The sequence below is a fragment of the Benincasa hispida genome, chromosome 3 (assembly GCF_027475165.1).
Source record: "Benincasa hispida cultivar pf3 chromosome 3, pf3_genome.v1.1, whole genome shotgun sequence".
Lineage (NCBI taxonomy): Eukaryota > Viridiplantae > Streptophyta > Magnoliopsida > Cucurbitales > Cucurbitaceae > Benincasa > Benincasa hispida.
Window position 1 is genome coordinate 74,840,770 of NC_143480.1, and position 144,179 is coordinate 74,984,948.

The 144,179-nt window shown below is 34.9% G+C and overlaps 1 protein-coding gene across 1 annotated transcript; it reads left to right on the forward strand.

Annotated features, from left to right (window-relative positions):
• The first annotated feature begins 50,918 nt into the window (after positions 1 to 50,918).
• Positions 50,919 to 108,041, forward strand: LOC120072751 (fatty acid amide hydrolase-like). The gene is made up of 20 exons (XM_039025230.2): positions 50,919 to 51,266; positions 54,117 to 54,226; positions 75,207 to 75,267; positions 90,896 to 91,083; positions 91,297 to 91,426; positions 95,148 to 95,225; positions 95,339 to 95,486; positions 96,031 to 96,143; positions 96,801 to 96,876; positions 96,969 to 97,040; positions 97,125 to 97,173; positions 97,484 to 97,555; positions 97,654 to 97,734; positions 97,931 to 98,034; positions 98,113 to 98,205; positions 98,704 to 98,772; positions 100,272 to 100,336; positions 100,954 to 101,015; positions 101,122 to 101,217; positions 107,643 to 108,041. The coding sequence occupies exons 1-20, from the start codon at positions 51,167 to 51,169 to the stop codon at positions 107,703 to 107,705; spliced, it is 1,830 nt and encodes a 609-aa protein (XP_038881158.1). The 5' UTR covers positions 50,919 to 51,166; the 3' UTR covers positions 107,706 to 108,041.
• The last annotated feature ends 36,138 nt before the right edge of the window (positions 108,042 to 144,179 follow it).

Sequence of the window (144,179 nt, forward strand, 5' to 3'; positions counted from 1 at the left end):
ATCTGCTGAATGCTCAATTTGCAAACCAAGGAAAATTTTTATTTTTTTCGAGATCTTTCATCTCAAATTCTTTCTTAAGATATTATATTGCCTTTGAAAGCTCTTTAGGAGTTCCAACTATATTCAAGTCATCAACATATACAGTTATAATAACAAATCCTGATTGTGATTTCTTTGTAAAAACATACGAACATATTGGATTATTTTGATATCCTTCTTTCAATAAATATCTACTCAGGCGATTGTACCACATACGTCCTGATTGTTTCAATCCATATAGTGATCTTTGTAACTTTATTGATTACCATTCCCGAGAATTTGATGTATATGTTTCAGGTACCTTAAATCCTTCTGGGATTCTCATATAAATATCATTATCAAGAGATCTATATAAATATGCTGTGACTACATCCATAAGATGCATATCCAGACTTTTATACACAGTCAAGCCAATTAAATATCTTAATGTAATTGCATCCACCACCAAAGAATACGTCTCCTCAAAATCAATACCAGGTCTTTGTGAAAAACCTTGTGCAACTAGTCTTGCTTTATATCTTGTGACCTCATTATTTTCATTTCTTTTCCTCATAAATACTCATTTGTATCTCATAGGTTTAACACCTTCTGGTGTTCGGACTACAGGTCCAAAAACCTGACGTTTTGAAAGTGAGTTTAATTCTGCCTCGGTTGCTTCTTTCCATTGAAGCCAATCTTTTATATGTCGACATTCTTCAACAGATTTTGGTTCAGGATCCTCATTTTCAGATATAATATCAAGAGCAACATTATACGCAAAAATGTTATCAATAATTATATTAGTTCGATTCCATCTTTTTCCTGTCATGACATAGTTTATTGAAATTTCATTATTATCTTTAGGTATTTCACCTTCCTCACTAGTCATGTCGAGGATTTCTTTATGGGTATATATATCCTCAACCAAGTCTTTTTTACTATTAATTATTTTTCGTTTTCGAGGATTTTTATCTTTGGAACCCACTGGTCTACCACACTTCTGCCGTGTTCCAGACTCATTAGTGACAACTTGTTGTGTTGGGATATCAATTTTTTATGGAACATATGCAGCTGGTATATGTCACTTAGTTACTTTCTTTGATCTATAAATGCATCTGGTAATTGATTTGCTATATTTTGCAAATGAATTATTTTATAAACTTCAAGTTCACATTGATCTGTAAGGGGATCTAAATGAGACAATAACGATGTATTCCATGTAATTTATTTTTCCAACTTCTTAATTCCTCCCTCCTAATGTTGGAAAATTATCTCATTAAATGACAATCAACAAATCGTGTAGTAAATATATCACCCATCAAGGGCTCAAGATATTTAATAATTGATGGGGAATCATATCCAACATATATTCCTAACCTCGTTTGAGGACCCATCTTATGCGTCATGGTGGAGCAATTAGAATATATACTGCACATCTAAAAATTCTCAGATGGGAAATATTTGGCTCATGAACATAAGCTAATTGTAATGAAAAGTACTTATGATAACTTACTGGCCTAGTGCGTACAAGTGATGCTGCATGCAAAATAGCATGTCCCCATACATATGAAGGAAGCTTAGCTCTCACAAGTAATGGTCTTGCAATTAATTGCAAACGTTTTATAAACGATTATGCTAAATCATTTTGTTTATGAACATGATCTACAAGATGCTCAACCTGTATCCAAATTGACATACAATAATTATCAAAAACTTAGGATGTAAATTCATCAGCATTATCAAGATGAATGGTTTTAATTATATAATTAGAAAATTGTGCTCTTAACTTAATTATTTGAGTAAGTAATCTTGCAATGCAAGATTTCAACTTGATAATAAGCACATGTGTGACCCTGGATGCATCTATTAATATCATAAAATATCTAAATGGTTCACTTGGTGGGTTAATAGGTCCACATATATCACCATGAATTCGTTCTAAAAATGCAGGTGATTTAGTCCCCATTTTAGCTGATGATGGTCTAATTATCAATTTTCCTTGAGAGCAAGCATCACATGATAATTCATTAGATTGAAGAATCTTCTGGTTCTTCAATGGGTGTCCATTTGAATTCTCAATACTTCTCCTCATCATTATAGATTCTGGATGACCTAATTGGTCATGCCAAATTGTAAATATGTCTAGATTCATGAACTTTAGGTTCATTGTTGCATATGTTTCAATTACTCGTATATGAGTATAATTCAATCCAGAAGATAAAGCAAGCAACTCTTCCAATATACGTTTTTCATTTGAGATAGTGGATGTGATATATAGATATTCCACATTATTTTTACTATCAATCTCAATATGATAACCATTGCAACGTATATCTTTAAAACTTAGAGGATTTCTCTTTGATTGACTAGAGAATAATGCATTGTTAATTGTAAATTTTGTTGCTCTAGACAAAATAATATTTGCTTTTCCAAAACCTTTGATCAAGTTTGCAGAACTTGATACTGTATTTACTTTTGCTTTCAGCATTGTCAATTTGGAAAAATATTTTTTATTTGTAAGTATTGTATGTGTAGTTGTAATGTTTGTTAGACATAAATCTTCTTTGCTAATTTTTTTAACACCCAACATATGAAAATGATCCATGTTTCTTCATTAAAAAAAAAATAATTACAATAAGAAAAACAACACTTAAAATATACAAAAGTTACTAAACGAAAATATGAAGATAGATAAAAGAAAATAACAACATTAAGTATAAATATTCTCAAAGTCAAAAGAAACACTTGATGTGCCACCAACTGTGCCAATCTTTTCTTCATGAGATTCAAAGAAGTCCGCCACATCCAAAATTTTCATATGGGATGAGTCAAATATATCATTATCCTGGTATGCAACATTTTTCTCTTTTTGCTTCAGGGAGGCTTGATAGAGGTAGTGTTTTGACGTACGACAGGTACGTGACTAATGCCCAATTATTCTGCATCGGAAGCATTTATTTTTAACACCCTTTGAACTTTTATCTTGTGGAGCTTTTCCTTTGTGATCCATCATTTTGTGTGGTTTTTTTGAAATTTAAATGATTAGAACGACCACCACGAAAATAATAATTATTTCTTCCTCTACCACAGTCACGACCTCGACCGTGACCATGACCTCGACCACGATTATTATTAAAATTCACAGCATTCACTTCAAGGAATGGTGTTGTTTCGATTGGTCGAGGTTCATGATTTTTCATCAATAACTCGTTATTTTGTTCGGTCACGAGAAGACATGAAATTAATTCAAAATATTGTTTAAAACCTTTTTGTCAATATTGCTGCTACAGGAGCATATTTGAGACATGAAATGTAGAAAATGTCTTCTCTAACATATCATCATCGGTAATTTTCTCTGAACATATTTTAAATAATGTGGAGTTGTAATCACTTACTGATTTGAAATCTTGTAGCCTCAAGTGCATCCACTCATAACGAGCTTTAGGAATAACTGTTTTTTTATGATCATACCTCTCTTTTAAGTTTTTCTACAAGATAACAGAGATCTTTTATTATAAGATATCCATTTTCAATCCCTCGTGGAGATGATGACGAAGGAAAATCATAGCTTTTACTTTGTCCTGATTGGATGTCGTATTTCCTTCTTTAATTGTTTCTCTTAAGTTCATAGCAGCCAGGTGAATTTCAGCATCGAGCACCCACGACAAATAATTATTGCCATTAATGTCAAGGGCTGAGAATTCTACTTTTGTAAGGTTTGTCATGGCAACACTATAACAAGATATTATATTTATATTAGAAATTTAATATGTACTAAATATGTAAAATAACATTTAATTCATTAATTATAAAAAAGAGGGAAAAAACCGACATACCTTTAGGACCTACCTTTAGTGGAGAAAATGTCAGGAGCTCGTGCTGATAACGTGTTATGAAAAAATTGAGGAGCACAACGGGAATACAGATATGAAAAATATAATATAATAATATTTTTATATAATAATAAATAAATAAAAACTAAAATTATAAAATAAAATTACCAAAATCATGAAATTGGATAATATGGAAATTGATGGAAGTGCAATTCTCACCAATGTAGGTGTGTTCTTAAGATCTACCAAATACCACTAGACAAAGTGGCAAGTAAGATATGGACTTACATGGACATGAAGTATGAATAACAACATGGCACATGGACAACATGAATGTTGACACATGACCTTTGGGATACTAAGCAATGAGCATCTATTTTCTATTATAATATTCATAATAACTTAAAAGTTAAAATTATTTATTACTTATTACTTTTTTAGACAATATTACTTATTATTATTTAATTATTATAAAAATAAAATAAAATAAATATTAAGTATTTATTATATTTTCACATTCTCACATTCATACATAACCTATAAATATATGGAATCTTGTATCAAATAATACAAAAAGGAAAAATAACTTATCCTATATTCCACGTTTGGAATATTTACAATTTTAGCAAATTTTGACCCATCAAGGTTTTTGTTTTTTTGAAAATTCCAAAATCGACCTCTCTTTCCCTTTATCATAGACCTCTCTTTTTGTTTATCATACTTTCTTTTTCAGAGAAGCTTCATGCGCGTATTTGTTTAAGAGGGAGGAAGAAGAACGAAATACAAATTTGAAGCTTTCTGATTCAATCTCTTGGATTCAATTCGTGCATTCGTTTTCGTCCTCTCTTTCCCTTTATCATATTTCCTTTTTCAGAGGGAGGCGCGTATTCGTTTTAGGGAGGAAGTTAAGCTTATTCGTTTCAGAAGGAGGAGGAAGAAGGAAATCCAATTTTGAAGCTCTCTGATTCAATCTCTTAGATTTAATTCGTGCGTTCGCTTTCGTTTTCTTTATTGCATATTCGACTGTGAGTTATTGTACTTGAGTGTTCTTTTTTTTTTTTCGATTTTGTTTTTTTCCGTTTTCTTTTTCAATTTCTCAGCTCCTTTACTGTGTTCTTTATTATTATTATTTTTTTTTATCAAGAATCTAATGCTTTTTTCAGCTTATTATGAACAGAGTGGATGGTGAAGGGAGTTTGTTGTGCTTTCGTTCAGTTATGCTTTCTTCCATTGTTCAATTTTTTTGCCATATTTTGAGTTTTGATCGCTTAATTAAGTTAGGGTTTGCATTCTTCTCTCTTTTATTTAATTATTTTGAGGTTTTCCTTCTTCTCGTTGATATTTCATTTTGCATTGTATAATATTTCTAGAAACATATCTATTTTGATCGTTTGATTTTTTCTACAACTGAAACACTATGAAGCTAAGGTAAGCTACCGTCATCAATTAGAAGATAGCAATTAGCTATCAGTGATCGTGACTATCACTAATAGAATATATGTGACTGCTATCTTGTTTTATGTGTTTATTGGTTCTTATTGATATCAAAGACATATCTAGTTATAGACTGGTGTCAGTGGTAGTGATAGATTTATATTTGTTTTTGATAGATATTGGAACTTATTGATATTGTTATTTAAGAGTTTTTGTTTTACTTTCGCAAGAATTTTAAAGCACGGTTATTCCAATAGTTGTTTTTCATAGTGGAATATGGAATGAAAAACACTGTTTGTAAATTACAAATGTACTAGAGTTTTAGTAGACGATATAATGGTTTTTGAAGATTTTGTGGGTTTAATAGTGAAGGAGATTTGTTTGGATGTGTCTACTTCTTCTATAGAACTTCCAGCTTTATTAGATTTTGTAATGAATGAGGTTCAAAATGTAGTTGAAATTCGTGAAGGCAAGGATATAGCTTGGTTTTTGGCTTTAGTTAAGGAATAAAATACACGACATCCTTTGGTTGCTCATATCAGTAGTTCATGTTTGGAAGTGTCTTTTAATGTTGTTTCTAGTGGAGCTAAGAATTATTTGTCTGTTGTTCCTTCTTCTAAGCCTATGATTGATGATGGCAATATCCAAGTGATTATGGATATACATATTGCTCGTGATTTGAAAGAAAAAGATGTGTTTGCTAGTAAAGAGATTTTATCAAATTGTTTTTACTTGATAGCAGTCGAGAAGAATTTTGAATTTAAGACTGTAACGTCAAATTCAAGAGCAATTATGGTTCGATGTGTTTAAGATGGTTGTCAATGGTATGTGAGGGCTTCCCATTACAAGCGCAGTATTTTGTGGATGTTTAGGAAGTTTATTGATATACATGATTGTCCTATAAAAAGTATTCAAACTTCTCATAGGCAAGCTTCTTTGTCATTAATAGCTAAATGTTTGAGAAATAATTTTAGATTTAGTTCTTCTCATAACTCAACTTCTAGTGATATTGTAATTGAAGTCCATAAGAAATTTTGATTAACTATTAGCTATTATAAAGCATGGAGGGCAAAAGAGCAAATAATGAAGTCTTTGAAAGGTGATGCACGTGAATCATATGCTTTGATTCCAAAGTTTTTGTTGAAGTTAGAAGAAAAGAATCCAGGTTTATTGTCTTGTTCCGACTCATTACATAATCTATCAATGATAGCTTCTATCACTTATTGAAGTCTACCACTGATAGCTTCCATCACTGATAACATGAAAATAATGGAAGCTATTAGTGATAGACTCCAACCAATGATAGAAGCTATCATTGATAGGCATCAATCAATTATATACCTTTTCTTATAGTAGGGACATAAACTGCCTATGAAGTTGACATAAATGGCCAAAGTATTGTTATCTGGCTATTGGAGCATTAATTGAGGGTTGGAAGCATTGTAGGCCTAATATATCGGTTGGTGGCACGTTCTTGAAATGTAAATATGCTGGGATTCTTTTGACGGCTTCAACAATTGATGGTAAAAATTGAATTTTCCCTCTTGCTTTTAGTATTGTTGACTCTGAAAATGATGCATCCTAGAGATGGTTTTTGGAGAATCTAAAGAAAAATTTTGGTGAACGAGAAGGATTAGTCATTATTTCTAATCGACATTTTAGCATTCCAAAAGGTGTTATGAATGTTTTTCCAAATGTTGAGTATTGTGTTTGTCTAACACCTTTTGCAAAATATGAAGTTGACTTATAAGGATTCTTTAATTGATGACATATATTATAGTTGTGCAAAAGCTTATACAGTTGATAATTTAAGTTTTATATGAAATGGATGGAATCAATATATCCTACTATTCAGGAATATCTCAGTAAAGTTGGTTTTGAGAAGTGGGCACATGCGCATTCTAGGAGAAGAAGGTATGATGACTACTAATATTTTAGAGTGCTTGAATAATATTTTGAAAGAGCCTTAAGAGTTTCCTATTGCATCATTACTTGATTATATTAGAATAATACTTCAAAATTGATTTTATGAAAAAGGTCAATTAGCATTATCCATGAAGACCGTTTTGATTAGTTAGGCAGAGTCTGAGTTGCGAGAGCAACATAGTCAATCAAGAAGCTTCAAGGTACAAATACCTTAACTACTAGAAGATATCATTAATAACATGTTATCAGTGATAGCTTATGTCATTGACAACATGTAATCAATAATAAAAGCTATCATTGATACATGTTATTACTGATATTTTTTGTTTTCACTGATAGCTTGAAAATATTTAATCAATTAGGGATAATATCATTTACATTTTCATTTATATTTTAGTTTTCATTGACATTCCATTAGTTCACCTATTTGATTACATTTCGTTGACTGTTTTATTTTTTAGGTTGATCCTATTAACAATAAAAATATAAAGTAGTTTATGGAGACAATCACTTTTTGGTAAATTTTGTCTCTAAAACGTGCAGTAGTCGTGTTTGAGATTTGGTGGAGATTCCATCTGCTCATGCTTGTACTATTATTCGTGGGCTAAATTTAGATATATATGCTTTTGTGTCGGACCACTATTTTTTCAATACACTATTATCAACCTATAAATGATCAAGTTATCTTATTGGAAATCATTATGATTGGAGATCTATTGATGTTGGTGTGAATGTATTACCTCCAATAGTTAAACGTTCGGCTGGACGATGATGTAAACAAAGAATATTATCAATTGGTGAAAAGAAAAGGAGCTCGAAGTGCAATTGATCTCATCGTCGTGGCCATAATTGTAGAACATGCAAATTGCCACCAGTTGTTTAATGAAAAAGCTTGTTTTGTAATTGATGTTTGTCATCAATTTATCAATGATAGTGAGACACTTGATGTTTTTCACCAATTTACCATTAGATTGTAGTTGTTGCTTTTCGTCATCAATTTATCCATTAGATAGTGAGATAACTTATTATTGATGTTTGTCATAAATATATCAGAGACCTTGTTACTAATGTTTTATCAATGAAACAAACTTTGTTATTGATGTATCTATATTTTAGTCAATATGATGCTTTTGTTTATGAAGCTTTCGTTTTTCTTTAGCCACAAGAAAGAAAGAGATGATATCAAGCTATCTGTAATAGCTTCTATCATTGGTATCAAGCTATAGTGATAGCTTCTATCACTGATAACATGTTTGTGATACCATCTATTATTGATAACATGTTATCAGTGATAACATCTATTACCGATCTCCATTTTTTTAAGCTATCAGTCATAACTATCTAATTTCAATTTTTCTAAGTTTTTAGGAAAGTAGGTCATGACTATTATCATAGAGCTAAGTTCATTTTTGGTGAAGAAATTTAATTAAAATATAATAACCAAGATGAAGCAAATTTAGAGAATTTTCAAAAATAAGGTACCTAATTCTATGCCCTCCTTCCTTTACACCCAATTCTTTGGTAGCATGTGTTCTCCTTTTTTTTTTTTTTTTTTTTTTTTTTGCTCTCCACTTCACCAAATTTCGTACCTCGAAGATTCATCTTTGTTCTCTTACCTCAAAGATTCATTCTTGTTCGCCTCTTTGGAATCATATCACTCGTGATTGGAACAACTCGCAAAGAATAAGTAGGACGTGCAATTAATACAATGAATGCAAAAGCATCAAACTTCTTTTGTTGAGCGTTCCTTTATTGTATTTTCTTGCAACACTGCAACTATTTTATTTAGTATTTACATTATTTCAACAAAAGTAACTTAGATAAGCATTTTTGCAAAAAATCCATCAACGATAGATTCTATCACTGAGAGCATGTCTATTACTAATACCATACTATCATTGATAAAAGCTGTGTTTAAAGTTTGAACAACCCAACAACCTGTTGAAGAACACTGAACAACATGTTGAAGAACACTGAAATAAATTGAAAGTTGCAACTATATCAATCACATTTTTAAAAGATTCATATTGATTCTGAAACAATTTCCAATCTAATTTCCAATCCAACTATAACTGATCTTGTAAAAGTACAATCTAATTTCCAAAAGCATAACAATCACTATCAAATAGAATCCTATCTATTGTAAAAAAAAAAAAAAAAAAAAAAAAAGTCATCATTGTCAAACAAAAGTTTATCTATTGTCAAAGAAACAAGAATAAGAGTTTTGATATTTTGAGATCAAAGCTTGAAGCATCATCCTTCCACCTTGGAGAATGCCTTGTAGCTTTCCTTGAAGACACCTTGGTAGACATATTGGGAGACACGTTTGGAGAGACCTTCGTTTTGTTTTTTTTTTTTTTTTTTTTTTTTTTTTTTTGCATTCTCCAAAATTTTCTTGGTTAGTTTTTCTTGTCTTTTTGGTCTCTTATCCACAACAAGCTCCTCCATATTTTCAACTGCAACCTTTGAGCTATATTATTTTGGACTCTTTTTAAGAGTCTTTTCAATGAATTGAAATCATGGAATCAAATATAACATGACATCTATCAATATGCTACCAGTATCAGTAAAGTAAATAAAGCTTCCTATTATTTATATTATCATTGATATTATCAGTGATAGTATGTTATCACTGATAGTTGGTTATCAGTGATTTCAGATTATTTGGGAGATACATTATTACTATAGTAGATATGTGATATCAAACTATAGGGTAAAAATATAATATGATTATATTTATAAATATTTTAATTGGTTAATTATATGATAGTTAATCCAAAATCACATTCGGGTGTGCGTTAGTGGGAACTGCGTCGGTTATTGTAATCGATGAATTAAAATGAAATTTATTTCATTTTCAATCGTTAGTCCGAAAAAAGATCGAAGGAGCGCGTTGGTGTGAAGAATAATCGATTGCTTAAAATCGAGAGCTTATACGTAGTCGCTCAATGCCTAAAAGATCATCTACCTAGCGCCTAAACAATCGCACACTAAGTTCTAAACGATTAGTTAGCTTACCTAAACGATCGTATAGTGTGTCGTGTTTGCTAAACGATCGCCTTCTGTTTTCTAAACGATCATTCAGTAAAATCTACATGATCGTGTAGTTTCTCCTAAGCGATAAGCATCTTGCTATACGATAGCTTCTTAATCCCTCCCACTTGCTTATCGCCTACATGATATGTTGTTCCTCTTACCTCTACCAAATTCACTAAAGACCACACTTTGGATTCTCACTCCGAGAATACTTGGGGCTCTTTTTTGGTGGTATCCTCCCGCTGCATTCGTGTTTTTACGGTTGTTTCTACTGTTGTAGTTGACGCATCTGCTAGGCATTGGTTGATTGGGTAGAGGTCATCTGTTGTGTTAAGTTCCAAAGTTTGAGACCGTTTTCAACTGGTATGAGAACTCTCTCCCTTGTTTTTTACTTGTTCAAAGCATGCTGTTAATTATTGTTTGTTTGCATAACTGTGCGCTTGAACGTATTTGATGTATTTCAATCATTGTGAAATTGGAGTGATCCAAACGCTCTCATGGAACTCTTTGTTAAGAGATCCTTCAATTGGTATCAGAGCCAGGTTCTGATACTCCGATTTCATATGATGCAACGAAATGACATTTACGTTCTTGGTGGGTGCATTTCTACACTGTTTAATGGTTAAATTGTTGCGGATGTGCGGATTAATGGATGTTTTCGTGGATGGTAGCCTCGGTTTGATTTAATTATTTTACATTTATGGTTGTTTGTAAAGGCCTCTGCATTTTTTTGGGCATCAATAATCGTTATCGAGTCTGTATTCAAAGTCTGTTTGAAGTTTTGAGTTGCTCGCATAAGAAGATCGGAGCAAGTGTTGCGGTCCTTCAAGGAAGGAGGCGATCAAGGGTTGATCGCATCGTACAGACAATGGAGTATGCGATCGCTGTTGATTACATCGGTTAGATGATGGGATATGCGATCAAGGGTTGATCGCATCGTATTGACGATCAGGTACGTGATTGTAGAGTATCGGGTTGTGTAAACGATGGGATGCTCGCATATCGTTTAACGCATGCGCGCACTGGACGACCATTTAGGTCGGAAAGCTTCATTGCTTAGTAACTGACTAAACGATCGCTTAGTAACACAAGGTAAATCGTTTACTTGTCGCTGCGTTAAGTGATTGCATAGACGATCAGGCTTCGCAGCCTCGTTGTCGTCTAAGCGATCGTTTAATTTTGCTTCTATCGTCTAGTGTGCGCTAGACGATTGTCTACCTACGGCATTTACTACACGATGGAGTCCTTCTAGCGGTTCAAGACTCAGTTCGCATGTGAACCGGTATGCTCGATGAAAAAATGTAATAGATAGGGTTATTTCATTCCAGTTTTTGTAAAGGCTCATCTCGGTCCATTAATCCTTTATTTATTACATGCGATGTATGTTTTTTATATGTCATATGGTATGCACATATAGTAAATCCCACCTTAGGTTATGCAGTGGTCATGCATCATCTCTTTATTGTAATTGTTATAATTTAGAAAAGTATGATTTAATTATGTAAGAGCATGCTCATAAATCATATAATATAAGAGTTATATTTGTGCATGCATAAAAAGCATTGACATGTATCATCTTTATATTATCATTGTTATAGTATAAAAGTGAATGATAGCATGTTTGCTTGTTTACTACATGTTATATAAAAGTTATATACAGTAATGACCGAAAATTGCATAAAGCATGACATATAGTGTAAAACCCGAACCCTAATTACTTTAAGTAAGAGTAGGTAATGTGATGTCTTCTAATGAGCTATAATGGAATCATGTCTTAGGAATTATGGAAGAAAGAAGGAAGTCATGATGTGGTAGATGACCTAGGTGGCAAAGTGAATGAAGGGTGAATTGATCGGCTTAATTTCACTAAATGTTGCCTAAGGATGGCGCTCACATAATGGGCTTGGAGATGAAGAATCAACCACGAGTTGGTGAGGAATTTTGAATGTGGGTTAACTATACTAAGGAGAGAGGTTAATTAAAATGTAGAACAAAATTTGTTGGAATTCCCAAAATAGAGAAAGTGGGAAATTAAGAATTTTTTCCTTTTAAAAGGAAAATGTTATACCCATCAAGTAAATTATTAAATACTATATTAAGATATAAAATTTAAAGGAAAAAAGTGTTGAATTTCAACCATTAATCTTCATTAGTGGGTTAAGTGGCCCAAGGAGATTTCATGCAAGTAGTTTGGCGGTTGCATAGAAAGGAAGGCCAAATTCATTTGAACGGTTTGGACAGATTACTCGGGCTATTTATGTAATTCTAGTGGCATTTGAAAGCTCCGTGTGTCTACTTTCTGTGGCTATGCTGCTGGAAGGAAAACTCACCGGAATAAGGCCGAAGGAGCAAAATAAGAATGAAGGGTTCGTTTCTCGGGTGAATCTAGGCCATCAGTGAAGAATTAAAGCTCCAGGATGAATCACGAAGAGTTTTGAGCTAAAACTTTGAGGTAATATTGTTACCTCAATTATAAACAAATTTATAGAATAAAACTTTTTAAGATGAGGCCTGGAAATCGAGTTATATATTTTTGAATTTTGAACTGGAAATTGTTGAACAAGTAGGCAGCTACTTGAATTGGGGCCAATGATGATGTTTTGAATATCCAGATAAAACGACGGGAAATTTTGAGCTAAAATTTAAGGTAATGTTGCTAACTTGATTCCAAGCAAGTTGTAGAAGGAAGTTCCTTGAGATGAGTTATGAAAATTTAGTTATGAGTTGCTGAAAATGAATCTGAAGTTTGATGCTCCAAAATTTTTCTAAGTGTGGGGAGTATGGGCAATCAAAGGGTGCATTCTTTTGACACTCAAGCCCTCCAAATTGGCTAAGTGTCTGACCCTCAAAGTGAATGGTAGGAGGCACAATGTGATGGTTTGGCATGTGAGCTTGATTTATTGAGTAGGCCTAAAAGGAAGGCTAATATAAACACTAAGTAGTATGCTTATACGTGTAGGTTCAACGCCCATTGGAGAAGCCTATCAAGCCTTAAGGAAGCAAACTTAAAGGACTTGTGAGTGACTATAAATGATTTATAAATGGTTTATAATCCATGCTTTATTGAAAGTTACTTTTATGCTAGTTATTTTACAAGAAGTTCCAGCAACACATTTCTCTAAAGTTTATAAACGCATGCTAGTTACAAAGTTTATGAAATATGCTTTGGTATAATGGTTGAACCATGGTAGTTTTCAAAAGAAGATTCTATGACATGTTTAAGTTATAAGTATTTGTATTATGTTTTAAAGCATATGTGCTCTTAATGTTGTTGAGCATGCGTTAGCAAATGATATTATTATGAAAACTATGTTTTATGAGATCAAGCTTTCAGTAAGCTTGTTTTATAAAAATGTTTTCCGATCAGGTATTTTCAGCTCAATACTGAAGTACAAGGAGAAGGTATCTGAGTTGTACTACCTGGTTTCAGTTATGTTATGATTCTGATACTGAAGTACATAAAGAAGGTATCAGAATAATTCACTCAGTTCAGTAATAAGCAGTGGTACCCTGCTTCAGTTATGATCCTTGACGTCAGGATCAAGTTTGCTCTACGTGCACGTATGATAGTTAATCAGTTCAGTAGGATTGAACCACGAGGGTTCTTTCCTAGCATTGGCTGAAAGGTGCTGAACAAAAGGGTTCTCACCCCAGCCCAGGTTTATGTTTGAGAGATTGAGCAAAAGGGTTCTCTCTTAAATAAGGATATCCGACGTTGAGAGATCGAGCAAAAGGGTTCTCTCTCAACTGAAAACTAGTTACTATGTTTTTCAGATACAATGGTTTTAAAAATTTTATGTACACATTTGCTTGGCATGTTTTAGTTCCAGTATTCTGTTTTCTAGCTTTCAGTTTAAGCATGAGATTTATGTTTTTATTAAGTCACTCACTGGGCGAGTAGCTCATTCTTTCAAATGTTTTTCTTTTCTCAGGTAGTGGTTATCTCCCCAGAGGTTAGCTGTCATGCTTCTTTGCCACTCAAGGACTCCAGTTAAAAGTCCAAAGTCTAAAGAGCAGTTTTAGATGTTTATTTTGTAAATGTCTGTACATATGTGTTGCTCATATTAGGGACTAGTAAAGTATGTTGGGACCCACTGAAACTCTGTACCTGTTAATATAATGTAGTTATGATGTTGTTGATCCCTGGTGTTCTGAGGTTATTTTTAAAGTTTCATTAGTTTGGTGAATGTTATATATGTATTCCAAGGATCTAAGTAGGTTAAGGATGTTAGTTAGACAGTAAGTGCCACAAAAGGGTTGATAACTACTGTCGTCACATTCACTTCTGGATTAAGAAGGGTAATCTGGGAGGGGGTGTGACACATAGGTTACTTTATAAATGTTATAAACACCTTGTTGTGCACAATCGTTTTAGTTGTTTCTTTTTAAAAGTTAAAGAAAAATTAGAACTAAAAGAAATAAGAAAGACATGCATGCTCACTTAGGTTTAATTCTTGGTTTTAAAGTGTTTAAAACTTGGATCACATAGACATAAGATCGCGGTTCTAATATGATTAGCAACCCTAAGGCTTTAATCTTTTAATAAGTTTAATAGGATTAAATAGGCTAATAAAAGGTTAAAGTGTAGCAAATCTATCTATAAGGGACCTTTTGTCTAAGGCGGGTTCTGTCTAAGCTGGGGTATTTAAGTTGATGGAAACGTAACACCCCTAACTGGGAACTTACTTGGAAAGGTGAATTAGATAGATTTGATGCATGCATGCAAGTTAAGGACAGTCCATTAAAGTGTTTAAATGTGACTACTTGAACTTGTTCATTATGTTGGGTTTTATGTCCTAAAAACTCGCAGTTTGTAAAATGATAAACATTTTCTATAATCAATATACTTGTTATTGATCTCATAAATTGTATGAAAGTCTAAATCCAATAAACTAAGACCCATGACTATTGTATGAATACTTGAACTTTATGTGGAGACATAAGAGTGGATTAGGTTCGAGTAAATAGTCAAAATGATCTATGGTACATGAATGAGGTTGGGTACCTTATTTTGGTAACACCATTGGATGTGATCTACTCTATAGTTGTTACAAAGAGTTGTAAAGTGCTACATACAATGTGATCTTAATTTGTACATGTTATGACATGAGGAGTGGGGGCGTCCTATGCAATGAGTTTGCATAAGATCAAGACCAAGAAATAAGTCACTCTTACTTTATAATGTTGTTTACTGTTTAAGACTGACTATTTCACCTAGATGACCTAGGTAACTCGATCTTAATCCCGAGCTAACTATGAACTCCTGTTTATTCGGGATTGCTCTTAGATTTGCATAGTTGAGGGTTGGCTCAACAGCGCCGACTCAATAAGACTCCCATTTCAGGGGTAAAACTGGATAGATAGCTGGGGATATAGGGTGCAAGATGGAGTTCACACCTACCCGATTTAGGGATAGGAGAAAGGTTGTTCTCTCAAGTACTGAATCCAGGTCTTGAACAAGGGCCCCCACCCTCTCACTGGGCTGAAAGAGTTTGGTTTGGTGATTGGATCACAAACCAGTTGTTCATTAGAGGATCGGTAAGGACTTGAGGAATAAGGCATAATCTCGGGGGTAAAACAGATATTAGACCCAGCCGTTATTACGAACAACCTGTGGAGGGTCGACTTGCTGATTATGGTTAAATCATGTGAACATAATATATCTACAGTGAGAGGAGTGCAACTATGGGCTTTAGTGGAATGACCCATTAGTTAACGAATGAAGATTAATTTGGTCTAATGAGTTTAGCCAATTAATCTCGGATCATTGGAGCCCATGATCTGTAGGTCCGCGAGGTCCCCTTACTAGCTCGTAATGGACTAGCTCTAGAATAGCATGATAAGTTAATTTGAAACATTCGAATTAGAATTAAGGGAATTAGTAATTATATGAGATATAATTACATGTTTAATTTTAGAATTAAATGGAATAGGAGAATTTATATATTTAAATATGATTTAAATATATAAAGATGGATATGTGTTAAAATTAATTTAATATTTGATATTAATTTAATTTAATTCAATTTAGTAATTAATTTATGAAATTAATTAAATTTTCATTTTTAAAATCAAAATAGATTTATAAAATCAAATTTTTATTTTTAGATAAAATTGAAAAAATTGGAAAACAAAAACACAAAATGGAAAAATGGATTTTTCCATTATTCATCACCTAAGTAGCTCACACATGAAGCATTAACATTGCCTTGTCTTCTCAAACATGAGCTGCAACTCATGAAACTCTTCTCTTTGCATGTTGATCTGCAATATAATGAAGAGATTGGAGTGAAAATCGGTCATGCAATCTATAGAGTTTTGAGAGAAAAACTGGTTTGAAGAAAGGTTCTTCAAAAAGGTTGCAACAGTGAGCTTTTCTCCTTCATCCCTTGATTCAAGCTTGTTTTGAGTCCCACAACTCGATCTAGAGCACCAAAAGAATAGTGGGGAAGATCTTGAGGTGGTCTACAACAAGATATGGAGAAGATTGCAGTTGGAGAAGGAGCTTTGAAGAAGTTCTACAAGAGGTATGTCTTAAAACCCATTTTTCTGCAAAAGCATGCTTTATATTTTCAAAAATTCGTGAACATGTGCTTAACATGATGGTCCACTTTAATGTGGCGAAGTTGAATGGGTCTACCATCGATAAGGGCAGCTAGGTTAGCATAATCCTACATTCTTTGCTGGAGAGCTTCCTGCACTTTGTTAGCAATGTGATTCTTAACTAATTGAAATATAACCTTACAACTCTCCTCAACGAGTTGCGGACCTACCAATCTTTACTGAAAAGTAAGTAGAGGAACAAGGGTGAGGCAAATGTTGCTTCATCCTCCAGGATGTTTCATAGAGGTTCGACCTCAGGAACAAAGAATGCACCTTCTACTTCTAACTCTGCAAAAGGGAAGAAGAAGAAGGGTGGTAAGGGAAAAGGGAAGGCACCTGCTATCCCACCACTTGTCACCCCAAAGAGGCGTCTACAAGTTGCTAAGGGACACTACAACTAAGATGGACACTGGAAGAGGAACTGTCCTCGGTATCTGAAAGAGAAGAAAGCAGCCAAGACTAAGGCCAAGGCCGATAAAGGTAAATGTGATTTACTTGTACTTGAAACTTGTTTAGTGGAGAATGATGATTCAGCCTGGATAATTGATTCGGGCGCCACTAATCACGTTTCTTCTTCTTTTCAGGGATTAGATGTTGGCGACAGCTGGAGGCTGGTGAGATGACGATGCGAGTAGACACCAGGCATGTCATCTCAACTGTGGCAGTGGGAGGACTCCAGTTAGCTTTATAGAATAGGTTTCTTATTTTAAATGATGTATATATTGTTCCTAAACTAAAGAGGAACCTCATTTCTGTAAAGTGTTTATTGCAATATAAATATACTGTCTCTTTTAATGTGGATAAATAATTTATTCATAAAGATGATGTTTTTATTTGCACAACAAATCTGAAATCAAATTTATATGTGCTAAGGCCGTTAGCCATTAATTCCCTCCATAATACTGAATTTTTTTAGAACTGTCGTAACTCAATCAAAGCATCGACGAATTTCTCCAAAAGAAAATGTCCAACTTTGGCATCTTCATTTAAGGCACATCAATCTCAATAGGATTGAGAGATTGGTGAAGAATGGACTTCTAAGTAAGTTAGAAGAAAATTCTTTACCAGTGTGCGAATCTTGCCTTGAGGGAAAGATGACTAAACGACCTTTTACTGGAAAAGGTTATAGAGCCAAGGAGCCTTTTGAGTTAGTACATTCTGACCTTTGTGGTCCTATGAATGTGCGAGCCCGAGGTGGTTATGAGTATTTTATCAGTTTCACTGATGATTACTCCAGGTACTGGTATGTTTATCTTATGCAATGGAAGTCTGAATCCTTTGAAAAGTTCAAAGAATTCAAGGCTGAAGTTGAAAACGCATTAGATAGACGGATTAAAACACTTCGATTGGATCAAGGGAGAGCTTTTGGACTCGTCATTCTAGGACTATTTGATAGAACATGGAATCGTTTCCCACCTCTCAGCGTCGGGTACACCTCAGCAAAATGGTGTAGCGGAGAGGAGAAATAGGACCTTGTTAGACATGGTTCGCTCGATGATGAGTGACGCTTCCTTACCGGACTCATTTTGGGGTTTCGTAGTGGAGACTGCGGTATACATACTCAACTGTGTTCCCTTCAAGAGTGTTGCAAGAACACCTCTGGAGTTGTGGAACGGGCGTAAATCTAGTTTACGTCACTTCTGCATTTGAGGTTGCCCTGCACATGTGCTTGAGGCTAATCCCAAGAAGTTGGAACCATAGTCGAGGTTATGCCTCTTTGTAGGCTACCTCAAAGGTACACGAGGGGGTTATTTTTATGATCCAACGAAAAATAGGGTGTTTTTCAACAAACGCTACTTTCCTAAAGGAGGATCATATAAAGGAGCACAATCCACAAAGCAAAGTTGTGTTGCGTGAGCTTTCCAATGAAACTACTGAAACTTCAACAAGAGTTGTTGCAGAGCCTACTACATCAGCAAGAGTTGTTTATGAGAGTTCATCTAGTAGGTCGATTCCACCTCAAGTGTTGAGAGAACCTCGACGTAATGGGAGGGTTGTGAACCCGTCCGTTTGCTATCTGGGTTTCATGAAAATCCTTGCTATTGTAGCAGATGGCGACGTTGAGGATCTGTTGTCTTATCGGAAGGCAATAGAGGATGTTGACCAGAATGAATGGGTCAAGGCCATGGATCTCGAGATGGAGTTGATGTACTTCAACTCAGTATGGGATCTTGTAAATCAGCCTAATGGGGTTCGACCTATAGGTTGTAAATGGATCTACAAGTGCAAACGGGGTGCTGATGGGAAGGTACAGACCTACAAGGCTCGACTTGTGGCAAAGGGTTATACCCAGGTAGAGGGAGTTGACTATGAGGAGACTTTCTCACCTGTTGCCATGTTAAAGTCGATCCGCATCCTTCTGTCCATTGCAACTTATTATAATTATGAAATCTGGCAAATGGACGTCAAGACGGCCTTTCTGAATGGTAATCTTGAAGAGACCATTTACATGGTGCAACCTGAGGGATTCATAGCCCAAGGTCAAGAGAAAAAGGTTTGGTAGCTAAATCGGTCCATTTATGGACTGAAACAAGCGTCTCGATCTTGGAACATATGGTTTGATACTGCGATCAAGTCGTATGGCTTTGACCAAAACGCTGATGAACCTTGTGTCTGCAAGAAGATCATCAACACTTAGTAGTCTTCTTAGTGTTGTACGTAGATGATATTCTACTCATTGGGAATGATGTAGGTCTAATGACTGCAATTAAGAACTAGCTAGTGACCCAATTTCAAATGAAAGATTTGGGAAAGTCTCAGTTTTTTCTAGGTATACCGATCTTTTGGGATCATAAGAACAAAGTGCTAGCATTATCTCAGGCATCGTACATTGAGAAGATGTTGCTCAAATACTCGATGCAGGACTCCAAGAGGGGCCTACTATCGTTTAGGCATGGAGTCACTTTGTCTAAAGACATCTGTCCTAAGACGCCTCAAGAGGTTGAGGAGATGAGACGAGTCCCATATGCGTCTGATGTTGGTAGTTTGATGTATGCGATGCTCTGTACTCGTCCAGACATCTGCTACGGTGTGGGCATAGTTAGTAGCTATCATTCGAACCCAGGCCAGGATCACTGGACCGCAGTGAAGAACATCCTCAAGTATCTTCGAAGAACGAGGGACTACATACTCGTGTATGGTTCTAGAGATTTGATCGGTACCGGATATACGGATTCTGACTTTCAGACTGATAAGGACTCTCGCAATTCCACATCAGGGTCAGTCTTTACTCTTAAAAAAGGAGCTATAGTATGGCAAAACATTAAGTAGGGGTGCATCGCCGACTCCATTATAGAGGCAGAGTACGTAGCTGCTTGCGAAACTACTATGGAGGTCGTTTGGCTCAGGAAGTTCTTGACAGAACTAGAAGTTATTCCAAATATGTCTAGGCTCATTACCTTATATTATGATAATAATGGGGCAATGGTGAACTCCAAGGAGCCGAAGAGTCATAGGCTCGGCAAACACATAGAGCGAAAGTATCATCTGATCCACGAGATAGTGCATCGAAGGGATGATGACATGCAAAAATGCATGTCATCTTAGGCCTTTTGTTTAGAATTATGAGGGCTATAAAGCATAATATGTGGCAATTATGTTAGTAATTAATGAAAAAATGAGTTTGCGGCGTTCAGCATTAAGAATCTCGGCTAACCCATTATTATGCGTTATTATGCGTTCAATTGTCTATTTTTGTAGCTAACGCAGGAAGTGGACGCAAACGCGGAAGCCGAGCTACCGCATAGACGACCGTATGCGGAGAAATTATCCATCGCAAAGGCGAATGCATACAATCAACGCATGAGTGTTGCGGTAATCAGCTGCATGCATCCATCGCATGGGAGTTACGATTGTCAAACGATTGCGGTCATCGTGTAGAAGTTGCGGTAATCAAGTAAATGCGGTCATTTTAAGATTGCGGCTACACGATAACGCATAATAGCGGAATCACCAGTGGAATGAACGCATCAATGCATATTTCGGGAAAACCAAAAGAGGATGTTGACATTTCACCTACCACGCCGTTAGCAGCAGAGAATTCAGAAAAGAACTAACGCGCTGCGAATGTCAGAATCAGAGCAGTCCATTAATGCTGTCAGCGATCAAGCTTTATAAATAGAAGCCGCTGAGCTAATTTTCAATTTATCCAGGGTTTTTGCCCAAGGTTCGACCTTCGGGCGGATCCTTGTGATCCAGACGAACGCGTTAGAAAGAAGCTTGAGAGTTCTTCATCTTCTTCATCCATTCCGAATGACGACCAGAGCCTTCGCCGAAGTTAGATCTCGAGAGAGTCAGCTCCACCGCCCATCCATGGCACCACCGGTATCCTTGACACACATCTGCTGGAAGTAAGACATTGGTTCTAGTTGGTCATTTCATTTTCTCTTCTTTTCTTATATTGTATTGTATTACATTTTGGATTAAGAATTTAATACATTGTGTGTTCAATGCATTTCTGTGTTTTCTTCGATTCCCTCTCCATCTTCCTTACTTAGCATCCTTAACTTTCATTGCATCACTTAGTGAGATTTCTTGAGTATCGCATACTTAGTCATGCGACATAGGAATATGAAGCATTTAGCAAACCACCAGAAGGTGTGCGTTGCGTGAGTGTGTGAGAAAACCTTATTTGCTTAGTGTGAAGCTATAGCAACACCTGTCTATTGGCAAACGCAACGCTTATCTATGAGTAAAGTCAGCAACAACTAACTTCCTGGAGGGTAAATGGTTGGTCGCATCAAGCAATGTAAGCTATTGTTCACTAGAGATAGGAATAATCTTGTGTCAGCCTAGTTTATGTGGTTACCTTGTCTTATGTATGCGTCCATCACACCTTTAGAGCTACTCGAGAGAGAGTCTAAAGAAAGAACCTAAGACTAAGGAGAGCTAGGTTAGAATCGATGCTCGGAAGAGCTAGATTAGATTTGCATAAGCAAGAATGGAGACTTGGGAATAAGCTCCGTTTACGGAGAGGACAATGACTGCATCCAAGAAGTAGGATATGGTGACCGTATGCGGTCATCTCGACCCTTTTGCATACACACTACATACGTCCTAGAAATAGGCTCTAGTGTGTGTAGTATGATCGCATAGCTTTCGTTGGCTGAGGTTGCCCTTGTGGTCACTCTTAAGGGTTGCAATGAAGACATCTTCACCTTTTATCTATTTTCCTATCCATTTATTTCACGTCAACAGTTGTCGTGTCTTTACTTCTCATTCATACTTCTCATTGCGTTATCTATTAGTTAGGAGTAGGAGTAGCGTTAGCATAGAAACCCCCTCCATCATTCTTTTATTCAACCGCCATATACACATTACCGCATACGTCTAATTACAAGTCCCTGAGTTCGACCTCGAATCACCCGAGAAACTTGCGTTCGCGTTATACTTGACGTGAGCGCAAGAAAACTTGTGACAGGAATGCATGGTCATCGCATAAATTCGTTAATGCATAGTTTATTCCAACGCATGACCACCGACGCATGATAATCAATGCATACACTAAGAACATGCATCGCATATTGTGTCCCACATGATTTTAGCCATCAAGTTTTTGGCAGCTAATTTCATGTCATCAGGGGACATGATCTATGGAGGATGGGTCTAGAGGATCTATTTACAAAGGCTCTTATGGCTACAGTGTTTGAGGGTCACCTATGGAGTATGGGTCTACAGGATTGCCCGCGGCTGGACTAGGGAAAGTGGGAGATTTTCTTGTACTGGGCTTTTATGCCCTAGTTTATTGTTTTGTACTAGTTTTTTGTACACCCCACTTCGCTTACAGACAAGTGGGAGATTGTTGGGGTTGATGCCCTAAAGTCTCGTGTCTTGTAGTTAATAAACAGTTTGTACGAATGCTTGTGTTGTATAATACATGATATTTTACTTCACATCTTGATTTTTGATCAGTTTCATGTTTTATTTGCTTTACCACAAACCAGTAAACATAAAATCTCTGGTTATCTATATGTAACTCAAGCACGCATATGGTGACATACAAGTGGATCATGTCTTGAGTGATAACCAAAATGGTCTGTAGTATATGGATATAGGAGGAAACCTTATCCTGGTAATGCTACGGATGTGACCCACTTTGTGGAATGGTCACAAGTGTTGTGACTTGTCACAAATGGTATGATCCTGATTTCGTGTTGGGGACATGTGAGTGGGGGCGTCCTATACAAAGAGTTTGTATAAGACCTGACCACAAAGTGTTAAAGTCTCATTATATAACACCATTCATGATAGAGACTTGACTTCACTAGGATGACCATAAGTAACATGACCTCAATCCTCAGTGAGTTGGAAAACCTTGTCATTGAGGGCGGTCCTTTGATTTGTATGGGTGTGAGTGGCTAGGTCACCGATTCAAACCTACCATTTTGGAGATTCGTCTGATTTGGGAGCTGGGAACTCATCTACACAAGATGGAATTCACTTCTTCCCCGAGGCAGTGGTAAGTAGATAGATAGCTCCCTTAAGGGCTGATGCTGGGGCTTAAACGATGTAGCACCACACATTTTTTCTTGGCCCGAGAGGTGTTCACACATAGTTGGACTATGTTGTATTGTTCATTAGAGGAATCAATGGTACTTAAGGAGTGAGATGTAACTACAAGGGCAAAACGGTAATTTGGCCCAGTTGTACTTACGAGCATCTGTGAAGGGTCATCGTACTCATGATTGATTATATCCGATGGACACAGAAATATATCTGTGGTAAGAAGAGTTCAGTTGTTGGTCTTTAGTGGAATGTCTGACAGTTCACAGATGGTGGATCTCGTATCTAAAGAATTTAGTCAGCTATTCACGGACCGTTAGAGCTTCGAGCCACGGGTCCATTAGGTCCCCTGGGTAGCTTGGATAAAGTCGAGAATTGGTGTTTAGGTTAATTTGAAATGTTCAAATTGACAAGAGGAAGTTCGATTGTATATGATATAATTGGACTAGTTAATTATATATGATATAATTGGCTAAATGTATGAGATACATTATTTGGGAGGAATTTAAATATAAATATGATTTATATCAAGTAGAGGAGAAATTATTATAGTAGATATTTGATATCAAACTATAGGGTAAAAATATAATATGATTATATTTATAAATATTTTAATTGGTTAATTATATGATAGTTAACCCAAAATCACATTCGGACATGCGTTAGTGGGAACTGCATCGGTTATTGTATTCGATGAATTAAAATGAAATTTATTTCATTTTGAATCGTTCGTCCGAAAAAAGATCGAAGGAGCGCGTTGGTGTGAAAAGTAATCGATCGCTTAAAATCGAGAATCTATATGATAGTCGCTCAACGCCTAAACGATCGTCTACCCAACGCCTAAATATCCGAGATTTTCATGAGCAGTGGAATAGATCATTCCAAATTACAATCATGAATGAACATTACAAATTACAGTCGGAAACAAAACATACTTATGCAATCAATATAGAAATTACAACATGAAACTACTAATGAACAAGGAGAACAACTACGAACGTTTGTTGACTCCTCTCCATGCTCCTTGCTCACGAACGCTCAAACACAGAAACCTCGAATGCTCGAACAACATGATCGCAACACTGCACAAACACTCTGCACTCGTCCTCAATGATCTCCTCGATCATGAACACTTCAGCAAGAACACGAACGACCTCCACAGAACCTCGACGATATCGAGTTGAGTATAACACAACCAAGAAGGTTACCTTAGTATTCTCGGTGTGAGAATCAAAAGGATGGGCTCTGTTCAGACTTGGATTGAGGCAGACGAAGGAGGAATGAACAATCGTGTACACGATTGGGAAAGTGGGAGATGGCTGAAACCTATCGCATAGGTCGATGCCCAATCGTCTAGCAAAAGCTAAGCGATCGTTTAGCTCAGTGTCTGTCGCCTACAAAACACTACACAATCATTTACTTCGCTTAAGTTGTCGCTTAGTAAATCTGTATTTAGTTGACAAGCTCCGTGAGTTTCTTTTTTTCTTTTCATTTTTTTTTTTTTGTGCGAGAGAGAAAACTCAAAACAATTTTTCCACCTTTTGTGAAAACTTACTAAAATTAGGAAAACAATTTTCCTTTTATCTCACGGTTACCATGAACCACCAATAACCTCCCACTCAATTGGTTATTAGAGAAAAAGATTTAATTATCCAATAATTAATATTATTATAAATATAAATGATAACCAACTTATCATATTATATTTATAACCTATAGTTTTAATATTTTATCTCATGAAACATATAAACCATAGTTCTTTTTCTATTCCATGGTACTTAATGTAAATTTCATTTACATCAATCCTCCATTAGATGTATCTCATACATCATACCGATTATATCATATATAATCAAAATACCTCTTGTCAATTCGAACATTTCAAATCAACAGCAAGAACTGATCCTCAACTGAATCCATTGAGCTACCAAGGGGACCTTATGGACCTGTAGCTCGAAGCTTCAACGATACATGAATAACTGACTAAACTCTTTAGTCATAGGATGGGATCTACCATCTGTTAACTACCAGACACTCTACTAAAGACTGACAGCTGAACTCTCCTTACCACAGATATATATGTGTCCATCTTAACCAATCAGAAGTGCGACAACCCTTCACAGACTGCTCGTAAGTACAGTTGGGCCAATAACTGTTATGCCCTTGTAGTTACTCCTAACTCCTTAAGTACCATTGATCCCTCTAATGAACATAAGTCATAGTCCTACTATGACTGAGTCTTCTAAACCAAAGAGAAGTTGTGACCACTATGTTCAAGCCCTGGAATCATCCCTTAAGGGAGCAATCTCTCTACTTATCCCTACTTTAGGAAATGAGTGAATTCCATCTTGTGGATTGAGTTCCCAGCTCCCAGATCAGACAAGTCCCCAAAAAGGTAGGCATGTTAAGTTGCAATCTGGCCACTCTTACCTATACTAATCAAAGGACTGCTCTTAACGGCAGGAGTTCCCAAAACACTCAAGATTGAGGTCGTGTCACCTATGGTCGTTTAGGTAAGATGCAAGTCTCTAGTATCAACGGCATTATATACAGAGTCTAGTCATCTCGTGGTCCAGGTCTTATACAAACTCTTTGTATAGGACACCCCTACTCGTACGTCTCCACATGAATGATCAATATCTACCATCTGTAGTAGTTTACAACACTTACAAACCTCTACAAAGCGGGTCGTATCCGTAGTGTCATCAGGATCAAGTATCCCACCTTAATCCTTATACTACAGACCTATTTAGGATATCACTTAAGGCATGATCCACTTGTATATGACATATACATGCTTAAGTTCACATAAGATAACCGAGGAGCTTTGTTTATTGGATATGAGTAAATGCCAGAATTAAATAACACTTATTTTATTCATTAAACAATGTGTATCTTTACAAAACAACGAGACTCCGGGAGAATTAGGACACCAATCCCAACAGAGAGTGGCCAAATTTCTAACTCAAACCTACCACTTTAGGGATTCGTCTAATTGGGGAGCTAGGAACTCAGCTACACAAGACGAAATTCACTCCTTCCCTGAAGCAGGGGTAAGTAGATAAATTGCTCCCTTAAGAGCTGATTCTGGGGCTTGAACAATGTGGCGCCACACCTTCTCTTGGCTCGAGAAGGATTTACTTATAGTAGGACTATGATGTATTGTTCATTAAAGAAATCAGTGGTACTTAAGGAGATAGATGTAACTATAGGGGCAAAACGATAATTGTACTTACGAGCGATTTGTGAAGGGTCATCGTACTGTTGATTGGTTATATTCGATGGACATAGAAATATATCTGTAGTGTGAAGAATGCAGTTGTCGATCTTTAGTAGAGTGCCCGACAGTTAACGGATGGTGGATATCATGATTAAAGAGTTTAATCAGTTATTCACGTACCGTTGGAGCTTCAAGCTATAGGTCCATAAGGTCCCCTTGGTAGCTCAATGGATTCATGTTGAGAACCATTTTTTGGGTTAATTTGAAGTGTTCAAATTAACAAGAGGGAATTTGATAATATATGATATAATTAATTTAATTCAATTATATGTGATATAATTGTTTTAATGTATTTGATACATTATTTGATTGGAGGAATTAATGTAAATATGATTTATATTAAATGACATAAAGGAGAAAAGGAACTATGGTTTATATATTGCATATGATGTGATATTAAAACTATGGGTTATAAATATAATATGATAAATTAGTTATTATATTTATTTATAAAAGGATAATTATAAGATAATTGATTTCGGTTTTTTCTCCAAATAACCACCTTAGTGGGTGGTTTTAGTAAGTTTATGGCAACCAAATGGATAAAAGTGAAAATAGTTTTCATTTTGAATACAAAACGCGCAAAAAGTAAAAAAGTTATACGATAGCTTTGAGAGAGTAAACGATCGATTGAGAATACTATACGATAGTGACTCACTTGCTAAACGATCGAGTACACAAGTCTGTACGATAGACTTCATCCTTCTCCCACTTAGTCGATCGTCTACCCGATCGTTCAGTTCCTCCTTTCCTCTTCCAAATCCATACAGTGCCCACACCTCCTGGATTCTCACACTGAGAATACTAAGGTAGCCTCGTGGTAGTGTCAAGTTTCTGTTTGAGGGTCAAGGATCGAGTTTCACTCGTTGCTGTTCGAGGATTTTCCAGAGGCGTGTTGCGTTTGTGCTATTGGATGTGTTGCTGAGTTTGATCGAGGAAATACTATAAGAAAAGGTTCTTCAAGGGTATGTTCACTCGATCCCTTCGTTTTAATTTTATAAAGCATGTTGTAATTTAGACTTGATGCATAACTGTTCTGTGTTAGATTGTAAATGTTTATGTTCTTTCACAATGGGATTTGGAATGATCTACTTCCGCTCATTGGTTCTCTATATTTAGAGTTCCTTCAACAGGTGCAGTCCTCTCACAAGAATCCCACCCCATGGAGTTCTTTAGTGAAAAACTAAGCTTAGCTAGGCAAAAATAAAGCACCTATGAATAAGAATTATATGCCTTAGTGAGAGCTTTGCAAAACACTATTTAATAGAAAAGGAATTTTTTCTCCTCATTGACCATTACTCCTTAAAATTCACTGATTCCTAAAAACATATCAAAAGAATGCATGTTAGGTGGATATCCTTCATACAAAAATTTGAATTCGTCAGTAAACACACCTCGGGCAAAATGAATAAAGTAGCTGATGCCTTAAGCAAAAAATCCAACCTTCTAACCCTATTGAAAGGTTCCATAATAGCCTTTGATCACCTATCTGAATGCTATGAGCAAGACAGAGACTTTGGATCTATTTGGACAGCATGTTCCTAAGAATCCCACTAGAGATTTCCATATATTAGATGGATTCCTCATTCATGGCAACCAATTATGCAGACCACAAGGCTCCCTAAGAGAGGCAATCATTAAGGAAGCTCACTCAAGTGGCCTCTCGAGTCATGCAGGAAGAGATAAAACTTACTTATCTTTATCCGAATATTTCTGTTGGCTCAAACTAAGAAAATATGTCTACAATTATTTCAAACACTGTTGTACATGTCAAATATCCAAAGGAAACACTTAAAATTTTGGACTTTACACTCCCCTTCCAATTCCTACTAATATTTGGAAACATTTGTCCAGGGATTTCATCCTAGGATTATCTCGAACCCAAAGAGGTTATGATTCTATCTTTGTTGTAGTTGATAGATTTAGCAAGATGACTCATTTCATTCCATGTAAAAAAAACAACCGATGCTCTAAACATTGCTAACCTTTTCTTTAAAGAAATTGTTAGACTTCATGGCATTCTTACAACCATTGTTTCTGATAGAGATGTAAAGTTCATGTCTTTCTTTTGAAACAAACTTAAAATATAGTTCCACAAACAATCCTCAAACAGATGGTCAGATCGAGGTGACTAACAGAACACTTGGTAACATGCTACGATATCTAAGTGGAGATAAACCTAGAAAATGGGATACTTCACTAGCTCAAGCTAAATTTGCATACAACAACATGCAAAACCGATCAACAGGGAAGTGTCCATTCGATGTTGTTTATACTAGCTTTCCTAGACTTACATTTATCTTGCAACTCTTCCTTTTTTTATTGATATCAGTGATGAAGCTTCTATGATGATTGATCGAGTGCAAAAAATCCATCAGGAAGTCATTAAAAAACCTAGAAGTTGCCAACAAGAAGTACAAAACAGAATCTGATTCCCACGATCAAATAACAAGCTTCAAACCAGGAGTTTTGGTTATGATCTACCTCAATAAAGGAAGACTTCCTAGAGGGATTGCAAACAAACTTTCACAAAAGAAATTTGGACCTTTCATCATCCTTGAACACCTTAGAGAAAATGCTAACAAAATAGACCATCCTTCACACATGAATATCGGTTCAACATTCAATGTGGCAGATTTATCATTATATTAGGCTCCGAAAAACTTGAAATCTCAACTTAACTCGAGGTTGAGTTTCTTTTTAAGGGGTAAAGAATTGATGTAAGGCTACTTTGGGAATTTATATGGTTGTATCTTATTTGTTTGTTTTAATCATTTTCCATTTTAACATTTTAGCTTAGGTGTTATAAAATTCTTCTCCTTTGAGTCTATTTAAAGGAGGATAGGATTAGTTAGTTGTTAGGTAGTTTAAGTTTGAAACCACTCTTTCCCTTTGGGTCTATTTAAAAGGTACTTATTATCATTTCATTCATTATTCACATTAATAAAATTCCTTCTTCAAGAATCTTCCAAGAAAATCCCTTCTCTCTTGCACACATTTGCATTAGAGGTCCCCCTAAAATATAAGTTCAAAGTAAGAAAAAAGTTCGTGAAGGTTTGAAAAAAATATACAAGAATCTCAAACAATGGAACTCTAAGTTCAAACTTTTACAATAGCAACATAAACATAAAAGCTGAGCAGAAGCATATGCCTAGTCCCATGGTCATGGATTCTTCTTGTCATTCACCAGTTTATCCATGCCTTTACTTGAAAAACATAGCATAGGAAAGAATAAGTATAAAATACTCAATAAGTGACTTACTATTGGTCCCACTAAGTGAACTTATCAGCCTTTCTATCTGGGCACGAGTGTTTATAACATATGCATAAACATAAGCATAGACATACGCATAGGCATAAGTAGTGAACATGAAGTCCAAAATGATCCTGAAGGAACATAAATCATAATGTAAGCAGTGATCCCAAAGGAACACAAATCATGGCATAGGTGGTGATCCCAAAGGAACCATGAATCAGTCTGAACTCGAAGGATCACGAGCCTAGGATATACACAGCCTGGTAGGGAAACTAATTGTTACCATTTAATCTAGGATGCATCAGACAACCAATAGGTCTCATTCCATAAATCATAATCATAATATTATAGCCATCATATCCAACATGTAAAATTCAAACATAAGATATCATGTCATGTTCATAAAAACATAGCTCATAAATCACCAGAATGCCCATACAATCCTTACATCATTGAAGCATAGCAAATCATTCCATAACATTCCATAACATGCTTTCATGATATATGCTCAATCTTAACATCAATAACTTAGTTAAGGCACTTGGCTCAAAGGCAAACCGGTAGTAAGATATTCCTCATTTTAAAGCATGGATGAAATATCCAAGCAAAGCAATCTACAACAAAAGTCCTGATTTAAAATGTATAGCCATAAATCCAAATTTAAGTTCAACCCCTAGGGACTAATTTCATTCACCAAATTAATCAAATAACTACAAATAAATTTACCTCAAGGCCTCAAATTCAACATGACCTAAAAGCTAAATTGCACAAATCAACCTTTAATTTTGATGAACAGTGACTCGAACCTTTAAATCTAACCTTCTAGATAAAGATTAAGTCAATAATTAAGTCGATACTTAGTAGATATCCAAAATTATCAATAAGGACTCCAAAACTTACCAAAAGAAACCCTTAATCTCCAATCTAGAACCTAAATGCCATGGGTAAATTAAAACCCAACCTAAAATCAATTGGGTATTCAAGATATTTCAAGGAACCCACAAATCCAATAAGGTAATACCCGAAAATCAACAACTCCAGCGAGCATCAGTGGCGAAAACTAAGACAACAACGAGCTACAGGTTGGGCATCAATACCAAACCCAAACATTGCGGATTAATGAACCAACTAGCAATAGACTACTCAGGCACTCGATGTCTGGACATGTGTGCCATCGATCAGGAAATCCTCTGATCGGACGGAGCGAACGTCGACGATGATGGTGGCCTGGGCTTATGCGGCGCAAATGAAAAATGAGGGGGAGAGGGCTGTCGCTGAGAGCTTAAATTAAAAATAAGAAGATGAGAATGGGCAAACTTCAACATACACTTCCGTAGATGGTTTCAACTAATTATATGTTTTTTCTTTACTTTTCCTTTAACCTTAACCTGCACACAAACACACACATGTATGTATGTATGTATGTATGTATGTATGTATGTATGTATGTATGTATGTATGTATGTATGTATGTATGTATGTATGTATGTATGTATGTATGTATACGTATGTATGTATCTATGTATTTATACGTATGTATGTATCTATGTATGTATGTATGTATGTATCTATCTATCTATCTATATATTGTTGGAGATTTGTTGATTGATTTTATATTTTTCTAAGGTGCTTGGTGGTTTGTGTAGTTGTCTCAAATGTAGTCTTAACATTTGTTTCAGACAAGAAGTCATTTTTCTATGGAATACTTTTTTCCTTATCTGGAAATATCAGGCTGTATTATTCCATCTGATATTTTCCTTTATTGAGGCGTAACTTTTCTTTTCCAAATCGGGATTTGTTTCCTTTCTTGGATTTTATTATTAAAGGAGAATTATGCTGATAAGTGTTGTCTCTTTTGTTAATCAAGCAAGACATTTTCTACTCTACGACCATTGTTGTGCGTCATTGTGTTCTTGCTTGTTGCTCACTATTTCGCTGTGCAAGTTCTTCATCAATTGAAGTGTAACACGTTGAAGTTAATCACAGGACAGCCTAAACCATTGCTATTGAGAAGGAATTCTCAATCTTAGGGGGAGCTTAAGACTCAATTATGGAGAAGGATTTCTCTATTTTAGAGGGATCCTAATATTCATTAGTGAAGAGAGTTCGCTGACTTGAAGGGAAGATAATAATGTTGAGAGGAGTTCCATACACTATCAAAAGCTAAAGTGTTCAACACTTATATTATTAAACTTAGGAGGAACCTACGTGCATTTAAGAGGGAGTCTCACATCTAGGGGATGCCTAGGTGATTAGTGAGTTGAGCTCTACGTGAATCACTGTAGTAGTTATGTATTGTAAATAAGTACTACGTGGTAATTGCTTGACTCTTTAATATTAGTGGATTATTCTTCCTAGGTACATTGCCCTCTAGACGTAGGTAGATTATCATCAAACTCGGTTACCGACTTTTGTGTGTTTTTACTTGTTTACTTGTTGTTAGTATTTTTGTTGTTACAGTGCTTGTCAGTGCTTTTGGTTTAACATCTTGTATATCAAGTGACGAGTCATCGTATCCCTTTTTCAATTGGTATCAGAGCGGGTCACCTTTATTTCAAGTTCTTCAATCATGAATGGAATCAAAGAAGGTGGCTCCACCACTCATCCCCCCTATTCCAGATGGAACAAACTACTCATATTAGAAGGCTAGAATGATAGCTTTCTTAAAGTCTATTGATCATACAACTTGAAAAGCAGTAGTAATTGAAGGGATTGGAATTCCCACAGTGGAAGTGTATGAACGCATTCATATCTTAATTTTTCATTTCACGGAACTTAAAGAAAATAAAGGACGAACACAAGGATAAACAATATAAATCCTAAGCATGCTTTCTATAGAAATTCAGAGAAGGAAAGGATGGAATTGGACTTACCCTTGAAGAACCATTCTTCATGAAATCCTCTCCTCGTGTGATTATGAACAAGATCTCTCTCACTTCTCCCGAACACAGCTTCACAGCAAGGACAATAGCGAAATTCCTTAAATACCATCATAAGTGTTACCTTGTTATTCTCAAGGTGAGAATCAAGGAGAGTTTTGTGGGCTTCCTTGGTTAATTTTGATGAAAGTGAGAGATTTCTTCTTGAAAGAGTTTTGGTAGAGAGGGGAGATGAAGTGCATAGAGATTTTTTTTTTTTTTAATTTAGTTTCATGTAATAAATCAACTAAATAATTCCTCTACCTTCTTCCCCATGAGAGAAGTGTGAGGAAGTTATTAAAATTAGATTCTCATAAAACCTTATTGAGCTAAAAAGGGACTTTATGAACCTACAAATTGAAGCTCCAATGATACGAGATTAATTAATTAAACTCTTTAATTAAATTAATCTTACTTCATTAATTGTCTGTCACTCTACTAAAGACCGACAGCTACACTCTTTACAATGTAGATATATTTCTGTGTCCAATGGATATAAGCAATCAACAACGAAATGACTCTTTACAAATTGCTCGTAAGTACAACTGAGTCAAAATTATCATTTTACCCTTGTAGTTCCATCTAACTTCTTAAGTACCATTGGTTCCTCTAATGAACAATTAGTCATAGTCCAACTATAACTGAACCTCTCTTGGGCCAGGAAAGAGTGAGGTACCTCACTGTTCAAGACTCGGAATCAGCCCTTAAGGGAGCAATTTATCTGCTTACTCTAACAATAGGAAGGAGTGAATTCCTTCTTTTGTAGTTGTGTTCCTAACTCCTCAATCAAACGAATCCCAAAAATGGTAGGCACATTGAGTTGGTGAATCTGGCCACTCTCACCCATGCAGATCAAAGGACTGCCCTCATTGGCAGGAGTTTACAACTCATTCAGGATTAGGATCATATCATTTGTAATACTTTACAACAATTATAACAATTACAAAGCTGGTCATATCCATAGTGTCACCAAGATAAGGTACCCAGTTTTATGCATCTACTATAGACCGTTCAGGTTATTACTTGAACATGATCCACTGCTCACATATCTCCACAAGAATGATCAATTTCAGATCATTTGTAACACTTTACAACAATTGTAACAATTACAAAGTGGGTCGTATTCGTAGTATCACCAGGATAAGGTACCCAGCCTTATCCATCTACTATAAACCATTTAGGTTATTACTTAAAAATGATCGGTCTGTATGTCACCATATACATTTTTAAGCTACATCGAATAGCCTTGGATCTTAGTTTATTGGTTTTGGGTTAATGCAACTAAATGTCAAATAAAATAGCACTTATTTTATTAAATAATTAATCAGTTTGTACAAATAAAATTTACAAACTATAAGACCACAAGATTTAGGACATCAACCGCAACAATAATTGGAGTGACTCTTCCTCAGACTATTTTTCCTAATGTTTGGAACGCTCCTAAGCCTAAAGTCGAATGGACTGATGCTGAGAACAAAGCATCCACAGGGAATTCTCGTATCCTTAATGCTATCTTTAACGACGTGGACAAAAATATTCTTCGTCTGATTAACACATGTGTCTCTGCCAAGGAAGCTTGGGATATTTTGACTGTTGCTCATGAGGGAACATCAAAAGTCAAGATGTTTAGACTTCAATTGTTGACCACTAATTTTGAAGACTTATGCTTCAAAGATGAAACTATTGCTGAATTTAATTTTCATTTACTTGACATTGCTCATGATTCTTTTGACTTAGGTGAGAAGATTTCAGAAGAGTAAATGTTTAGAAAAGTTCTCAGATCTCTGTCTAAGAGATTTGATATGAAAGTGACTATTATAGAAGAAGCTCAAGATATTGACAATATGAAACTTGAAGAACCCATGGGATCACTACTCACTTTTTAGATTAATTTCGATAGGAAACGTGTCAAGAGAAACTAAAGTATTTCCCTACAATCCTCTGTAAATGATCAGTTTGAAGGTTAAATAGTAGAATCAGAAGAATCTCTTGCAGACTCGATATCTTTGTTGTATGAAAATTTTAACAAGGTTCAAAAGCACTTTGAAATAAATTTGGAAATTATGTGCCTTGACATGTTAAAGAAAGTGGAAGCACATATTCAAATCCATACAGATCTCAGAATCAAAAGAAGGATGTTGATAATTCAAGTAGTATTGATCAGAATAAAAGAAAATCCTTCTGATGTAGGGAATGTGAAGAATATGGTCATTATCAGTCTGAATGTCCAAATTACCTCAAACGGCAAAATAAGAGTTATGTGTTAACTTTGTCTGATAAAGACTCTGAAGATCCCAGTGAATCTGAGAAGATGTCATAGCGCTTGTTAGTAACATTTCTGAGGACATTCATAGGGGTAGAAATCAAGAAAGGTTATGTAAGGACACCAATAATGAAGAAGATGAAGATTCTCGTGAATCAATTGAAACTTCTTATTGTACTTCACACCAACTAAGCTTAGATGATGTAAAAGTCATGGATATTCAAAAATAAAGAATTGAGTCGCTTCTTTCTGACAATCATAGACTAATTACCACTGTCTTTTAACTTAAACGTGAGCTTAATCAAGCCAAGACTGAGTTGGAATCTATATATAGGTGCATGAAGATGTTGAACTCAAGAACGAATAATCTTGATAAGATCTTGCTTCAAGAGAATAAAGTTGGTGGTTTAAAAAGGTCTCGAAAACTCTAAAACAAAGAGAATAGTTGATGATCAGTCTATTTCTAAAAGGAAACAAAAGATTACTGGTGGATGTGATCATAAGCAGATACAATATATATGTCATCAACATCTGCTCCGACATCCTCTCTAAAGTTTGTAAAACATGCCAAGAGGATATGGATTTATCATCACTATGGTAAAAAAAGGTCACATTAGACCTTATTGTTTTAAATTGCATGGTTTTGATAACAATTTATCTTGGTTATCCTCTACATAGGTTAGCAAAACTAATGTTCGAAAGCCCTTTTTTCCTATGCTAAAATTGGAGTGGCATGTAAAAGCAGAAGTTAGATGCAATATGGTACTTACATCTTGTAGATCGTCCAAAAAATATTATTGGTACTTTGATAGTGGATGTCCTAGGCATATGACTGGTGAGAAGTATTTTGTAACAAATCTCAAATTTATGAGATCTGGCCAAGTGACATTTGGTGATAGTGCTACTAGAAAAATCATTGGAAAAGAGAAATTGCAATATCTCGATCTCTCACCATTAGAAGATGTAATGCTTGTTGAAGGGCTCACTACTAACCTTATCAGCATAAGTTAGTTATGTGATTAGGGAACAAATGTTAACTTCACTAAAGATAAATATCTTGTTACAGATGATATCAGAGCTCTCTCCTTGTCAGGAATGCGCTCCTTTAACAACTATTATCTTTGGTCTCCTAATGTTACTAATGTTATTTGCAACATTTCTAAAATAAATGAAGCTACGTTGTGGCATAAACATCTTGGTCATGTCAGTATTAGATCTGTTCAAAAAGCTTTAGCAAAGAAGCTATAGTTGGTTTACTTTCTTTTCGTGATGTTCCCAGAGTTATTTATTGGAACAATCAAGCTACAAAGCAGACTAAAGTCTCTCATAAACAGGTTCCTCGCACTACCACTGATAGAGTATTAGAGCTTATGCACATAGATCACAGGGGTCCAATGCAATTTGTAAGTCTTGGTGGGACGTGTATGTCCTTGTGTGTGTGGATGACTTCTCAGGATACACTTGGGTTTGATTTGTTAGAGAAAAGGCTTCAAGATTCTTTGCAGTCATAATGTCCATGGAAAAGAGTTTGAAAATATACAATTTGTTAAATTTTGTTCCTTTGAAAGAATACATCATTCTTTCCAATCAAATGGTGTGGTTAAGCATAAAAAATAGAACCCACCAAGAGACGACTTGTGTTATGTTATATGCCAAAGATATTATTGGTGTTGACAATCAACAAGCGGAAGCAATTTGGATCTTAAGCACTCTAATTCCATTAATTTTAGCAATCAAGCAAGCATGTTCATAGTAAAGAAATAGAGTTTTTGAAGTATACCTTTGATGAACTCTTCAGATCTTCAATTCTAGCTCGAATCTCCTCTGCAAAACCTAGTAGACCACCACTTGATCTTCCCTATTATCCTCTTGGCCCATAGATTGGGTGGTGAAACCGAAAATAAGGATGAATTTGAAGGGAATTGGAGACGATTTTTCTGATTTTGTGTTCATATGAAAAAAAAAAAAAAAAGCTTTTCTTCTTCAGATTTCCTGCTTCTCAATACTCCATTCAGTCAATTAAGTTTGTTTTTAAACAACTTAAGCATGCAAAGAAAAAATGCATCTTAGCATGACACTAACACATGCTAAAATTAGTAGAATTTTTCGTATCTTGTGTGGGAAAGATCCACTTAAACTAAATTTCCATTTTTAAATTGAATTCAAAATTCAATTTTCAAAAATTTTGAAATCAAAATTTCAAAATTAAAAATAAAATTATAATTTTATATGAAATATTAATTCAATAATTAATATTATATAAAATTCATTAATTTTTAAACAAAATTAATTCCTAAATTAATTTTGTATAAATTTAATTCTTAATAATTAATTAAACAATTTAATTAATTATATTAATTTAATATCAAATATTAAATTAATTAAACACCAATTCCGTAAACATGAAATCATATTCATGTAATTAAAATTCAAATCATATTTAAATATTATAAAATTCTCCAATTTCGTTTAGTTCGATAATTAAACGTTTAATTATATCGTATATAATTAATAATTCCCTTAAATTGAATTTGAACATTTCAAATTTCCTCATCACTCTACTTTAAGGTTTGGTCCGTTTGTGAGCTAGTAAGGGGACCTAATGGACCTACAGATCATGAGCTCTAACGATCTGAGATTAATTGGCTAAATTCTTTAAACTAAATTAATCAACATTCATTAACTACCGGGTCACTCCATGAAAGCCCAATAGTTGCACTCTCCTCACTGTGGATATTTTTTTGTCCACTTAATTTTACCATGATCAGTAAATCGATCCTTCATAGTTCGTTTGTATTAACAGTTGGAACAAAATTATCATTTTACCCTTGCAATACATCTTGCTCCTTAAGTGTCCACTGATCCATTAATGAACAATTGGTTTATGGTCTTATCAATAAGCCGAGTCCCTCTCAACCATAGAGAGAGTGGGGCCCCTTGTTTAAGATTGGGAGCCAGTACTTAGGGGAACAACCTATCTGCTAACCTAAAACGGGTATGAGTGAATTTCATCTTGTAAGACTATGTCCCTAGCTATCTATCCAGTCTTACCCCTAAAATGGGAAACTTATTGAGTGACATTGTTGAGCCACTTTCACCCATGCAGATTAAAGGATAATCCATAATAAATGGAAGTTCATAGTAAGCTCAAGATTGAGATTGAGTTACCTTAGGTCATCAGATTGAAATAATCGGTTTTAACAGTAAACGGTAGTTATAAAGAAAAAGTGACCATTTCATAGTCTGGTTTTATGCAAACATATTTTGCATAGGATTTCCTCACTCGCATGTCTTCACATGAACGATTTCGGGATCACATTGTTTGTATCAAATACAAAGTGGCCCGCATCCATAGTGTCCCCAAGATAAGGTACCCAATCCTATCCTTATACTTATAGAATGTTTTGGCTATATACCCAAACCTGATCCTCTTTTATGTCTCCACATAAGGTTCAAGTATTCATTCTATAGACAAGGCTTCGTTAGTTTATTGGATTTAATTTTTATAAGTGCAATTTACATATTCAATATCAGCTTTATTGAATAAACATCAATAACATCTTTATTGAAAATAAATATGTTTAATTTTACAAATTGCGAGTTTTAGGATATACAACCCAACAAACTCTCACTTGGACTAAAACTCCAGTGGGTTTAAATATATACGAATATATACAATGTTGAGTATGGAAAAATAAATACAATGAATAAATACAATAAACTAGGGCATTAAATACCCATTAATTCTTCCACTTGCCCTAGATTTATCTATCTTGTAGTCCTAGTCCGATTAGGTGATACCCTCAAACACTTTAACCATGTGAGCCTTTGTAAATGGATAAGCTAAATTGTCTTTTGAGGCTATTTGCGTGACAATCACGTCTCCTCGCTGTACGATCTCCCTGATGAGATGTTACTTGCGCTCGATGTGCTTTCTGCACTTATGGCTTCTCGATTCTTTGGAATTTGCAACTGCTCCACTGTTATCACAATAGATGGTGATTGGCAGATGCATATTTGGAACTACTTTTAAATCGATAAAGAACTTTCTAAGCCATACTGCTACCATGGTAGAGTCAGTAATACAACTTTGCTTTATACTCCTTCATACTATAGCTTTTCCATTCAGAGTGATATTGATCCCGAAATTAATTTTCTAGAATCCACATGGTCTAAAAATCAGAATCATTGTATCCTATAAGGATAAGATCCTTAGCACCATACATGAGCATATAGTCTCTCGTTCTCCAAAGATACTTGAGAATGTTTTTAACGGTAGTCCAATGATCATATCCTAGATTGGACTGATATTTGCTTACTATTCCAACTTCATAGCATATGTCTTGGCAAGTACACAACATGGCACACATCAAACTTTCAACTGCTGATGCATAGGGAATTCATTTCATAAACTCAACTTCTTAAGGTGTCTTAGGACATTGTTCCTTAGACAAATGAATTCCATGCCTGAAAGGCTTACCTCTCTTGGAATTTTGCGTTTTATACCTAAACAACATTTTGTATATATATATGATGTCTATGATAACGCTAGCATTTTGTTCTTGTGATCCAAACTATTTGGATTCCAAGAACAAACTGTGCATGTTCCAAATCCTTCATTTGGAATTGCGAAGCTAGCCATCTCTTAACGTCATATAGGAATATTACCTTACTTTCAGTGAGTAAAATATCATCAACATATAAAACCATAAAAGCTATAGTTTTGTTGACAATTTTCTTGTAAACACAAAGCTCATCAACGTTCTGTTCAAAGCCATAAGAATTGATCGCAGTATTAAATCTCATATTCCAAGATCGAGATGCTTGTTTCAACCTATAAATGGATTTTTAAGCTTGCAAACCTTTTGCTCTTAACCCTGCTCTACAAACTCCTCTAATTGAGACATATAGATACACTCTTCAAGATAGTCATTCAAGAAGGCTGTCTTAACATCTATTTTGCCAGATTTTTTAATCATAAAAGGTAACAATAGATAAGAGTATTCTAATAGACTTAATCATGATAACTAGAGAAAAGGTTTCTTCATAGTCCACTCTCTCTCTTTGGGTAAACCTTTTTTCCCCGAGTCTAGCTTTGTAGGTCTGTACCTTACCAGCTTTGTCTGTTTTTCTCTTGTAGATTCATTTGCAACCAATAGGTTTTACCCTTTCTAGTTGATCTACAACTGCCCAGACTGAATTGAAGTACATAGACTCCATTTCGAGGTGCATGGCTTTTATCTATTGGTCTCTATCCACATCTTCCATTCCTGTTTAAAGGTCAATGGATTCTTTATGCCATCATCAGGTATGCGAAAATTATTAAATTTAGAGGGGAAGAAAGCCAAATGTTAAATACTTTCATATCTTCGGTAGTATGTGTTACATTCTGGCTTATAAAGAAGCCATGCGAAAATGAGATTCAAAGTCTAATAAAGGCATATAGAAAAGCTCTCAACATTGCATGTCATATTCCCACAAATCATACCTAAGTCTCCTCCCTCGACCCAAAATGAAAGAAGACGTATTTATAAGCCCAGCGACAACACTGTGGCGCCATTAGTGGTGTGTGGTTCTATAGGCTGGAATGTTTTTGCAGCTCCATGCGACGGTACTGCAATGGCACTGCAACTTGATAGCTTTTAAAAAGTATGTCCCTAATTCTATCTATTTTCTATAATTCATATGCATTAAATGTTCATGTTATAGGTAATTTCATACCGAGAGGGCAAAGGAGCCATTTAGAAGGAAAACAAGCGAAAAAAGAGTCAAATTGAAGTTTGGAACCATCAAATAGGAAAAAGACAGAAAAATTACAAAAATGCCATCGCTAAGAGCGTTACAACTCTTGCGCAACGCTACAATGCAACGCTTGAAGGTAGAACATGTGGATGCAGGGTAGCATTGCAGCGCTACAAGTTTTGACAGAAATTCAAGAATTGCATGCGCTTGCCCAATTCACCTTAGAGTTGCAACGTTGTTGTTACCCTAATTTACACTGAGGTTTGAATGCGATAAGACCGTTGCAACACTCATTACACAGTTGTGACGCTGCAACCTAAGTACAAAATGAAAATTTCAGTTTTTGCACGGGAGAGAGACAAAATGATGGAGATTTTCATAGCACCATGGGAGAACTCTGTCAAATTTTGACCATTCTTTCATCTATTTTTCAATTTATTCATTCAATTCTTGTAATTCTCTTTGATCGATTGAAGAATCAAGACCGAAGGCTAAGGTAAGCCTAATCTTGAGAAATATATAGTTAGGGAAATTTCTTGAGAATTTTGTATTTTTCTTTATGAAATTCATGATTATTGGATGATTCTTATATTTATTCTTAATAGAAATTGATAGGGATGAATTGACGACTTGAATCTATTGATTTCTTGTTTGCAAATTCTACTTCGCTACTTTGCATAATGGTAGAAAAAGTTGCACAAATTAGGTTTTCTTGTAATGAATAAAGACTTTTTTTGAATTCTTGCATAAATAATCTAATTTAGCTTCATCCAACAAATCGTTCTTTAAGTATAGGCTTTCCAGCCTAAAGAATGTCACAATAAAGAAAACCCTACATCTTAATGCAAATTAAGATAAATCATGAAAATTGCTATCAAGGAAGTGAATTTGAATAATTTAAGGCTAATAAAGACTGTAATTTTTGTTAGCAAATTGAGCTATTAGATCTTTAGCCTAATAGGTTGTGGTATTATGTAATTTTCATAATCTTTTTTAATTCAATAATAGATTTGTTGGGATTGATGCCCTAAATCTCGTAGGGTCCTATAGTTTGTACTCAGACATCTTATTTATTTAATAAAATATATGATGTTTTATTTCAATTTTAGTTGCATTAACTACAAACCAACAAACTAAAATTCAAGGTTATCTTGTAACTTAAACATGTATGTAGAGACATACGAGTGAATCATGTTTAAGTGATAACCTAAATGGTCTGTAGTGGATGGATAAGGCTGGATACCTTATCCATCCTTATTCTGGTGAAACTACGAGTATGACCTGCTCTGTAGATGTTATAATTGTTGTAAAATGCTACAAATGATTTGATCCTGATCATTCATTTGGGGTGAGCGAAGATATTCTATACAAAGGAGTTTGTATAAGATCGGACCACAAAATGTTTAGTCTCATTATATAACGCCTCGTGCATCGAGTATGCATGATCGAGGAAGGGATCATGCATCCAGTATGCATGATCGAGGGAAGGATCGTGCATTGAGTATGCGTGAGCGAGGAAACAATCGTGTATCGAGTAAAATCCACCGTGCATCGAGTAAAGGGCACCGTGCATCGAGTAAAGGCCACTGTGCATCGAGTAAAGGCCATCGTGCATCGAGTAAGGGCTATGGGTGAGCGACGAAGCACTCGGTTACGCACAAGGATGGGTGCAAGGCGAGGCGTGTGACTAGTGGGTTATGCGATGCCAAAGAACATGTGATGAAGCTGGAAGCTACGCGATGAGGCTGTGAGCTATATGATGAGGCAATGAGCTGTGTGATAAGACTAAGTTAATGCATGTAGAAAGAGGCCTTAGGCAAGGGGCTTGTGCAAGCGTTGTCACACATAGGCTATCTAAGGTGAGCAGTGGTATGCGTTGATTGAAGAAGTATGCTCCAACCATGAGGCTGAGCGTTGAAAGAAAAGTGCAGCCATTGGACTATGCATTGGTCTTGAGGGGTTAGTTGGACGCAAGGTGGATCATGGCAAAGGCTATGATTTCAAGTGAGACCAATTGAGGTAAGGGGTTCAAGGAAACTATGCATTTAAAAGCTTGTAAAAAAGCCAAGGTTGTTTTGAGGTTAGTTGATCGCATTAGAAAGGCAAGGCAAGGCCTATGGGATGAAGCCATGCGATGGCCAGGTTGTTTTGAGGATAGAAGATGCCTCATGAGCGCATATAGAAAGAGTGGCCTAGGCGTGAAGTTTTCCATTAGATGAGTAGTATGCATTGGAGAACCATGCGATGGTTTTGGTATAGATGAAAGAATGCACCAAAGGAAGACCCATGTGAGGGGGAAGGAGTGGGCGGCCAAGAAAAGGTTTGCATTGAACTTGAGGTTAGTATGGTGCAAAGAGAGAATCAAGCGATGGTCAAGCCATGCAATCAAGTGGGCATGTGACCATTTGGTAGGGCTATGCGTTGACAAGAGGAGACTTAGAGAGTAAGGTTGAGTTAACAACTCATCCGGACATGTGGCTAACAAAGGATGTTTTGGGCCTCAACCAAGGTGAGGTGGATGCATGAGAGGACATGCAAAGTTGAGGTTATGCATTGGCTAAGGGAAAGGAAGACACTTCAGTGCTAAGGTGGTAAGAAGAGGCGTTGGCAGCACGAGAGGAAGGCACATAGGCATGCAAGGAAGTTGGAGGTGTCAAGCTAAGGGAAGTTTTGGGCGCCTATATATAGGGCAAGTTGGGGTGTTTAGCTCTCACAATTCACTCATGTCATTCAACTGAAACTGGTTTGAGAGTGCTAAAAAAGGATTGAAGTGAGAAGCCCCAGGCTGCCATTTAAATTGGAGTTCTGAAGGAAGAGGATTTTATGTTTGAAGTCAGGTGGCCCAGCTAATCGCATACACCCATCGCCTAGCTCTCCCCGTGTGTCAGCGTTAGGCACGCGGATGCCCAACACAAGGCGCACGGACATCCCAGCGCATGCTTGCGCACATTCCACTAGCCAACCTTGCACGCGACCGACCAGGCACATGCCTAGCACAGCGCAGACGCCCAGCGCTGCCCCTGTGCGAGGTATGCCGCCCAGCAGCGCTCATCAACGCACGTGGCCACGCCTATCTTGCAGACCAGCACCCATCAGCTTGCCAAAATAACCTCTAAAGGTCGTGTCATGGAAAATTGGTTATTTCTATTTTTAAGGTCATTTTGAGATTAAATTGGAATTAATGAAGGAATTATGAACTAATTTGGATTTCTTTGAAAATAGGAGGAAGTCAAGAAATTCGGGTCAGGAGCTATTTTGGGAATTCCTGAGGAATTGATCAGGAGGAACTGTGAGCGGTTATTTTTATTATTTTTATATGTTGAATTCTATATATATATGTAATTATATATAGGTAATGTTTGAAAATTGGCATGATTGGGAAATGTGTTGTTTGGATTCTATTGGTCGTTGTGATTGTTGTTATTTTGCTTGTTGTGATTTACATTGGAAACTGGGATTGTTAACATACGTCGTGGACGCTTGGCTGGGATTGTCAGTATAATTGGCTGGGATTGTCAGCGTTCCCGAGTATGACTAATGGGATATTGTCGGCATGTGCACATTTGGCGGGCTATATGAGTAATGAAACTGTTTCCACATCATTCATATCGGGAAATTCAAGGGAATACCCGAAGAAATACATGATCATGTCAGGGACATTCAGCTAATAGGCTAAGTGAAGGAACTCTTAACAAAGAGACCCGTGAGCGGAAGCGAGATCATTTTAAACCCCATTGTGACAGAACATACACATTTACAATCAAACAGTAATAGTTATGCAAAACTCTAAATTACAGCATGCTTCAAAAGGGAAAATATTAAGGTTCAAGAGAACTTACCCTTGAAAAACTATTCTTCTCATTCCCTTGAACTTACTGCACGATCGTTTACCAACATGAACGAATCTACATTCGAACAGTAATCTCCTAAAAAATCTCCTCGAACAAGAACAAATCTACATTCGTCTCTCGATCAGTAACAAGATACCACCAAAAGGCTACCTTGTATTCTCGGTGTGAGAATCCAGGAGTTGTGGGCTCTGTAGAATTTGGTAGAGGGTAGGAGGAAATTGACAGATCGTGTAGACAATCAAGTAAGTGGGAGATAGTTTTAGTCTATCGTATAGACAGTGTACTCGATTGTTTAGAAGATAAGTGACTATCGTATAGAAAACTCTTACACGATTGTGAATGCTCTCAAGCTATCGTATAGCTAATGCTTTTGATCACACAATTCTTAATCTCTTAATGATTGCATTGTGTAAAAATGAAAACGATTTTCATTTTAACCATCAGTTACCATAACCAATCACAACTTCCCATTAAGTTGGTTATGGGAGAAAAAACCGTAACCAATTATCCTATAATTGATTTAATTACAAATATAGTCAATATATTCATAACCTATAGTTTTAATATCAAAACCATAGTTCTTTTTCTCCCTTATAGCATTTAATAATAATTCCTCCAATTAATGTATCTAATACATTAAGTCAATTATATCTCATATAATTGATGCAATTTAATTATATCATATATAATCAAATTTCCTCTTGTTAATTTGAACATTTCAAACTAACCCAAAAATTGATTCTCAACATGAATTCATTGAGCTACCAAGGGAATCTTATGGACTTGTAGCTTCAAACTCTAACGGTACGTGAATAACTAAACTCTGTAATCACGATATCCACCATCCGTTAATTGCCAGACATTCCACTAAAGACTGACAGTTGTACTCTTCGCGCTACAAATATATTTATGTGCCCATTGGATATAATCTATCAACAGTATGATGACCCTTCATAAATCACTCGTAAGTACAGCCAGGCCAATTTACCGTTTTACCCCTGTAATTACATCTAACTCCTTAAGTACCACTGATTTCTCTAATGAACAATACGTCATAGTCCTATTATGAGTAAATATTTCTCGGGCCAGGAGAAGATGTGGCACCACATTCTTCAAGTCCCGGAATTAACCCTTAAAGGAGCAATTTATCTACTTACCCCTAAATTGGGGAAAGAGTGAATTTCATCTTGTGTAGCTGAGTTCTCAGCTCCCCAATAAGACAAATCCCCAAAGTGGTAGGTTTGAGTCGATGATCTGGCCACTCGCACCCATACAAATCAAAGGACCACCCTCATAGGCAGGAGTTCCCAACTTACTCAGGATTAAGGTCATGTTACCTATGGTCATCCTAGTAAAATGAAAGTCTCTGTCATGAACGACGTTATATAACGATATATAACGATTTGTGGTCCGGTCTTATACAAACTCTTTTGTATAGAGCATCTCCGCTCGCATGTCTAATACATGAATGGTCAGGATCAGACCATTTGTAGTACTTTACAACACTTGTAACATCTACAAATCGGGTCACACTCGTAGTGTCAACGGGATAAGGTTTCCCTCCTTCATCCATCTACTACAGACCATTTAGGTTATCACTTAAAGCACGATCCACTTGTATGTCATCACATACATGCTTAAGTTACAACATAACTAGGGATCTGAGTTTATTGGTTTGTAGTTAATGCAACTAAAATATCTCATATATCAAAGATAATAGTGAAGAAAATATCTCATATTATTACATCACAAATGTTTGTTCATATACATGTTTACAAACTACTGGACCCAACGAAATTTAGGGCATCAACCCCAACACTAAGGTGGTTACATTCTAATATGTGATAATTGTTTGATTGTGGATTTTTTTTCTCAAAAATGAATTTTGATAATCAAACCTATTTTCTTATAAAAGGCACCACTCACTAGGCTTCTTAAAGCTCATTCTTTTCTTCTATGTTTTTCTTCCCAGATAGCGTAATAGAGAAGTTCTAGGGTGCTGCTAAGGTCAAGGTCTGCCACGCCACAACCACACTTCTGGATTTAAGTTGTTATTGTAAACAATTGTAGCTAAGAGTCTGGAATTATTAAGTTACTTCTAGAGATTGTATAGACGTTATACTGTTTGTAATAAAACAAGTTAAGCCAATGTGCCATTGTTTATTTACTTGGCTTTAAGATTAGTGAGTGAAATAGGTTCAGATGGACAGTAGGTGTCACAAAAGGGTGGTATCTGCTGTCCGCACTGAAGGAAATCAAACACAAGGATTTCCATGAGCAGCGGAAGGGATCGTTCCAAATTTCATTTAGATTGAACATAAACAATTACAGTCTAAAACAGAAACTAACAGCTCATGCATAAATAGAAATTACAGCATGCTAAACGATGATACAAGGGATAGAGGATGCATACCTTTGAAGAACCATTCTTCAAGAATCCTTTGATCAGTCTCCAAGCGTCCAAGAACAGCAACACTCGAATGCAATGATCGAAACAACATGAACAACCAACAGTTCCTCAAATCCAATATAATTTAACTCGATACACGAACTGAGTGAGGACACCACCACAATGGTTACCTTGGTATTCTTAGTGTGAGAATCCAGAAGTTGTGGGCTCTGTCTGATATTGGCTTGAGGAAGAGACTGGAGGACTATGATCGAGTAGACGATCAAACAAGTGGGAGATAAACAGTTGGTCTATTGTATAGACGATGTGCTCGATCGTTTAGTGAACGACAGCATATCGCATAGACTATGCCACTCAATCGTGTAGCAACGACCAGCTAAATGACTATCGTATAGTCAACTCTCACAATCGTTTAGTCTTTGTCAATGCTATCGCTTAGTGAAACTCTTTCACTTGATAGCTTGTCTCCATGAGAACTTTCCGAATGAAGCAACTCTACTAAATTTAGGAAAACAATTTTCTTTTTATCTTACGATTACTATAAAACTACCAATAACTTCCCACTCAATCGGTTATTAGAGAAAAAGAAATTAATTATCATATAATTAATATATTATAAATAAATATGATAACCAACTTACCATATTATATTTATAACCTATAGTTTTAATATTTCATCTCATGAAACATATAAACTTTAGTTCTTTTTCTATTTTATGGTACTTAATGTAAATCATATTTACATTAATTCCTTCACTTGATGTATCTCATATATCACACCAATTATATCATATATAATTGAATTTCCTCTTGTTAATTTGAACACTTCAAATCAATCCAAAATTTGATTCTCAACTTGAATCCATTGAGCTACCAAGGGGACCTTATGGATCTGTAGCTTAAAGCTTCAACGGTACGTGAATAACTGACTAAACTCTTTAGTCACGAGATCCTCTAATGAATAATAAGTCATAGTCCTACTATGACTGGGTCCTTTCTTCCAAAGAGAAGGTGTGGCCACTATGTTCAATACCCAGAATCAGCCCTTAAGGGAGCAATCTATCTACTTACCCCTGCTTCAGGGAAGGAGTGAAGTCCGTCTTGTGTAACTGAGTTCCCAATTCCCCAATCAGACAAATCCCCAAAAAGGTAGGGTTGTTAAGTTGGCAATCTGGCCATTCTCATCCATACTAATCAAAGAACCGCCCTGATAAGCAGGAGTTCCCAAAACAATCAGGATTAAGGTCATGTCACCTATGGTCGTTATAGTGAGATGTAAGTCTCAATTATCAACGACGTTATATAAAAAGACGAATCATCTCGTGGTCCGGTCTTATACAAACTCTTTGTATAGGATACCCCCGCTGGCATGTCTCCACATGAATGGTTAGGATCAGACCATCTGTAGTAGTTTACAACACTTGTAAACCTCTACAAAGCGGACCGTATCCGTAGTGTCACCAAGATAAGGTATCCCTCATTTATCCTTATACTACAGACCATTTAGGTTATTACTTAAGGTATGATCCACTTATATATCTCATATACATGCTTAAGTTTACATAAAATAACCATGGATCTTTGTTTATTGGAGATAAGACTCCTTTCGTGTCTGGGAGATAAGGGTCAGGAGGAGGCGTGACACCCATGGCTTGCTTACCAAATTCATCGCCTAGAGTTTGCCAACACCAAGTTTCCATGCCTAGCTTCCTTCTTCTCAAGACTTCTTAAAATTTGACCAAGTGTTAGAAATTCATATTTAGATCCGAGAGCTACTTTTCTTATACTTAGAACATTTTTTAATTACTTAGCTCACTCTTTTTGAGGACTTGAACATTTAGAAAAATTTCTTCTTTTATTACTTTACTCACTAGCTTCAAATTTACCCAAATAAAAACTAACTCCACAAACATTCTTTAAAACAATTTACAACAACAACAACAATAATAACAACATGAACTTCCAAGTATGCTATTTAGGAAACCAAGTTCGAGGATTTACACATCAGTTGTTCCTAGATTTTCTCTACGATGATAGAACCTTATTCTTGGTCCTACATGATCTTTTTTAAACGACTGCAAGTGACAAGTCCTGTGTAGGCGTTGATTACATCAATTACTTTGGACGCAGCTTTCTTTGGTGCCATTAGTGCATTTAATGTCCAGAGAGAGATGAGAGGTAGAGATGTTCTACTGCACGTGTCAATTTGTTCATACAAGGTTTTCGAAGAAACGTTTTTTGTGGAGTTGAACTTTTATTGATGTAGATTTGATGTAATGTGGTTCGATCTCTAGTACTTGATCCTCTGATTCTCCCTCATTTGAATGCGTATGCTTGACTTAGGGAAGTGAAGCACGTGATGTTCTTGAAGTTGAAGTCTTGAAATAATCTTTGTATCTTCGAAAGACTTGTATATTCAAGAAGTGTTCAGTTTCAGGAGTCTGAGTCTTCTGATTGTTGGGAGAATTCTCTCTGTGATCTTTGAAGTGCAGAATTTTTTGTCATCTACAAAGAGAACTCTTCCATTTGTAGAGTATAATGGTGGGCTTTGTAGACTTGGATTTTGTTGGTCCATGAACCTGGCAGTTGGGCCCAATTTAATTGGATTTGGGCCTAATTTGGCATTTAGGCCAAATTAAGTCTATGTTTAGGCTTAATTGGACTTTAGCCCAAATTATAATATCAAGTTGGATTAAATTATTTTTATTCAATCCAATGATCATGATAAAAATAAGTGGCATAATTGGAATTTGCCAATTTATGTCTTCAATTTCAATTTGTGACACATGTTACTTTTAATTGGTCCTAAAATTTGATAATTAGTAATTTTGTCATTAATTGACGTGAAAATTTATGATTGGTTCAAAATTTCTCATTCCACAGCGACGTTCTTATATTTTTAGCAACCTTGCATGATTGTTTTTCTTTATAAGTTGTAACTTTTAGAAGTAGACTTTTCTCACTCAAGTGTTATTTTTATTTATTTATTTATGTATTTATTTATTTTGTTCGTTCCCTAGAATTTTGCTTCCTTTTCATTTACGTGATCAAGATCATAGATATGATATCTCACGATCTAGTGATAGAGATATGTTTGAATAAACAATCATATCATTTGCCTCATTACAACTATTTGGGTCGAAGTGGATACACGACGACTTAGTGTATCCTTTCCTACATATGTGATTTAGACCATAAACATAAAACATATCTAATAGTGGAGATATGTTTGAAAAGGCGCCACGTCATTTGCCCTTTTAAATCTCATAATTACTTTTGTCTTTCTTTTAAATACTTACAATTATTCGGATTCAAACAATATAAAAGATTATTTCACTAATTACAATCTTTTAAAATTATTTTTCTATATACTAGAAATTTCATGTGCTTCAATCACAAGTATCATTTGTTATGACATAAACAAACCAACAAGTAAAGAATAAATAACAAGACGAAGAATGACACACCGATTTAGCGGTTGATTAACTATGTGGTTAGCTATACGTTCATGGGCAAAGTAAGAAGTAGTTTCATTATCTTAAGAAGAACGCAATACAAAATACATAAATTGAATGATGTATGTATAGGTTTATTAAGAGAAGTTTAATCTCACTATAACTTAGGTTTCATGTGCTTCGTCACTCATTGCTAGCTCCATTAAACGTTAGGGGCTAATAAGGAAAAAATGGAGGAAGAGTAATTAAGTAATTATTAATACATTGATTATTAACCTTATGGGCTAGCAAAAGTGGAAAGTAGAGGAAGTAATTATTAATATATTGATTAAGGTCATTAATTTCCAACCAACCTAAACTTACCACAATAATCTTTAGTGAACAAAAAAAGAAGGTATCCACATCAACTCCAACCAACCAACCCCTCTCACTTTTTCTCTCTCTTTTTTGCTTAGTTTTCTTCAGCCAAATGTATATATTATATATATATCATACATAACATTTCATTCACTATGTGTTTTCTTGCTCTCTCCGTCCCTCTTCATTTCTTGATTTTCTTAAAGCCCCCTCTTTTGTTCTTCAAAATAATCTGATTCTTCATTCTTGAGGCCCCTATATTTTGCTCATAATTTACACTACAATGGGTTTCTTCAATTCTTGTGGGGTGGTTTACAAGCCTGCCAAAGATGTTGATTTGAGTCCCACAAGTTCTGAATTCTACCTCAAAGCTCATGTCAAAGGTATTCTATTTTCTCTCTCTCCTTTTTTTTTTTCTTCTTCTTTTTGTTCACTTGTGTTTGGTAGCATTTCCAATGAATCCCAATTTCAAGTTTTCGATTCCTATGTTTCGTTTAGTCAGTTCAATCCATCATCACGGTTTGATATATTAGTCTGTGTATTTTTAATATTTTTCTCTCCTTGGTATTTTTTTTCTTTTTGGTTAAAATAATTTCTGGTTCCTAGACTTTTTATAAAAGTAACAATTTAGTCTTTAAATATGTTAGTAATGATTTAGTGTTTGCATTTTCATATTTGTAACAATTTAGTCCTTAAACTTTAATAAATAATAAATTTTATGATATTTATACTTTATAATTTGTAATAATTTAATCCTTATTCTAACGATTAAAAAATATATATATTTATATAAATTATAAATAAAAAGTTATTATGTAATAAAAATTGACACGATAGAGATTATTAAATTCTTATAAATTTCAATGTATTAAAATTCGAGAGTAAACTATTTCAAATTTAAAAATATAAAGATTAAATGTTTTAACCTTTTTTTAATGTTTTTCTTGCCAGCCAAACGTGGCACAAATATCGAGGAGTATTTTTTACTTTTAGATTTATTTATTTATTTATTAATAATTTTGCTAGTTTTTGGTATTGAAATGCTTTAAATTCTCTGAGCTGTCAGAAAGTAGTTACCCAATTGATATGCATATTTGTCTCTCCAATGCCTTTAGAACGGGTAAAATCGTAATTGTAAACTTCACTTCCGCGGCAAAATTACTAAAACTACCATTATTACATGTAAGAGAAATTTTAATATCTACACACCTTGTGTATCTCAACAATTGATGGCCAAACATAGGTGTATCCCTCAAATATTGTTCTTACTATTATTGAAATTTAGTTTGATAATTTTCTTTTTTTGAAATTTATGTATTTTTTTTTATTTTTTAATTTTGATTTTTACGCATGTGTTAAGAAAAATACTTTAGATTCGAGTTACATACTAAAAACAAAAAGTAAGACCATGAAAACTATTTTATAGGCCATTGCATAATTATTATTATTTTTTATTTTCTATTTATTAAAAATTAAACTTATAAATACTACTTTTGTTTATAATCCTTTTAAATATTATCCAATTTATATTAATATTTTCAAAATCAAGAAAAGTTCTAAAAACTATCTTTCTGTTTTAGTTTTTAGATTTTGACTAAGAATGTCAGTACACCTTTGAGAAATATGAAAACCATGGATGAAAATTGGGAGAAAACAAGCATGAATTTCTAATACTAAAAACAAAATTGTCACCAATGAAACCTTAATTTTTAAATTTTTGTTTGGTTTTGAAAAAATTAATAAAAAGTAGTTAAGAAAACAAGGAAAATTGTGAGTTGAACTATTGTTTATAAATTTACTTTTCAAAAACCAAAAATTAAAAATCAAATTGTTATCAAGCAATATCTAAATAATATATATTTTATATTATGGATCGTATATTACTTTTAAATGCTTCTTGTTATATGACAAACAATGTATTGAGATAATATGAAAAATGGTCGTATAAGAAATTGATTGTCTCTAATTCCATTCTATAAATTTTTTTGTTTTATGCTATGCACTTTTTACAAACGGTTTCAATTATGTTCACGAAAGTTTATGAGCATAAATCGATCTTTTTTTTCTTTTTAAAAACTAATTTTTGTTTTTTTTTCTTAATTTGACCGGAAAAGAAAAGAGTTATAGTAAGAATATTGTTGCAAATAAAAAAGTAAAAATAAAATCAACAACTTTAAGGTTCTTTATTTTTTGTTTTCATATTTTAAAATTAAACTTATGGATACTACTTCTACTTCTAAATTTCTTTCTTTATTATCTACTTTTTACCAATGATTTATAAAACAAGTCAATTTTTTAAAACTAGAAATAGTAGCTTTCAAAAGTTATTTTTGTTTTTGGAATTTGCCTAAGAATTCATTCATTATACTTCAAATCGTTGTAAGAAATGTAGATGAAATAAGCTTAAATTTCAAAAACAAAAACAAAAAACTAAATGGTTACCATACAAGACCTTAATTATTACTTTGGATTCCCTTTGTGTTAAAGTAGGAAAAAGAGGGAGATCCAACTTTTAACGGATAAGAAACCTTTTATCTATTATACCATGAAGTTAACTATATTATAGTTAATCATATTAAAATTAAAAATCACTTTTCCTCAATTTTAGTTAAAGTAACATTTTAATCCCTGAACTTTTTATTGTAACGATTTAGTCTCCATATTTTTAAATTTATAACGATTTAGTCTTTGAACTTTAATAAGTAACAATTTAGTTTCTATACTTTAAAATTTGTGATGAATTCGATCTTATTGTAAAAATTATTCTTAAGATTTTATTAAATTTCTTACACATGTAGATGACTAAATTGATTGAAAATCAATTTTTTATAAACTATAAAAATTAGGTCCTTACATAATACAATTCAACACTTTTTTAAAGAGGTTTATAATAGGGACTAAATCGTTATAATTTTTAAAATATAGATACTAAATTGTTAATTATTAGAATTTAGGAACTAACTTGTTATAAATTTAAAAATACAACGACTAAAGTATTAATTATTAAAATTCAGATATTAAATTGTTACTTAAAAGTGTAGATGCTAAAAGTAATTTTTAATCAAAAAGTAATATTCTTTTATCTTACGCATGCACATGCATGTCCACACGCAAATATATATATATATATACTAGTTATTTTGTAAGAAAGGTTATAGTTGGAATTAATTTTAGAAAAATACATATTCAAATTTTTGCTTTTTGTTGGATTTTTTTTTTTTTTTAATAAAAAGCTCCTCGCATGGTTGGGATTGTGGTGAAAATATTTGCATGGGTTCTAGAAATGAGGATTTTGGGGAGCATGCTCTTATACGTTCTAAAGGCCAATAATCTAATTTACAAGGTACATCTTTCTCCTCTCTCATATTTAATACACCAACCATTTAAATGTGCACATATAATATTGTCATATTTATGATATATGTCGATGAAAATATTAATAAATATAAAATTGATGTGTTGATGTCAACTTCATCGTAAATTAGTTTATGGTAAGAATATTATTAACTCTTTAAGGAATTGTCGGTTTTGGTCAATTTCAATACTTCTTTTTCATCCCATGTTACCATGTGTCTAGAAGTCCACGTGCCTAGAACAGTGACGTCTTCTACTACTACTGAGAGACTTTATGTCATGGATAAGAGGTTAGAGAAGATTAAGTGCATGTTTCGAAGTGATTTGAAATTGTTATAGTAATTTTTGTTATATTCAAAATCCTTTTAAAACATGTATTTAGTCATTTAAAATTAATTTAATAATTCGAAATTGGTTTTAAATGATTAAAAACATATTTAAAAGTGATTTTAACTCTTCTAGAACTACTCTCCAAACATTTTTTAATAAAAATAAAGGAAGATGGAAGAAGAGGAGAGGAGAGAGAGAACTTTATTAAAATTAAAATAAGAACATTGTTATTTTTATTTTAATTAATACTATTTTATTTTTAAAATGCCACATCAATAACTCCGTTAAACAATTAATAATTTCCGTTAATTACGGAACTGGAATTAAGTATATTTACTAAATGTTGTTGACTTAATGGTTTAATTTTGAAAGTTAAGAACTAATTTCACATAAATCTTAAACGGTAGAGGGTTAAAAGTGTAATTTACCCACTGTAAAAATCTATTAAACATCTATAAAGTTTAGAGATGGGACTTAGCATAATTAAAAAAGGTTCTCTTTTTACAATAAATTATGAATTATTTTTTGTCAAAAGTTTGCATATGGTTGGTGACCTTTAATAACTACAATAAGAACTTTTACAATAAAACTTTTAATAAAAAGTGTGACACTTAAACAATTATTAGCTTTTCAATAACATTATTATAAAAAAAAAGTTAATTATTCATTAGATATAGGCACGGTTTGAACATTTGAATGTGTGAAATTCTGGTGGGACTCCTCCAGAGAAAGGAACATAATAAATTGGATTAGCTGGAAAAAGCTAAATAGAAGTAAAGACCAGGGGAGCTTGGTTTTAGAGACCTAATTCGATATTTTTTTATTGTGATATTCGAAAAGTTTGATTGTGAGCATAGTATTAAATTTCTTTCAATGTGTCGATGTTTTGATCGATATTTTTGTGTTTCCATAGGTTCGATATTGATATGAGAGATGAATCGATCTTTCCATTATAGCATTGAAAAAATTGCGAAAAATAAAAAAAAATAAACAATAAAATCTCACTAATGTAAATAGAATATTAATAATATATATTTAAATTTAATTAAAATCATACCATGTTTATTTATTTTTTGAATTTTTTGTTCCTATAATTTTTTTTCTAAAAATATTTCTCGACATCGATATATTATCAATATTTATGCTAACATTGGTTGTGAGAGACCTCAAGAGCTCCTAAGAAATTATTAAAAAGAAAAAAAAATTAGAGAAGGAGCAAAGTAATAATGCAAATAAATAAATATAGTTACTCAAAAATTTTAAATAAAATATAAGTTAATTTATCGGAAAAAAAACGTGTGGTTGGTTTCAGTTTTTTTTCTCAAAGTCGATAGTACAAATATTATGTCAGTTGAGTTATATTCTTATTGGCATTCGTTTCAATTTTATCGTTAAAGTTTTTGAAAGTGCCATTTTTTTTAGAAAGGTCAATTCTGTTCTTGTTTTTCAAATTTGTTGCAATTTAAAGTAAAATTGAAAGTTTTAAAATATTATTGATAAAATTGAAATCAACTACTTACGTGAAGACATTTTTCATATAATTTAGTTGGTTTTATTTTCAACCCTAATTTACGTAATTTTTTTTCAATTTTAACATTAACCCCTCAAAAGTTTCCATTATAATCCACAATGTTAATGAAAGTCGTTTTGGTAAATTAACAAATGGGAGCAAAATGAAACCTTTAAAATTTAAAAACTTAAACGAAAACAACCACATCATTGTAGACAACTTATAAAGCTTAATTATCCAAAAATATAAAAGGAAATAAATATTTATTGCATTCTGGAGAAAATGTTTAGTACTTACCATATCAAAAATTTTCTATTATACTTTGATTCATTGTTTGCCATGATAGTAACATTTAAGAATTATGTGGGTCCACAAAATAAATAAATAAATCATTTAGTTACGTGTCAAATAATGAATGGAAGGAATTGGTACTACTAGATTTTTTTCCTTACATTTTATGTTATGTTTGTTGAATGAAAAACTGTGACTAATCACAAATCACCATGTCATTTCTCAAATTAATGACAAAATTACAAATGATCAAATTTGAGACTAATTAAAAGCGAAAGCATAAGCTGGTGGAGAATCCTGATGATACCACGTCTTTTTGTCGTTGGATCAAATAAACTAATTTGATCCAATTTAGTATTAATATTTTGACTCAGGTCCATTTAAGCCCAAAATAATAAGCTTAATTTGGCCCAAATGTCAACCATGCCTAAAATCTAATTAATTTGACCAAAGAATCAAGTTTGTGGACCAACCAAGCCCAAGTCACATGGTCTCATGGGAACTCTGTAAATAAAGGAGTTCTCCTTCATTTGAAGGGTCATTAGGAATTTTAGACCCCATGGAAGCTAGAGAGAATTCTCTCAACTATTAAAAGACTCCCTAAGCTCCTGAATTTGAATCATATTTGACTATTAAAGTCCTTTAAAGACACAAGCATTCCTCTAAGCTTCAACTTCAAGAACATCTATACGCTCCGCTTCCTCAAATTAAGTCTACGCATTCAACAAAGATAATCAAAGGATCAAATATTAGAGATTCAACAACATCCACATAAAAACAAGTTCAACTCCACATCCACATTAAAAAAGCATTTTAGGGTATTGATTTCGTTACAAACTTCATTAGATAATACTTAGATCAATCACAAATTTATGTATAACAATTTACCTAAGTCTCAAAACTGAGGTCCAGATTATTATCTTTCGAAAACAATCTTTTCTCATGCAGTCCTAAATGATAACTAACCTCCTGATGTCAAATTAAAATTTAGACATTAAGTATTGTCATTAACAACTTTTGCTATTCCCTCAGCTATTTATATGAAAGGTTAATAGCAATCCAATGTTATAGATTCGGTTAAACATATAATCTATCAAACTGAATATTTAATCTAACATCATTGATGGCCAGTCAATAGAATTTAATAACAATAACATTGAAAGGCATAAAGTCTACAATTCCATGAAATCACAAAGTATTAAACTAAATTCATAAGTAATTTATCAACACCCTAAAACAAGAGAATCTAGCCACTTATGATTCTCAAACACATATTTGCATACAATTTTGACAAAATTAAAGTAGAAAAAAATAAAGAACCAGAAAAGACAACTATCATAATGCTCTTCCTTTGACTGAAATTGCCAATCTCCTCTTGGTCAGCATTTTGGGAATTCGAATGGTCTTCACAATAATTCTCCATACTTTCTAACTTTTCTTGGGATATCCAAATATATAGAAGATAGAAATATAGGGGATAAAATCTTTCCAAAATTAGCAGATTTTTTAATTATGGAAAGGCAGTGCTACGCTCGCAGCAACATAGTTACGCTAGTCTGATATTGTCGTAGCGTAAGGCTACGCTGATCGTAGTGTTGCGATGCTGCATTGGATGCCCAGCTACTGCCTTCAGACATAAAGGGTTGAGGATCGCAACGGTCCTTGTTACACTGCTTCTAATGCATGCACGAACCTCTTTCGTTAACTTTGTAGTATTGCAACGTTACACTATAATGTTGCTATACTCCAATTAGAGCAACTACTATCTTCTAGCATAACAAGGTAGCATTGTAATGCTCTGCATTACGTTGCCTTGCCCTTTGATTCTTGGACATTTTCCTTTGTTCTCTTTACTCTCTTTAATCCATTGCTTGGTTTTGACTTCTTTAAGCATATTTTTGGTCCTTTTTAGCTCATTTTGTGTATAATTTAATTTTCAATCATAAATTCTAAAAATCGTTAGCAAACAAGTTAAATCTTATAATAATATATTAAAAAGGCATCACAAACCTAAAGGCAAATAATGCACATTTTGTGTGCATTTTACCACCCAAAACTTAAAACTTTGCTAGTCCTGAGCAAAGAAGAAATAAGAAAATAGAAAAGTTTTAAATAAGTGTGCTAATGATTCATGTCTCAAAGAATATCTAGTTAAAGACTCAATCAGAAATGTTCAAGCAAGTTTATCACTCAACCATGTCCAAATCTAATCATCTCCCATGTGTGTGTGCAAGTCACATTCAATTCAAAATACAAGAACTAAAGTTAGGTTCAAGAAAACTTCTCCAGTATTCCCACCAATCATCAAGCATCCACACATTTCAAGAAAATAATATGTCCACTGAGGTGGCTTTATTATAATCCTGAGTCTTAAACTTATATCATTTTACCTAAGGGTATTAGCTTTCACACATTCACTACAGGAAATTGTACCTAATCAATTCCCAAGTATTCTAACTGATCACAGGAAACACAACTCTTTTTACCCCCATCCATGCATACATTACAAGTTTAAACAATCAAAAGGTATTTCTTTGAAGCACATGATAATGAGTGATCACTTTTTTTTTTCCAAAGGCAATCATAATGTTCTTATCTTTTCCTCTTAGTCTAACATTACAAATCATCATACACATCAACCCTCTAATCGGTGGGACTTTTTGAGGTGACAACTAAATACACTTAACATGATTCTACTTTTAATTAAAGTTTTTAAATTGAAGTGACTTTGTGCTCATGATATGAGAAACTCAAATAGGGACATAGATAGATCATACTTCAAGATATTATTATCCTATTTCCACTATAAATCATTCAACATGCATATTCAAATTTCATCCTTGATGATCAACATCAACAATAGACAACAAAGAACCAATCAAATATCCTCAATTCTCAATAAGTTTTTTTTTTAAATTTCACCAAATTTTCAAATAACATGCATATTTATCAATAAAACCAAATCAACATGCATAGCAGGATAAAACAAACAAACACAAAAGTACGAAGAACACCTCTCATCTCAAACTTAGAAATTTGCATTGTCCTCAATGTAAGAAAAGAAAAAAGCACAGAAAAACAAGTCTGGGGGCATGCGGAAGTCCACCAAACAAGCTAGTGGAAAGAGTACTTTTTGTGTTGAACATATACCCTGAAAAATATAAGAACAAATGAGTGACTCTCAGATTTTTTAAAAGAACACAACTAAAGTAAATTACTGAAAGAAAATAAAGAATGAAATAAATATTGGGTTGCCTCCTAGGAAGAGCTTGGTTTAATGTCTCATAGCTAGACGAGGCTTATTCATCATGTCAGATCCCATGGTGGTTTAGTTCTATCATTCATGCCTCCACATCCTGAATCAAATTATCATATCCATGTCTAAAGGATAAATTATCTTAACAAACATTAAGAGGATCATCAATCATATAATCATGGCCAAAGGAATCAACAGATTTACCATTTCTACTCATATAAAATGACATGGGAGGTAATACAAACTCATGTTTAATAGGGTTCTCATCTTTTCTATCTCCCGTGACATGTACTTACCTATAGTACAAGGGATAGTACTTAATAGGATTCTCATATTTTCTATCTCGTATCACACAAAGCTTTAGCAACAGTCAGTGACCCTATAGTATAAGGGATAGTAAAACTCCTTGGATCTTTGAGCTTTTGTGGTAACTTTTTCTTCAGCAAATCACGACATTCTTTAGTCAAACCAATCATGTCACACCCTCTCCTAGATTACCTTCTTAATTCATGAGAGAATGTGATGGCAACCGTTATCAACCCTTTTATAGCACCCACTGCCCATCTGGATTTCCATAACCTGCTTAAATAACCCTTAATACAAGATAACACCACAAACAACCCTCAACATCATGTCTATAATAAACTGAGTAACAAGGGTTCAACACACAATGCATACATACATATCTACCAATTCAAAACCTAGTGGGGCCCAACACATCCACCTTACTAGTCCCTAATATGTACATGACATCAGTACAGACATAACCAAGATAAACACCTAGCTTCTCTTTTCCTACTTTAAGCTTAACTTGTACTTTCAGTGGCAGAGTAGCAACACAACTATCTTCTGGGGAGTTGACCACTACCTGGGGAAAAGGAAAATATTTGAAAAAAATAAGCTACTAGCCCAGTGAGTGACTATTTGAAAACATATATAGTGAATACCAAACGAACTCAAACTTAAAACTTTTAGAATTAAAACTACTGAAACTCATTTAAACAATAGGATCCTTAGTTGAGAGAGAACCCTTTTTCTCAATCCTTTAACGTTAATCCTTAGTTGGTGTGAAGTAATCTCAACACAACCAACATTAACTCTACCTATATGCACATGGTAATAACTAAGTACCGTCATACCTTAGGTACTAGGGCCCGAATACTTTCTTAAAGTCCTTCAGTATCAAGTTCATCATCAAAGTGTGGGTTTAAGCAAGCTAACAAAGGAAGAATTCAGGATCATTAAGCACTCTAAATCATTAATTTTAGCAATAAATTAAGAATATTCATACAATATGAAGTGGGTTTCAGAAATACCTTTGATGAACTCCTTTGATCCACGAAATCAGTTTCAATTACTACTCCAAAAGCTTGTGGACCACCAAAGAATCTTCCCTACTATTCTCTAGGACTTTAGATTGAGTTGTGGGACTCAAAATGAGTTGAAATTAAAGGGAATTATGAGCAGAAGTTTTCTGGTTTTCCGTTAGAAGAAGAAGAAAAAATTCTTCAGCATCTCAGCCTTTCAATTCTCAATTTCATGGCCTAATTTCAGCTGATTGGTAGTGGTTTTATTTAGATCAGCCATGCAATCAAGTTACATAACCAATTGGCACCACCTACTTAATTTTTGTAATGGAATTGGATGACTAAAGTGGGATAACCCCACTTATTTGAAAAAAAAAATTTCAAAATCAATTTAATTAAAATTTATTGAAATTCAATTTTAATTTATTTTTTCAAAAATTAAATTAAAACAAAATTGATTTTTAAAATTTGAATTTTTACAAAATTCAAATTTTCAATTTTAGATTTAATTGATTTAATTAATTAAACAATTTAATTAATTCTATTAATTTAGTATCAAATATTAAATTAATTAAACATCAATTCAACAATCATGAATCCAAATTCATGTAATTTGATATTCAAATTAAATTTAAATATCAACCTATTCTCCAATTTTGTTTAATTCAATAATTAAACATGTAATTATATTGCATATATTTACTAATTCCCTTAATTTGAATTTGAACGTTTCAAATTCACCCATCATACTATTCTAAGGTTTATTCCGTTTGGGAGCTAGTAGGGGGGCCTAATGACCTACAAATCATGGGCTCCAACGATCCAAGATTAACTGACTAAACTCTTTAACCTAATTAACCACCATTTGTTAAGTACTGGGTTACTCTACTAAAGCACAGTCGTTGCACTCCCCTCATTGTAGAATTATTGTGTCCTCTCAATATAACCATCATTAGTAAGTTAACCCTTTACAGGTTGTATGTAATAACAACTGGGTCAATAACTGTTTTACTCCCAAGATTACCTCTTGTTTCTTAAGTTCCACTGATCCTCCAATGAACAATTGGTTTTTTGATCCAATCAACAAACTGAGTCCCCCTCGAGCCAATGAGAGGGTAGTTCTTGTTTAAGACCCGGAGTCAGCACTTAAGAAAACAACCTCTCTACTATCCCTAAAAGTGGGTAGGAGCGAATTCCATATTGCACCATATATCCCCAGCTATCTACCCGGTCTTGCCCCTGAAATGGGAGGCTTATTAAGCCGGCACTGTTGAGTCAACCCTCACCCATGCAAAACTAAAGATAATCCCGAATAAACAGGAGTTCATAGTTAACTCATGATTAAGGTTAAGTTACCTAGGTCATCTCTTTGAACTAGTCAGTCTTAAACTGTAAACAACGTTATAAAGTAAGAGTGACTTATTTCTTGATCTGATCTTATACAGACTCTTTACATAGGACGCCCCCACTCCTCATGTCACCACATGAACGAATCAGGATCACTTCGTTTGTAGTACTTTACAACAAATTGTAACAACTATAGAGTGGGCCGCATCTGATAGTGTTACAAGAATAAGGTACCCAACCTTATTCGTACACTATAGATCATTTTGGCTATTTATTCGAACCTGATCCACTCTTATGTCTCTACATGAAGTTCAAGTACTCATGTAATAGTCATGGATCTTAAGTTTATTAGATTTATTTCTAAAACGAAATGAGCATTTTATATATTCAATAACTACTTTATTGAATCAAACTTCAATAACATCTTTAATGATTAACAAAATAAGTTTATTGTTTACAACGAGTTTTAGGATATAAACCCCAACACAAAGCATGATAAAGCTTATTCTTGCAATAAAATCATACTTTGAAAGCATAAGTAAGCTAAAATCATGTGTCAAAATGTTTCCTTCACAAGTAATTAACATCACATAAAGAACCAACTAACGCATGCTTCCTGAAACATAAAGGGTGGAAAAGACTTAAATCATGCTTTCATAGAATCCTTTTGTACTTAAGCATGTGTTTTAGAGCACATTTGAAAACTGGTTTGCTTGGAAACATGGCCTAAATGATTAGAAAAACTGAGTGTGAATTTCAGATTAAAATAACATTTTAGGATGTTGATTTCGTTACAGACTTCATTAGATAATACTTAGATCAATCATGGAATTATGCATAATAATTTACTTAAGTATATAAACTAAGGTCTGGATTATTAAAAAAATCTTTTCACATGCAATTCTTAATGATAATCAATGTTGTGATACCAAGTTAAGATTCATGGCATTAGGTATTGTCATCAACAAATTTTACTATTCCTCTAGCTATTTACATGAAAGGTTAATAGCAATCCAATGTTATAGATCTAGTTAAACATACAACCTATCGAATTGAATATTTAATCTAACATTCATTGATGGTCAATCAATAGAATTTAATAACAATAACATTGCAAAGCCTAAAGTTCTACAATTCTATGAAATCACAAAGTATTAAACTAGATTCGAAAGTAAATTTATCAACACCCTAAAACAAGTGAGTCTAGCCACTTGTGGTTCCCAAACACATACGCATACAATTTTGACAACATTAAAGTAGAGAGAAATAAAGAACCAGAGAAGATAACTATCGTAATGCTTCTCTTTTGATGGAAATCTCCAATCTCGGTCGACACTTTGAGAATTCGAACGATCTCCACAATAATTCACCCCACTCTCTAACTTTTCTTGGGCAAACTCACTCTTTTTAGGTCTAAAATTAGGTCAGAATTTTCCCTTGAGTGTTTAGGGATGTCCAAATATATAGAAGATGGAAATTTAGGGCATAAAATCTTTCAAAAATTCGCATATTTTTTTAATTAAGAAAAGGCAAAGTCGCTACGCTCTACAACAGCATAATTATGTTGGTCTGATGTTACCATAGCATAAGGTTAAGCTGATCATAGCATTGCAATGCTACATCGGATGTGTAGCTACTTCCTTCAAGCGTAAAGGGTTGAGCATCGTAACACTTCTTGTTATACTGCTTCGGACGCACGTGCGGACCTCTTCTGTCAAACTTCGTAGCATTGTTACACTTCAATTAGAGCAGCTACTGTCTTCTAGCGTAATGGTGCAACTTGTAATGTTATGCATTACGCTACCCTACTCTTTTGATTCATGGAAATTTTCCTCTCTTCTCTTTACTCTCTTTGGTTTATTGCTTGATTTTGACTTCTTTAAGCATATTTTGGCCCTTTTTAGCTCATTTTGAGTATAATTCAACTCTCAATCATAAATTTTGAAAATCACTAGAAAACACGTCAAATCTTATAAAAACATATTAAAAACCTTCCTAAATCTAAGGAAAATAGTGCACATTTTGTGTGCATTTTAGCAATCTTGCCCAATTCTTTAGATTTTGTCTTTCAGCATCGAGCCTAGCATTGTGCATCGTTGCAATGCTAGGCCATATAGTCATTTTCATCATTTTCTATCCTTTTTGGTTTGTTGCTAAATTAGGACTCCAAATGGTATGTTTTAGCTCTTTTTCACTCCAATGCTCAATTCTATCTCTTAGATACTTGAAACCTATAAAATCACCAAATAAACACATTAAACCTAAGTACAAGTCTAAATTAAGCTGAGCAAGATAACACATGTCAGGTGTTATCACACTCATGACATGGAGCTGAGCATTGTCAACAGGAGAATTAAGGATTTCTTAGACCATTAAGTGAAAAAGGATAAGAAGGAAACCAAAAGCACTAAAAAGACTGTGAAGAGTGCCACAATAGAATCTATGGTCATTAATACAACCCTCTTGAAATTTTTCTCAAAAGGAAAAGAAACAAAATTTAAGAAGATACATGATGGAGGGGAGAGACGTCACTTAAATTTAGGGGGATGATAGGAAAAATTTTATCCATTTCTTGAATCTGATATTCCAAACATGCTAGAGCAATTACTAGAGAACCAACTTATTCAGCTGTTGGAATGCAAATGACCAGAACAATTAGGAAAAAATTAACGATCCTAACTACTACAAATATCACTGGGTCGTTAGCCATCTAGTTGAAAAGTGTTTCCTACTAAATAAGCTAATTTTAAGGCTAGCTTGTGAAAAGAAAATCGAGCTAGAATTTGATGAAATAGCTTAGATAAATCATGCCACAATATTAGAAAATTCCGATGTCCAACCACTTGCAGTATTTTATGATTAAGTAGAGAGCATGATTTTATTTGGAACCTTTGAAGACAACCAAAGTCCACCCAAAAGGAGTTGTGCATCTACCAAACTTGTAAAAGATAAAGCAAGACTTAGAAGAAGAAGAAAGAAAGAAAAAAAGGCACGGAAGCTGAAGCATATTTAGAAGGAAGACAAGGGCATTCCTCAACCTTGATGACCAGTAACTTTGGCAGAGTTCCTCTAAAGAAATTTACATGACAATAATTCAAAGAAGTACTAAAAGTTGTTGCATGTCATGCTATCAGCACAATGAAAAGTGAGAATACTCTTGATGTTCATTAGGGGTGGTTGAATCAGAAGACTTTTCGTCCTTCAATTTTAATAACTTGTCATCATTCCCTCAAGTAGCCAAGAGCGCCCTTATTGACATATTATTGGACTCAAATGAATTAAGTGTCCTAGCTTTTGTGACATGCACATACACCTTTGGCTATATGTCTATAGGTTTTTTAAATGAAGATTTATTGTTAGGGTCAAAACCTCATATTAGGCCTTTGATTGTCTTAGGATACATTAAAAGCAAAAGGTTGATCAGATTCTCATTGATGATGGATCAACGGTCAATATAATGCCTAAGTCAAACATGAAACAATTAAACGTTTTTTTATGGAAGAACTGACAAATAGAAAGTTGGTAATTTAAGGCTTCAATCACATTGGCCAACGAGCGGTTGGCATGATACATTTATAACTCATTATTGGTAATCTAAATGCCAACACATTGTTTTATGTCATAGACTCGAGGACCACTTACAAGTTGCTACTATGTCACCTTGGATTCATGGAAATAGAGTGATAACCTCCACACTGCATCAATGCTTAAAATTTTATCAAGACGGTATCAAGAAGATTGAAGAAAACTCCAACTCATTCTAAAAAAGTGAGTCCCACTTTGTAGACATGAAGTTTTATTTGAAGAGTTATAATGTCAGTTAATTGATTCTTGTGGATATCCCTCTAGTAAAGAGTGGAGATAAACCCAAGCCAGAGCCACAAGTATATGTAAAAAAGGAGTTAAGTGAAGGGGCAAGTACTTTTAAACCTCAAAAGAGTGAGGTGCCCACAAGCCTTGCTTAACCCATGATTTTAAAGTATAAGAATGCTCTCAGCCCTCCTATCATATGCTATGTTCCTTTGCTAGGCATAGAAAGGGAGAGTCACTATTTATAGAATACTCAAAAGGCTTGAAAGTTGGTGACGTTGAGATTTTGAAAGAAAGTTTCATCATACCACTTACAAAGATAATTGAACAAGATGTTCAGAAATCAAAAGTATACTTAAAGAAAGCATATTTGTTTGAAAGGCGGACAATATATGAGTTTTATTCTAAGGCTTATAATTTGTTGCCAAAAGCAAGTCATGACCTCACAACTCACATAAAGTTCAATAATCTAAAAATCCATGAGCAACTTGAGTTTTTCTTTTCTCAAAAGAAGCTTTTGCAAGAATGGTATGTCACATCTGCATCGAGAAAATTACTTACATATAAATTGTTTGACCCAATTCGCATAACTAGAAAGGGTCAGGCAAAAGTGGTTGATAGCAACCATAAAACAGAAAAAAGAAGTTGATTACTGAAAGAGAAGAGAAGAAAAGATTTTTTTTTTTTTTAAAAAAAAAACCCTCAGTATTCAATCGCATTAGACCCCTTGTTGCATGTGCCTTAGTCTTCAAAAGATAAGGCATGACTAAAATAGAGGAAGAAATTCAACATCCAACACCCAACTCTGTCTGATGCTCAACCTTTTGAAGGTTAACTATGCCTTCTGAAGGAAAAGAAGACATTTTTCCAATTGTAGTGGTGATACGACCATCAACCTTCGAAAGATTAAGTGTAACTACAAAGAAGAGTGAGGGCCTACCTCGCATGTCAATTTTTTATCGTCTTACCTGTGAAGGCACCAAGAATCATTCAAGCAAGAAGTTTTCTTATGAGATAAAGGGTGAAGGAGAAATCCATAGCACTATTCATTTACAAATGAAAAGAAAGCCTTTCGTTACCCTCAATACAAGCAAAAGCTCCTTGAAGGTAAAAAGACACGATGTTGTTTTCACTAATCCTAAAAATAAAAGTCTAGAACAAGAAGAAGGTGAAACTCTTGTCACCATATCACCATCGCCAAAGAGTCAAATAATGAAGTATCCTAAGAATATGTGAAGGAGGCTTCACTTCCATTTGAAGATGGTGATCAATCCATGGTGGACAAACTCAAAGACGTAAACTTGGGTACAACGGAAGAATCACACCAAACATTCATTAGTGCATCTTTTACTTCTGAGGAGGAAAACAAATATATGAGTTTACTTGCTAAGTATAAGGACATTTTTTCTTGGTCAAATAAAGAGATGTTGGGACTTGATCTAAAAATAGTAGTCCATCATCTTGCAAACAGATAAGGGTATCTACCAATTAAACAACCTCAATGATGTTTTCGACCAAAGGTTATCCCGCAAATTGAAGTTAAAGTCAATAAGTTGATTGAAGGAGGATTTATCCATGAGGTAAAATATCCAATGTGGATATTCAATATTGTTCACTTATGAAAGAAAAATGAACAATTTTGGGTCTACATAGACTTACGTGACCTATGCATGCCCAAAAATGACTTTCCATTGTCCATTACAGAAAACATGATTAATGAAATAACTGGGCACAAGGCCTTATCCTTTATGGATGGGTCTTCAGGATATAATCAAATATGGATGACAGTCGTAGATAAGGAAATGATGGCTTTCCATAATCTAGAGGGACTATATTGTTACGAGGTAATGCCCTTTGGATTGAAGAATGTTGGTGCTACTTACTAGTGCACCATGCAAAAGGTTTTTGATGACATGTTGGATAAACATGTCGAGTTTTATGTTGACAATCTCGTGGTCAAGTCCAAGAAATGACAAGACCACCTAAAGGATTTAAAAGTTATGTTTGATCGCATAAGAAAATAATAACTAATGATGAATCCTTTAAGTGAGTGTTCGACGTAACCTGAAGGAAGCTTCTTGGTGACATGTTGGATAAACATGTCGAGTTTTATGTTGACAATCTCGTGGTCAAGTCCAAGAAATGACAAGACCACCTAAAGGATTTAAAAGTTATGTTTGATCGCATAAGAAAATAATAACTAATGATGAATCCTTTGAGTGAGTGTTCGACGTAACCTAAAAGAGGCTTCTTGGTTTCTTCATAAGGAATTAAAGGATGGAGATAGACCAGTCAAAAATTGGTGTTATTTAGAAGATGTCAAGACCTACAAATTTACATGAATTGAGAGGCCTCCAAGTTTGTCTGACTTATATTCAGAGGTTTATTTTCAATCTAGCTGGTAGGTGCCAACCATTCCAAAGGCTAATAAGGAAATGGGAAAGTTTTGAGTGAGATGAGGCTTATCAGAATGCTTTCGATAGTATATAGAAATACTTGCTTAATCCCTCTGTTTTAGGTGCACCCTAGCAGACAAACCACTAATATTGTACATTACTATAGAGGAAAGATCGTTCATGTCATTGTTGGCATAAGAAGAGGAGAAAGGGAAGGAACACGTCATTTACTATCTAAATAGTACCTTAAACTAGAGTTGAGATCAATTACTCTCCAATTGAGAAAATATGCTTTGCACCTTTCTTTGATATTGATAAGCTAAGGCACTATATGCAAGATTTCACAGTTCATTTGGTCACTAAAATGGACTCCATTAAGTATGTCTAATCTAGGCTGGTCATATTTGACAACTAGCTAAAGGCGATAAAAAGGGAAGAATTGGCAAACTTTTTAGTAAATCACCCAATTTTATCACATTAGAAGTTATGCAAGGACTCAGATGAAGAAGTTTTTTTCTTTTTTCTTTTTTTTTTTTTTTTTTGTTAAAATTACAGAGTCTTAGACCATGTACTTTGATGGTGCAGTGCAATGGAGTAGAGCAGGGGCAGACATCGTCCTCAACTCACCCGAGAAATATTTGTTGTCTTATAGTTTTACACTTGGTAAATTATGCTTAAACCATGTCACTGAGTATCAGGCCCTAACAACTAGTCTCCAGATGATGTTGAAAATTGGAATATCGTACATAGAAATTTATGGTGATCCAAAGTTGATAATCAATCAACTTTTACTACAATATGATGTGAAGCATGAAGACTTGAAGTCTTACTTCACCTTTTCCAGACGACAACTATGGGAAAAGTTTGACAACGTGATGTTGGAACATGTCCCAGGTAAAAAAAAAAATGTGCATTGGCACACTTGGCTACTATCTTGACAGCTTTGAACGATGTAACTCTAAATATCTCACTTTGTCAACTGTGGTTATATTGCCAATTGAGATTGAATGTGAAGAAATGAATGCGCTATCAATCTATTTAATCGATGAAGAAGACTGGTGATAACCTATTAAAGGCTATCTTGAACATGGAAAAATTTCGATAGATCCCCGTCGTAAAAATGAGGTGCGAAGGAGAGCAACTCGTTTCATTTACTACAAAGGGACCTTATATTTCTACTCCTTAGAAGGACTCTTTTTTCGAAATAATAGTCAATAAAAGCAATAAAGGAGGCACATTCAGGTGTCTACATACCCATCAATCTTGATCAAAACTCCAGTTTTCAGTTAAAGAGAATGAGTTACTATTGACCTAAGATGATTCAAGATTTAATGGAGTATGCAAAGAAGTGTGAAGCTTGTCAATACCATGTAAACTTCATACATCAACCGCTAGAACCCCTTCATCCAACTATAGCTTCATGGTCTTTTGAAGCTTTAAGACTTTATTTTGTTGGTCCGATAAAACCTAAGTCATCAGCAGGACATTCTTACATCCTATAGGAGTGTATTGCTTTTCAAAGTGGGCTGAGATTGTCTCGCTAATATGGCAGACTTTATATGAACTCAAATTATCTACTGGTATGGTATTCCTCACCAAATTTTGATATGGATAATGGGAAAAAAAAAGTTCTAATAGTTTGATGGGCAAATGGTGTGAAATGTTCAAATTCCAACAATATAAATTGTCCATGTACAATACAATTATAAACGAGTTGACAGAAGCATGCAAGAAAACACCGTACAACCTACTAAAGAAAATCTTATATAATTCAAAGAGAGATTGACAAGAAAAGATTGGTGAAGTACTATGGGCTTACCAAACTACTCATCGTACTCCTAAAAGAGTTAGGCCATATTCTATCGTCTATGGAATAGAAGCTACCATATTCTATCGTCTATGGAATAGAAGCTATTCTCCTATTCAAGAGAGAAATTATATTACTAAGGATGGTTGTTCAAGATGGACTGACCACAGAAGGTAATGCCAAGTTATATCTTCAAGAGTTAGAAGCGCTTGATGAAAAGCAAGTGGATGCTCAACAGGCATTGGAGTGTTACTAAGTGCAAATGTTCAAAGCCTTTGATAAGCACGTGAAGCCAAAGTTGTTCCAAGTTGGTGATCTAGTACTTGTTGTAAGAAGACCTATTATCACAACGAGACATATATGAATCAAGTTTACACCTAAGTGGCACCATACGTTGTTAAAGAAGTCTATACAAACAAAGCGTACAAGATTGTCAATCAAGATGGATTAAGAATTTGCTCAATCAACGGCAAGTCACTTAGGTGAATGACTGCATATTAAAAAATAATATCTGTGTTTTAAACTATATTATGATTTGATCCATGTTCATTATAAGGGTACGTAGGCCGCTTAAAATAAACTTTAAGTTCAATCACATTATCTAATTTTTTTTTTCTTGAACTACGTCATGACCTCATCCTTCTTCGAAGGGTGCGATCAGTTCAAGGTCGAATTTTGTTCATTTCATGTTTAAGTTCAAGCTTTGTTCACCTCATATTCAAAGTTGTACTGTTTTTTGCTTATGGTCTTCAAGTTTAACTCTAAGCTTTATTCACATCAAGATCAAATAACCCAACGTCATTTTTCAATTGCCACATCATAAATCTCGTGTAAATGATGTTAACAAAAAAAGGACTAAAATAAATAGTTTAAGGTCTATTTGGTCAGAGTCTAAAAATAGAAATTTGAAAACAAACAATTCAATGAAAACAAAGTTGCATTCTATGTTTTCATATATGTGTTTGGAGATAGATTAAAAAGTTAGATTCTAATATAAACAATTATTTTAAATGTGTAACTAGTTGTAGTTACCTATCAAATATTAGGTTGACTACAAATTATTATTAATTAATTATGAACATGTTTTATATTAAAAAAATGTATACTTATTATTTTATAATATTATATAATTTATTATACATTACATAATACATATTTTAATTAAAAAAATAAATTAATTTTATTATAACATGGTCTATCGTATTTCTAAATGTTTTATATTTACTTACTAAAATTCTACAATTTAACACTTAAAATCTGAATGCATTGTAAATATATAAATGTTGTTTTTAGAAAATTGTACAGTTTAGATCATAGAATCTAAAAACAGTTTTAGAAACAGAATTCAGATTATCTGCAAAAACACATATTTGTTAAATTCAGTAAATTTGAATACATAAGCATAATTCAAATCGTCAATCAAACAAGATTTAGTCATTAATGCTTGCTATATTTTTTTTTTTTATATATTCCTAATCTTTCAAAATTTAGTCCCAATTCTTCTAATTTATCCCTTTTATTGAATGAAGCACTATTTCACTCAAACTTAAAAACACAATAATGCTTTGTGAATCCAAGAAGGGTATTTTAAATGATGTTACCATACTAGTGACTGGTATGATATTAGGTTTATGCTTTTATCACAACAAGTCATTGCTATATTGTTATGTGTAGTTTTAAAATTTTGTTTTCAGAATTTTGAATTTGGTTAATAATGTAAATATTTTGTTAGGAAAAATGAAAATCATAATAAAGAAAGGTAAACAAACGAGTAAATAACCATAATAAAGAAGGGTAAACAAACGAGTAAATTTTAAAAAATAAAAAAAATCAAGTGATTATCAAATAGGATCTTAATTATTTGCTATTCATGGGGTTTTTGGTTGGGTAATTGTTATAAACGATAAAACTAATGAAAATATAGCAAAATATAGCAAAATATCACTGTCGAGATAGATGTCTATTGTAGTCTATAATTGATAGATAATGATATTTTACTATATTTGTAGATAAGTTGGCTTATTTTTCTTTATTTTCCTTCGTTTTACTTTTTACTTTTTATATATTTGGAATAATTAAATTTTCAAAACTAATTTCAATGGTATGGAAAAATTATTTTTCCTTTTCATTATCTCCCATTTCGAGACATTATTTTTTCTCTCCATCAATTTCCATAATTTTTTTGTGTTTTATTTGATGACCATTTTGATTTTCAAAACTAAATCTATAAACACATCTTTTATATTTTTAATTTTCTTGTTTTTTACGTACTTTGTGAAATCATTTTAAAAATCAAACCAAATTTAAAAAACAAAACCAAATATTTAGCTTTGTTTGGTAACCAATTTATTTTTAAAAATTAAGCCTATTTTCTTTCTATTTCTTACAATGATTTACATTTTTCCTATGTATAATAGTTGAATTCTTAGCCAATTTCCAAATTCTAAAAATAAAATTTTAAAAGTTACTTTTTTTAGTTTTCAAATTTTAGTTTGGTTTTTTAAACTATTGATAAAAGGTAGATAACAAATAATAAATTTGGAAGTGGAAGTAATGTTTGTCGACTTAATTTTCAAAAACCAAAAACAGAAAATGAAATGGTTATCAAATGGGGCAGATTTTTTTGGTCTTTTGTTTTTTAAAATTAAACCTACAAACACTATTTTCATCTCTAAATTTCTTCCTTTTTTTATCTACTTTTTACCAATGATTTAAAAAACCAAATCAAATTTTGATGACTAAAAAAAATATCTTTTAAAAGCTTGTTTTTGTTTTTAGAATATGGTTAAGAATTCAACCATTATACTTAAGAAATATTTAAATCATAGTAAGAATTGGGGAGAAAATTAGCTTAATTTTCAAAAACAAAAAATAAAAGATGAAACGATTACCAAACGAGACCTAAATTGGTTCCTAATTTTTAAATTTGACTTATAATTCAAATATATTCTTAAGAAATGTGTTAACCTAGGAAAAACAAAAGTAAAAAACAAGTATGATTTTATGGAAACATTTAATAAAACCAAAATAATTACCAAAACAGAGTGTCATCATTATTTCCTTTTAAAAACAAAACTTTCGGATCAACGGGTTAATAATATAACATTTTGTTTGATAATATGTAAGGTAGAGAGATTAGATCTTGACCTTAAAGTTGATAGTATAGACTTGATGTTAATTGAGTTAGGTTCGTTTTGACATAGAACTCAAATTGTTGTTAACAAACTTATCTTTCATATTAAAAAAAATAATTTCATGAGAAATTTACTTTGTTTTATCTAAAACTAGTTAAAACATGTGAGATGCACATGGTTAAATTTTGTTATAACATAAGCTTTATAACGAAGTCTGGATATTGAATGAACTTTAAAGTATTTAATTGCGTTGGACATGGTTCAAATTTGTTGAAATATAAAATTTTATGGTGAAATATAAATGTTGAGTGTGTTTTTTTCTATCATGTTTAAATTGTAAATGTTCGACATTAAATTTTAAAATAACACAAATAGAAATGAAAAAAATGAAAATTGATGAATAAGATTAAAATACATAAGGTGTAATTGATATGAAAGTTATAAACTAAAATTTATAAAGGTAGTTTATTACCCTTGTGGGTCATTTTCTTTTGTGAATCCTTTGAATTGATTGGTTTCTAGAGGGAAAAAAATGATGGAATGTTGAATGTCAAATTTATACTCATACATGTTTGTTTCACAAATTTTTCCATAAAATTTCAGATAGACATTCAACATTCTTGTTTATCACACAGAATTTCACTTTTTAAACTTGGAATATTCTTATCTAAGAAATTTTAAATCCCATTTGCCTTGCATAATGATAGGATTTTTATGTCTGAGAGATGAACGGAAAAAAATATAGCCTAATTAATTAATTAATATAAATCATTCATTACTACTAATTGTAATTAATTATTAAAATAGATCTATTATTTAAACCTAATAAATTTCAATTAATACTTTACCGTTAATATTATTTTAGCGATTATTATTAATTATCAATATTTTAATTAATTTATATAATTTAATTATTTTTAGTAATTAATTTAAATAATTTAATTATGTTTAATAAATGTGTAATATAAAAGTATTCATTTAATTTTATTTTAATTGATCAAATAATTAATTAATATAACAATTAATTTAATTGATGGCTACATTAATTGGTCTCTTGCATTTAGTTTTGTAATTATTTAATTTTGGTTTCTATATACAAAATTGGTAAATTGAATACAAATATTTAACTTTTATATATTAATTATCCTGCATATTTAAACATAAATATTAATTATTCTAGACAATTAAAACTCAAACATTAAAACCCCCATATATTTAATATCTATACCCATGAAATAATATCTACGATTCAAATAGATCTTAAGGTCGTTTGATTTAAGTTTTTATAGATATCAAAGAATTAGAATGTTTGGGAATCTAAGAATAATACTGTTAGGAATTAAAGACTAGTGGTTGGTTGTGTCCGAGAATGTTATCCAAATTTTATAGAGAAAAATTATGCTAATTAAAAATTTTCAAGTTAATTTTAATATTGATAAAAATAAATAGTGAATCTTAATTAATTATAATTCTTTTAATTTGTTAAGAAAAAAAATTTAGGTGCATCCCACTAAATTATCCAACAATAATTTGCCACATTGCAAATTCTTCTAACTTCTTTTTAAAATTATTTTAATTCATCTTTCATGTATGATTAAATTGGATGCATAAAAGGGGTGCACCATGTGTTGCTCTTCTTTTACATTAATTAATAGACATTAACATCAAACACTCAAAGTGAATGTTAGGTGTAATGGAGTTATAGGCCATGTTTACCAAACCGTAATAAAAATTGGTAAAATCGGAATTTTCTATTGTTTACTAACCTCAAAGTTATGCAGCTCATTGGAAATGCGGAGATAGAAGAGTCGCCTGTTTTTGAGCCCATGCATCCTGTAGAAGGTATGTTGTCTTTCTCATTTTTCAGGTTCCAAAATGTCTCTAATTTTGTTGTATATTAGAAAAGAACTCTGGGAACAATTTTATGATTGACTTGTACGTTTGGCCAAAAAGTTTTTTCTTGGTTAAAAAAATCCTTCCATTAGAGAAAAACTAAGGAAGATATGATGTTCTTCCTAGGGCTTCATAAGAAGATTGTATAAAAGACCTTTATTTGAAAATATGGTGGCTGAAGGTAATTTAAAAGACCACCAAAAAGCCACATAATTTCAGATAGTGCACCCTCTCGAGCACTTATTTGATCAATCAATTGTTCTGAAAAGGAACAATGTTAATCAATTGAGTCTGTAAGACCACCAATAATAAATACCTACAAATGCAGGGGCAAGAAGGTGACTATAAAAGAAATAGTGGATTAGAGAGAAATCTGTTAGAGATTTGTTAGAGGTTGGGACCATTTAGGTAGGGAGAACGGTTTTAAAAGGGGAGTGTTGATAGGTAGGGGGCATCTTTTTGGGAGTATTGAGCAAGTTTGCTTGGGAAAGGAGCTAGCCCTCTGGTATGCTAGGAATTTTTTGCATTCCCTTTCTTTTCCTTTGAGAATTCCTTACTTGACTGTACTGTTTTTCCTTAAGAAGTATGTAAATAAAATTATCAGAGTAGAACTCTATCCTAGGGAATTTGTGGTGTCTATAGAAATTTCCCTTGCAGGTATGAAGACTCTAACAAATTGGTATCAGAGCCAGCCAATCCTGGGAAAGAGGAGAGCAGAAAAGAATAGAGATATGGAAGAGAAGGTTGAAGACATTCAAAAAGTATAGCTGAGCTGTGGGAAGGAATGAATGAAATGAAGAAGAGCTTAGAGAAAATCATGGTAACAATATAATACCTGGCCAAATCGAGAGAAAAAGGATAGCTTTGCTCTTACAAAAAGCTCCCAAAAGACGAAAACCCCTAAGGGAGGGGAAGAAGGAGAGAGCTCCTGGTTTTAGGCATCAGGAGGGTCGGTAGATGGAAGTAAGTACAAATAGCTCGAGATGCCCAAATTTTCAAGGGAGCACCCGGATTCATGGGTCTATAGAGCTGAACATTTTTTTTGAGATTCATGATCTGACTGACGAAGAGAAGATCAAGGTTGCCATCATCGCCTGTAGATTGGTTCCGATGGACCCATAATTGGAGGCCGATTCAGTCATGGAATGAATTGAAGCATCGAATGTTCCAGCATTTTTGACCTAGCCAAGAAGGAACGCTCTCCTCTCTCGATTGCTTCGAATCATATAAGAAAGAACCTATGAAGACTATTAAAAGAAATTTGATACGCTCGCAGCCCCAATACCTGAGACAGCTGTAGAGGTACTAGAAGAGACCTTCCTCAATGGTCTAAAATTGGAGATTAAAGCGAGGTCATCAGTCGACACCTGATTAGGATAGATGCCTGTATGAAGGAGGCCCAAGCCATTAATGATAGAAACGCTACCTTGCAGTTATCAAAAGGATTTTCAAGCACGGTCCAAGTGACGACCCAAAAAAATGCAACCACCTATGTTAGCCCAAAGACATCAGGAAGCACACCAGACAAAACTTATATAAGGTGTGTCACGATACTAGAAAAAGAAGAAACTACGAGGAGGGAAAAGACGAATTTGAGGCTAACTGATTCAGAGGCCAAGGAGAAGAGAGAGAAGGGCTTACGTTTTCAATGTGATGAAAAATATTTTCCAGGGCATCGGTGCAAAACAAAATAATCAAGAGCGTTGAACCTACTGATATTCCAAGAGGAGGAGGAAGTAAAGGAAGAGGTAGCTGAAGCACCTAAAGTTAAGACACTAGAAGTTACAGAGAATATCAAAATCACCTTATGATCGATCTTGGGTCTATTAGGGAAGGGAACGATGAAGCTCAAAGGGACGCTGACAGGTCGAGAGGTCATGGTCATGATCAACTATGGCGCAATCCACAATTTCATACATCAAAAGTTGGTTCACGAGCTAAACATTTCCCCGACGGAGACAAAAAACTATGGAGTCGTGGTTGGCAACGGAAATGTGATCAGAGGGAAGGGGATTTGTAAGGCCGTAGTTTTGTTATTACCAGAGTTGACAATCACTGAGGATTTTCTTTCATTAAAGTTAGGAAGAGTGGATGTGATTGTGGGGATGATCTAGTTATGTAACATGGGCTATATGGAAGTTCATTGGCCAACCTTGACAATGACATTCATAGCCGAGGATTAGAGGATCATTTTGAAGGGGGACCCAACCTTGACCACACAGGAGGTCTCACTTAAGGCGTTGACCCAGAATTGGGAAAAAGATGATTTAGGCTTCATAGTGGAATTTCAACAGTTGGAGCCCGAGCCACTTGACGAATTAATAATCAAAATGAAAGACGAGGAAAAGACAAAGCTATCAGGCGACATCCAAGGGTTATTGGAACAATTTTGGGATATTTTTTAGCCCCATTCGTCTCTTCCGTCCAAAAGAGAAGTGGACCACTGTATATTAATTAAGGAAGGGGAACTTCAATAAATGTAAGGCCTTATCGATATAGTTACAACTAGAAAAATGAGATAGAAATGTTGGTAAATGAGATGTTAGTAGCAGGAATCATATGCCTCAACCATAGCCCCTATTCCAGCCCAATTTTGTTAGTAAAAAAAGGATGGAGGATGGAGGTTTTGTGTGGATTATCAACGATAAATAAAATCATGATAGCGGATAAATTTCCAATTCCCATGATTGAGGATCTATTTTATAAACTCCATGGATCAGTGATATTCTCCAAGTTGGACTTGAAATCTGGATACCATCAAATAAGAATGCACGAATTGGATATGGAAAAAATAGCTTTCCGAACTCATGAGGGGCATTACGAATTCCTAGTGATGTCGTTCGTGTTGATCAATGCCCCATCAATGTTCCAAGCCTTGATGAATTAGATCTTCCGACCGTTTTTTAGAAGGTGCATGCTAATTTTTCTAATGATATTTTGATTTATAGTCCTGATGAGGACACCCATAACAAACACTTAAGAATGGTGATGAATGTTTTGCGAGACAATCAACTATACACGAACCAAAAGAAATGCCAATTCGGACAGTGGAGGATCCAGTATTTAGGCCATTGGGTCTTAATAAAGGGGGTAGAAACAAATGAGGGAGATGATACGAGCTATCTGTAGTGGCCTATTCCAAGAAATATCACTGAATTGAGGGGATTTTTGGGCCTTACCGAAGGTTTGTAAAGGACTATAGAACTGTGGCAACACCATTAACAAGGTTGTTGTAAAAGGATTCCTTCACATGGACTGAGGAGGCCACAAAAGCATTCGAGGATCTCAAGCAAGCAATGGTGACATTACCAATTTTAGCTTTACCAAACTTCGAGCTACCATTCATCATTGAAACAAATGCTTTAGGCTTAGGGCTAGGGGTTGTGCTTATGTAAGAGAGTTGACGTATAGCATATTTTAGCTAAGCATTGTCAGTACGCGCGCAAGGGAAGTCCATCTATGAACATAAACTGATGGAAGTGGTTCTCTCAGTCCAAAAATGGAGGCTTTATTTACTTGGGTGCAAGTTCACCATGTTTTCTGATCAAAAGACACTCAAGTTCTTACTAGAATAAAGGAAAATACAACCCCAGTACCAAAGATGGCTGATCAAGTTACTAGGTTATGATTTCGAGATCATCTATCAACTGGGGCTGAATAATAAAGTCGTAGATGCAGTATCTCGCCTTCTAATAACAATTAAATTGACCACTTTGGTTGCCCCCTCTCTGATAGATGTACAAGTTGTGCAACAGGAAGTGAGAGCGGATGAGGAACTATAAGGAATTTGAGACCAGCTGAAAAAGGTCCCTTTAAGTGTCAAAAAGTTCTCTTTGTCACATGAGATTTTGTTTTACAAAAGGAGGTTGTCATATCTATAACTTTAACCTATATACCAACCTTATTATCAACATTTCATGACTCAGTATTGAGGGTACACTCAGGCTACTTATGCACGTACAAAAAATTGTTAAGGGAGTTATATTGAAAGGGCATGAAGGAGGATGTTGAGAAGCACGTGTCTGAATGTTTGATTTTCCAAAAGAATAAAACTTAGGCTTTAGGCCCCGCAGGGTTGCTTCAACCATTACCCATACCAGATAGGGTGTGGGAAGATATCTCCATGGAATTCATAGAAGGACTGCCTAAATCCCATGGAAAGGATTCCTTGATGGTGGTGGTCGATAGGTTATCCAAGTACAACCATTTCATTCCTCTGAGCCACTTGTTCACAGCAAAAAAAAAAGTAGTTGAAGTGTTTATTTGGGAGATAGTCTACCATCATGGGTTCCCCAGATCGATTGTTTTAGTTAGGAAAAATATTTCCATCAGTAGCTTTTGGGTCGAGTTATGCAGGGTACACAATGTAGCACTAAAAAGACATACAACCTTCCACCCTCAAACAAATGGACAGACCGAAAAAGTTAATCGTTGTGTGGAAACATACCTTAGATGATTTTGCAATGAGCAGCTTAAGCAATGGTACAACTTTATCCCTTGGGCCGAATACCTGTATAATACTACTTTCCATTCCTTAATTAAATATGACACCGTATACTGCTGTGTTTGGAAGACCTGTTCCACCTATAGTCTCTTATGGTGATTTGAAAACAATCAACGATACATTGGAACAACAGTTGATCGAAAGAGGTAGGGACTTAGTGGCCTTGAAGGAACATTTACATCTAGCCCAAGAAAGAATGAAGAGATATGTAGAACAATTGAGGAGAAATGTTCAGTATGAAGTGGGTATCAGAGCCAGGTTGTTCTGATATTTTTTTAATAAGATGAAGCCTATCATATAGACTTTGATACTCGATCGTGTAGCAACGAGTAAGTAAGTAACTATTGTATAGTAAACTTGGTACTCAATATAGTAACTATCGTATAGTAACTATCGTGTAAGCTGTGAGACACTATCGTTTAGTAAAATGTTTTTACTTGTTAGTCCTTTCTTTTTGTCAAACGACACAAATGAATCATCAATTTGAATGAATCAACCATTGAATTTTGGAAAACAATTTTCCTTTTATCTCACAGTTACCATAACCTCCAATAACTTCCCACTCAATCGATTATTAAAGAAAAAGAATTAATTATCATATAATTAATATATTATAAATAAATATGATAACCAACTTATCATATTATATTTATAACCTATAGTTTTAATATTTCATCACATGAAACATATAAACCATAGATCTTTTTCTATGTTATGACATTTAATATAAATCATATTTATATTAATTCCTCCAATTAATGTATCTAATACATCATATCGATTATATCACATATAATTGAATTAATTGAATTATATCATATATAATTAAACTTCCTCTTGTTAATTTGAACACTTCAAACTAACCCAAAATATGATTCTCAACTTGAACCCATTGAGCAATCAAGGGGACCTTATGGACCTGTAGCTTGAAGCTCCAACAGTACGTGAATAACTGACTAAACTCTTTAATCACGAGATCCACCATCCGTTAACTGTTGGTCACTCCACTAAAGACTGACAATTGCACTCTTCATACTACAAATATATTTTTGTGTCCATTGGATATAACCAGTCAACAATGCAATGATCGTTCACAAATCGTTTGTAAGTACAGCTGAGCCAATTTACCGGTTTGCCCCTGTAGTTACATCTCCTTAAGTACCACTAATTTCTCTAATGAACAATAAGTCATAGTCCTACTATGACTGAGTCCTCTCTTCCAAAGAGATGATGTGGTCACTATGTTCAAGACCCAAAATCAGCCCTTAAATGAGCAATTTATCTACTTACCCCTTCTTCGAAGAAGGAGTGAATTCCGTCTTGTGTAGCTGAGTTCCCATCTTTCCAATCAGACGAATCTTCAAAATGGTATGCTTGTTGAGTTGGAAATCTGGCCACTCTCACCCATACAAATCAAAAGACCGCTGTTATGAGCAGGAGTTTCCAGCTCACTCAAGATTAAGGTCATGTCACCCATGGTCATCCTAGTGAAATGTAAGTCTCAATTATCAATGGTGTTATATAAAGAGACTAATCATTTCGTGGTCCGATCTTATACAAACTCTTTGTATAGGGTACCCTCGCTCGCATGTCTCCACATGAATGGTCAGCATCAGACCATATGTAGCACTTTACAACACTTGTAACATCTACAAAACGGGCTGTATCCATAGTATCACCAGGATAAGGTATCCCTCCTTTATCCTTATACCACAAACCATTTAGGTTATTACTTAAGGCATGATCCATTTGTATGTCTCTACATACATGCTTAAGTTACATAAAATGACCACGGATCTTAGTTTATTGGATTGAATAAATGCTTATAAAATAACACTTATTAAATAAAAATATGTTCACAAAGTGTTTGCAAACTACGAGACTACCAGAAGAATTAAAACACCAATCACAACAATCTCCCACTTGTCCTAATGCCTCGGGAGACTAATGTACAATACCAAAACAATACAATATACAATAAACTAGGGCATACTCTATACCCCAGTATCATTTCCCACTTACCCTAGACAAGGTGCCGCATGTCCCATAGACCCAGACTCTCTAAATGACTCTCGAACACTTTATCCTTGAAAGCCTTTGTAAACGAATCAGCAACGTTATGCTCCGACGCGATCTTCGTGACAATCATATCGCCGTGATGCACAATCTCCCTGATCAAATGATATTTTCGTCCTATGTGTTTTCCTCTTCGATGACTCCGAGGTTCCTTAGAATTTGCCACAGTCTTGATGTTATCAAAATAGAGTGTGATCAGTAAAGACATATTTGGAACAACTTCCAAATCGGTGAGGAACTTCCTAAGCCAAACAACCTCTTTAGCAGCTTCACAAGCGGTTATGTATTCGGCTTCCATAGTGGAGTCCGCGATGCATCCCTGCTTGATGCTTCGCTAAACTACAGCCCCTCCATTCAGAATGAACACTAACTCTGATGTCAATTTTCGAGAATCTCTATCAGTCTGAAAGTCAGAGTCTGTGTATCTTGTAAGGATTAAATCCTTATCTTCATACATGAGCATAGAGAGAGCATATAGTCCTTCATTCTCCGAAGATACTTAAGGATCGTTTAGACTGCCGTCTAGTGATCTAATCTTGGATTGGACTGATATTGACTGACAATCCCTACTGCATAGCAAATGTCAGGTCTAGTACATAATATTGCATACATGAGGCTACCAACAGGCGATGCATAGGGAATTCATCTCATTTCCTCAACCTCTTGAGGTGTCTTAGGAAATTGTTCCTTAGACAAAAAAATTCCATGCCTGAAAGGTAATAAACCCCTTTTGGAATTTTACATCGAGTACCTGATCAACATCTTGTCAATGTACGATGTCTGAGACAAGGCCAACATTTTGTTCTTACGATCCCTTATGATTTGGATCCCTAGAACAAACTGTGCCTCTCCCAAATCTTTCATTTGGAATTGGGCGGCTAGCCATTTCTTAATGTCAGTCAGAAAATCTATATCATTCCCAATGAGTAGGATATCATCCACATACAACACAAGGAAACCTACCGAGCTGTTGATAATTTTCTTGTAAACACAAGACTCATCAACATTCTGATCAAAGCCAAATGATTTGATCGCACTATCAAATCAAATGTTCCAAGATCTAGATGTTTGTTTCAGCCCATAAATGGACCTATTAAGCTTGCAAACCTTTTGCTCTTGATTTGGATAAATGAATCCCTCTGGTTGAGCCATGTAGATGGTTTCCTCAAGATTACCATTCAAAATGGCAGTCTTGACGTCTATTTTCCATATCTTATAATCATAAAATGTGGCTATGGACAGGAGAATCCTAATAGACTTCAACATGACAACAGGTGAGAAAGTTTCCTCATAGTCCACTCCTTTGACCTGGGTATAACTCTTTGCCACAAATCTAGCCTTAAAGGTCTGCACCTTTTCATCTACACCTCTTTTCCTCTTGTAGATCCATTTACAACCTATAGGTTTTACCTCATGAGGCTGATCCATAAGTTCTCAGATGGAATTGAAGTACATAGACTCAATTTCCTTATTCATGACTTTAATCCACTCATCGTTGTCAACATCCTCCATTGCTTGCTTATAAGACAATGGATCCTCAACTCCATCAACAGATGTGATGTTTTGGGCTTTAGTCAAACCCATGTAGCGTTCTGATGGGTTCGCAAACCTCCCACTACGTCGAGGTAGTCTCAACTCTTGAGATGGTTGATAAGATGAACCGACATCAACAAATCTTGTTGATCTATCACTCGGTTCAACAACTCTTGTTGAACTCTCAGTAGTCTCACTAGAAATCTCATTTAAAACAAGCTTACTTCGTGGTTTATGATCCCTTATGTGGTCTTCTTCCAAAAATATAGCATTTGTCGACACAAAAACCTTGTTCTCACTTGGATCATAGAAGTATTCACCCCTTGTTTCCTTAGGGTAGCCTACAAATAGGCAAACTTTTGAACGAGGTTCCAACTTTTTAGAGTTAGCCACAAGCACGTGGGCTGGACATCCCTAAATCCTAAAGTGGTGTAAACTACCTTTACAGCCTCTCCATAGCTCAAAAGGTGTTTCAGAAACATTCTTTGAGGGAACATTGTTCAAAATATAAACTGCAGTCTCCATTGCAAATCCCGAAAACGAGTCTGGAAGATGAGCATAACTCATCATAGACCGAACTATGTCTAACAAGGTTCTGTTTCTCCTTTCTGATATACCATTCTACTGAGGTGTACCTGGGGCCAAGAGTTGGGACATGATTCCATGTTCTATCATATAGTTATGAAATTGTAAATGAAGATCTTCATATCGATGAGTTTCATGAGCGCGTTCGGATCTCTCTGATCTCACTGTGACAGAACTATAACATTATACATTCAACACATACAGTTATGCAAATAAACTCTAATTAACGGCATGCTACGAACAACAAAAACATAAGGGAAAAAGTTCCATACTAGTTGAAGACTATCTTCAAAATTTCATAACTCCAAGGCAGCGAAAACCTTCCAAGTGATCTACCAACGCCCGACGGAAAATGTCGATTGCAGCAGCACGATCAACGCGAACTCTGCAACGGGGACAACACCATTGCTAATGAGCCCCGGGTATTCTCGGAGTGAAAACCCAAAGGGTGGACTTTGGTGAATTTGGTAAAGGACGGAGGAAACACGAATCGTGTAGGCGATAAGCAAATGGGAGAGCAAACGACGCTATCGCATAGCAGAAGTACTTATCATCTAGAGGAACTACACGATCGTGTAGGATTTACTAAACGATCGTTTAGAAAGCAGTATACGATTTTCTAGTTAAATTGGCACACTATATGATCGTTTAGAGAAGCTATCCGATTGTGTAAGCGGGAGTGTGCGATCGTTTAGCGCGAGGTGGACGATTATTTAGACGGAGAAGCGACTATCGTATAGGCTCTCGAGCAATCATTTTCTTTCACCAACGCGCGCTTCACATTTCTTTTTATGAGCGATTCTGGATTATCGATTGCACGATACAAAAATGAAAATTTTTTTCGTTTTAACTCATCGGTTACCATAACCGATGTGTCCACTAACCCACGTCCGAACGTGGAAAAAGGATTAATTATCATATAATTAATCAATTAATTAATTAATTAATATAATCATATTATATTTATATCCTATAGTTTGATATCACATATCTACTATAGTATTTTCTTCTCTACTTGATATAAATCATATTTATATCTAATTTCCTCCATAAAAATGTATCTCATACATTTGCCATATATAATTAACCAGTTCAATTATATCATATATAATCGAACTTCCTCTTGTCAATTTGAACATTTCAAATTAACCCAAATACTAATTCTCGACTTTATCCAAGCTACCCAGGGGACCTAATGGACCTGTGGCACGAAGCTCCAACGGTACGTGAATAGCTGACTAAACTCTTTAGCCACGAGATCTACCATCCGTTAACTGTCAGGCATTCCACTAAAGACCAACAGCTGAACTTTTCTTACCACAGATATATTTCTGTGTCCATCGGATATAACCAATCATGAGTACGACGACCCTTCACAGATGCTTGTAAGTACAGTTGGGCCAATTTACCGTTTTGCCCCTGTAGTTACATCTCACTCCTTAAGTACCACTGATTCCTTTAATGAACAATACAACATAGTCCAACTATGTGTGAACACTTCTCAGGCCAAGAGAAGGTGTGTGGCGCTACATTGTTCAAGCCCCGGAATCAGCTCTTAAGGGAGCTATCTATCTACTTACCCCTGTTTCGGGGAAGGAGTGAATTCCTTCTTGTGTAGCTGAGTTTCCAGCTCCCAAATCAGACGAATCCCCAAAATGGTAGGTTTGAATCGGCAGCCTGGCCATTCGCACCCATACAAATCAAAGAACCGCCCTCAATGACAGGAGTTCCCAACTCACTTAGAATTGAGGTCATGTTACCTATGGTCATCCTAGTGAAGTGAAGTCTGTGTCATGAATGGTGTTATATAGCGAGACGTTAACACTTCGTGGTCAGGTCTTATACAAACTCTTTGTATAGGACGCCCCTGCTCGCATGTCCCCAACACGAATGATCAGACCATTTATGACAAGTCACAACACTTGTGACTATTCCACAAAGTGGCCCATGTCCGTAGCGTTACCAGGATAAAGTTTTCCTCCTTTATCCATATACTACAAACCATTTTGGTTATCCCTTGAAAAGAAGAACAAACATGATTAGTGGCGTCTGAATCAATTATCCAGGCAAAATCATCATTCTCCACTAAACAAGTTTCAAGCACAAGTAAATCACATTTACCTTTATCCACCTTGGCCTTAGCCTTGGCTGCTTTCTTCTCTTTCAAATACCAAGGACAGTTCCTCTTCCAGTGTCCATCTTGATTGCAGTGGAAACACTTTCCCTTAGCAACTTGTGGAAGCCTACTTGGGGCATCAGGCGGTGGGTTAGTAGGTGTCTTCCCTTTTCCCTTACCACCCTTCTTTTTCTTCACCTTTGCACAGTTAGAAGCAAAAGGTGTAGACTTCGTTCCTGAGGTCGAACCTCTATGGAACGTCCTGGAAGATGAAGCAACATTTACTTCACCCTTCTGCCTCTCCTTACTTTTCAGTAAAGATTGGTATGTTTGCAACTCGTTGAGGAAAGTTGTAAGGTTATATTTCACTTTATTAAGAATCATATTGCTAACAAAGTGCAGGAAGCTCTCCGACAAAGAATGCAGGATTATGCTAACCTGGCTGCTCTCATCGGTGGTAAACCCATTCAACTCCGCCACATTAAAGTGGACCATCATATTAAGCACATGTTCACGAATAGAGGTGCCTTCTTTCATTTTGGAGTTGAATACGTATTTAAGAGCCTCATGCATAAGCTGTTCAGACAGTTGTCCAAATATCCCCCGCAGGGACTCCATGATCTCACGTGCTGAGACCATAGGCTCATGTTTCTTGGCCAACACTTCAGAAAGACTTGCCAAGATGTAGGCTCGAGCCTTCTCATTCGCCCTTGTCCATCGCTCGTATGTCTCCCGAACATTTCGAGCGGCATTTGGAGCTGGAATAGGAGGATAAGTCTCTGTGAGAGCGAACATGAGATCCTCAATGATTAGGATCGTCGTGATCATGTGTTTCAATGTTGCAAAATTATCGTCAGTAAGTTTTTCGACGCTTAACAAAGCTAACGTGGTTGTTGCCATTTGAAAATGTTGTTGAAAAATACGAACAAAACTTTATCAGATTTTGCTAAACCACTTTTAAACCAATCAGTTTTGCAAAACAGTTTCAAGTACCCTAAGTTATAAACTTCTATTTTGCAATGATGTCCCAGTGAGGCAGGACAAACACCACCGGTGGGGTGATCAGTTGCCTCTTCACTGGGATGAGACATTCTTAACCATTAGGCAGAACCAACTCTTGGAACTGAACCTAACAGCCACCGTTTTTCGATTCAGAATCGTTAACCTTTAACTATTCCGCGTAAGTGTAACCCCTCACTTTCGGTGCCAGAGTCCCGCCCTAATGCGATTACCGTAGGGAAAAGACAGATTAGGACAAGAGACTAAGTTACCTTATTCTCTTACAGGAGATCGAATAAAGAAACACGCAAAACTACCATCCTTTAGGGGGACATTCCTAGGGTGCCTCGAGATGGTGCGCAGTAACGTTATTCAACCTAACAAGGGAGACCGAGGGATATGCTGTCGCACTTCCCGCTCCCACTTACTATGAACACTCTTTCCATCCACCTTGATATTGACCTACACAAACACCATCCGTTGGGGGGACACGCCAAAGGTACCACGAGGCCGAGGATAGATGTCACGGTGTGGACTATTTAGGAGAAACATGAAAGGTTTAAGTAAAGCATCTTATGCCTCAAGTACCTCCCACTGAACGTTCTACCTAGGGATTCATTAACCTAGACAATCCGGCTACTGATTTTAGTCTAAGTCGTCTTTTTAAACTCTGCTCATAAACAACGTTTGTCTATGAAATATGAACAAGTTCAAGTAGTCATATTTAAACACTTTAATGTACTGTCCTTAACTTGCATGCATGCATCAAATCTATCTAATTCACCTTTCCAGGTAAGTTCCCAGGTAGGGGTGTTACATTTCCGTCAACTTAAATACCCCAGCCTAGACAGAACCCCGCCTTAGACAAAAGGTCCCTTATAGATAGATTTCCTACACTTTAACCTTTTATTAGCCAATTTAATCCTATTAAACTGATTAAAATATTAAAGCCTTAGGATTGCTAATCATATTAGAACCGTGATCTTAGGTCTATGTGATCCAAGTTTTAAACATTTTAAAACCATGAATTAAACCTAAGTGAGCATGCATGTCTTTCTTATTTCTTTTAGTTCTAATTTCTCTTTAACTTTTAAAAAGAAACAACTAAAACCATTGCGCACAACGAGGCATTTATAACATTTATAAAATAATCTATGTGTCATGCTTCATGCAATGTCCGGTCATTACTATATATATAACTTTTATATAACGCAACCAAGCAAACATGTTATCATTCACCCTTATACTATAACAATTATAATATAAAGATGATGCATGTCAATGCTTTTTATGCATGCATAAATATAACTCTTATATTATATGATGCATGAGCATGCTCTTACATAACTAAATCATGCTTCTCTAAATTATAACAATTACAATAAATAGATGATGCATGACCATTGCATAACCTAAGGTGGGATTTACTATATGTACATACCATATGACATATAAAAAACATACATCGCATGTAATAAACAAAGGATTAACGGGATGAGCCATTACAAAAACCGGAATGAAAAAAACCCTATCTATTACATTTTTTATCGAGCAAACCGGTTCACAGGCGAACTGGGTCTTGGACCGCCAGGAGGTCTTCATCGTGTAGCAAACGCCGCAGAGGGTAGACGATTGTTCAGCGCGCACTAGACGATAGGAGCATAAGTAAACGATCGCATAGACGACGACGAGGCTGTGAAGCCTAATCGTCTATGCGATCGTGTAGCGCGACGACATGTAAACGATTTACCTTGCGTTACTAGGCGATCGTTTAGTCAGTTACTAAGCGATGAAGCTTGCTGACCTAAACGATCGTCTAGTGTGCACGATTTAAATGATACACGAGCATCCCATCGTCTACACGATGTGTGCAACCAGGTAAACAATTTACCTTGCGACGCTAAGCGATTGTTTAGTCAGTTACTAAGCGATGAAGCTTGCTGACCTAAACGATTGTTTAGTGCGCCCGTGCGTTAAGAGATCCGCGAGCATTTCATCGTCTACACGAACACGATACTCAGTGATCGTGTACTCGATCGTCAACCCGATGTGACCAACTCTTGATTGCATTCCCCATCGTTTAAACGATGTGTTCAACCGCGATCGCGTACTCTTTCATCTTTACGATGTGATCAACAGCGATCACGTAGAACATCTTCTGCACGATGCGATCAACCCTAGATCGCCTCATTCTTCGAAGACCTGCAACGCTTGCCCAGAACCTCGACGAACAACTCAAAACTTCAAACAAACTTTGAATATAGACTCGATAATGATTATTACTGTCCAAAAACGCAGGGGCCTTTACAAATAACCAAGGATTTAAATCAAACTGAGGCTAATCATCCCGAAAACATCCATTAATCCAACACATCCACAGCAGATTTAATAATTAAACAGTGCAAAAATGCACCCACCATGAATGTAAAAGTCATTTCATTGCAATAGATGAAATCGGAGTATCAGAACCTGGCTCTGATACCAATTGAAGGATCTCATATTGATGAGTTCCATGAGCGCGTTCGAATCGCTCCGATCTCACCGTGACCGAAATATAACATTATACATTCAACACATATAGTTATGCAAATAAACTCTAATTAACGGCATGCTACGAACAACAAAAACATAAGGGAAAGAGTTCCATACCAGTTGAAGACTATCTTCAAAACTTCAGAACTCCAAAGCAGCGGAAACCCTCCAAGTGATCTACCAACGCCCGACGGAAAACGTCGACTACAACAGCACGATCAACGCGAACTCACCACCGCAATGGGGACGACACCACCACTAATGAGCCCCAGGTATTCTCGGAGTGAAAATCCAAAGGGTGAGATTTGGTGAATTTGGTAGAGGACGGAGGAAACACGAATCGTGTAGGCGATAAGCAAGTGGGAAAGAAAACGACGCTATCGCATAGCAGAAGTGCTTATCGTCTAGAGGAACTACACAATCGTGTAGGATTTACTGAACGATCGTTTAGGAAACGGTATATGATCGTCTAGTTAAATCGGCACACTATACGATTGTTTAGAGAAGCTATCCGATCGTGTAAGCGAGAGTGTGCGATCGTTTAGCGCGAGGTGGACGATCGTTTAGACGGAGAAGCAACTATCGTATAGGCTCTCGAGCGATCGTTTTCTTTCACCAACGCGCGCTTCACAATTGTTTTTTTGGGCGATTCCGGATTATCAATTGCACTATTCAAAAATGAAAACTTTTTTCATTTTAACTCATCGGTTACCATAACCGATGCTGTCCACTAACCCACGTCCGAATGTGGAAAAAGGATTAATTATCATATAATTAATTAATATAATCATATTATATTTATATCCTATAACTTTTGTGTCCAAAATGAAAGATTAGTTAAACCTGTGAATCTCCTTTAGGTTGATAGGACCGGTCAACCTAGCATCACCTCAATCTTGAAATTATACACAACTCCCTCACGGTGTGTCCCAAGTACTCAATCATCGTAATGCCTATGTTTTAAATACTCAAATCTTCGATGACAATGGAAACCGACCTTGTTTATTCATTAGGTTTATCACCCCACAAGTTGGTTATTGCTTAATATTTTGAATATTTCAGTTAGATGTTGGAAATGACTTCAGTTTCTTTTCTGCTCAGTCTATCTTGGAATTATCCACAACTTCACAGTCTTGCACATTTCATTTTTTTCAGTTAACTTGGTAGATAGTTCACGTTCTTTACATCGATAAACACATATTTTCATAATGAAAATTTATATTGGTTTGCAGAAAAAGAAAGCGAGGAGGTCAAGTACATTGGCTTAGATCTATCTGAAACAGAACGAGTTCAAGAGGCAGTTAGTTGTCTGCCTACATGGTCAGAGAAAGAAGTAAATTCTTTGAATCCTTCATTTCACCGCTGGACAATAATGGACTATTCAAGGGCATATTATTCAAGAAAAATAACTCCTCTAACTGTAAGCCAAATTTTAGCTTTTCATGTCTTTTTTTTATTATTATTATTTTTTTATTTTTATCATGCTCTTTTTATTAGAAGATAAATAACTGTTCTGAGTTCTGAAATTTTATTTAAATGCATATCAAATTTGTCTTCTCACAGGTCAGTATTTGTTTAGTTATCAAGCTGTGGTATGTTTCATACGGGCTTTGGATTTTCTTTTATTTTATAGGTTGCAGAGAGATTCATAGCAGCTGTGAGCGAATCATCCAAACCTCCATTGAACATGTCATTCTTCATTAATTATGATGTTGAAGATATTCTAAAGCAGGCAGCTGAATCAACTAAACGTTATGAACAAGGTAACTAATAGCCTTGGGGAGAAAAGTTCATTTTTCCTGTTGTATGCATGAAATCCTTTCCAGCTACTGTGTCGGATCCATATCAGTAAACGATTATCTTCTTATTAGTTTCTTGAAGTTTCTTTAAACTCTATCTAGTCAACCTTGGACATCCAAGATTTACATTTATGATATTGGTATGTGTGAGATGAGACCCTCAATTAGTCGTGTATGAGAGGAGGGGAAAGAAGGCGAATTCATGGTCAACAGTTGGTTAGTAGGAACAATGAGTTTGTTATGGTATGGTCATTGGGGTCAAGAGGGGATTTTGTGGAGCTTTGCAAGAGGAAGCTGATGTCGATAATTTTTAGATTGAAGCTGAGGTTTGAGAAGACTCGGGACTCAAGAGAGAATTCCGGCTCTCTCGAATGTGTTGGTATCTTTATATTTTTCTTGCTTTTCTGTTATTTACGTTCTAGTTTGTTATCATTACTTGGTGACAACTTTCTTATCATAATAGATGATGTATTACCAAAACTCTAATTTTGAATCAAAATGAATCTCTTCCTCCATTGAGAGGAGGGAAGCCTTTATTTATAGGAAAATAGAGTATAGATTCTATTTACATAACAAAATTACAAACAAAACTAACAAATTTAAAACAACAATCAATTCATAACAAACAACTATTAAACTAACTATCCTTCAAAGATAAAACTTCTAATTACACCATATTCCACCCCTTTAAAATCAGACTCATCCTCGAGGATGACAATTAGGATGCCAACTAGAAGTCATCAGGAGCAAAATAAGGTTTGAGATTACCAACATTGAATATTGGATTAATATGTAGGTCACAAGGCGACTCGATGGGGTAACTTGGTTTGGCCATCGGTTTGTGAATGAGAAGTAGGACTTAAATGCAGTCTTCCATTCATCCCTCGGCTTTATTCGAATCTGGTGGTATTCACTCTTCATGTCCACTTTTGAGAATATTAAGGCTCCTCCAAGTTGGTCAAGCAGATCGCTTATTCGAGGTATTGGAAAGCGATATTTCACTACAATTCAATTGATAGCTGTACTATCCACACACGTCCTCTAACTACCATCCTTTTTTAGTGTGAGTAGGATTGGCATTGCACATGGGCTCAAGCTTGGTTGAATATGCCATTTTTTGAGTAACTCCTCAATGTGTTGGTGAAGGATTTCATACTCCTTAGGACTCATCCTATAATGAGGTAAATTTGGTAGTGTAGCTCCTGGAATTAGATCAATATGATGTTGGATGTCTCGTAATAGATGTAGTCCCTCGGGTTCCTCTCTAAGTTTGAGGGAATTCCTCAAACAATCTTTGCACTTATGAAGGAACTTCATTTTCTTGAGTTTCTTTGGACTTTTATGCTACAAGAAGTCCTAGAATATCAGCCTCCCTTTCCTTCATCAAAATCTGGCCACTGATTGTAGTAAACAAGTGGCTGCTGTCTTTTTTTTTTTTTCCATCTTTACTCCCTCATCATCTTCTTGTTCAATGGGATTAATACAATCTTCTCGTCCATCCATTGGAACACGTATGTATTTTCTCTCCCCTTGTACAAGGCTCGAGTGTCAAATTTCCATGGTCTCCCTAAGAGGATATGGCATACATCCATCTCCAACATGTCACATACAATTTGATCTTTGTATCCACTCCAATTGAGGGGGAAACCATACAAAATTTCGTTGACTTGAACTTCTCCACCCTTCTTCATCCAATCAATCTTGTAAGGGCTTGGATGAGCTTCCACCTTGAGATTCAAGGCTGCCATTAGCTTCTTGGAGACAAAATTCTCGCTACTTTCACTATCTATAATTACGTTGCACACCTTCCCATTGATTGTACATCTTGTCTTGAAAAGACAATGTCGTTGAGAATTGGGTTTTCCTTTAGGAGTAATTAGCACCCTTTGGAGAACACAAGATACCCTCTCACCATCATTTGGTTCAATGAATTCAGCTTCTTCTTCAACTTCTTCTTCAACTTCTTCACTATGTTCATTTAAGACTTTTTCATCTTCCATGTAAGCTACCCTCTTCCTTTGAGGGCACTCATTGGACAAATGGCCAGCTTGGCCACATCGGAAGCATTTTCCCAATGAAGGCCGGTTGTAAGGATTTTGAGATTTCTTCTTGTTGGCAGCTTCGGTGTTCTTTTCCACGGCCTCTCCAAGATTTTCTTTCTCCTTTTCTTTGGCCGAAGATGTGGATGATGGTTGGTTAGTACCTTTGGATGAAGAATTCACTCTCTCCTACTTGTGGATGCTTTCCACAGGTTTTTGTTTTAAGCTTTCTTGGAGCTAATTTCATTGAGTTCTTCCACTGTTTCAGCAAAAGTAATCACATCAGCCAACAAATTGAATTATTGAAGTTTTATCTTCTCTTTGATGTCCATTCTCAGCCTACCAATGAACTGTGCTATCAAATGTTGTTTGTTTTCAGCCAAATTAGTTCTTGCTCCCAAACAATGGAACTCTTCCACGAATTCAGCTACTGTCCAAGGGCCTTGTCTACAATTTTGGTACTGAGTGTATAGTCTTTGCTCGTAATTGGGAGGAAGAAATCTTTCTTTCATCAACCGGTTCATCTTTTCCCACGTTCGGATAGGCCTCTTGCCTTGTCATTGTCGATTTACTTCCAATTGATCCCACCACGCAGATGCTTCTCCGTTCAACTTGAAGGCAACCAATCGAACCTTCTTGTGATCCGGTGTGTTTATGTAATCAAAGAAATTTTCTGTGTTCTTGATCCAATCAAGAAATGTTTCAGTGTCACGCTTACCATTATAAAACGACAAGTCTATCTTCATTTTGAAGTCGTATGGATCATCTCTAGCTTCATATCTTCCTTCTCAGTCTTCTTGCATCAAAATATTCTTCTTCTTGATCATTTTCACATGAACAAACCCAATCTTGGTCTGCTTGGAATCTTTCTTGAACATTTGGTCGTCTTCTTGGGTTTTTCTGGTGATGCCTATGCATTCTTGGAACCCCTTCTTGATGAATTTCTTGCTGAAATTGAAAGTTTCTCGGCTGTCCAACTCCAAGTCTTCCTCTTCTTCCCAATTTTGTTTGAACGCCGAAGCATCTTCTTCAATTTGGGCCGGTGCCACCAATGCATCCATCCTTCTCACAAGTGTGGCCACCGTTTCTTAATGGTTGTTCAACGAACTGTGAATTCCCTCCAACGAGTCTTCAATGGACAGCAAGTGTCTCGTTGTAGTTTTTGGAGAGAGGATGGGGGTTTCTTCCATCTCTTGATCTAGCGTTGGGGCATCTCCTCCTCTCGGGTGGGCAACTCTTCTTCCTGCCATTCGTCCGAGGATTCGTTGCTCTGATACCAATATGATGTATTACAAAAACTCTAATTTTGAATCAAAATGGATCTTTTTCTCCATTGAGGGGAGGGAAGCCTTTATTTATAGGAAAACAAAGTATAAGTTCTGTTTACGTAACAGAATTAGAAACGAAATTAACAAATTTAAAAGAACAATCAATTCATAACAAACTACTATTAAACTAACTAACTATCCTTCAAAGATAAAGCTTCTAATTACACCAATAGAAATGTAACAGGGTGTGTATTTCCCCTGCTTTTCTTGGCATTGTTAGGTTTTACTGCTAAGGAACCTAACAGTATGTTGCTGTTGCGAGAAACTGTTCCGGTTTTTCCTTTCATTCTTATTTCCTTTTATTTTGACTCATCCCAGGAAAACCCTTTTCAGTTCTTGATGGTGTTCCAATTGCAGTCAAGGATGAAATAGATTGTTTACCATATCCTACTACAGGTAATTTGGTGTTTCTCAGTTTTCCACTAGCAGTTTGTAAAGTCAAATATGTTCTCATGTATGCGAGTTTATTTTATTTTTGTGCTTGACTTGATAGCATCTTGTTCTCGTAGGGGGGACAAGTTGGTTGCACAAACTAAGACCCTGTACAGGTGATGCAAGTTGTGTGAAGTATCTCAGGTTATGTGGAGCCCTAATTGTTGGGAAAACCAATATGCATGAACTTGGTATAGGAACAAGTGGAATAAACCCTCATCATGGGTGAGAAGATCTGATATTTTAAACATTTTAAAAGTTACAATTCAACCCACAAGTTGTATAATTTAGTTGGTTAGGGAGGTTTTTTCTTTTTTGCTATAAATTAGATGATTGTGGTAAAAATGGAACTTTTGAAACATTAAGGAAAAACTGAAACCAGATATTAGGGTAATTTTAATCATTTGCCTCATATAAAATGGAAAAAGCTTATGAATTAAATGTGTGCAAAAGTCTTGCTGTAGAATCATGAGTTCAAGATACATAAGGAGCATAGACATTTGTATAAATATGAATATGATGAGACCTGGGCATGTCAACACATAATGATTTGAAAACAAATTTTCTTATAGAAGTATTAATTATTAAATCATAAAGTACAATGTTTATGCAGTTATGGACTGTCAAATACTATAATATCAGTCCTTGTTCATTGTATTTAAAATATAGTGTCTATACATTACAGCTTGACATGGCTCTCCTTACATGTTTCCTCACCAAACTCCAATTTGTGACTTGAGATGCTAAACTTTTTAAATGGGTTATGCAGATCAACAAGAAATCCATATAATTCAAGCAGGATATGTGGAGGCTCCTCTAGCGGATCTGCTGCAGTTGTTGCTGCAGGACTATGTCCTGCTGCTCTAGGTGTTGATGGAGGAGGTAATTTCATTTTTGAATAAGGCTATGCTGGAGGCTACGGACATGATTAGATTAGTAAGAAATTTTAGGGATGAAATTAATAGAATTTTAAAAGTACGAATATGAAGTTGAAAAACATGACAATATATAGTTGATAGCTATAATTTTAGCATAATAATGGCATTTATCTTTTAAAGACCAGCTTCTCTTCTACCACTCTCTAATCTCTCCAGTTTTTTCTATATATTTCCATTTCGATCCTTTCCTACCTCATGCATTCTAAATTACATTCTCCATTTTGAAACAAAAAACGCAATTGAGGTTAAACAGACTAATTAGAATTGGGTCCTATTCTGTGATAAAGAAGATAGGTTGTTCCTTCAGAAAAAGAAAAGAAGAGAAAAGAAAAAAAAAATGATGATAGGGTGGTGATTAATTTTTCATCCTTTTAGTGGTGGGACTTTTAAGCATCTGATAGTGTTTGTGCCCTTAGAAGGAAATCTGAAATCTAGTCAAATTAATCTTATTCTATTGAAGATGACATCATTAACAAAAATCAACTAGCTCCTGTAGAGTTATGTACATGAAGTTATTTAATAAAGTTGGCTGTTTTCAAGAAATTGTGCAGTAGTTTATATATGTTGCAACTAAATTCGGTTCATTGGTAATTTTATAAAGGATCTGTGAGAATCCCTGCATCTCTATGTGGAGTTGTTGGTTTGAAGCCGACGTTTGGCCGTGTTCCTCATTCTGGGTGACAACTTATGTCTACTGAAAAATAACCTCTCTACATTTATGCCTTTGACAATTCAATATAATTTGGTTGGTGACATTCTGTGTTTTCAGTGTCCTTCCTCTGAATTGGACCGTTGGGATGGTAGGGATACTGGCAGGCACAATTGAGGATGCATTTATCGTGTTAGTGTTCTTTCTTTTCTCTGTTTTCTTATTGCAACTTGAGGGAGTTTTGATGGAAATTTTATTGACTGTAATGCTATCCAGTTATGCAGCTATAAGCAGCAAACTTCCATCACATCAGAATACTGTACTGGTAAGTGCTTGGTTGAAATTATTGTTGTATGTTAAAGACAAACTTTATCAGGTTCTACACTGAAATTTGTATCAAAATATAAATACTGAGAGCTCTTGGGAGCATATTTTCCGAAAAGAGACTAATGCTCAAACTATGTCACAATAAAGACGGCACTAGATTGAGGATACTGCTACTACAAAGCTTCCAAATACCATGTCTATTGATGTTTGAGGACATATTACTTGAGGCTTATTATGCTGTTTTCATATATCCTCTTGCATATTCTGAACTTTTATTTGTCTTTTCTATTCACCTTATGAGCGTTCAGCCCAAACTTTGTTTTCCTTTGCTGAACTCTTCAAGACCATTATCTTCGGTTACATTTGCAAAGTATGGTGAGGTTAGTAATTTAACATCAACTTATTTGATGTTCATAACCACTGTTATGATGTTTTAAATCATCTCATTGATTTTTACACCACTAATTGAGATAATTAGTGGTTTAACGACTGCAGTGATGATATCAGAGTTTGCTGTTCCAATGCCATGGACAAACTTCAAAAACATCACGGCTGGAAGGTACTGCATATATGTTCTTAACAATTGACATACAAATTTATCGTTTATCCATTCCTTTTCTGCCCCTTGACCTAGCCTCTAGTTTAAAATAAACAACATATTGAAGAATGAATAAACTATTCATGTGGAGGTTACTGATATAACAATTCATATCACATCAGAATGTTACCTGATAATCTTCTTGTTTACTTTAAAGACCGTGGAGGTGACTATTCCAGAGATAGAAGTAATGCGTTTGGCACATTATTCAACAATTGCATCAGAGTGCAGCACTTCATTAAGTTCTTATCTTGAAAAGTTGTATGTTAACTTCAACCCCATATTTACCTATTAATTTATGTTGCATATATACTGAGTCAACTCAAGCCATTGAAACAGGGATTCCTCACAACTAGGATGGGATGCAAGAGTAGCACTTGCTGTTTATGGTTCTTTCAGTAGCAAGGAGTACATAAAAGCTCAGAAGATTAGGTAAGAATTGTGTCCCACTGATCGAAAATCAAGACTATCGAAAATATGTACGATTTACGTCAGTTTAGTAAAGGATTTTGCTTGAAGGTAAAATGAGGTTATAGTAATGCTGATTTTCATATGTTTGATTTGATTACCTGCTATTTCTTCCAAGTAATCAAGCTCAAATTTAGAAACCAGAAACTACTAGGAAAAGATCATTGAGATTATGAAAGATCCTGTTCTTTAATATTTATAGTTTCCACTAATTGATATGTCTCAATTAGAATGCCTTTATATTTCCCTTGCAATTTCTTTTATTCTGATTTATGTCTATGTTATTCTTTCCTTTTCAGTCGCTTGTATTTTTTAGTATTAGCCTCTTTTCACTACATCAATTAAAAATACTTGTTTCCTTTAAAAAGAAAAAAAGAATAATGAGCAATTTATTTCCACTTGGTGCTACGCAATGCCAAAACTTTCTCTCATTTGGTATTAAGTAGTTTTAAATATCTACAGGAATCGTCAGATGTATTTTCATCAGAAAATATTAGCACATGCTGACGTCATTGTTTCACCAACAACAGGGTACTTTTCAATGACCTCTTTACAAACTTTTAACTGGATTTATAGTTTATAGTCCTCGTTTGTTGCCTTGAAGAGACCAATGTCTTTCATGCTAGAGTTAATATCAAAAAGTGTATAATATATATATGTAAAAAGATAAAAAATTGAGAACACTAGATTCACGTGTAAAACCCTAGAACAGGGAGAAAAAACCACGATAGAGAGTCTTTTTTTATTAAAAGTTACAATAGAAGTCATATTTATAAGCTCTAGGAAGCCCTAAAATAATAAAGGAAATAAACCTAGGGAAAGTAAAATACTAAAATACCCTTGGGTCTATAAACTATCAATAAAGCCCCTTCTTTCCAACGATATATATAAAGTACATTAGAGATCATTTGACAGTTCTCATAAGTTCAAACAGAATTTAAAGATACTGTGATAGGTTTGCTTAATTGACATTGAATTTACAATCCATTTAAGAGCATAAAGAATATTAGAGAGTAAGAGATCATTTGACCATTTTTATTGACTTTGTTCCTGGAACTTCAGAGAGGGAACCATAATTCAACAAAGGACCTAAATTACATGCAAATAGCATACAGTAAAATTTACAAACAAGGAATGCATCTAAAATAGGAAATGATAATGAATAATAACTAAGAGATAAAATTAGACTAATAATATCATATTTAATACAGATCTAAAACAAATTGTGCTGGGTTATAAAAGCTTCATTGGGTAGTTGGTCCTATACTATTAGGGGTGTTCGTCGGTTGGGTTGAGTTGGGTTGAAGAACTTTTTAGACCCAACCCAATTGTTCGGGTTGTTAATTTCTTCAACCCAAATAACCCCTTTTACAAGATGAACCCAACCCAACCCAACTATGAAACATTTGGGTTGGGTTGGTTCGGGTTGATCAGGTTATTTTTGTTCTAAAAGAAAGTAAGTTGTTAATATGTAAAAATTTTATTTTAATTATTTTCATACATTCAATTAAGATTAACAACTCAATTTCAATATATATAATGAATATTTTCTTTCCAAAGTGCTAAAAAACTGTTTTTAGGAGTTGTTGGAGAATAAATTATCCAAAAAAAATGATAAAACTTAAATAAATATATGTATATATGATTGTATCATAAGTAAAAAATATACATTATAAAGTTAATAATAAGTTCAGGTTGGTTCGGGTTGATTTGGGTCATTTTAATTTTTAGGTGAACCCATGAACCAACCCAACCCACAAAAATTTCATTTATTTAAACCCAACCCAACCCAAATGAGTTGATAACCCAACCCAAACTACATGGGTTGGGTTGATCGGTTTTTTCGGATCATCAGGTTTTTTGAATACCCGTATATACTATGTAATACTTTATTTTTACATTACTTTTAACTCCACTTTTCCATGAAAATTTTGTTTCCTGTTTCAAGAACATAAAAACTATTTAAAAAGAAGTATCCCGAGTAAGTAAACATTCTAAAATAGTTTTAACTTTTGTATTTTATTAATCAGTGTAACTGCTTACCCAATCTTGAATGATGCTCTCAAGACTGGAGAACTTGACTACATTAATGGAGGTACGGATTTACATGCATATATGCCTGCTCTTGTATGAACATATTTTTTGTTTTTTTTTTAAAGTAGGCTAAATATAAAAGTTAGTCCTTGCTATCTGTAACATTTTTAAAATTTTTTTCCCTAATTCTGTAAAATTTCTCAATTTTATCCTTTATGTATAGATTTCTTTCAATTAAGTCCTTGCTATCACCAAGTATAAAGAATTTAAAAAGGTTGTATTTTGAGGCTGTTAGTTGTTAGTTGAGTTGGTCCATTTTTTAAAACAAGTCATTTCAAGTCAATTAGTTAGTTTCTATGGTTCAAGTGATATGAATTAGGTAGGCTTATTTATGTTATAGATGAACTTGTATTTTAAAATGAAAGAATTGGTATTTATTCACAGTGCGCCTTCAAAAAAAAGTACGTGTTTATTTTTGTGCCTCTTAAGCTCTGACGGACCATTGCGCCTTAGTGCATCCGGGGCTTTAAAAATAATTGATCTTGTGATGGTAATGTCTTGTTTAGGAATGAAATTGTAAAATGGCCCACACATTTGAGACTGAATTATATATTTAGCCGTTCTATTATATTGCAATTTGCAAACACAAGTGAAAATGATAACTTTGTATCATTTCAGCTGCCCTTGTTAGGTATTCAATAGCTGGAAACTTTCTGGGATTACCTGCAGTAACTGTTCCAGTAAGATGGCAATGTTGATATTCTTGTTTTTTGGGAGTTGATAGGGTAGTAGTGCCAATAATTAATAATTTATTGGGCTTGTTCTTTGCAAAACTTTGTTCTGCAGGTTGGATATGATAAAACTGGTTTGCCAATAGGCCTCCAGTTCATTGGCAGGCCTTGGTCTGAAGCAACCCTTATTCATATAGCATGTGCAATGCAGGTAAACTTGTGGTTCCATGATCCTGTCAATAACTTCTCCCTTGTTTTTGTTTTAAGTTGGTAGTTATCTGCAAACTGTATATATCTTACTTTCTCTTTAGGGAAAGTTCATTTTTTCCACAGTAATTTTAACCTTCCATTCCATTGAATTGAACCCTTGAATAAGTGTTGTAACTTACCCTCCCTGAAAAAGTTTTTTAAGGAATAATCAATAGTTTACATAAAATTCAATCAACAAAACACCAAATCGAGTTATTTACAATCAATTTAAACTTAAAGTGGACGAGATGAATATTAGCCAAATGCACTAAGATAAGAATGTTATTAAGGTCCTGTTTGGTAACCATTTTGTTTTTGGATTTTGATTTTTGAAAATTAAGTCTATTTCCTTCTCATTTCTTACCATGATTTGCATCTTTCTTAAGTACAATTGTTGAATTCTTTTTAGTTTTTGAAGTTTGGTTTGGTTTTTTAAACCATTGGTAAAAAGTAGATAACAAAAGAAGAAATTTAAAGATGGAGGTAGTGCCTATAGGCTTAATTTTAAAAAGCAAACACTCAAAAACCAAATTGTTACCGAACATGGCCTAAAATATTAGGATTTTAAGCCTACATTAGTAATTAGTTAGGGAAGTGGTTAGGGAATTTGGTTATAATTGAGGGGGTGAGAAAGGGAGAGGTTAGACTTTATTTTCATTTGTAGTGAATTAGGGCTTTAGAGTAATCTCAAGAAGGGAGGAGGTTCCAAGTACCTCGAAACACTTGGTTTCCTTGTAGTTCTAAAATCTTTTATGTATATTTCAATACATTTGGGTTCTATCAACACATTGTTGATACCAGTCTTTGTTAAATATATATAATAACACTAACTAGTCTAAAAGATTCTTGAATATGTGACATAAAAATGTAAATTATATTTTTTTCTAGAGGTATGTTGTAATATGTAAAATAAATATCTCAAAAGAAAAGATCTAGAAATATCCTAGATTTTTCTTAGATTCAAGGAATTCTAGAGATTTCCTTTAGATAAGGATAATCTAAGTATATAGAATGTTTGTAGGATCAAAGAATAGCCTAGGAAAATCCTTTTACTTGGGCTCCAAGGATCTCATGCCTATAAATAGGAGGTGTGACCCCATATGTGAGCTAAACAAAGCTAGAGAGCTAGTCTAGAAAAGTGAATGAGTGTTTTGAGAGTGAAAGAGTAATTTCTAAGTGTTCATCCTTGTATATTTCTAGATAAAATTTTCTTTCTTCAAAAGCAACTGTTTCTCTTCCTTTGTACTAATTTCTTCAACAATCTTAAGATTCAATGACTCTAAAGTTTTAGTGGAAATCTTTTCAAATAGTTGTCAATCTTCTTGTTCATCACCCATCTAGGCTATCAAGTATTAAAAAGACCTTTAATGGTGCATGTTACGTTACTGATGTATCAGTTTATAGTACATTAGTTTGTTTTCAGTTTGGTTTTACACTTTTGTTACTAACCAGTACCTAAGTCAGTTTGTAACTAACTCTAGCCTATAAATAAGGGCTAAGTCCTTCATCTTGGGAATAATACAAGATCAATTAAGTTTCTATAATTGGCTTACACCAAAATTGGTATCAGAGACAGTTGAACCTGGATCTGATGGCGGGCAAGAAGCCAACCAATGGCAACAACCTCGATGTTACGGACAAAGAAGCGGCTTCATCTGTTGCCTTATCACCAAGGGCCTTGACGAGACGCGTGCAGTCCGTTGAGGAAGCCATTGATGGTATTCACCAAATGTTTGAGAGAATGACCTTACATTTGGATCAAATAGCGGGCAACTTCAGCAACTTTAATCCTCAGCCGCAAGTCCAAGAAAATCAACCAAGAAACATTCTGGCACCCAAGAAAGACAGAACCCGATTGCACCATAACAAATTCAGCCAAGAAACAATCAAGAACTGCCATTGTTGTTCCAAGAGCGACCAAGACAACAAGTTTACCGATGGAGGAATAATGAGGACAATGATTCTTCTAGCGAGGATGAAAGAAGGATGGTAGGACGTCCTGGACGGTGGAGAGATAGAGCATTCAATCAATAGCAGCTAGGTGAACAAAGCGAATATAAGGTAAAGCTAGACATACCTAGCTTCAGTGGCAAAAGGGACATCAAAGGGTTCTTGGAATGGGTTAAAAATGTAGAAGGGTTCTTCCAATATGCCAATACTCCTGACCACAAGAAGGTGCAATTGGTAGCCTTAACATTCCGTGGGGCAGCATAGGCCTTGTGGGAACAAGTGGAAGTTAATAGGTTCCGAAGTGTGAAAAATCCTATCACTGGGAGGGATTAAAGCGGATGATGAAAGATAGGTTCTTACCAAAAAAAACTATGACCAAATATTATACAACCAATATCAGAATTTGTGCCAAGGGAAAAAACTGTTGCTGAATATACTGAAGACTTTCATCGCTTGGGAGCTCGAGCAAATTTACCTGAGAATGAAAACCACTTGATAGCAAGATTTGTGGGGGGCTTGTGAACAAACATCAAGGAGAAAGTAAAGTTACAATCTTTAGGTTTTCTCACTGATGCCATTTCTTGGGTAGAAACTGTCGAAGAAATGAATGAAACCCAAACAAGAAGATATTCACGGAGAAACTAGTGGGAAGCCTCTTCTAGCGGACTAAAGAAAAATATAACTCCACAGAAAGGACCATCAGGATCCAATGATGGGGGACTGCCTAAAAACAAAGAAGAAATTCCTACAACCCAAAAAGATACAACCTTTGAAACTACCAAGAAGAGTACCAATCCCTACGCAAGGACAACATTGGGAAAATGCTTTCGCTGGCAAGAATGGACATTTGTCCAACAATTGTCCTGACCGAAGAACAGTGGCTATAGCCGAAGATGAAATTGCTCAAGGACATTTGTCCAACAATTGTCCTGACCGAAGAACAGTGGCTATAGCCGAAGATGAAATTGCTCAAGATCAAGAACTTGAAGAAGCATCAAATGAGGGAATGGATCTTCTAGCACCAGACGAGGGTGACAATGTATCATGTGTGCTCCAACTGGTACTTTTAAATCCAAAAACTGAAACTCACTTGCAATGGCACTCATTGTTCAAAACTAGGTGTACGGTGTAGGGGAAGGTTTGTAACGTCATCATTGACAGTGGGAGTTCCGAGAATATAGTTTCTAAAAGATTAGTCAACGCTCTTAACTTGAAAATGGAACCTCATCCACATCCATATAAAGCCGGGTGGATAAAAAAGGTGGCGAATCTCAGGTAAACAATGTGTGCTCGGTGCAATTCTCCATCGGAAGTAACTACAAGGACCAAATTGTATGCGATGTCTTAGATATGGACGTTTTCCATATTCTCTTGGGCCGTCCATAGCAATATGATCGACAGGCTACTCATAAAGGAAGGGAGAATATGTATGAATTTATTTGGCATGATCGAAAAATTATTTTTCTACCATTACATAAGATAGACACTACAACCACCAACGATCCCAAGCGACAACTATTCAGTGTCATCATGGGGAAGCAATTCATCAGAGAACATGAAGATGAGATGTGGGGAGTAATTGTTAAAGGAGATGAAGATCAAAGGAATAATGAAAAATTTCTAGAACAAGTTCTAGAGTTGTTCAAAGAATTTCCTAGCATTGTGAACCCACCTTCAGGCCTCCCACCATTGCGTGATATACAACATCAAATAGATTTCGTTCTGGGGATTTCACTCCCTAACCTTCCGCATTACAAGATGAGCCCGAGCAAGTATAACATTTTACATAAGTAAGTTCAAGAGTTGTTAGAAAAGGGATGTATTCAGCCGAGCATCAGTCCATGTGTCGTACCAGCTCTCCTTACCTCAAGGAAAGATGGTAGCTGGCACAGCTGACGTATGTGCGTGGACAACCGAGCTACAAACAGAATTACTATAAAATATAGATTTCCTATATCACAAATTGGTGATCTGTTGGACCAACTAGGTGGTGCTTACCTTTTTTCCAAGCTCGACCTTTGAAGTGGATATTATCAAATCAGAATATGGTCGGGTGACAAATGGAAGACAACTTTTAAGACCAAACAAAGGGTTGTTTGAATGGCTAGTTATGCCATTTGGTCTTTCCAATGCTCCAAGCACATTCATGAGGTTCCGTTCCTTAAATTTGTAGTAATATACTTTGACGATATACTTGTATTTAGCAATACTTTACAAGAACATTTACAGCATCTACACACTGTCTTCTGAACTTTATCTTCACACCAGTTGCACATAAACACCAAAAAATGTGTGTTTTTTACTACAGAAATTTCATTTTAAGGATTTATTATTGGACATAATGAACTTAAAGTTGATCCTAGAAAGATTGAAGCCATTTCGGATTGGCTAAAACCATCTACTATAAAATAAATTCAATCTTTTCTAGGCCTAGCATCATTTTATAGGAAATTCATTCGAAATTTCAGCACCATAGCTGCTTCTCTAACTGATTGTCTTCGAAAAATTAGCTTCCAATGGGGTAAGGAACAGGAAGACCGTTCTTCAAAACTTAAACAACACCTCTGTAACAACCCTGTTCTCAAACTTCCAGACTGTACTATCCCTTTCCAAGTGGCTGTGGATGCTAGTGGGGTAGGCATAGGGGAGTCCTATCCCAAAATAACCATCCTATTGAATAATTTAGTGAAAAACTGAGCATGGCACGTCAAAATTGGAGTACTTACGAGCAAGAATTCTATGCATTAGTTAGAGCCTTGAAACAGTGGGAACACTACTTGCTGCATAAAGAGTTTATTCTCCTAACTGATAATTTTTCCTTGAGTATTTGCAATGTCAAAAACAGGTTAGCAGAATGCAAGCCTAATGGTTATCTTTCTTACAAAGATTTGACTTTGTTATCCGACATCAGGTGGGAAAAGATAATAAAGTTGTAGATGCTTTAAGCAGAAAAGGGGAATTACTAACTGTTTTAGCTGGGGAAATCACAGCTTTTCATCACCTACCTGAGTTATACCCCACAGACATCGACTTCGGAACAATTTTTTCTAACTGTTCGAGTCACATTAATTCGGCTGATTACCACATATTTGATAACTTTTTATTTAAAGGAGACTGCCTATGTATTCCTCACACATCTCTCCATGAAACATTAATCAAAGACCTATATTGGGGAGGTCTAGCTGGACACTTTGGTATCTCCAAAACACTGGACCTAGTTTCTGCGCGTTTTTTCTGGCCTCAAATTCGAATAGATGTCCAAAATTTTGTAAAGCGTTGCTACATTTTCCAAACAGCAAAGGGAACTTGTTAGGACACTGATCTTTAAAGAACTTTATTGATTTAACGGGTTGGCACAATTGCTCAATATAACAGCTAAACGATGAACTTATTCTTCATTAAACGATGAGAGTCAAACAACAACTAGACGATCGCTTACAGTTGTTACTCGATCGCTTACCAAACTCTAAACGATCGTGTACAAACTCTATACGATCGCTTACAGACTCTACAAGATCGCTGACTAATGCTAGACGATCGCTTACAAAATACTCCGCGATCGCTTACAAAATACTACACGATCGCTTACAAAATACTACACGATCGCTTACAAAATATTACACGATCGCTTACAAAACATTGCACGTTCGCTGGGCTCTGCTACTCGATCGCTTAGTAGAAGAAGTAGGCGATGAACAGCACACTTCGGCTGATTCTACATGATAGATGTTCCCGAACTCCAACCCTCGAGAGCTCACCTTCCTCACTCCAGATATTCAAACTTCCCTCCCTCTCTTTCTGTTTCTTTCTTCTTTTAAACACTCAACTTCCCAAATAGAATTGAAAGTAATTTAGTTGCGGTCTCTAACCTCCCTAACCTACTCAACCGCCGAATTCCCCTTATCTCCTTTATTCTTTCTCCTTTGATATTGCAGTATAATTGGAGGCCTATCAGAACTTTCAACAAATGTTGGACTCTATACCCCTGTTCCCACCCCAACTTCAATATCTACCAAAAACACAACGAGCACATGATTCAGTGAGGGTAGTGGTTGACAGGTTTAGTAAAATGGTACATTTCCTACCTTGTAAAAAATCACATGATGCTATCTTCATTTTGGGAATAATACAAGATCAATTAAGTTTCTACTATTGGTTTACACCAGTTACTTAACAACATTACCAACACAACAAATTTAGCTTATATTACCACCAAATATGTGTGTTGGATATGATGCCAGCCATAAAATGTATAAATTTCTTAGTCTGCTGATATTCAGGAGTAACATTGTTTATGAAATTTATACATTTGTACACAAAATAGTGTAAATACACTCCCTTGGCTCAAGTTAAGCTGAGACTACTAATCTTAATTCTCTTTCCTATTATATAAAGCTGCTGCATTTTAATTTTAAATTTATGGGCATTTGGTTTCAGGCTCTCTGTATTGCTGATTACAAAAGTCCCGAAGTTTTTTATGATCTTCTCAGCAAAAAATAAGTCCCAAGGAACCTCCATAACTTTTATGCAATATATTGTATGTTTATTTTGTGCTTGCTCGTTACCGTAAGTAATTTGAATATGGAGAGAGTTCTGAGGGAGTCGGTTTGTATTTAATAAGAGGTTCACTTCTACAGGGAGTATTATATACTTTTATAGGGATAGAATTTCAATATCTGCTCTCTGTTCTTGATGATATCTCAATTTCCTACCGAGGGTTTTTTTTTTTTTTTTTTTTGAAAAAACAAAAACTGACAAAAGACTAAATATATGTAATTTTATGTCATACTTAAGTTTATTAGCTAAATAATCCTCAAAAAAATGAGAATTATCACACATAACACTTAACCTAATCTCGTCTTTGCCAAAATGAGCATAACTCAATTGACATAATACTAGTGTGTTATCATTCTGCTGATGCAAAAATATCGGTGATATAGGCCTATTAGTGATAGTGCGCTATCATTAATAGGCTATTATATATGGAAATTGCCAAAAATTGGACATGGGGGTTAAAGACTTTTAGTATCAATTTCTAAAAAAGAAGAGTTTTGGGACAAATGAACATGTGAAATGTCAAAATTGCCTCTTAGTTAAAAAAAAAAGCCCTAAAATGTAGGAAAAGGAGTCATTGTAACGTGTCACGATCATGCTTATCCAGGACATGTTACCCATGGTTGCATGTCTACCTCCACCTCTTTTTACTATGCTTTCATCTTATGTATTTTCTTTTGTTAGGTAGTTTACGTTCTATGTACTTTTCTTAGTGTGTGACCGTTTCATAGACAACTTTTTCAACGAAATCGTTCAAGCCATTCTCATTAGACACAACATCTTCTTTTTCATTCAATTTAGGAATACTAACATTTTCTTTCTCAACTAGATTCAGAAAAATTTGACTCAACATCACCAAAGACAGAAGTCAGAATCTCATCAGCAACTAACTTACTCTCTATAACCCTAACTTCCTCTTGAACACCAAACGATGATTTGACATTATCCTTAGGGTTTCTAGGCAGAGCAATATATTCATGCATGTGACTAGAGGAGTTATTTGAAGTGGATTTTTCTTTATTCAGATAAATTTCTACCTTGGATCCAACAAAATCAATCATTATTAGGGCAGAAGTACTAACCCTTTCTTTCCCTTTCACCTCAACAGTGAGTCTGACACCAGATCACCTTCATTTAGCCGTAGAAGGTGGAACCCCAGTTTCCTTGTTCGAAACAGGAAGATCTTGAAATCGAACTCCATAATTGTTTGTAAATAATGGAGGAGCATCATTATTAACATGCAACTTCTTGTTTGCCTTCTCTTTAGACCTTACCATCTTAGAATAAGAGATATATGTACCTTGTCTAGTACTTACGATTTGGAGGAAGATCACGAAGAACACAAACAAGAGACTAAGCCAGAATGGTTGAGACGATCGGAAACCCACAATTTTTCGAGAGAACCTGACACAAGGTGATACGTCTTGAGAAGAACTACATTTTAGTACATAACTCCCTCAATTTTATACTATCAATTTGCTTAATATGTCAAATTTATAGGTAAAATAGTCCCGAGAATATTTTAGAGTCATTACAACAAAATTGGATTAAATTGGAGCAAAAAGGACAAAAAAAATATAGCCAAAGAAGACAAAACCAAACAAAGAATCAAGGGAAGAGAAGACACCATGTCAAATTACACTTTCACCCCTCAGTTAAAGCAAGTCTGCATGCCTAACTTCGAAGCTGTAGTGTCACAACGCTCACGCTAAGCCTATGCCCAACACTTGCCTGACTTTGAAAGGCAGAATGCTGAGAAACAACACAGTGTTGCAACGCTACGGATTTTGACAAAAAAATAAAAATTCACCCGTGTGCCTTTGCGCAAATGAGCGTCGAGCCAACGTCACTCTAGGGTTGCAACAATGGGACCTACAACCATTAAAAACCAAATTTTCCAACAATTGAAGGGAGACGATTTTTATGAAAGAGAGATTCATTTTCATGATTTTGAGAGAAACTTATGTAATTTCTTTATTCTTGTATCATTTTCTTGCAAGATTTTATGGATTTCTTAAATATTTTGCTACTTCATGAGTAGGTAAGTCTTCTTTCTTGGGGATTATGTTAGATTAATCAATTCTTGAGACTTTCCATTCAATTTTCTCTTGTAGTTTATTTGTTCTTAAATGTTCTTGCTCTTAATCTCAATAAAATCTGTTAAAGATGAATTGACAACTCACATTTAATTGATTTTTGTATGCAAAATTACATGGTTCTATAGCATACTTGTAATTAGGTTGCAAGAACTAGTGGTTTTGATGAAAGTCTGGACTTCTTTTTCTATTTTCCTGAAAAGATTTACAATCATTCTTGAATTGAATCCATAGTGTTTCAAGAATATCATAGTTGAGAAAATCCAAGAAATGCATGCAATTTAGTAATTAGATGTGGAATGTATTTAGGAAACATCTATGATCTAAATTAGGGTTAATTGACCAATTTAGTTTAATTGGCTAATTAAGGCATTATGGCTTAGCCTTAATGGGCTATGGAACAAATAAGTTACATGAAATCAACTAAGTCTATGATAGAATTAGGTTAATCTACAGAAATTTCCAATATCCTTTTTCCTTTGAAATTCTTGCATAATTTCTTTCATACTCTCTCTCATTAATCTCATTACCAAAATTTCATATCCATCAACCCCTCCCAACACACACACAAAAAAAAATTTGATTTCAAAACTCAATTTTGCCAATTAATAAAGGTTCTCTGTGGATCGACCTTGTGCATCCACTATTACTACGTGTTAGTATTAGTTGTTGTACGTGTTTAGAAATTTTATTTCTTTAGGGCTAAGCTTGAAATTAACGACATCATTTTTGGGCTGGACACAAAGCAATTGCTAACAGTTCAAATTAAAAATAAATTTGAAACTAACACAATTAAACTTTCTTAAGCTCCCAATAACGACAATTAAGGCACTTGATTTTCTACTTGGGTTTGCCGACTTGAAGGCCCAAGTTCCACCCCTGACCAACCCACTGGACTGATTGTTATACCTCTAGAGCACATAGGCTTAAAGCAGCTCTCAGGACCTCAAACGGACAACATCCAATGCCTTCGTGAAGATGTCTGCGATTTGACTTTTTGTGCTGATGTGTTTCAACATAATTTGTTTACTCTCAACAGATCACGAATAAAGTGTGATTTGAGTGCCCAAGTTTATTAAGCTTTGTCTAATCTCTTGTTGAAAGGATTTTGTGTCTTGTTGAAGTTGTTTGGTTTCTTGATGAAGTTAAATGTTATCCTTTTGCAAATTGTGGAGTTCCTATTGAAATTTTAATGAATGGTCAACAAGAGTTTTTACTATGTCTTCTAGAGACATACTTGAGAAGCTTGAGGAAGATGGTGGTTTACAATTCTCATATGGCCCTTGAGATCCCCACTTGAAATTGGGATGATCTCTCCATCCTTGGTTATATGTTTGCCCATGGGGGTCGTATTTTCTCTGAAATCCACCAATGGCATTGACTTGGGCTTGTGGGCAAGCCTCAGAATTGTGACCAACTAATCCACACATCCCGCACGATTTGACTTGAGGAAGGCCTACCTAAGTAAAAAGAGAAACTAGATTAGATACTTATGATCTAAGCTCACTTACCTCACTAGATTGAACAACAGAGTTATCAAGAGTCCTTGTCCCAAAATTTTGAGAGTTCTCCGCCATGGTTGATATGAATTGGCTCGCTTCCGTCAGTGTTTTGTCTGCTAGAGCCCCACCGGCGGCTGCATCTATATTGCTTCTCTCGAACAGAGTAAACCTGAATAGAAGTATTAAATTAGATATTGCTAAAAAATTTGATGGTGTGAAAAAGATGCACATAACTGTTTGTATCTTTTCCAATATTCATACAAAGATTCTCCTATACTTTGTTTAATTCTATAAATATCTTTTCTTATGTTATGAGATTTAGATGTCGGAAAGAATTTTTCTAAAAATTTCTTTTTCAACCCACACCACATAGTAATAGAACCTGCCGGTAGGTAGTATAGTCAATCCTTAGCCACATCCTTCAAGGAGAAGGGGAAGGCTCTAAGGTTGAGCTACTCTTGTGTCACTCCATGAGGATGCATCCCGTCACAAACAAGGTGGAACTCCTTCATGTGTTTGTGAGGGTCTTCACCGAGGTGCCCTCTGAAAGTTGGAAGTAAATGTACTAGCCCCGGTTTGAGTTCAAATGGGACAATTATCTCCGGGTATACAATTCAAAGACGTTGATTATAATCCAGTTCCGCTAGCTTACTTAAAGTTTGTTCTCTTGCTTCGCCCATGATGTTTGGTTGTGGTTGTTCTTCTTCTTGATCCAACTCTTCAAATTATTCTTTCTCTCTTCTAGCTCTTTCCCTTCGTAATCTTCTTTCCTCACGGTTAATATCTAAAATCAAATCACAAAGCAAACTCCGAGAGGAGCGGGTCATACACAAAAGGAAAGCTTAAAATGAACTAACTATTTTTTAATGATTTTTTTTAAGGAATTCAAAATTGTAAAAGGCCAATTGCACAATTTTCCGGCAATGACGCCAATTTGTTCGGTGTAAAGTAGGTGTTGTTAATTCTATCTACACAAACAAATGAAATTTATTTAAACTCTAACTACAACTAGAACTAACATGTAGTAATAGTGGAAGTAAGAGGTCGATCCCAAGAGAACCACAAATAATTGGCCTAAAAATTGACTATTAGAATTCCTAAATGCAAAAAATTAAATGGGGGATTTGTTTGTTTTAAGAAATAAAAGAAACTAACTAAGCACAAGACAAAAATTGATATAGAAAATTTATTAATGGGAGAAATAAGGAAGAGATTGTAAGATAAAATTCAATGGAAATGAAATCTTGGGGATTTTATATAACTAAGCAATTCTGTCATTGACTTAATAAGAAATCATGCAATTAGATTATTCAATAGCTCATTAAGAATAAATTCCCAATGCCCTAATTAGCTAATTTCACAATTAACCCTAATATAGATCTTAATTGCTTCCTAAAGACATTTTACAACTAATCCCTAAATTGCATTGAACTCATGAGTTTTCTTAACTATTCCAATCTTGAAATCAAAAAATTGAAAAATTCAAGATTGATTACATGAATGTTCTAAATTAATAGATTCTTTAAAGAAAAGAGGAAAAGAAGCCCACATTTTCTATCAAGATTACTAATTCTTGCAACTACAATTACAACTTTGTTATATAACCATGTAATTTTTACATACAAAAATTGATTAATCTTGATTCGTCAATTCAATCTTAATCAATTTTATTCTAAATCTCAACAAGAATATTCAAAAGAAAGTAATTACATGAAAGAAAATTCAAGAAAAGTCTCAAGAAAATGCCTAATTGCATAGTACCCTAAGAAAAAGATTTACCTACTCATGGAGGTTGAAGTTCTTTAAGCATTCCATTGATAGTTGCATATTGATACAAGTCTGAGTACGAATCGACTCAATCTCACAGAAAATTACAAGAATCGCTCTTGGAAATCGAAATCTCTCTCTAAAAAAATGGGTTTTTCTTCTTCTAAGTTTTTCTCTCTAGAGAATGATGGATTTTCTAAAAAAAAATGATATATCTCCCGTCTTCTGAAGAACTGAACTCACTTATACCAGCAGGAAATCATCACGAAGTGCGCAGATGGATCACGTCAAAATCTGGAAAGAAGAACGAGTGCATCGAGTTTTTCTATTTAATACTCGATCTTCGACGCTCGAGATGCTCTTTACTCGATGGAAAATGAATCAAACGAAACTCGATGACTCGATGGAAGATGGTTGAATACTCGATAGTCTTTACTGGATGCTATTTGACAGTATTCTGCTAAATACTCGATGGTTGATGATCCAACAGCCTTACTCGATACTCTCCTGGGTGTTTACTCGTTTCTCTTCAATTTGTTGATTTTCTTGGTCATTTTTATCTTTTTGACACAATTTTCTTGTAATGACTCCAAAACTCTTCGGGAATCGTTTAATCCTACAAAAAAGCAAATAATCAACCCAATTTTGGGGGAATTAACATAGAAATATACATCCTTTAAAAACATAACAATTTTATTTGACATTTAGTTGCATTAACCCAAAAATACCAATAAACTAAGATCTGAAGTTATCTTCTTTAAATTAAACATGTATGTGGAGACATACATGTGGATCATATTTAAGTGATAAACTAAACAGTCTATAGTAGATAGATAAGACTGGGTACCTTATCCTGGTGACACTACGAATATGACCCACTTTGTAGTTGTTACAATTATTGTAAAGTGCTACAAATGATCTGATCTTGATCATTTATGTTGAGACATGTGAGAAGGGGTATTATATACAAAGAGTTTGTATAAGACCGGACCACGAAATGAATAGTCTCTCTATATAACACCGTTACTAGAAGAGGCTTACATTTCACCAAGATAACAATAGGTGACTTGACCTGAATCTTGAGTGAGTTGTGAATTCCTACCTATGAAGGAGGTCCTTTGATTTGTATGGGTGAGAGTGACCAATTTTCTTGACTCAATATGCCTACCATTTTGATGATTCGTTTGATTGGGGAGATGGGAATGCGGCTACACAAGAATGAATTCCCACATTCCTTATAGTTAAGATAAATAGATAAATTACTCCATTAAGGGCTGATTTTGAGGCTTGAACAATGTGGTGTCACACCTCTCCTGAGAGTGGTTTGTTTATTGTTGGACTATAACTTATTGTTCATTAAAAGGATCAGTGGTACTTAAGAAGTTAGATGCAACTACAGGAGTAAAATGGTAATTTTAGCCCAGACAATGAAAATTGATTAATTTAATTAAAGAGTTTAATTAATTAATAAAGTACCACTAGAGCTTCAAACTATAGGTCCATAAGGTTTCCTTGTTAGCTCAATTGAGGTTAATGAAAATTGAATTAATTTGGATTACTTTGAATTGTTCAAATTAATAATGGGAATTAACTATATGAGATATAATTAATATAAAATTAATTATATGAGATATAATTAATATAAAATTAATTATATGAGATATAATTAATATAAAAACAACTTTATGAGATATAATTAATATAATGTATATGATACATCATAACATAAAGTTTTATTTGAGAGAAAATAAATATTTAAATATGGTTCAAATATTAATTATATGAATGTGATTCATATAAAATCTATAGTCTAGGTTTAATATGAATTTGATTCATATTAAATGCTATAAGTTAAGTGAGAGAATATTAAACTATAGGTTATATTATATGTGATATAATATAAACTGTAGGTTATATGTTATATTAGATATGACATATGGGTTTAATATATATATATATATATATATATATATATATATATTTATATATATATATAATTAGTTATTATTATTATATATATATAATACATTAATTAAAAAATCAATTTTTTAATTAAATAAATCAATTATTGGGAGGGAATAACTCTCCCCCCCCTCCCCCCCCCCCCCACTATTTCTCTCATGACATGTAGTGAGGCGGAGAGAGATATAATCTCTTATTCTTATGTTTTTTTTTTTTTTTCGGATGAGATAGAAAACTCTCACTCTCTAAGAAACTCTCTATATAGTTACTCTCAAATCAATTCCTTTTTCCCTGTCAAAATTAATACGTTGAAGCCCACTCAACTCTTAGTTGATTCTCTATCCTTCAAGAATAATGAGGAAATCATTGTGGTGGTGTTCCATTCCGTTGCTGTATATTTGGGTGTTCTTGAGTTCATAGGAGAAGGAATTGTACGTCATTTGGAGAGGAACGTGAAGAATTTTGGCCTTTAAGGATAAATGATCTATTGATCCCTTATTCCTCTTTAATTTTTATGTAAATGCATGCCTAATTAGAACAAATGTTTATATTTCAGTCCTCTTTATGTTCATATGTTATGTAAAATGAAAATGGGGATGTCAATCCTTTCTGCTACAGATATCATCTACTCCTTCATCAGCATTGCAGTAGCCAACCAGAAAGCTACTTGTAGCAAATGTGTATAATAAACCATAATCACTCGTGCAATTGATGTATTTGATTATCCTTTTAGCACTGAGCAAATGACTAGTTTTGGGATAGGACTGATATCTGGCACAAACACCAACAGCAAAAACAATATCAGGTCTTTTGGTTGTTCGATACAATAAACTTCCAACGATACTTTACAAACTCTCATCAACTTGACTTCCACTAGAGTCTTTGAAAATTTTAGCATGAGTGGGAGCAAGAGTTTGTTTAACATTGGTCTTTTCGGGACCAAACTTCTTGACAATATTCTTGGCATAGTTACTTTGGGAAATAAAAATTCTCACATTTAGTTGTTGTTGGGTTATATGTCATAAAACTCGCAGTTTGTAAATTTTAAACATATTCTATTCACAATAAAGATGTTATTGAGTTTTTTTTTTCAATAAAGTTGTTATTGAATATGTAAATTGCATTTATAGATTCCTAAATCCAATAAACTAATGAACCCATGACTATAACATGAATACTTAAACTTTATGTGAAAACATAAAAGAGGATCAAGTTTGAGTATATAGTCAAAACGGCCTATAAGTATATGGATAGGATTGGGTACCTTATCTTGAGGACACTATGGATGCGACCCGCTTTGCATATTGATACAAATGATGTGATCCCAAAGTCGTTCATGTGGAGACATGCGAGTGAGGACATCCTATGCAAAAGATGTTTGCATAAGACTGGACCACGAAATAGTCACTTTTCTTTATAACGACCATTTATTGTTAAAACTGACTATTTCAATTCGATGACCTAAGGTAAGTCGATCTCAATCCTGAGCTAACTATAAACTCCTGTTTATTCGAGATTATTCTTTAATCTACGTGGGTGGGGGTGGCTCAACATTGCCGATTAATAAGCCTTCCATTTTAGAGGTAAGATCGGATAGATAGCTGGGAACATAGTCCTACAAGATGAAATTTACTTCTACCCATTTTAGGGTTAGTAGGTTGTTCCCTTAAGTATTGACTCCTGATCTTGAACGAAGGGCCCCACCCTCTATGGCTGAGAGGGACTCGGTTTATTAGAAGGACCATCAACCAATTTTTCATTAGAGGATTAGTGGAGACTTAAGGAACAAGATGTTTTATAGATAAAACGATAATTTGGTCTAGCTGTCAATACGAACAACCTATTAATGATCAACTTACTGATTATGGTTAAATCAAGTGGAAAGAAATATATCTATAGTGAGGAGAGTGCAACTACTGAGCTATAGTGGAGTTTCTTGATAGTTAATGAATATTGATTAACTCAGTTAAAAGAGTTTAGCCAACTAATCTCAAGTCGTTGGAGCTCATGATCTGTAGATTCATTAGGTCCCTCTACTGGCTCGTAAAAAAATTAAACCTTAGAATAACGTATTAAGAGAATTTGAAATATTGAAATTCGGTTTAGGGTTTTGGGTTATTATATTCGATATAAATAACGTTTGATTAACAAATTAAATGGTTTTTTAGAGTTTAAAATATTTAAATGAGATTTAAATATTAATAAGGATTCATGTTTTGGATTAGGTATTTAATTAATTTAATATTTGATATCAAATTATTTAATTAATTAATTAAATTTGATTAAGTAACTGTTTATTTAAAATAAAGTATTTTAAATAAATTTGAATTTAAAATTCTGAAATCAATTTTTTAAATTTAATTTGATTTTATTAGAAAATCAAATAATTAATTTTAAATAAAAAAAAAAAGAAAATTGCTAAAATAGAAAGTGGGATTTCCCCACTTTCTCCACCTAATCCACTAATATTAAGTAGGAATTTCAGTGTCAATCTCCCAAATAATCTTATTTGCATGTTTGAAATGAATAAATACATATTTATTTAAAGAAAATTCAAACATGTAATCTATTTTTTTGAAGAGGAAAAATTTTGAAAATTTTTGCTTCACTCCAACTCTCAAAACTCACACCTAATCTCTCGCAATTTTGGTTCCACCTCCCAATCTAAGGCCTGAGATTAGTAGAGAAGATCCTCGTGGTAGTCTATAATAAGTTGTTGAAGAGAATTCACAGGTAGATTACATCAATTGGAGGTTTCATCAAAGGTTATTCACTAAAACCCTTTTACTATTGTTGTTATGTGTTGGGATTTGTGTCTTAAATCTCTTTGTAATCTCGTAGTTTGTAAACTTTGTATAAACATATTGTTGTTAATAAAATAAGTGTTATTTTATAAGCATATACTCAATCCAATAAACTAAGATCTAGGTTATTTTATATAATTTAAATAAGTATGTACAGACATACAAGTGGATCTTGTTTAATTAATAACCTAAACGGTCTGTAATAGATGGATAAGGCTGGGTGCCTTATCCTGTGACAGCCCGCTTTGTAGGTGTTACAAGTGTTGTAAAGTGCTACAAATGATCATATCTTGATCATTCATATAGAGACATGTAAGCGAGGGTATCCTATACAAAGAGTTTGTATAAGACCCAACCACGAAATGATTAGTCTCATTATATAATGTCGTTAATTATAAAGACTTACATTTCACTAGGATGACCATAAGTGACATGACCTGCATTCTGAGTGAGTTATGAACTTCTGCTCATGAAAGCGGTCTTTTGATTTGTATAGGTGAGAGTGGCCAAATTGCCAACTCAATAAGCCTACATTTTGGGGATTCGTCTGACTGGGGATTTGGGAACACAACTACACAAGACAGAATTCACTTCTTCCCCAATGACGAGATACGTAGATAAATTACCCTCTTAAGGGCTGATTTCGAGACTTGAACATAGTGGCCGTACCCTCTCCTGGCCTGAGAGGAATCGTGGTACTTAAGGAGTTAGATGTAACTATAGAGGCAAAATGGTAATTTTGGCCAGTTGTACTTATGAACAATTTGTGAATGGTCATCGCACCATTGATTTGTTATATTCAATGGACATAGAAATATATATGTAGTGCGAAGAGTGCAGCTCTTGGTCTTTAGTGGAATGACCGACAGTTAATGAATGTTGGGTAATTTAATTAAAGAGTTTAATTAATTATCCAAGTACTATTCTTTTACATGTCCATTAGGTACCTTCTATAGCTCAACAGGGATTTAATTGAGAATTAGTTTTGAATTAATTTGAAGTGTTCAAATTAATTGAGGGAATTAATTATATATGATTAATTAAATTAATTATACATGTGATATAATTAATATAATATATTTGATACATTATAATATAAGGTAATATGAGAGGAATTTGAGTATGATTCAAATACTAATTATATAAATGAGATTTATATAATTAAATTTAATATAAATATGATTTATATTAGATATCATAAATAAGTCGAGAGGAATTAAATATTTGAATATGATTCAAATATTAATTATATGAATGAGATTCATATTAGTGAATTTAATTAAATGTGATTTATATTAAATGTCATGTATTATTAAGAGAAAATAAAACCTATAGTTATGTTGTATTTGATGCAATATAAAACTATAAGCTATATGTTATATTTGATATAACAGATAGTGTTTATATATATATATGTAATAAAGTAGTTATATATATTATTAATTTAATTAAAATTAATTAAAGGGAGGGAGTTACATGGGTTGTGGAAGAATGAATGGTCCTAATTCATCTTCTTCTGCAATTCTCTCTATGAGTGGTGTGCTCTAGAAAAAGTTTACGGAGAAGAAAATTTCCTCTCTTCCTCCTTTTTATCTCCTTCCCTCTTCCAAAACCCTAAGGCAGAGCCCACACCTCCTGTCATTCTCAAATACTAAGGAGAATACAGGAGACTCCATTTGGTGGTGTCCCTTTTGGAAGAAGAGATCCGTTTGAGGGAATTCTTGAACAATCGTTCTTCAAAGGTAAGATCTTTCTTCTCCCTTCTATCTAATTAGAAAAACATGTTGTAGTTTAAATTAAATGTATAATCTTTCTTTTAATTCTGTAATTCTTATAAATTCTATGAAAAACGAAAATTGGGATCAATATTCGCATTCCACTGCGTAAACCTTTGATGGTTTTCCCTTCAGTTATGAATGTGCATGTTTCTTTGCCAAAATTAATGTAATTAGATTGTTTAAGATCCTAACTGCTTTCTTTGGTTGCATGCCAACTCTATCAATTGGTATCAGAGCATGTTTTAAATGCTCAATTCACGTTAATTTTAGCTTGGTGGGTGTTTTTCATGAGTTGCATGAAATGGGTGCTGAAAAGGATAAATTATGGTATTTTTACATTAGATTTCTCTTCAATTATGAAGTAATTGTTGTAATTGTCTCTTTATTTATGGGCCTCAATATGAGATTAAGAGTCTGTAAATTTGATTCAATAAAATTACAATTAGGTAGTAATTGAAGAAGAATCGAATCATACTCGGAAGCAGGTGAAGCTTCTACCTTACAGCATTGCAACACTACCCTTGGAACGTTGCAACGTTGTTCTTCAGCCAGCCTAGATCAGAAGGAAAACCTGTGGCATTGCAATGATTGGATGAAACATTGCAACACTATTCATCCCAGTCCAGAAGGAGCGCGCGTCAATGAACCGACAGTTCAACAGAATCGGTTCGGCCGGTTCAGGTTTTAGAGTTTCGATTCAACCTGATTCAAACCAGTTCAGTCTAAATTTCTTCCTTGAAGGTCTAGTTTAGGTGATTCGGAGCTGGTTCGGGTCGGTTCAAGCCGTTCATGACTTATATTGAATTATTTTGTAATAATTTTAGGCTTTTACTTGCTTAGAATTCCAAAACCAATCCATTTCAGTGTATGTTTAATTATGTATGCATTTTGAATGTATGTTTAATTAAATTAAATCTTGTATGTGCATAAAGTATGTCAAAAACACACCATAGGAAGCATGTTTCATGCATTGAAGGTATGATATAATATGTTATAATATATAGTATGCATGATTTAGGATTTCATGTATTTAATATAAGTTGTTATATTAAATTATGAAATGCTTAATATATGTTATAGTATGTCTATAGTTTTATAAAAGTGTTATAAAATGAATTAGACGTTTAAAATCTATAACAAAGATAAGATGCATGCTCACCTAGGGTTAACAAATAAAACTTGTTTTAATAGTTAAAATAGGTCGTTATCTTGTAAAACCTTAATTACAAACTAAATCGGTCTATAATCCTATCTATGAAGAAAATTTTCAAAAAAGATCCTTTGAGCGGAAGCAAAGATCGTCCCAAATTTCATTTTTATTGAATATAAAGTTTTACATAAAACAACAACAAGATATACATTTACATGATTATTGCATGCTTTAAATAAATTACATAGGGTTTCAGAAACTCTTACCTTTGAAAACCCTTTCTTCAAGAACTCCCTCGTACAAGCTATGAATGGAACTCCTTCTCCATGTGGATCTCCTTCTTCAAGAACGGATACCACCACTCGAGAACCCTCTGTATTCTCTTGGGATAAAGGATTCAAACAAGAGTTGTAGGCTTTTCTTGAATCCTTGGAAGAGAAAAAGGAGATGGAAAGAAAGAGAGGGAAGTTTCTACAGAGAATTTTTCTCTGTGAGAGAACTCTTCATCCAAAGTGAATTGAAGAAGTAGAATCATCTACAACCAACTTGAAACCCACGTATAATAATTGAGAGAATAAGGGAAGGGAGTTGTAACTTCTTCCCTTTAATTAATTTCAATTATTAATATATATATATAACTACTTTATTATATATATATACTATATGTTAGGTCAAATATAACATATAGCCTATAATTTTATATTGCATCAAATATAACATAAATTATAGATTTTATTTTTGCTCAACCATACATGGCATTTAATATAAATCACATTTATATTAAATCCACTTATATGAATCTCATCCATATAATTGATATTTTAATCATATCTAAATATTTAATTCCTCTCAATATAAATCATATTTATATTTAATTACATGAATCTCATTCATATAATTGGTATTTGAATCATATTCAAATTATTCTCATATTATCTTAAATTATAATGTATCAAATACATTATATTAATTATATCACATATATAATCAATTTAATTAATTATATCATATATAATCAATTCTCTCAATTAATTTGAACACTTCAAATTAATCCTCCAATAAATCCCTGTTGAGCTACAGAGGGGACTTTATGGACCTGTAGATTGAAGCTCCAACGATACTCGGATAATTAATTAAACTCTTTAATTAAATTATTCAACATCTATTTACTATCGGTCACAACACTAAAGACCGACAGCTGCACTCTTTGCACTACATATAAATTTCTGTGTCCATTGGATATAACCAATCAACAGTGCGATGACCCTTCACAAATTACTCGTAAGTACAGTTGGGTCAAAATACTGTTACCTCTGTAGTTACATCTAACTCCTTAAGTACCACAGATTCCTCTAATGAACAATAAGTTATAGTCCAATTATGACTAAGTTCCTCTCGGGCCAGGAGAGGGTATGACCACTATGTTCAAGACCCGAAATCAGCCATTAAGGGAGCAATTTATCTACTTGCCCCTGCATCGGGGAAGGAATGAATTCAGTCTTGTGTAGTTGTGTTCCCAGCTCCCCAATCAGACGAATCCCCAAAATGGTAGGCTTGTTGAGTTGGCAATCTGGCCACTCTTACCCATACAAATCAAAGAACTCCCTTCATGAGCTGGAGTTCACAACTCACTCAAGATTCAGGTCATACCACCTATGGTCATCCTAGTGAAATGTAAGTCTCTATTATTAACGATGTTATATAAAGAGACTAATCAATTCGTGGACTGGTCTTATACAAACTCTTTGTATAGGATACCCTCGCTCACATGTCTTCACATGAATGATCAAGATCAGATCATTTGTAGCACTTGTTGGGGTTGATGCCTTAAAACTCGTAGGATTCTATAGTTTGTAAACACCTATATGAACAAACGTTTTGTGATTTATAATATGAGATATTTTATTCACTTCAATCTATGAAATATGAGATATTTTAGTTACATTAACCACAAACCAATAAACTAAGATCTCTGGTTATCGTTGTAACTTAAACAAGTATGTGGAGACATATAAATGGATCGTGCCTTAAGTGATAACCTAAATGGTCTGTAGTATACAGATAAAGGAGGGAACCTTATCCTGGTGACACTACGGATACGACCCACATTGTAGATGTTATAAGTGTTGTAAAGTGCTACAAATGATATGATCCTGGTCATTCATGTGGAGACATACGAGCGGGGGTATCCTATACAGAGGAGTTTGTATAAGACTGGATCATGAAATGTTTAATCTCGTTGTATAACGTTGTTTATGACAGAGAATTTCATTTTACTAGGATGACCATAGGTAACATGACCTTAATTTTGAGTGAGTTGGGAACTTCTGCCTATGAAGGTAGTCCTTTGATTTACATAGGTGCGAGTAGCCAAATCGCCAACTCAAACCTACCACTTTGAGGATTCATCTGATTGGGGAGTTGGGAACTCAGCTACACAAGATGGAATTCACTCCTTCTCGAAGCAGGAGTAAATAGATAAATTTCTCCCTTAAGGGCTAATTCCAGGGCTTGAACAATGTGGCGCCACATCTTCTCATGGCTCCAGAAGTATTCACTCATAGTGGGACTATGATGTATTGTTCATTAGAGAAATCAGTGGTACTTAAGAAGTTAGATATAATTGGGGCAAAACGGTAAAATGGACCAGTTAAACTTACAAGCATTTGTGAAGGGTCATCGTACTGTTGATTGGTTATATCTGATGGACACAGAAATATATTTGTAGTGTGAAGAGTGCAGTTGTCGGTCTTTAGTGGAGTGCCCGATAGTTAATGGATGGTGGATATCGTGATTAAAGAGTTCAATCAGTTTTTCACGTACCGTTGGAACTTCAAGCTACAAGTCCATAAGGTCCCCTTGGTAGCTTAATAGATTCATGTTGAGAATCAGTTTTTGGGTTAGTTTGAAGTGTTCAAATTAATAAAAATGAATTTGATTGTATATGATATAATTAATTTGATTCAATTATGTGTGATGTAATTGATTTGATGTATTAGATACATTAATTGGAGGAATTAATATAAATATGATTTATATTAAACGTCATAAAGGAGAAAAAAAACTATGGTTTATACATTACATATGATGTGATATTAAAACTATAGGTTATAAACATAATATGGTAAATTAGTTATTATATTTATTTATAATAAAAAAATTATGAGATAATTGTGGTTAATTAATTTTTCTCCTTTAACCGTTTGAATGGGAAGTTTTTAATCAGTTTTAATAACTAATGGATAAAAGTGAAAATTATTTTCATTTTTTGAGATTGAAAGACATTACGATCAAGAAAAAAAAAGCTATACGATAGCCTTTGGGAGAGTAAACGATCAAGCTCCTCGTTACTAGATGATAGCTTCTCGTTTTCTATACGATCGAGTATCCAACTCTATATGATAGATGTTTATCATTCTCCTATTTACTCGATCGTTTAGTTCCTCCTTCCCTCTACCAAATCCAGCCCACACCTTTTGGATTCTCACACCGAGAATACCAAGGTAGCCTTTTAGTAGTGTCGAGCTGTTGTTTGAGGGTTGAGGATCGAGTCTTACTCGATTGTGTTCGAGGATCTGACTGTTCGTGTTATTCATTGGTTGATCGTTGCGTTCGTGCACATCATCGAGTTTGCTTGGACGCTTGACTGGTATTGATCGAAGGAATACTCGAAGAATAGTTCTTCGAAGGTATGTCACTCAATTCCCTATGTATTTAACTTAAAAGCATGCTATAATTTACTTGATGATGCATAACTATTGTTGTTTGTTTGTAAATGCTTTGTTATTTCACAATGGGTTGGTAATGATCTGCTTCCGCTTAATGGTTCTCTTGTTTAAGAGTTCCTTCAATTGGTATCAGATCCAGGTTGTTCTGATATTCCAAATTCCATTGATGTATTGAAATGCATTTATACTCTTCGTGGGTTTTAAGCATATCTACATTGCATTTAAGTGTTAGATGTAGTTGTGGATGTGAATTGATGGATGTTCTGGACGATTGCCTCTGTTTACTTCTTTCTTTTACATTTCAAAGTTAATTTGTAAAGTCCCCTATGTTTTTGGGCATAATTAACTTGCTATCGAGTCTGTATTCAAAGAGTTTGGAGTGTTTTGAGTCGTTCGTGATGAAGTTTCAAAGCATGGAGATGTAATTCACTTCGAGGAAGAAGACCAAGGATTGGTCAGATCGTGTAGCCCAGGCTAAACGATCGTTTAGATTTAGCTAGGTGATCGTGTAGAAAAGTTCTACTCGATCATGTAGCATTTGCTAAATGATCGCATGGCTGATGTTACGCAATCGAGTAAAGAGTTTACTCGATTGTGTTGCATTGGCTACTCGATCGTGTAAACGATGGGGGTAAACGATCGCTGAGAATGGATACTCGTTGCATGGTAGGCACGCACACTAAACAATTGTGTAGGCCAGCATGCTCATCGCATAGTCATTGGCTACTCGATCACTCGATATGTGATACTCGATGCTTGATACTCGATTATTTAGATGATCATGATTCATCGCATAGTTGTCGTCAACTCGATCGTTTAGGCATGTGTTATACTCAGTGCGTTGCACAATTAAGTGGCCTTCATGTTTCATCACATAGTCAAAGGCACTCGATCCATGCTACATGATCGTGGTTACTCGACTAACGTTACTCGACAATCACAAGGAAAAGCTACACGATCAGAGGAACGAGGCTTCGCCCGAGCGATTCAAGACCCAGTTCGCTTGTTTGAACCGATTGACTCGATGGTTAATGTAATAGATAGTTTTAATTTTCTGGTTCTTGAGGCACATCATCGGTCCATTAATTTTTTATGAATGTCATGTGATGTATGTTTAAATTATATGTCATAAAGTATGTCATATAGTTTTAAATCCCACCATAGGTTATGCATTTATTCATGCATCATCTTTATATTATAAGAGTTATAATATAGTAGCTTGCATGATTAAATTACATTAAAGCATGTTCATGCATCATATAATATAAGAGTTATAATATATGCATGCATTAAGCATATTCATGCATCATCTTTATATTATAAGTGTTATAGTATAAGGGTGTATAAAAGCATATATACTTGGTTTATTAAAATTATATAAGAGTTATATATAGTAATGAATGAAAATTGCATGAAGCATGATACTTAGGTTAATTTATAAAAGTTATAAATACCTAGTCTAGCTTTGCAATATGATGGTTTTAATTGTTTCCTTTTATAAGAGTTATATGGAAATTAGAACTAAAATCAATAAGAAAGACATGCATGCAAACTTATGCTTAAATCACGTTTTAAAATAGCTTTAAAATTTGATTGAGATAGACCTAAGATCATGGTTCTAATGTGATTAGAAACCTAAGTTTAATTTTTTAATCGGTTTAGTAGGATTAAATTGACTAATAAAAGATTAAATATGTACCAAATCTATCTATAAGGGACCTTTTGTCTAAGGCGGGTTCTAGCTAGGCTGGGGTATTTAAGCTGACGGAAACGGTACACCCCTACCTAGGAACCTACCTGGAAAGGTGAATTAGATAGATTTGTTGCATGCATGCAAATTTGATGATAGTCTGCTAAAGTGATTAATAAGACTTGATTTGAACTTGTTTAATTATCAAAAGCAAGAGTTGTTTTTAAGCAAATTAAACTCCACCTTTGATAAAAATCAGTAGTCAGATTGTCTAAGTTAATGAAACCCTAGGTAGAACATTCAGTAGGAGGTATTCAGGGTATATAATACTTCACTTAAACCTCCACATGTTTCTACCTAAAAGTTCACACCGCAAGATCTATCATCGACCTTGAAGCACCCTAGGAGTGTCCCCCTAAAGGATGGTGTTTGGGTAGGTCAATACCAAGGTGAATGGAGAGAATGTTCATAGTAAGTGGGAGTGGGACGTGTGACAACATATCCTACGGTCTTTCTCATTAGGTTGGATAACGTTTTTGTGCATCGCCTCGAGGCATCCTAGGAGTGTCCCCCTAAAGGATGGTAGTATTTGCACAACTTTTTATCTGATCTCTTGAAAATGATAAGGTTGCTTTGGCCACTTGCCCTAATCCGCTTTTTCCCTACGGTGGGTGCATTAGGGCGGACTCTAGGGCCCAAAATTAGGGGTTACACTTATGCGGAATTGTTAAGGCTATTAACAAATTTTGGACCGAAGAATGATGACTGTTAGAGTTAGTTACAAGAGTTATTTCTGTCTAATGGTTGAGAATGTCTCATTCCAGTGAAGGGGTACTTGATCACCCCAACGGTGACTTTTGTCCTGCCTTGCTGGGACATCATTGCAAAATAGATGTCACTTCACTTAGGGTACAATAGAACTATTTTGCTAAAACCTAAAATTAGTGTTAAAAGTGGTAATGTAAATAGACTTATTAAGTTTGTTCTTGTTTTCAGCAACTTTAAAAATGGCAACCGCCACTTTAGCTCTATTAGCCACCGACAAGCTGACTGGCGATAACTACACTAGTTAGAAAAACACGATAAACACCATACTAATCATCGATGACCTTCGATTCGTCCTTATGGAGGAGTGTCTTCCTATTCCACCTCAGAACGTCCCTCAAAATGTTCGAGAGGCTTATGAGAGATGGACACGGGCGAACGAGAAGGCTTGAGCTTACATGTTGGCCAGTCTAGGAGATATTTTGGCCAAAAAGCATAATTCCATGGTCATTGCACACGAGATCATGGAGTCCCTTAAGGGCATGTTCAGACAACCGTATGCACAGCTCATGCATGAAGCTCCGAAGTTCATCTTCAACTCCAAGATGAAGGAGGGTATATCTATTCGTGAACATGTTCTGAACATGATGGTCCACTTTAATGTGGCAGAGATGAACAGGTCTTGCATCGATGAGGCCAGCCAGGTTAGCATAATTTTGGAGACGTTACCAGAGTGCTTCCTCCATTTTGTTAGTAACACTGTTCTGAATAGGGTTGAATACACCCTTACCACTCTGCTCAACGAGTTGCAGACATTCCAATCCTTGCTGAAAAGCAAGGAGAAGAAGGATGGTGAGGTAAATGTTGCTTCATCATCTAAATAGTTCCATCGAGGTTCAACCTCAGGGACTAAGTCTACACCTTCTTCTTCCAGCACCTGAAAGTGGAAGAAGAAAAGGGGTAGTAAGGGGAAAGGGAAGGCTCCAGGTAACCCACCACCTACTGCTCCATGGGGCAGGCGACCAGCGCCGGTTGACAAGGGAAAATGTTTCCACAACAACCAGGACAGATATTGGAAGCAAAACTGCCCACGATGGTTGAAGGAAAAGAAGAAAGCCAAACAAGGTAAATGTGATTTACTGGTTTTGGAGACTTGTTTAGTAGATAATGATGATTCTACCTGGATTATAGATTCTGGAGCCACTAACCATGTTTGTTCTTCATTTCAAGAAATTATATTCTAGTGGCAACTTGAGGCTAGTGAGATGACGATGCGAGTAGGCACCGAGCACATCATCTCAGCTGTGGCAGTGGGAGGCTTGCAGTTGACTTTATAAAATAGATTTATCATTTTGAATGATGTATATGTTATTCCTAAGTTAAAGAGGAACTTGATTTCTGTAAAGTGCTTGCTTGAATGCAAATATGCTCTCAACTTTTCAGTGAATAAAGTGTTTATTCTGAAAGATGGTATTGAGATATGTTCAGCTAAACTGAAAAATAATTTATATGTGCTAAAGCCATTAGCAACAAATTCCCTCCATAACATATAGATGTTTAAAATTGTCATAACTCAAAATAAACGACTTAAAGTTTCTCCTAAGGAAAATGTCCAACTTGGCACCTTCGTTTGGGGCACATCAATCTCAATGGGATTGAGAGGTTGGTGAAGAATGAATATCTAAACAAGTTAGAAGAAAATTTTTTACCTGTGTGTGAGTCATGCCTTGAAGGCAAAATGACTAAAAGATCTTTTACTGGAAAAGGTTATCGAGCCAAAGAGCCTCTAGAATTATTGCATTCAGATCTTTGTGGTTCGATGAATGTGCGAGCCAGGGGAGGCTACGAGTATTTTATCACTTTCACTAATGATTATTTGAGGTATGGGTATGTTTATTTAATGCAACATAAGTCTAAATCCTTTGAAAAGTTTAAAGAGTTCAAGGCTAAAGTTGAAAACGTATTAGATAAATGGATTAAAACATTACGATCTGATCGGGGTGGAGAGTTTTTGGATTATGAGTTCTAGAATTATTTGATAGAACATGGAATCAATTCCCAACTCTCAGCGCCCAGTACACCTCAGCAAAATGGTGTATCGAAGAGGAGAAACATAACCTTGTTGAACATGGTTCGGTCGATCATGAGTTACGCTTCCTTACCAGACTCGTTTTGAGGTTTTGTAGTAGAGACTGCAGCTTACATCCTTAATTGCGTTCCCTCCAAGAGTGTTTCCAGAACACCTTTGGAGTTGTAGAACGGGCGTAAAGCTAGTTTGCGTCACTTCCGCATCTAAGGTTGCCCAGCATATGTGCTTAAGGCTAATCCTAAGAAACTAGAACCACGTTCGAGGTTAAGTCTATTTGCAGGCTACCCTAAATGGACACGACGGGGTTACTTTTATGATCCTAAGGAAAATAAGGTGTTTGTGTCGATAAATGTTACCTTCCTTGATGAGGATCATATAAGGGAGCATAGTCCAAGAAATAAAATCGTGTTGCGTGAGCTTTCCAATGAAACTACTGAAACTTCAACAAGAGTTGTTGATGTGCGTTCATCTAGTAGGTCAAATCCACCTCAAGAGTTGAGGGAACCTCAACGTAGTGGGAGGGTTGCGAACCCACCTATTCACTATATGGGTTTAACTGAAATCCTGGCTATGGTAAGCGATGGCAAGGTTGAGGATCTATTGTTTTACAAGAAGGAAATGGAGGATGTTGACAGAGATGAATAAGTCAAAGCCATGGATCACGAGATAGAGTCTATGTACTTCAACTCAGTTTGGGATCTTGTAAGTAAACCTGATGGGGTTAAACCTATAGGTTGCATGGATCTACAAGAGGAAACGGGGTGCTGATGGGAAGGTGCAAACCTTCAAGGCTAGACTTGTGGCAAAGGGTTATACCCAGGTGGAGGGAGTTGATTATTAGGATACTTTCTGGCATATTTCCATGCTTAAGTTTATCTGCATTCTCCTATCCATTGCCGCATATTATTACTATGAGATATGGCAAATGGATGTCAAGATTGCCTTCCTGAATAGTAATCTTGAGGAGGCCATTTATATGGTGCAACCAGAGGGATTCATAGCCCAAGGTCAAAAGCAAAAGGTTTGCAAACTGAATAGGTCCATTTATGGACTGAAACAGGCATCTCAATCTTGGAACATAAGATTCGATATTGCGATCAAATCTTATGGCTTTGACCAAAACGTTGATGAACCTTGTGTCTACAAGAAAATCATCAACAGTTCAGTAGTTTTCGTAGTGTTATATGTAGACTATATCTTACTGATTGGGAATGATATAGATTTACTGACTTCAGTTAAGAACTAGCTAGCGACCCAATTTCAAATGAACGATTTGGGAGAGGCTCGGCTAGTTCTTGGGATTCAGATCTTTTGGGATCGAAAGAACAAAGTGCTAGTACTGTCTCAGGCATTGTACATTGACAGGATGTTGATCAAGTACTCAATGTAGAACTCAAAAAGGGGCCTTTTGCCTTTTCGGCACGGAGTTACATTGTCTAAGGAGCAGTTTCCTAAGAAACCTCAAGAGGTTAAGGAAATGAGACGGGTCCCCTATGCATCTGTCATTAGCAGTTTGATGTACACGATGTTATGTACTAGACCTGACATTTACTACGTTGTAGAGATAGTCAGTAGATATCAGTCTAATCCAGGACAGGGTCACTAGACTTCCGTCAAGAACATCCTCAAGTATTTTCGGTAAACGAGGTACTACATGCTTATGTATGGTTCTAAGGATTTGATCCTTATAGGATACACGGACTCTAATTTTCAGACTGATAAGAATTCTCAGAAATCCACTTCAGAATCAGTGTTCACTCTTAACGGAGGAGCTGTAGTATGACGAAGCACTAAGCAGGGGTGCATCGTTGAATCCACCATGGAGGCTGAATATGTAGTGGCTTGTGAAGCTGCTAAGGAGGTCGTTTGGCCCAGGAAGTTCATGACCGATCTGGAAGTTGTTCCAAATATGTCTAGGCCCATCACCCTTTATTGTGATAATAGTGGTGTTATGGCGAATTCCAGGGAGCCTAGGAGTCACAAGCGCGACAAGCATATAGAACAGAAATACCATCTCATCTGAGATTGTGCATCGAGGAGACATGATAGTCAATAAGATAGCTTTGGAGCATAATGTTGCTAATTTGTTTATGAAGGCTCTCATGGTTACAGTTTTTTAGGGTCACCTACAGAGCATGGGTCTACGGGACCGACCGCAGCTGGACTAGGGAAAGTGGGAGATTTTGTACTGGGCCTTAGTGCCCTAGTTTATTGTTTTGAGTACTTGTAATGTGATTATCTTGTACACCCCACTAGCTTTAGGATAAGCAGGAGATTGTTGGGGTTGATGCTCTAAATCTCATAGGGTCATGTAGTTTGTAAGCACCTATATGAACAAACGTTTTGTGATTTATAATATGACATAATTTATTCACTTCAGTCTATGAAATATGAGATATTTTAGTTGCATTAACCATAAACCAATAAACTAAGATCCTTGGTTATCGTTGTAACTTAAGCATGTATGTGGAGACATACAAGTGGATCGTGCCTTAAGTGATAACCTAAATGGTCTGTAGTATATGGATAAAGAAGGGAAACCTTATCCTGGTGACACTACAGATACGACCCACTTTGTAGATGTTACAAGTGTTGTAAAATGCTACAAATGATCTGATCCTGGTCAGTCATGTGGAGACATGCGAGCAGGGGTATCCTATACAAAGGAGTTTGTATAAGAGTGGGCCACGAAATGTTTAGTCTTGTTATATAACGCCGTTTATGACAGAAACTTTCATTTCACTAGGATGACCATAGGTAACATGACATTAATCCTGAATGAGTTGGGAACTCCTGCCTATGAAGGCGGTCTTTGATTTACATGGGTGCGAGTGGCCAGCTTGCCGACTCAAACCTACCACTTTGAGGGTTCGTCTGATTGGGGTGCTAGAAACTCAGCTACACAAGATAGAATTCACTCCTTCCCCAAAGCAGGGGTTAGTAGATAAATTGCTCCCTTAAGGGCTGATTCCGAGGCTTGAACAATGTGGCGCCACTCCTTCTCATGGCCCGAGAAGTGTTCACTCATAATGGGACTATGATGTATTGTTCATTAAAGGAATTAATGGTACTTAAGAAATTGTACTTATGAGCGATTTATGAAGAGTCATCGTACTGTTGATTGGTTATATCCGATGGACACAGAAATATATTTGTAGTGCGAAGAGTGCAGCTTTCGGTCTTTAGTGGAATGCCTGATAGTTAACGGATGATGGATCTCATGATTAAAGAGTTTAATTAGTTATTCACCTACCATTGGAGCTTCAAGCTATAGGTCCATAAGGTCCCCTTGGTAGCTCAATGGATTCATATTGAGAATCAGTTTTTGGGTTAATTTGAAGTGTTCAAATTAACAAAAGGGAATTTGATTATATATGATATAATTAAATTGATTCAATTATATGTGATATAATTGATTTGATGTATTAGATACATTAATTAGAGGAATTAATATAAATATGATTTACATTAAATGTCATAAAGGAGAAAAAGAACTATGGTTTATATATTATATATGATGTGATATTAAAACTGTAGGTTATAAATATAATATGATAAATTAGTTATTATATTTGTTTATAATAAAACAATTATGAGATAATTGTGGTTAGTTAATTTTTCTCCTTTAACCGTTTGAGTGGGAAGTTTTTAATCAGTTTTAATAACTAATGGATAAAAGTGAAAATCGTTTTCTTTTTTTGAGATCGAAAGACATCACGATCGGGAAAAGAAAAGCTATACGATAGTCTTTGAGAGAGTAAACAATCAAGCTCCTCGTTTGCTATACGATCGAATATCCAACTCTATACAATAGACGTTTCTCATTCTCCCACTTACTCAAATGTTTAGTTCCTCATTCCCTCTACCAAATCCACACAGAGCTCACACCTCCTGGATTCTCACACCGAGAATATCAAGGTATCCTTTTGGTAGTGTCGAGTTGCTGTTCAGGGTCGACGGTCGAGTCTTACTCGATTGTGTTCGAGGATCTAACAGTTCGTGTTATTCACTGGTTGATCGTTGTGTTCGTGCACATCATCGAGTTTGCTTGGACGCTTGACTGGTGTTGATCGAGGGAATACTCAAAGAATAGTTCTTCAAAGGTATGCCACTCGATTCCTTATGTATTTAACTTAAAAGCATGTTGTAATTTACTTGATGATGCATAACTATTGTTGTTTGTTTGTAAATGCTTTGTTCTTTTACAATGGCTTTGGAACTATCTGCTTCCGCTCAATGGTTCTCTTGTTTAAGAGTTCCTTCAGCACTTTACAACACTTGTAACATCTACAAAGCGGGTCGTATCCATAGTGTCACCAGAAAAATGTACCGAGCCTTATCCATCTACTACAGACCATTTAGGTTATTATTTAAACAAGATCCACTTGTATGTCTTTACATACTTGTTTAAATTACATGAAATAACCTCAGATCTTAGTTTATTAGATTGAGTATATGCTTATAAAATAACACTTATTTTATTAACACCAATATGTTTATACAAAGTTTACAAACTATGAGATTACAAAGAGATTTAGGACACAAATTCTAACAATCTAAGGCTTGAGGTACTTAGGTTGACGGTTTATGGAACACCGACTACCTAGGGATTATAGTCGAATTATTGAGCGTCGTTAACCCGATTTTATGAGCATGTGTGAGCGATATGAGGTAATAAAATGGTTTTATCACTTAGACATCGCAGGTTAAATCCAAATATAATCGTTATACTTGTATAATCACCTAGACTTAGGATGTTTTAGTGGACATATACTTAAGTAAATAAATATACCCAATCAATTAGAACAATTCAGTGGGAGATTAACATTATATATGATATATTGTTTTTAGCTCTCACGTTCCTAAGAGCTCACACTGTGAGATCCATGCTTGACTTCGTGTCGCTTTTACAGCGACTGCTCCATTTGGAAAGTGTTTGCATGGGTCAATAACAAGGTGTATAGGGGAAGTTGTTCATAGTAAGTGGGTGAAAGAAATGTGTCAACATATCCTACGCTCTCTTCCATTAGTTTGAACCGTGAGATTCGGTTTTAGGCGACATTTGCTAGTCGTTTTTCTAGCAACTATCCCTTCGAAGGGTTGTAAAATAAAATTTGGATCAACTCAAACTTTAGAAATGAATAGGGTTTCTTGGTTTCGTGTTCAGCATTGTCTTTCATTTCGAGGGCTTGTTGATACCGCTCTATGAAAATCTAAAAATAGAGGGTCACACTTACGAGAATTACTAAGTGTTAGTAAGTTCTTGACCGAAAACGGTAACTAAATAACTAAAGGAATAAAGAGTTATTATAGAATTAGTTTCCTAGACAAGAATATATTGCTTCAGTGAAGGAATATTTGACTGCCTCTCGATCGCATCTATTCTGACTCATTAAAGTATCAATGCAAAAAAAATAATAAAATTTGGGTACATTATTACTTCTGCTAAAATTAAATTTGGATTTAGATACAATTTTGTACTATAATTTGTTTATGTTTTGGCATGTCAAATTCAATTATCCAAAATTTAGCTTCCGAAAAATGTAACGATGAGGGTTGTTCAAACTAGAAATCAAGCATCAATACGATACTAGTTGTAGATGATTTAAGGTTCGTTTTAACGGAGGAACATCCTCAAATTCCAAGCTCTATTACAAACCAACATGTTCATATTCATATGATAGATGGGTCAAGACAAATGAAAAAGTTCGAGCCTACATCTTAACTAGCATATCTGATGTGTTAACTAAGAAGTATGAAAACAGTGTCACCGCTAGGGAGATCATGGAGTCTTTACAGGCAATGTTTGGATAACCATCCTCATCATTCGACATGATGCTATTATATACATTTAGCGATACATAGATACATTATAGAATGTATTTTATATAAAAAAAAATTTAAAATATATGTTCTAGCCAGATCTAGAGAGATACTACGAGTCCTCAGTCCCAGATTCCTCTCTGCGGCCATCTAGTTCACCAAGTCTCATGCTTACATTACTGTTATTAATGGTTTTAACATCTTGAGCCCCAGTCCTGCTTCTAGTTTCCATTCCCATCATCATATTGATGATAAATCCCCTCGTGCTCCGCCATAACTTGGAGTTCGAATCATGGTGAAGGTAAGGTAATGTTGTGATTCTTTCTTAAAAAAAAAAAAAAAAAAAAGACCAAAGGTATTTGAGTTATTGGCTCGTCCAACCCGGCAGCATTCATGAGTCACTCGTTCAACTGTCCCTCTAAGACACGGTCGAGAAGTACCATGCATGGTTGCCCGTATGAAGGAGGGGACCTCTATAAGAGAACATGTTCTGGACATGATGGTCCACTTCAATATAGCATAAGCAAATGGGCCTGTCATAGACGAAAAGAGTCAAGTCAGTTTCATCATGGAATCTCTTGCAAAGTTTTTTTTTTTTTTACATTTTGCACAAATATTGTGATGAATGAAATATAATATAATCTGACTACTCTTTTGAATGAGCTTCAGACTTACTAATCCCTGATGAAAAATAAGAATCAGGAAGTGGAAGCAAACTTTATTATCCAAAGAAAATTTCAGAAAGGCTTGTCGTATGGCACAAAACCTTCTGATAAGAAGTTTGGATCTTCTAAGGACAAGAGTATCCAAATGAAGAAGAAGGGAAAAGGGAAAAAGAAGACTCCTGCAAAGAATAGCAAGGCAAAGGTTGCAAAAGAAAAATATTTCCATTACAATAAAGATGGATATTGGAAAAGAAATTTCCCTAAATATCTTATTGAAAAGAAGACTGAAAAGGCAAACCGAGATAAATTTGATTTACTTGTAATTGAAACGTTTTTAGAAGAAAGTTCTCATTTGACCTAGATACTAGATTCAGGTGCCGCTAACCATATTTGCTTTCTTTCAAGAAACTAGTTCCTGAGACAGCTGACAGAGAATGAGATAACTTTCAAGGTGGGAATAGGTGAAGTCATTTTGGTTTGTGCAGTGGGAGATCTAAAGTTATATTTTTGAGATGCTTACATTTTGTTGGAAAATGTATATTATGTACCAGACATGAAAAAAATTTAATTTCAATCTCCTGTTTATTAGAACATATGTATAAAGTTACTTTTGATATCAATGAAATGTCCATTAGTTCAAAAGGTGTTCAAATATGTTCTGCTAAACTTGAAAATAACCTATATATATTAAAACCAACTGAGGTAAAAGCTATTTTAAATATAAAGATTTTTAAAACAGTTGAAACTCAAAATATGAAATGGAAAATTTCTCCTAACGCTTATCTTTGGCACTTAAGACTTGGACATATAAATCTCAACAGGATTGAGAGGTTAATAAAGAATGGACTTCTAAATCAATTAGAAGAAAATTCTCTACCTCCATGTGAATCATGTCTTGAGGGAAAAATGACCAAAAGATCTTTTACAGGAAAATCTCTAAAAGCCAAAGAACCTCTAGAGCTTGTACACTCAGATCTCTATGGTTCGATGAATATTAGAGCTCGAAGAGGATCTGGATATTTCATCAATTTTATTGATGACTATTCAAGATATGGTTATGTTTACCTAAGGCATCATAAGTTCGAAACTCTTGAAAATTTCAAAGAGTACAAGGTAGAGGTTGAGAACTTATTAAGTAAAAACATTAAGACACTTCAACCAGATCGAGGTGGTGAGTATATAGAATTAAAATTGTAGAACTATTTGATAGAACATGGAATTATATCCCAACTTACTGCACCTGGTACACCACAACAAAATGATGTAGCAGAAAGGAGAAATAGAACCCTGTTAGACATGGTTCGTTCGATGATGAGTTACACCCAGTTACCTCAGTCTTTTTAGGTATATGCAGTATAAACTATTGTATTTATTTTGAACATGGTTCCCTCGAAAAGTGTTTCAGAAAAAACATACGAGTTATGGAGAAGGCGTAAAGGTAATTTACGTCACTTCAGGATTTGGGTGAACAACGTTCTAAAGTATGCCTATTTGTAGGATACCTCAAAGAAATAAAAGGTGATCTTTTTTATGATCATCAAGATGATAAAGTGCTTCGATTGACAAATGCTATATTCTTAGAGGAAGACCACATAAGAAATCATCAACCTCACAGTAAACTAGTATTAAATGAGATGTCCAGAGAAGTTATAGACAAATCAACAAAAGTTGTTGATCAGGCTGGTCCTTCAACAAGAGTTGTTGATGAAATTGGTCTGTCACATCCTTTCATCCTTTTCAAGAATTGAGAATATCTCAACATAGTAGGAGGGTTGTTCAACAACCTAACTGATACATGGGTTTAACAGAAACTCAGGTTTTCATACCTAACAATGGCTTAGAGGGTCCATTGACCTTTAAATAAGCAATGGAGAATGTAGATAAAGACCAATGGATAAAAGTCATGGACCTTGAAATGGAGTCTATGTACTGCAATTCAATCTGGCAACTTATAGATCAACTAGATGAGGTAAAACCTATTAGTTGTAAGTGGATATACAAGAGAAAACAAGACCAAGCTGATAAGGTACAGACCTACAAAGATAGACTCGTGGTAAAAGGATTTACCCAAAGGGGAAGACTATGAAAAAACCTTCTCTTCTATTGTCATGATCAAGTCTATAAGAATAGTTTTATCCATTGTCGCCTTTTATTTTTTATTATGAAATATGAAAAATGGATGTTGATGCGTGAAAATTGGAAGTCAATTTTATCAAAAACCAACTTCCCTTGGATGCGGTATACGATGCATGTTCCTAAAATATGCATTGATAATCATGTGTCGATAGTCATGCGTTGGAATGAATATGCATTAATAAATGTATGCGATGACCATGCGTCCTGCCATAAGTTTTCTTGCATTCACGCCAAGTATAACTGGACGCAAGTTTCTCGGGTAATCCGAGGTCGAACATAGGGACTTGTAACTATATGTTTGCAGTGATGTACATGTGGCGGTTTAAATAAAAGAATGAAGGGGATGTTGCTAAGTTAATCCTACTCCTACTCCTATCTATCAGACAACGCAATGAGAATATGCATGAAAGGTAGAGATGCGACAAACCTTGATATGAAATAAATGAATGGGAAAATAGATAAAATGCGGAGATGTTTTCATTGCAATACTTAAGAGTGATCGCAAGGGCAACCCTAGTCAACACAAACTAATGCGATCATGCAACACTCATATAATAGTAAGCCACCTCTCGGTGCGAATGCTATGGCTTCTAATGCTAGAATGCATGTGATGTATGTGCAGAGGTGTCTATAGGACCTACACATAAGCCTCTAATTCTTGTCTATGTGATGATACACAAACAAGGCGACCACATATCATCATTCCTATTCCTAGGGTGCATGCGATGCAGTGTTGACAAACAGAGCTTATCTCTAAGTCCCTATCTCTTGCTTATGTCGATCTAATCTCGCTCTCTCGAGTTTGGATTCTAACCTAGCTCTCTTGAGTCATTAGGTTCTTTCTTTAGACTCTCTCTCGAGTAGCTCTAAAGGGGTGTTGGACACAACATAAGACAAGACAAACGCATGAACTTGGTTGACGCAAGGTTGTTACTATCCCTAGTGAACAACGCATACATTACTTAATACGATCAACCACTTACCCTCTCGAGCAGTTGATTGTTGCTGACTTCACTCATAGACAAGCAATGCGTTAGCCTATAGACAGGCATTGCAGCAACTTCATACTAAGTAAATAAGATTACTCACATACTCGTGCAACACATACCTCTCGCTAGTTTGCTACATGCTTCATATCCCCAATCCACATGACTAAGTATGTAATACCCAAGCAATCCCACTAAGTGTTGCAATGATAGTAAAGATGCTGAGCAAGAAGATGGAGATGAAGTCGAAGGAAAAGAGAAATGCAGTGAAAACACATTGTATTAATTTCTTAATTCCAAAATGTTATACAATACAATATAAGAAAAGAAAGGAAAAGAAATGATCAGCTGGAAGCAAAGATTTGCTTCCAGCAGATGTACGTCAAGGCTGTCGGTGGTGCCATGGATGGGTGGAGGAGCTGACTCTCTCGAGATCTAGCTCCGGTCGAAGGCTCTGATCGTCACTCGAAATGGATGAAGGAGGTGAAGAACTCTCCGCCATCTTCTCACGCAGTTGTTTGGATCGCAGGGAAAGTCCCTGGTTCACAAGGATCCTCCCCCGGATGATTTGGAATTTTGCTCATCGGCTTCTATTTATAGAGTTTAGACCGCCGAAACATTAATTGGACTACTCTGAGTCTGACGTTCGGCGCGTCAGTCCTTTTTGAACCTCTGCCACCAACGGCGTGGTAGGTGAAATGTCAGCATCAGCTTTAGATTTTCTCGAGGTAGATGCGTTGATGCGTTCATTCCACCAACTTTGCGTTGATCTCATTAGAATGCGTTGTCGCGTAGCCGCAGTCATTCAATAGCCGCATTCACTTAACACAACAACTCTACATGATGACCGCAATCGCTTAACGAGCGCAACTCCCATGCGATGGACGCATATGGCTAATTACAGTAACATCCATGCGTTGATCGATGCGTTTGCCTTGCGATGGAGTGTTTTTCCATATGCAGTCGTCTATGCGATGGTCCAGTTTTCACATTTGCGTTCATTTCCTGCATTGGCTACAAAAATAGAACATTGAACGCATAATTAATGCAAAACAATGGGTTAGCTGAGATTGATCGACACAAACTCTTTTTCTCATGAATTTCTAGCACGATCGACGCAATTTCTGCCTAACAACCTTCATAATTCTAAGAAAAAAGACTAAGATGACATGCATATCTGCATGTCATCAGATGTCAAGAAAGCTTTTTTGAATGGCTATCTTGAAGAAAGTATTTATATGTCTTAGCCAGAAGGGTTCATTAAACAAGGTCAAGAGCAAAAAGTTTGCAAGCTTAACAGATCCATTTATGGGTTAAAACAAGCATCTCGATCCTGGAAGATAAACTTTGACACTGCGATCAAATCTTATGGTTTTGAACAGAATGTTGACGAACCTTGTGTTTACAAGAAAATTATCAACAAAACTATAGCTTTTCTAGTACTATATGTTGATGATATCCTACTCATTGGGAATGAGACAGGATTCCTTGCTAACGTCAAGAGATGGCTAGCATCACAATTTCAAATGAAATATTTAGGAGATGCACAATATGTTCTTGGAATCCAAATAGTTTGGAATCATAAGAACAGAACACTAACACTATCTCAAGCATCTTATATCAACAAGATGTTGTCTAAATATAAGATGCAAAATTCTAAAAGAGGTTTATTATCTTTTAGACATGGAATTCATTTGTCTCAAGAATAGTGTCCTCAGACACCTCAAGAAGTTGGGGAAATGAAAAAAAATCCATATGCATCAGCAGTCGGGAGTTTGATGTATGTCATGTTGTGTACATGTTCGGACATATGCTATATAGTTCGAATAGTCAGTAGGTTTTAGTCCAATCTTAGATATAGTCACTGGACTACCGTTAAGAATATCCTCAAGTATCTTCGAAGAACGAGGGACTATATACTCGTGTATGGTTCTAAGAATTTTATTCTTATTGGACATACTGATTCTGATTTTCTGACTGAGGATTCTAGAAAATCTACTTCAGGATCAGTGTGCACTCTAAATGGAAGAGCTGTAGTATGGAGCAGTATTAAGAAAAGTTGTATTGCTGACTCCACTATGGAAGTGAAATATGTAGCTGCATGTGAAACAACCAAAGAAGCAGTATGGCTTAGAAAGTTTTTGACTGATTTGAAAGTGATTCCAAATATGCATTTGCCAGTCACCCTCTATTATGATAACAGTGGAGTAGTTGCCAACTCCAAAGAACCAAGAAGCCATATGTATGGAAAGCACATCGAACGTAAGTACCATCTCATCCGCAAGATAATACACCGAGGATATATGATCTTCACACAGATAGCCTCAGAAGACAATTTAGCTTATCCATTTACGAAGGCCCTCACAGTTAAAATGTTCGAGGGTAACCTAGTCGGACTAGGACTACGAGCTTCATAAATCTAGGGCAAGTGGGAGAATTCATGGGTATATATGTTGGGGTTAATGCCCTAAAGTCTCGTGTCCTATAGTTTGTAAATAATTTGTACAAACGCTTGTGTTGTTAATATATGATATTTACTTCATATCTTGTATTTTGCTCGGTTGCTTATTTTATTTGCTTTACCACAAACCAATAAACATAAAATCTTTAGTTATCTGTATGTGACTCAATCATGTATGTGGTGACATACAAGTGGATCATGTCTTGAGTGATAACCAAAATGGTCTGTAGTATATGGATACAAGAGGGAAACCTTATCCTGGTAACGCTATAGATACGGCTCGCTTTGTGGAATGGTCACAAGTGTTGTGACTTGTCATAGATGGTATGATCCTGATCATTCGTGTTGGGGATATGCAAGCAGAGGCGTCCTATACAAAGAGTTTGTATAAGACCTGACCACAAAGTGTCAACGTCTCATTATATAACACCGTTCATGACAGAGACTTCACTTCACTAGGATGACCATAGGTAACATGACCATGACCTCAATCCTGAGTGAGTTAGGAACTCCTATCATTGAGGGTGGTCCTTTGATTTGTATGGGTGCGAATGGCTAGATCGCCGATTCAAACCTACCATTTTGGGGATTCGTCTGATTTGGGAGCTGGGAACTCAGCTACACAAGATGAAATTCAATCCTTCCCCGAGGCAGGGGTAAGTAGATAGATGGCTCCCTTAAGGGCTGATTTCGAGGCTTGAACGATGTGGTGCCACACACCTTCTCTTGGCCCGAGAGGTGTTCACACGTAGTCGGACTATGTTGTATTGTTCATTAGAGGAATAAGTGGTACTTAAGGAGTGAGATGTAACTATAGGGCATAACGGTAATTTGGCCCAGCTGTACTTACGAGCATCTGTGAAGGGTTATCGTACTCATGATTGGTTATATCCGATGGACACAAAAATATATCTAGGGCAAAAAGAGTTCAGTTGTTAGTCTTTAATGGAATGCCTGACAGTTAACGGATGGTGGATCTCCTGGCTAAAGAGTTTAGTCAGTTATTCACGGACCGTTGGAGCTTCGAGCCACAGGTTCATTAGGTCCCCTGGGTATGAGATGCCCTAGTTTATTGTAATTATTCTCTCATACTCAACATTGTATATTTGTATATATTTAAACCTACTGGAGTTTTAGTCCAAGTGGGAGTTTGTTAGGTTATATGTCCTAAAACTCGCAGTTTGTAAACTAACATATTCTATTCACAATAAAGATGTTATTGAGTTTGTTTTTCAATAAAGTTGTTATTGAATATGTAAATTACATTTATAGATTTCTAAATCCAATAAACTAATGAACCCATGACTATAACATGAATACTTAAACTTTATGTGGAGACATAAAAGAGGATCAAGTTTGAGAATATAGTCAAAATTGTCTATAAGTATATGGATAGGTTTGGGTACCTTATCCTGGGGACATTATGGATGCAGCTCGCTTTGTATATTGATACAAATGATGTCATCCCAAAGTCGTTCAGGGAGACATGCGAGTGGGTGTTGGGAATGTCCTAAAACTCACATTTTGTATTTGCTAAACATATTCTATTTTTGTAAATAAAAGTATTATTGAGACTTCATTCAATAAAAGTGTGATTGAAATTGCATTCTATTATTAAATCCAATAGACAAACTCATGGCTATATTTTGAGTACCTAACCTTTATGTAGACATAAAAAAATGATCAAGTTTTAGTGTATAGCCAAAATGGTCTATAAGTATATGAATGAGTTGGGCACCTCCTCCTGAGGACACTTGTAATGTGGCCCACTTTGTAATTGATACAAACAATTTGATCCCCAAAATCGTTCATGTGGAGGCATGTGAATGGGGACATCCTATGCAAAAGACGGTTATATAAGACTAGACCACGAAATAGTCACTTTTCTTTATAACAATTGTTTACTGTTAAAACTGACTATTTCAAATTGATGATCTAAGGTAACTCGATCTTAATCCAAAGCTAACTATGAACTCCTATTTATTCGGGATTATCCTTTGATCTACATAGATAAGAGTGGCTGAAGACTGTCCTATCCTTACATGCATACGTGCACATATATTGAAAAGTTTGGAGTATTTGAACTACATATAGTTTCTATTCTTGCTGATAAAATTACGGTATTAGATAACATGAGAATTAGTTAATGGTCAAACATTACCACTCAATAAGCCTCCCATTTTAGGGATAAAACTGAATAGATAGTTGGGGACATAGTCCTGCAAGAAGGAATTCACTCCTACCCATCTTAAGGTTAGCAAATAGGTTGATACCTTAAGTGCTGATTCCTGATCTTGAACAAAGGGGTCTCGCCCTCTCATGACAGAGAGGGATATGGATTATTAGTTGGACTATAAACCAATTGTTCAATAGAGAATCAGTTGAGACTTAAGGAGCGATATATTTTTACAGGGTAAACCGGTAATTTTGACCTAGTTGTAAATATGAATGACCTGTGAAGGATTAACTTACTGATTATGGTTAAATTAAGTTGACAGAAATATATCTACAATGAGGATAGTGCAACTACTGAGCTATAGTGGTATGACTCCATAGTTAATGAATATTGATTAATTCGGTTTAAAGAGTTTAGCAAATTAATCTCAAATTTTTGGAGCTCATGATCTGTAGGTCCATAAGGTTCCTCCACTAGCTCATAAAAGATTAAACCTTGGATTAGAATATTGAGTGAATTTGAAATGTTCAAATTCAATTTCGGGTTTGGATAATTATAGATATAATTAACGTTTAAATTTATTGAAATTAAACGTATTTGGAGAGTTTAATATATTTAAATATTGATTACATGAATAGGGATTCATGTTTAAATTAGGTGTTTTATCAATTTAATATTTGATATTAAATTATTATTATTTAATTAATTAAATTTGTTTAATTAAGTATTTAAATTAAATCCTTTTTCAATTTTGCAATTCAAGTTCAGAAATTGAATTTTTATTGAATTTAATTTTGTTTAGAACTAAAGTAAATTGAATAAAGAAATTGAAAAATAATTGT

Coding starts and splice junctions, on each gene's coding strand:
- LOC120072751 (XM_039025230.2), top strand. CDS start 51,167: ATGGGTTTCTTCAATTCTTGTGGGGTGGTTTACAAGCCTGCCAAAGAT. Junction 96,144..96,800: donor TCTAGGTGTTGATGGAGGAG/GTAATTTCATTT, acceptor AATTTTATAAAG/GATCTGTGAGAATCCCTGCA. Junction 97,556..97,653: donor CATTTGCAAAGTATGGTGAG/GTTAGTAATTTA, acceptor TGAGATAATTAG/TGGTTTAACGACTGCAGTGA.